General features: G+C 39.5%; 3 protein-coding genes across 4 annotated transcripts in view; 1 reads left to right on the top strand and 2 right to left on the bottom strand.

Moving 5' to 3' along the window:
- Positions 1 to 55483: 55483 nt before the first annotated feature.
- On the bottom strand, positions 55484 to 63583 carry COMMD2 (COMM domain containing 2). The gene is made up of 5 exons (XM_021685979.1): positions 63168 to 63583; positions 62999 to 63076; positions 62227 to 62309; positions 61293 to 61466; positions 55484 to 56135 (listed from the first exon to the last, which is right to left on the bottom strand). The coding sequence occupies exons 1-5, from the start codon at positions 63232 to 63234 to the stop codon at positions 55938 to 55940; spliced, it is 600 nt and encodes a 199-aa protein (XP_021541654.1). The 5' UTR covers positions 63235 to 63583; the 3' UTR covers positions 55484 to 55937.
- A 9462-nt stretch (positions 63584 to 73045) lies between these two features.
- Positions 73046 to 105819, bottom strand: ANKUB1 (ankyrin repeat and ubiquitin domain containing 1). The gene is made up of 5 exons (XM_021685978.1): positions 105730 to 105819; positions 103815 to 103958; positions 88859 to 89075; positions 78706 to 78820; positions 73046 to 73982 (listed from the first exon to the last, which is right to left on the bottom strand). Exons 1-5 carry the CDS (start codon positions 105817 to 105819, stop codon positions 73046 to 73048), a joined length of 1503 nt encoding a protein of 500 aa, XP_021541653.1.
- Positions 105820 to 119379: 13560 nt separating this feature from the next.
- Positions 119380 to 144179, top strand: part of RNF13 (ring finger protein 13) — a 169388-nt gene continuing 144588 nt past the window's right edge. Inside the window, exon 1 of one of the 2 annotated variants that reach the window (XM_044920294.1) lies at positions 119380 to 119584. The gene's annotated coding sequence lies outside the window, so the exon portion shown is untranslated. Of the gene's footprint in view, positions 119585 to 120021; positions 120202 to 144179 lie in introns of those variants that run through there. The other variant, XM_044920291.1, reaches the window with a different exon arrangement.

Below are 144179 nucleotides of genomic sequence, written 5' to 3'. Positions count from 1 at the left end.
GTCTTCATCCACTCCAGCCAGGCTCTGACCCAAGCATATTTAGCCTATTCCTTCACTACATATATCTCTATTTGAACTCTGCTCAAAACTGCCCTCCATATTCCATTGTCAAGCCTCCATTAGTCTCTCTCCCCTAAATTAATATTATTCTTGTCTTTTTGTTTTCTTGTCTGTTTCTTTGACACATAATCATATAAAACACTGTCTTATATTCTAACTTTTACCTCAGTTATCTCTTGCCTCCTGGGGCTAGAAGAATCCTACATGTCTTTATGGAAATGCTCCTTTGAAGCCCATAATTCCTTATTGAGGGCATAATGATCCTTACATGATTTTGCCCATTCTTCTTTTAGCACCCACTGGCATACTCCTAACAGTTTGTAAGGTAGCCTCTTACCATTTGTTACAGTTTTGGGACTTCATATGGAATCAGCTCCCTAAGAGAATTGCAAGCTCTTTGAGGACAGGTCTAAGAGGGCTTCGTTTTCATCCTGTTTTTCCCCACACCTAACAAGGTGTTCCCTACACAGCTGGGTTCAGTACCGGTGGTCACCCAGCCCAATGGCTGTTGTCTTGACTTTGTCATCTGCCATATTTGCCTCAGGAAAGCCACAAGCTGCTTTCTTCAGCCCTACCCCTCTGAATTGCTGACTTGGTGTGGGTGACTGGTTCCTGCTGAGACGAATGGTCAGAAACTTGGTGGGGTGGGTAAGTTGTTAGAGGATCCAGCCCAGAAGCCCTTGAGGCAGAACCGGCCTGGGCTTGCTGAACTAGTCTGGAGAAAATTCTCAGAGCAGGATCACCATTAGCAACTGAAGAAGAACTAAACAGACCAGGACCTTGAACAGATAAGGGTTTGAATAATAAAGAGTCCAGAAAACTGTTGCATAAGATTAATCTTTATTTCACTAGGAGGATCAGCGTTGACCAGTTCCTTGACAAATCAAATGTGACACTTGTGTATTCATAATTTACTGCAACCCAAATGCCTAGCAAAATGTCCAGGGCACAGCAAGTTTACAGATACGTAAATCACAATGAGTTGGTCCTGCCACACATTTTTGCACAATATTATTCTTTGCAGGTACAGGTCTCATTGTCAGGCTTCACTCTAGTGTTCCTAATAAATACATCACTGGCATGATCATAAGGAAGACAATTTTGATAATGATGATGATGGACGGGACTGTTCTGCCTTATGTTATCTCTTGCTTCAGCAATGCAGTTGGACTAGAGGAAAGGGGGATTTCTGAGATTTAGTCTTTACTTGAATACTGTGTGCAAGTGGTCTGTCCTCTAGTATTTTTGCTTTTTTTTTTTATACTGGGGAAGATATTTTTAAATGGAAAAAATTAATTAATTAATACATATTTTCTTTTTTTTTTAAAGATTTTATTTATTTATTTGAGACAGAGAGAATGAGAGAGAGAGCACATGAGAGGGGGGAGGGTCAGAGGGAGAAGCAGGCTCCCTGCCGAGCAGGGAGCCCGATGCGGGACTCAATCCAGGGACTCCAGGATCATGACCTGAGCCGAAAGCAGTCGCTTAACCAACTGAGCCACCCAGGCGCCCAATACATATTTTCTTAGAAAAGAAAAATAGAGGGGCGCTTGGGTGACTCAGTCGTTGAGCGTCTGCCTTCAGCTCAGGTCATAATCCCAGGGTCCTGGGATCAAGCCCCACATCGGGCTCCCTACTCAGCGGGAAGCCTGCTTCTCCCTCTCCCACTCCCCCTGCTTGTGTTCCCTCTCTCGCTATCTCTCTCTGTCAAATAAATAAAAAAGAAAAATAGAAAAGAAAAATAGAGGTTAGCTATCAAGCTATATTGCAAAGCTATATTGCCAATTGCAGCATAATCTTAATTAGAAGTATCCTAAATATTTAACAAGAGATTGTCTAAGTATTTGTGAAAGCTTAATACCTAATGAAGTTTTTGGTAGCTATCTGAAATAGTACTTTTGAGGATGCCTGGGTGGCTCAGTTGGTTAAGCAGCTGACTCTTGGTTTCAGCTCAGGTCATGATCTTAGGGTCCTGAAATCAAGCCCTGCTTCGAGCTCTTCACTAAATGCAGTCTGCTTGAGATTCTCTCCCTCTCCCTCTCCCTCTGCCCCTCCCTCCACTCATGCAAGCTCTCTCTCTAAAATAAATAAATAAAATCTTTTAAATTTTTATTTATTTATTTATTTATTAAGATTTTATTTATTTGACAGAGAGAGAGCCAGGAACACAAACAGGGGGAGTGGGAGAGGGAGAAGCAGGCTTCCCGCAGAGCTGGGAGCCTGATGTGGGGCTCCATCCCAAGACGCTGAGATCATGACCTGAGCCAAAGGCAGACGCTTAACCAACTGAGCCACCCAGACACTTAACCAACTGCCCCCCTTTTTAAAAAAAAAAAAGAAATAAAATATTTTTAAAAATATGAAATAGAACTTCTGTAGATAATGTACCAATGTGAAAAAGATAATTTTTATTATTTTTGAAGAAATATATCTGAAAACAAGTATCTATGAACACTATAATTACAACTTTGTTCAAAAACATGGGGGAAAAAAATGAATGAAAAGATGCTAAAAATAATACCTAAATGCTAAAAAATAAAATGTAAAAATAAAAAAGTTAAATGTTTCTATATACTTAGATCTGTGTAAATCTATAAATGCATTACATGATAGAGAAATTGAATCATCACTCTCAGAAGCCCAAACCATATTATTAATATCATTTTGGGTATGATGAGAGAACTAATAGCAGTGTTTGGAGGTAAATTTCAAGGTTCTCAGCATTATTTATATATTCAAGAAATATATATATTGTTTGAGTGCCCACTGCATGCAACACAGAAGTGATCTTTCAAGCTAAACTTGAAAGAGTCTGCCACCTGATAGGATAGTCATTGGTTGACGATGTCATTGAACTCCTCCCTCTACCCAAATAAGTCCCAGATCTGGTTACACCAGCTGTTCAAGCCACTGCCCTTCTCTGGTCTTATTTGTCACATTGACAGGAGCCCAGGATATACAAGCTCTACTCTTATCCCTCTGTCTCAGCATTGTCCAGACTCAAGGGAGGCCACCTTTCATGCCTGGTCAGAAAAGGTCAATGCCTTTTGGAGCCAAGAAGAGGAGAGGAGCAGTCAAACCAATGTGGGATGGAGAGAGGGCCCAGGACTCAAATTCTGCTCCACAAGAGCACTGACCCGATGGACATAGGTTCAAGTCACACTTAAAAATGACAAAAGTTTTCTTTAAAGATACATATTTACAGATAATCTTAAAGAGTGAATTTATTCTCATGTAGTGTCTGCCACATAAGTCCTAATTGGACCATTTGACCATAGACATTTCCACCTAGTCATAATAATTAAAAGTTGTTAGTACTTCAATTATCATGGTAATATTAAATAATATTTATATATTTTACAGACTATAAAACAATTTCACCTGTACAATTATACATGAATCTTACGGTAACTCTGAGAATTGGCAGACAAGCATTACTAGGCATCCTATTATACAGAAGAAAACAAGGTTCAGAAAACTTTGTGCCTTGCCAAAGGTCATCAGCTTATAACAAGAGAGCCAGAACTCAAACCCTGTAGTGCCTCTAGGCTTTCATATTATATTTCTTTCATAACTTTTTTTTTTAAAGATTTTATTTATGAGAGCTAGAGAGCACAAGCAGGGGGAGAGGCAGAGGGAGAGGGAGAAGCAGACTCCCCACTGAGCTGGGAGCCTGATGTGGGGCTCAATCCCAGGACCCTAAAATCATGACTTGAGCCGAAGGCAGATGCTTAACCATCTGAGCACCCAGGGACCCCATTTCATTCATTTCTTATTTTTTTTTAAGATTTATTTATTTATTTTAGAGGGGGCAGAGGGAGAGGGAGAGAATCTCAAGCAAGCTCCCTGCTGAGTGCAGAGACCAATGTAGGGCTTAATCTCATGACCCTGAGATCATGACCTGAGCCAAAAATCAAGAGTTGGATGTTCAACCGAATGAGCCACCCAGGCTCCCCTATTTCTCTCATAACTTCTTAACTGAATCAGAGTCTTAATTGCTTCCTTCTTTGTGAGATTCCAGAATTCTGTCCCTCAGAAAGAGAGAGAGAGAGAGAGAGAGGGTATTTTTAGTTCTTTTTCTTCCATTGACCTATCCCTCTAATAACATTTCACAATTGCTTTGTCATCTAATGGCCATTCAGTGCACAGAGCCTCCTAAAATTTAAATTCTAGTTGTCTCCTCCCTCTCATTAAATAAATGAAAACTCAAATGTGTTGGAGCATACTTAAAATGCAATCAAACTCTGATTAATGGAGTACTTGCGTGTATTAAAGAACCCTTCTGTCATGTGAAGCCTCACTACTAATTAATATGGAGCAGTCAGTCCCAACTTTTTTTTTAAGGGTTTTATTTCTAGAGTTATTTTATTTTATTTTATTTTTTAAATTTTTTTATTCTTATGTTAATCCCCATACATTACATCATTAGTTTTATTTTTTTTTATTTTTATTTTTTTAAAGATTTTATTTATTTATTTGAGACAGAGAATGAGAGACAGAGAGCATGAGAGGGAGGAGGGTCAGAGGGAGAAGCAGACTCCCTGCCGAGCAGGGAGCCTGATGCGGGACTTGATCCCGGGACTCCAGGATCATGACCTGAGCCGAAAGCAGTCGCCCAACCAACTGAGCCACCCAGGCGCCCACATCATTAGTTTTAGATGAAGTGTTCCATGATTCATTGTTTGTGCATAACACCCAGTGCTCCATGCAGAATGTGCCCTCCTCAATACCCACCACCAGGCTAACCCATCCTCCCACCCCCCTCTAGAGTTATTTTATAAATTGGTCATTTGAAACTCAGAATGTGTTTTGTTAGAGAAAAAAATATATTACAAATGATGGCTAGGCACCACAGCCATCCTTGGGAGCCCCAAAATTTCAGTGTGTCCTGGTCCTCAAGTTGAGTTGAGTCTTTCTAGACCCTTAGAGGACTGGTGTGGGAGAAGGAGAACACAGAAAGCAGGCAGATTTGTTCTACAATAGCAGCAAGAGGAGGCTCTTGAAGGGTCAATACATATCCTGTGACTTCAGGACTACTTGGTTGGGCAAATTCACATTTTCTATATCATACATTCTCGAGAAGTGGGAGGAAAAGTAGTTAAGACTCCTCTTGGATGCAGGTAAAAAAATTTTGTTCACATAAGCAAAAGGGAGCAGTTATAAGGATATTGCATGGAACATGAGGAAGTGCATACCTCCCTCCCTCTCCTTCTCTTTCCCTCTCCCTCTCTGTCTCTTGTCTCTGCTTCTCTCTACGTTATCTACTTCATTGTTTCTGGACAAATGAGCCTTTTCTGCTCTTCAATCTACATGGTACATCGTTTCTATGCCTCACAGTTTCACATATTACAAGCAGTTCCTCTTTTTCTTTTTTTAAATGATTTTATTTATTTGAGAGAGAAATAGAGTGAGTGAGAGTGAGCACAAGTGGGGGGAGAAGGAGAGAGAGAAGCATACTCCCTGCTGAGAAGGGAGCCCCACGTAGGGCTTGATCCCAGGACCCTGGGATCACGACTTAAGCCGAAGGCAAACGTTAACTGACTGAACCACCCAGGTGCCCCTACAAGCAGTTCCTCCTAAAAGAGAAACGGACTTTTGCCTCAGGTCTAAATTCCCAGGGAAAGGTCTCTGATTGGTTTAGTTTGAATCAGGGGTCCATCTTTGGACCAATCACTTTGGATGGTGGGGGAGGAGGATGATCAAGGTCAAGAATAAGTACAATGAGCATAACCCTAAAGGGAAGACAGGAAGCTCCCAGAAAAGAAGGCCCAGGCAGAGAACCCCAGAGATGGAATAACTGCCTGAGTTCATATGCTTGGTGTTTCTTAGCATGAACACAAGTCTTTCAGCTGTTTGCCTTTTAGAAATGAACCACAACAAAATCCTTGGAGGAACCACATGATGCTCTTGACAGCTAAACAATTTTAGGGCTACCTGGGCACTAACCTAGAGGCTGCACATTGTAATTCTATTAAATCATCATCTCCCACTTTTTGAGCAGAGATTTCAGGCAAGAGACATTCGTTCTATTTATTTCCTCCCACCTGTCAAAATTGTGTTTCACAGAAGAGAAAATAATCTGCAGATACTTGAGAAGAGTTTTACTTAAAACACCTTGATAAAATGGCAAAGAAAAAGTGAATGAGAAGATCCCTGAGATTTAGCTACCACTTTACTAAAAAAAAAAAAAAAAAAAAATCCATGACTACTATCTGTGAAAGTGTCAGTCGAGGCTGTTCCCTTGTATAGATTGCAGGGCCGGGAGTTCAATATTAGAGATCATAATAATTTAGACTTTGGCTAGTTGGCATCGCATCTATAAAAATAAAACTGGTTAATGGCTTTCAAGGAAAAAAGCCTCTAGAATTTTAGTCTTCCACTTCTCTTGTAATTATTACAAGACAGGGGCGCCTGGGTGGCTCAGATGATTGGGCGTCTGCCTTTGGCTTGGGTCATGATTTCCAGGTCCTGGGATCGAGCCCCCACATCAGGCTCCCGGCTCAGCATGGAGCCTGATTCTCCCTCTCTGCCTCTCCCCCTGCTTGTGCTCTGTCTGTCTCTCTCTCTCTTAAATGAATAAATAAAATCTTTTAAAAAAATTATTACAAGACTGCCTTAACTAATTAAATATGGCAACGTAGACCTTTCAATGAGAAAGGACAAAGTTGTGATGTTGATTGAAACACATTCTCAAGGGAGAAATCTCTCTCTTCTGGCCATCCTGTGGACAGGTATATTAAGGTGCTCCCAGGTGCTTCATTATGTCACATCACAAGATAAGGTCTTGAGTTAGAAGTGATGGATTCCATTCTTGGAACAAAATTCATCCCTAATAGAGGGGGATCCTTTTGATGAATTATCTGACAACTCAGGAGCAACAGTTACATTGATTCCTCCACATAAGCGCCTATAAGACACTCTACTCACCAAAAGACATCACAGGGCTTTCAAAACTTTTTTGTGTTAGTGTTTGAACACCCCACAAAGAGACTGCCAAGAAGTAAGTTTCAGTCTGTTTGGCTCAAAGGACAGACACAATCTGGTGGTAAATTTCATTCTTGCTAATGAATCCTCCCTTTGACTTTCTGGACAGCTTGGCCAAATAAGTTTGGAGGCCAATCTTCACAGCCTCCAAAGCAAGCTGTTGGTATGAAAGAGACCAGACCATTGTACCTAAAATCACCAAAAACCTTTGTGCCAAGTCCAGATTTTTACCCTTATTAGTCAATCTTTTCTATTTCACCACTGCCGGTGGGGGTTGTTTTTGGGGGGGAGGAAATAAGAACCCCACATACAGGCATTTTCCCACCCAGACTTACTTACTTGCAAGGGAAACTTCTTGGTGGCCGCAAAATCCCACCAAAGAAAATCCCAACCAAGTTTATTCTTGTGCCAGTTTCATTAATCCACAGCTTGGAGCAGCAGTGTGTAGCTGGTCTGGGAACAAGGCTGTTCTTTCTTTCGGTTATCACAAATCCATCTGGACTCAAAATGGCCTCACTTAAATCAGGAATTTCTATTCTCCCAAATGTCATGTCATTTGAATTTGTAGTTCTATGATCTAAAGGAAACAAATAAGGTCCCTACCACTGGCGTCCAATGGGAGGGAGAAAGGAGGGAACCATGAAAGTAATCCAGGAAAACACTAAACGTGAACTTGCCCTTCAGCAAACACAAAAATGAACCTCTAAGTTCTAGATGACACTAACATGTTCTGTAATTCCTCTGCAGAGTTAGGTTAGAGTAAATTGGCCAGCAGAAATACCTGTATTTATAAGGTAGGTGTCTGTTTAACCTTCAGTATTCAAACTCTTCATCAAGACACAAAAAAATTGAGAAAACAGATGATTACCTGGAAAAGAACTAGCAATAATGATTTGTGGGTCTGTTCAGATCCACCGGGAAGCAGACGCCAAGATGGAATTAGATGAGCAAGAAATGAATTATGGGATATGCCATAAACAATAAAGGAGAGGAGGCGCCTGGGTGGTCAGTCAGTTGAGTGACTGACTCTTGGTTTCAGCTCAGGTTGTGATCTCAGGGTCATGAGATCAAGCCCTTTGTCAGGCTACGCGCCTAGCCTGGAGTCTGCTTGGGACCCTCTCTCCCTGCCTCCGCCCTGCTCTCTCTCTCTCTCAAATAAATAAATAAATCTTAAAAAAAAAAAGAAAAGAAAAGAAAAGAATAAAGGAGAGAAGGAGGAAGAGTAGGCCAGGAAAGCCTTCAGATTGCCATGTAGGTCTGACACCTATGAAAGAAGGAAAGTGAAGGAAGGAAGATTGTGTGGAAGTGCCTCAGACTGCAGCGCAGCTTGAAGAAAGTCCCAGCCAGGATGATGAGAAACTTCAAGTCAATGACTGACCACTAGAGGTGTCCCAGGATGGGCAGGGATGGCTCAGCTTTGGCGCACTGCTGGGCTCAATCACCGGCAGGCTGAGGAGATCATGGGCTTCCCTGTGTGAATGAGGCAGTAATTCCACAGGTGTGGTGCCTGGAGCTGTCAGCTGACTGCTCTCATAGGAGGTTCTCTACTGAAGGGAGCCCTAAGCAGTGAACCCACATGGCTTCACCACAGTCTATATAAGCTGCATCAAACAGACTGACTCCTCCATCCATTTCAGGATGCAGTTCTTCCATGGTTCTCCAGGACCTCTCTGCTGAGGGGAAATTTAAGTGGTTAGTGAGACAAATCACAGTCCCTGCTGTGGCAGTTGGTCTTGAGGCCAGAACTGGTATTTATCTTCTCTCTCAACTCCACTATCCACCCTCAAGTCTCCACAGCCTATGCCATCTTCTCTGCAGGTGCTGATGGCTTGCCTACCTGGTGGTGCTTCATTTTTAAGGGGGCCCCAGCCCTTGGAATCCCACCCTTTTCAGACTGGGGCTTCTGAGTATGTCCATTCACAATTATAATGGGGAAAAATAATCCCCAGAGGTACCAAGTGGATCACCTGGTTGTGCACATTCCTCCCTGCCTAACCCCTTGTGTAATAGCAGCCTTTACTCCTCCTGCTGCTCAGGGTCATTGATCCCAGCTAGAATGATGGTGACTCTTCTTGCTGTTGGCCCCTGGACACAGGAGTCTAAAGTGTGTACATGGCATTCACAGATTATAGTTAAATGATACTGTTGTCATGTCCCCCTAGCAAGAGTGCACTCCCTTTGGGGACCTGAACCTCTAACCCCATAGATTCCAAAGTTGTGAAAATGGGAAACACAAAGTTCCCCAAAGGATCACTGGGAGTGATGTTAAATGGGTCCACTTTTGCTTCCACCACTTTGTTCTTAGACTCATGCATTCCTCCTATAAGTGATATAATATCAGAGAGAGGTCTTTGATTCAGTATATACACTGCACCCTGAAGGGTGGCACCTCATCCCTGCAGAATATTGCCTATAAGCTGGTGCTTTAGCTGTGCCTTGACTATCAGTTTAGCTAATTCTAAATATTGCAGTATGTAATACAATCAGTGCATTCTATAGCCAAGGGGTAATTTCTGTACCTCCTTCACTGCAAAGTGAGTTCCCTGATCAAGTGCTATGTTGTGTGGGATTTTATGTCTATGCATCAGGCATCCTGTAAAGGTTCCAGATAGTGGTGCTAACAGGCTCTGTAAGCAGTAAAGGCAAATCTATACTCAGAATAGTTATTTATTCCTACGCAGACAAACTGGATGGAGGGGGCCTACTATAGTCAACTTGCCAAATGGCTGGTTGGACTCTTCTAGGAATAGTGCCATATTGGAGGCTGTCTCTGTTGTTGGTACATTGAACATTTAGAAGCAGCAGGAACTAGATTAGCTTTGGTAAGTGGGAGCCCATGCTGTTGGATACATGCATAGCTTCTGTCTCTGTTACTTCTCATTTGTCTATCATGTCAGTTCTGGGATGGTTGATGGCAAAGACTGCCTGACATCAACTGGCCAGATCCATTTTGCCTACTTGGGTTTTTTTAGTGCCTCTTCAATGGTGAATACTTCTGAGTGGGCATTAATCTGTAACACAAAATCTTCATACTTCATGCCTGCTCTCATATATCCATCTACATGCTTCTGCTTCTGACCTCTTGGCCTTCATTGTTCCAGTCCTTTCCCTTTCAGGGTCGTTGCACAGGAAAGTGTACATATTCGCATCTCAGGCAGTCACCTCTCCTTCCACACAAAGTAAATAACTTGAAATCCTTGAAGCTCTACCCACTGGGAAGTTTCTGAGCCACTGTCCATTTTTGTCTTGTACCCACATACTGAACCGACTGATTCATAAACCAAGCTTGAGCTTTTTCCTCCCCCTGGTTGGGACCCTACAGAGAATGAGGGCAGCTGGTACATGCATGGTGGATGACACAAGATCTGGGATACCTACTCATGCAGTTTACTTACGCCCTCTGATCCTTCTCAGGCTCAATCCCAGATGTACCACTACTCCTGGGCCTATCCAATTGTATGACTTGATGGATCCAAAAGAACCCAGCTTAGAATAGGCCGTTCTAAACGCAGGCTCACGGGCGCCTGGGTGGCTCAGATGGTTAAGCTTCTGCGTTCGGCTCAGGTCATGATCCCAGGATTCTGGGAGCAAGTCCTGCATCGGGCTCCCTGTTCAGCGGGGAGCCTGCTTCTCCCTCTGCCTCTCTCTATCTCTTATGAATAAATAAATAAAATCTTTAAAAAAAAAAATAAATGCATGTGTACTTAGTGCCCCATGGCCAACTGCTCTATCTCCACCAGGTCCTGGTAACACACCAGGAGCTGTTTCTCCAAAGATGTATAACTCTCAGCTGTGGATGACAGGGCCTTGCTCTAGAAGCCCCAGGGCCTATGTTGTTATTCTCCCACTGGGGCTTACTATATATCCTGCACTGTATCTTTTCCTACCTTCAACACTATAGGCTCTGGCAGGTGGTATGGTAAAGTAACAGCGTTGCTCCCACCACAACCTGTACTCGCTATAGAGTCATTTCTAGCTCTGGGTCTCTCCCATAAATAAAGCCTTCCATAAATCCTAGTGTTTGGGCTACAATAACATTCCTAGGTATGGACTATGTTGCCTCTAGTACATAAAGAGACCCACCAGGCATTGTGTTTCCTTTTTTATAGTAGGAGATGCAAGATACAGCACTCCATGTTTTACTTTGGAGAGGTTTTCCCAAATTACCCCTGACTACTGAATCCTTCTAAACTTTACTTAAGTGGCAGATTTGTGGATCTTCATAGAGTTTGTCTCCTGTCCTCTGGTGTGAATGTCTCCCCACCAAGGCTTCCAGCATACTAGCCGTATCTTGCTCATTCTGCCTGATCAGCACAGTGTCACTGATGCAATGAATCACAGTATTGTTCTCTGGGATGTTCAGATGGTCCCGATCTATATATGAACTATATATAACAAAGGGTAGGAGAGTTAACATATCCCTGGGGAAAAACTGTAAATAAATGTTGTCCCTTCCATGTGAATGCTGTTTCTGACGCTTTTATCTAATTGGAATGGAAAACAACTCATTTGCCAATCAACCACTCATACCAAGTACAAGGAAGATGTGCCTGGCCTATTCCCCCGTGATAGATTTCACTCCACAGGCTAAGGGCCCAATATGGGATTAATCCTGTTGCCAAGTGTGTCAATCTCAATTATGTACTCAGAGAGATGGATCTGCAGACTTAGGGAATCTGTTTTAAGTCAAACTTTAGCCAGAACTCCATTTATTTATCTGGTCCCCACATCCCTACATCTAACTGTAGGCAAAGGGGCATGACAATGCTTCAGGGCTCCAAATGTCCATATCAACTGAGAACCTCTATCTGATAATCCTTGAAATGTCTGAGTATTCTTTCTCCAGTATACAATCACCCAAGAAAATAGCCATAGACTCCTTTGAAAATGGCCGAGGATCCTTCCAGTATTACTTGCCATGGTGTTCCAGGGACCCTACTCCTGAGAACTTGGTCCCCTCTTCAGACAGTTGGGCTCCTGAATGACAACTGGCTCAGATCCCAGGAACTGAGCAACAGTTGGTAATGTTTTATTGGTTTGACCAGTATTAACTTCCTTTTCCTTTATTCTTGCCTTATTCTGATTATAGATGTTAAGCAGCACCCTTCAGGTTATGGACAATATCTAGAATGTGAAAAAGGCTAAGGAATATTTTAAATGCTGTCATTAAATGTCAGATGACTCATTTAAAAACCAATCTTTTTTTTTTTTAAAGATTTTATTTATTTATTCATGAGAGACAGAGAGAGAGAAGCAGGCTCCCAAGGAGCAGGGAGCCCGATGCGGGACTCGATCCCAGGACCCTGGGATCATGACCTGAGCTGAAGGCAGACACTTAACCATCTGAGCCACCCAGGCGCCCTAAAAACCAATCTTAATAGTCCAAAATATTTAAAGCCACGAACTTCCACTTCTAGGTACAAACCAAGCAGAAACTTTTACATATGTTCTCCCAAAGGTATGTATTAAAATATTCATAGTTCATAGCACTAAAAACTCTAAATTTAAAATGCCCAAATACTCTTCAAGAGTATGTTGAATACATAAATGATGAGGCACTATGTAGCAATAGAATGTAGAATAAACAAACTATAACTACAAACATCATATGATCTAACCTCTGAAATCACCACCTAGAGTCACTTCACCACATTCTGTTGGCAGAAAGGTCACAAAAGTCCACCCAGGTTTAAAGGAAGGGATATAGATGCCACCTCTTTTTTTTTTTTTTTTTTTTTTTTTTTAGTAGGCTCCCAGCATGGAAACCCAAAACGGGCTTGAACTCACAACCCTGAGATCAAAACCTGAGCTGAAGTCAAGAGTTGGACGCTTAACTGATCAAGCCACCCAGGCACTCCAGCCAACTCTTGATCAGAAAGGAGCAAGGTCACATGGTAAGGTGATCAGGTGGGATGAGAAATATTGGTAGAGCCATCTTTGGAAAATATTACCCGCCACAGTAAGTTTCTTTCAATAATGTTGAATAGATGCTGGCTGAGTGAATACAAGGTATCTTTGTTATCTGAATATTAATTCTCAGGAGCTCCACTGAAACACTGTAATATAGGAAAGCAAAAGTCACCATAATAAAAATATTCACTAGGGCGCCTGGATGGCTCAGTTGGTTAAGCGACTGCCTTCGGCTCAGGTCATGATCCTGGAGTCCCTGGATCGAGTCCCGCATCGGGCTCCCTGCCGAGCAGGGAGGGTCAGAGGCTTCTGCCTCTGTGCTCATGAGCACATGCATGATGTGCTCTCTCATGTGCTCTCTCTCTCATTCTCTCTGTCTCAAATAAATAAATAAAATCTTTAAAAAAAAAAATATTCACTAATATAAACTCAGGCATCTCTCTCCGTTCAACACTGCGAGTATCTCTGATTATTGGAAGTAGTATTTATTCACCCATACAATGCAAAATGAAAAGGTAAATCTTGAAAAAATAAAGATTTCATTAAGTCAATTATTTTTAGAGTATACAGTAGTCCCCGTTACTTACAGAGAATATATTCCAAGACTCCCAGTGGATGCCTGAAACCACAGATATTACTAAATCCTATATATACTATATCTTTCCTCTATATACATACCTATGATAAATTTAATTTATAAATTGGGCACAGTAAGAGATTACCAACACTATTAATAAAATAGAACAATTATAACAATACACTATAATAAAAGTGTACTCACCCTTATATGATGATGATAAAATACCTAGTGATGAGATGAAGTGAGGTGAATGATGTAGGTATAGTGATGTAGCAATAGACTTCTATTAACCTTCTGATAATACATCAGAAGAAGGATCATTTGCTCCTGGACTGCAGTTGACCATGGGTAAGTGAAACCCCAGAAAGCAACACAGTGGATAAGGAGGGACTACTGAATTTGGAATCTTGTGTAACTGGTAGACCAGTTAACAACTGGAAAAAAAAAAAAAATCAACGATGAGCATATGTTAGTGGAATTATCTGAAAATCCAAAGATTAAGAAAGGCACTAGGGAAAGATTTTGAAACCCTTTGATTATTTCTACATGTTAAAGTGAAGGGTATTCTGTGTGTTGTTATCTTTTGTTGGAAAAATTATGTGCCCTCAAAAAAAAAAAAAAGCAATACTTGACCCAGTTTTTGTACATTTCAAGGACTAGCTCTTAGTTTCTATAATAACCTAAATTTGGTTACCTATAAAATAAAATTATTTTTATAATTTTTAGTTCTAATAATCAGATATAGTCCAAGTCGAACTTCTTCCTGTGAAGTTTTGATCCCTTTTTGAGTGGATTGACTTCAGTGGCCTTTTTTTCCATTACTGAGAAACAGCCCTCTTATAATCTGCATAAGCTTTCATCCTTCTCTGGGAAGTTAAGTATGAGCAACATCAATTAAAATCACTTCAGTGATAGTATTTTTAGAGCTTTCTTAGAAAGCCTATTATATTAAGTGAAATGAAACCTGAGATCTTACAAGAGTATTAGTTTTGCCTTAGATATGAGAGCAAGATGCATCTGTAGTTATCTGCCAGATACTCCTTCATCAAACATTTATGGAGCACCTGCTTTTTGCAAGGCAGTATGCTAACGTACTGTGGGAATTATAAAGATGAACTGACTCTGTGATGAAAACATTAGCTTATGTATTTTTATTCAAGGTCACTGTGAAGTTTACACCACTGTGTCTACCATGGCCCCCATCACCTTCACCACCACCACCATCATCACATCATCACCTCTACACCATCATCACCATCATCACCTCTACCACCATCATCACCACCACCATCAGCCCTACCACCATCATCACCACCATCACCCCTACCACCGTCACCACCACCATCACCCCTACCACCGTCACCACCACCACCACCCCTACCACCGTCACCACCACCATCACCCCTACCACCGTCACCACCACCATCACCCCTACCACCGTCACCACCACCATCACCCCTACCACCGTCATCACCACCATCACCCCTACCACCGTCATCAACATCATCACCCCTACCACCACCAGCAGCAGCCACACAGATCTAACAGTATAAAACACATTTATTATGAAAACTGGAATTAAATAAAGAACTTTATTTGGATAACAGCATCTCTCATTCATTTAATTCGGTTGTATTTCTCTTGGCATATATTGCACATTCCCAAATGATACACACCAATATACTGAAGTTTTCAGAGCACTTTTGCAGCATTTTGACATGCTAAGAGGAAATTTTTAAGTGTGAAGGACCCATAGAAATTACTTATTCCAAATTCCTCATTTCTTAGATCAGGAAAAAGAAGCTCAGAGAGGTGAAGTGACTTATGAGTCACTGTGAGTAGACAAGGACAGATCAAAATAAGAACTCAGTCCTCATAATTTACTCACTGTCCTACTGACTCCTGGAGTAGGAGGACCAAGGAAAGACTATCAGTTCTGCCTGAGGACAAAGTTATCACACCTCTTAGGCGGACAGAAACTCTCTGAAGAAAAGGAGAAAGTGCAAATCCTCTCCCAGGAAACATTTGCTAGCTCAATTTGTGTGGCTGGTTATGTAAATGAAGAGGCCTTGCAAGGGGATGTGGTCAAGAGTTTCCTGGGGGTTCAGCTTGGTAATGGTGTATGGCCTGGAAAGAAAATGATACTTTGCACTTGCATAATACTTTTCATCCCTCCAACAATAACAAATGCAACTTTGTAGTTTCAGCCAAATACTGCAAAGTACTTCACAAATGTTTAACTCAGGAATCCTCAGAACAACCAAGAAAGGAAGACTTCTGAAAGAAGGAAGAAAACAGCTCTCATCCTCATGATTCAGTGAGGAATCGAAGGTCAGAAGAAATGTAGTCTACCCCTAGCTGAGCGACACCACTGGCAGGACTCTTGACATGCAAAGACATTCCTCTGTTTGCACACTTTCTAAAGTGACCTGGACATGGGATTTCAGAAAGGGCAGAGGTGGACCAAAAAAGCCCTTGCTTGTTCTTCCAGCCCCGTGAATCTATGAAGCTTTCACAAGAGGTTTGGTTTTGAGTCTTTAAAGGTTCTTGGAATTCTCTTCAAAGATTTTTGGCATGTCTCCTAAGGGAATTTTTTAAAACCATGAATCCCTTCACAAAATTTTTAGTTGACATCTAAAATATTTCATATGTTTAAATAATTGCAAAGGCTATAATTTTCAGCACATTATTAATATACATATTTTAAAATAAACTATAGCTATACTCTTTTTAAAATATCCAGTTGCATCTAAAACCCAAGCAATTTGATGCCCATCATCATCCATATATATATATAAATATATATAAACAGGGCGCCTGGGTGGCTCAGTTGGTTGAGCGACTGCCTTCGGCTCAGGTCATGATCCTGGAGTCCCTGGATCGAGTCCCGCATCGGGCTCCCTGCTTGGCGAGGAGCCTGCTTCTCCCTCTGACCCTCCCCCCTCTCATGTACTCTCTCTCATTCTCGCTCTCTCAAATAAATAAATAAATCTTTAAATAAATAAATAAATAAATATATATATATAAACAAGTTTTTTAACAGTCAGAAATTTTACATCATTCCCTTTTCTCCTTAAGTTCATATTCTTGTACCACTTCTCCTATGTACTTTTATCTATATTATTGTGCCCAAAGGTCTTATTCATTTTCATACTTTTCTGCAATAAAAATCTTTGTAAATTAATTTTTTAAATTTTCTGTATTTTTGCTAGGCTGAGCTACAGTAACAAGTTGGCCCAACCATGTAATGGCTCAACACAAGGTCTATTTCTTTCTCACATAATAGTCTTGGTGAGATGCTCTAATAAACAAGGTGCTCTCCTCCACACAGTGATTAAGAGACCCAATCTCCTTCTGTTACATGGCTCTGCCATTCCCCTGAACAAAGATCTAGCTTGTCAGCCTACTTTTATGTGCCCTGGGAGCTTTACATTTTTAAAGGGCTATTTAAAAAAAAAAAAAAAAAAGGCAAAATATGAAACAGAGGCCTTACCTGGCTTTGTAAAGTCTAAAATAGTTATTGTCTGGCCCTTTACCAAAGTTTGCCAACCCCTTTCCTAGAGCCTCATGAAGAAGCAAAGAGTGCATAGAAGAGATTTTACAGGGAGAGTCCTGGAAGTGACCTGCATCACTCTCACGCACTTTGTGTTAACAGAAGAATTACATGGCCACACCCTACAGCAAGGAAAATGGGAAAATGTAGGATAGCTGTGCAACCAAAGAAGGGGAGAACAAATTTTAGGAAGCAACTAGTAGAATCTACCACTGTCAGGCTCTAAAGTATCAAAAAGAATGTTATGATGACCAGTTGTGTAAAATTTATCAAAATAACCCACATATATGATGGATTAAGATAAATATTAAACAAGGGTGACTGGGTGGCTCAGTCAGTTAGGTGTCCAACTCTTGATCTCAGCTCAGGTCTTGATCTCAGGGTCATGAGTTCAAGCCCTGCACTGGGCTCCATGCTGGGTGTGGAGCCTACTTAAAAAGAAAAAAAAAAAGATAAACATTAAACATAAAAAGGAAAATTTTATTAAAGGTGCAGTTCTTTGTTTTTAAAGATTTATTTTAGAAAGATTGGAGAGAGCATGCACAAGAGTGGGAGGAGGGCCAGAGGGAGAGCGAGAAAAATCCTCGAGCAGACTCCACGCTGAGCAGGAGCCTGACTCCAGGCTCGGGCCCAAGACCCCAAGATTATGACCTGAGCCAAAATCAGGAGTCAGATGCTCAACCGACTGAGCTACCCAGGTGCCCCAAAGGTGCAGTTCTTTTATTTATTTATTTATTTATTTATTTATTTATTTAAAGATTTTATTTATTTATTTGACAGAGAGAGACACAGTGAGAGAGGGAACACAAGCAAGGGGAGTGGGAGAGGGAGAAGCAGGCTTCCCGCTGAGCAAGGAACCCGATGCAGGGCTCGATCCCAGGACCCTGGAACCATGACCTGAGCTGAAGGCAGATGCTTAACGACTGAGCCACCCAGGCACCCCCAAAGGTGCAGTTCTTAATAAGATGGATGAGACTGTTTTCTTTTCAATTAGCTCATGTTTCCCAAGTTAGAGCATCAGTTTTATTTCTACTTTTCATTTTTATAAATGTTACTGCCAAGAAAGTTCCATAAAAATAAGAAAATGGGAATGGAAGAAGCTTTATTTAAAGGCAGTCTTAACTAAATTATATGAACTTATTCAAATCATCAGCTAACAACTCAACTAAGGACTCCTTTAATTTTATGGAAAGTTTTTTATTAGAAACAACTTGACTTGGGGTGTCTTGGTGGCTCAGTTGGTTAAGCGTCTGCCTTCGGCTCAGGTCATGATCTCAGGGTCCTGGGATCGAGCCCCAAGTTGGGCTCCCTGTCCAACAGGAGTCTGTTTCTCCCTCTCCCTCTTCCCCTCCATCCAGCTCATGCTCTCTCTCGCTCTCTCTCTCAAATAAATAAATAAAGTCTTAAAAAAAGAAAGAAACAACTTGACTTGCAAAATGATTTGGTACCCAGTTATAAAAGCCATTCATGGGGCACCTGGGTGGCTCAGTCGTTAAGCGTCTGCCATCGGCTCAGGTCATGATCCCAGGGTCCTGGGATCGAGCCCCACATCAAGCTCCCTGCTCAGCAGGGAGCCTGCTTCTCCCTCTCCCACTCCCCCTGATTGTGTTCCCTCTCTCGCTGCGTCTCTGTCAAATAAATAAATAAAATCTTTAAAAAAAAAAAAAAGCCATTCTCATCTGCAATTTACAGGTGGTTTGTTAAAAATTTCTACTAAGGGGCGCCTGGGTGGCTCAGTTGGTTAAGCGACTGCCTTCGGCTCAGGTCATGATCCTGGAGTCCCTGGATCGAGTCCCGCATTGGGCTCCCTGCTTGGCAGGGGGTCTGCTTCTCCCTCTGACCCTCCCCCCTCTCATGTACTCGCTCTCTCTCTCATTCTCTCTCTCTCAAATAAATAAATAAAATCTTTAAAAAAAAATTTCTACTAAGATTTATCAAACAACTACCTCTGTTCTCTTTCAATTAAATGTGCCTTGTTGGGGCACCTGGGTGGCTCAGGCAGTTAAGCTTCTGACTTTGGCTCAGGTCATGATCTCAGAGTCCCGGGATCAAGGCCCACCTGCACTCCCCAGCAAGCCCCACATCTGGCTCCCCACTTAGCAGGGAGTCTGCTTGTGCTTGTCTCTCTCCCTGTGACCCTTGCCCTGCTTGTACTCTCTCTCTCAAATTTATGATAGAATAAAAATCTTTCAAAAAAAAAGTGTCTTATTTACTCTGTAAATAAAAATTTTGATTTTAATATACTTTTGCCAATACATTTTTTAAATGCTTTTATTTTAACATTTTAAATATTTTTGTCAGAAGCTTAGGGCTGCTGATTTAGCTCATTCAACTTACAGGAAATACTTCCCATACAGACTAATTGGAAAAGGCATTCCTCATTGTCAAACCAATCAGCTAAAGCAGATTTATATTCTATTGGAAAAGTCTGAATTCATTTATCAATTCAAATAAGTAAGCTAAAATGCAATTTGAGGAATAGTATGAAACCACTGAAAAATTATGGAACACATCTTGTAAGATAAATTATTAAAAGCCATATATCAGGATGTACAGCTAATGTAATTAATGTATCCACTTTAAAAATGTATACAGCAATTTAAAAATACTCTTTCTTGAGGCACCTGGGTGGCTCAGTCGGTTAAGCATCTGCCATCGGCTCAGGTCATGATCCCAGGGTCCTGGGATTGAGCCCCACATCAGGCTCTCTGGCTCAGTGGGGAATCTGCCTCTCCTTCTCTTTCTGCCACCCAGGTGCATGAAAATATAATATTTTAAAAGAATAAATGAAAACTACCACTGGAAAAATATTCCATGATGTCATTTCATATACATAAGTTTTAATTACTCTATTCAATGATGCCCATATAATATCAAGAAAGCACATAAAATTTTTATCTATAAGTCACCTAGTATAGTAGAGTAGTGTTCTCAGAAAACATTTCAATTAAATTTTTAAAAACTGCATATCACCCCCCAAGTTGCACAGGTTTAGAGAGCATCATTCACAATGTATTCTAGTAAAGGTGAACAACACTCAGGATGTGCATGAGAATCCAACGTGTGCCCCATTTCGTTGTGTCACTCAGCCCTGCATGAGCATCAGGAACCTGCACAGATTCTAATTATGCATAGATGATTCTTTCCAACTCATGGTACCTCCTAGGGCTGGATTTTGAGAATAACTGAAAACAAATAGAAGACACCATTTTCAGCCCTTGAAGTATTCTTTACTTTGCTATCATGGGTCTCTCTCAAGAGTTATGCATTTTTTGAAAATAATCAGGGAACAAGAGATACTGAATCACTCCACCTCTACCTTCTTACAACATACCTAAATTCAGAGCCTCCCAACACAGGCCCAAATACCCCACATCTAAAGCCACACCTCACCCTTAATGGAAAGATCTACCTGGTGATTTTGCTTAATCATTAAAGGAGGCTTTCCCAAAATCAATACTTCAAATCATCCTTTTGTCTTCCTTTCCCCCCATTCCCCAGAGGTTCTCAAGACCCTGGAGGTAATGTTCCAAGGTAAGATCCAAGACGGGTAAGGAGAAGGAAGGTTTTTTTGAAATGCACAGTGAAAATGAAGAATTTGTATTACCTCATGGCTAGTTTTCATAAAGAACAAGTTGAAAATCTGGAAAATGATTCTCTTAGAAAAATAAATCCATGTGCATACACCCCCTTGGAAAGTTGCTTAACTCAGTTTGATGATTGCTCTTTTAGGGAGATTTCTATAGATTGTGCATTTGGTTAGACAAAAATAAATGTTTAGGTAAGACCACACACATCTGTTTTCTAGTCCATTTAAAGCCAATAGTCCTGGTGCCTGCCTTTGACATTCCAATCTCCCTGGGCCGTCCAACTCTTATGTTCTGTGTTTTGAAATTTTTATGGTAAAAGGCACCTGCCTGGCTCAGTGGGTAGAACATGTGACTCTTGATCTTGGGGTCATGAGTTCAGGCCCCATGTTGGGGGTACACCCTATTTAAAACACTAATTAATTAATTAAAGACCTCTTTCCATTAAAAAAAGATATTAAAACATTCTATGGTAAGATTGAAAAATGTTTCTCTGAAAGTCAGAGAGAACTGATGACATTTTTCGATGAAAGGGTTATGTGGCAAAGCAGTGTTTTTGGAAGATGAATCTGACAATATTGTGTAAGTGGGCTGTGAGGGAAAGAATGTTGGGAGACCAGTTAGGAAGCCATTATATTTGTCCCTGATGGAGGTCACAAGGGCTTGGACTAAGATGGTAGGAAGAAACTAGAATGACATATCTTCCTTCTTTTTATTTCTTCTTCCTTTCTTGTTAGTAGAACTTTTATTTGTGTATCCACATATCAACAGAAGATGACTCTATCCCTGGCTCAGGGGTATATCCTGATTGGTTAAAGCCAATCATGAGAATCCTATACTCCTTGCTATTGATTGTTTTAGTAATAAGTATATGACCCAGTTTCAGTCAATGAGATGTGAGAAGTCTGCTAAGGGACTTCTAGGACAGATTTCATCATTCTTACTAGACATACATGAGATGGTGTCCTCTCTTTATCTGCACATCGGGGTGTCTGGTTTTGATGCCTAGATCTCTGGCAACCATCTTACAACCAGAGGGCCTGAAGATCAAGAACATTCGAGGTCCTCAATCATGTAATTCAGCCACCAAGCCTCCCAATTTTTGAGCTTGTATTATTAGAAGAATAAAGGCACTGACGAGAGAAATAAGGAAGGTCAGGGCTAAGGAAGGATCTGGAGGAAGACAATGAAACTCTGTATTATAAATGTTGAACACGAAGAGAGGCAGTGTTTCAAGGTGGAAATGGCCAGCACCTAGTTAGATGCATGAAAATAGAGCTTAGGGGTGATATCAGAGCCCCAAATGTCAATGTGGATTTCTTTGCAGAAACTGGTATCTGCAAAGGAAAGAAGTAAGGAGGAGCATTGTCACTGTCCTAATGTCCCACACCTAAATCCCCTGAGGGGAATCTAACATCGGAGGAAAAATAATAAATTACCATCTGCTTAAAGAAAAAGGAGAGATAGCCCTGCCAACCTATGCTTACGATAAAGATCTATTCATATTCCAGAACAGGAATCTTCTTTCTCCATAGGGAAAGGAAAGAAACAAAAAAATTTTCAGCACTGCTTCTTCATCAGCAAAATTTAATGGGAATGTTTCTAGACAGTTTAAGGATTTTAGCACCTCTGGTTTTAAAGGGGAGTCCCAATCCTCTACCATCCCCTCAGCAATATGAAAATTCAGTCTCATTCTTATTGAATCAGAGCATAGTCTTTAATTAGATTCTTTGTGTTTTTCACAGAAAAGAGAAACAAGGGAAAAAAATCCATTAGAGTAGATGCCCTATTTGATGAGAATAGCCCCAGCTTTAGTATGTCAGGTTTTGTGTAGGATGCTTTTACATATGTATTGTTTCCAGTCCTCTCAGCAACTCTACCAGGGAGATATTGTTAGTCAGATATACAGATGAGGAAAATACAGAATTAGACAGATTAACTTGTCCAAGGCCACAGTTAGCTGGAATTCTCAATCAAGCCAGCCTGCTGCCAAGGCATATACCCATTTTGCCACGCACCACTTTTTTAAGGCAGAGAGTATAGAGCAGAAAGGCAATGGGCCTTGGAGTGTGCACACTTTTTAATGGAAGAAATATGCTAAAAAGTCAAAGAAGGAACAACCTAAAAGAGTGTTAAACGCTGAAGTCTATTACCACTATCCAGTCTCCAAAGTCACCTGGATGACTTTAAGACTCTTAAATGTAGAGAGCACAGTCCCAAGACAGTGTGATACTCCACTTTGGGAGCCATTTCATATTTGCTAAAAATCTCTTTCCCCCAAAATACCATTGATGAAAGAGACCACTGTAGATGCAAATAGCCCTAGGACTGGAGATGGTGGTCGGAGTTCTGTCCTTGCCTTTTTGTCTTCTCACTACATGATTATCTTGGTCAAACTCACCCATTTTTATGGCTTTTACTACGTTTCATATGCTGACAAGTCCCAAATGTATAGCTATTTAACCCTTTCCAGCTCCAGACACCATCTCCTCATGGTGCTCCCATAGGCACTTCAAACACAATGTGTCTAAAACCGAGCTTATCGTTTCACTCTCACTCCTCAATCTGTTTTTCACCCCACATTCCCTCTCTTGAGAAGCACCATCACAGCCAAGTGGTGGTTGAAAATGGAAATTTGTACATCATCCTCACAGTTTCCAGCCCTCTGTTCCAGTGCAATTCTACTGTCTAAACATCTCTCTAATCCTACACTTCCAAACCTTCTTCGGCATCATGGCATACAAACTAAATTTGTGAAACTTGGACTTGCTCTGACTGAAATAATCTATTTTTAGTTTAGTTTTTACAAACCAGAGAATGAACACATAGGTTCATGGCTAACTCATAAAAACCAAGAGCATTTAGGTGATGCATTTAGGTCTCGGTAACCCTCTAGATCTAGGGTCTGAAATGCAGGAGGGAACCCCCAAATCCCTCTCTTTCTCATCTCTTTTCTTTTTTGTTTTATTTTTCTCTTGAAGGTCAGCTCTCTCAGTTTCCCTATTCACTTAACAGAAGGTGATCACACCCAGTGGATGAACTGGAAATTTCTTAATACCAATTCCAAGGTCCCAGATGAAAGGGCTCATTGGCACAGTTTGGATCAAGCAGTCATTCCTTGCCCAATTGACTTAAAATTTTTTTTTAGTTTTATTGAGGTATAATTAACAAATACAATTTTAATATATTTAAGGTGTACAATGTGATGCTTTGATGTATGCATGCATTGTGAAAGGATCCCACCATCAAGTTCACATCCATCACCTCACATGTGTACTTTTGTTGTGGTGGTTATTGAGAACATTTAAGTTTTACTCTCTTAGCAAATTTCAGTTATACAAAATAGTATTATCAATTACAGTCACCATAATATACTTTAGATCCTCAGATCTTCTTCATCTCATAAATGAAATTTGTACCATTTTACTAACCTCTCCCTATTTCCCTTACCCTCCAGCCCCTGGCAGCCACCATTCTACCCCTACCCCTGAAATCAGCTCTGCCAGGAGGGCTATCAGTTGTAGGAATCCTCACTTGAGCAAATAAAGTCAAGGTTTAAAATGTAGAAGGTGTTAACATTTACCATGGACCTAAATCCTTGCTCATCTTGTTACTCACCTGGTTACTTTCGACCCCTGATGCCTTAAGTCCAAATCTACCCACACCTCACTTTATAGAAAGAAGGTAGAATATGAAGTTTCCTATCAAAATAGATATTGAAATGTAAGAGTTTCTCATTATAGAGATTTTAGTCATCAGAGATTTCTCCCTTGAGAGTTGCCAGGACATGAGCTGAAATGAGTAGATTTAGGGACTTGTGTTTGGAAGACTTGGGTGTTGTTAAGGAGTATGTCACAAAGTGGGAGCCTGGATTTCAGAGCCCATCTGGGGCACACATGTTGTTTACATCTATAACCACATAAAAGGTGATGAACAACCCAAGAAGGTTTTGCCAACAAATAGAAACATTTACCACACAGCAGTTGTAATGGACAAAATATTAAAAACTGGTTAGAAATTAATGAATACACTTATAAAAATATTCAAGTAGATTGGTTGATCTCAACAGAATTCTTTGATCTAGGATTCTGGCAGAGAAAATCTAATTTTTCTTTTTTTCTTTTTTTGAAGATTTTATTTATTTATTTGACAGAGAGAGAGATAGTAAGAGAGAGAGCACAGAGAGGAGAAGCAGGCTCCCCTCTGAGCAAGGAGCCCAACACGGGGCTCGATCCCAGAACCCTAGGATCATGACCTGAGCTGAAGGCAAACACTTAACTGACTGAGCCACTCAGGCACCCCTTAATTTTTCAAATAAATCATTAAATTAAGAATATCTTCTATGAAAAATACTGATTAAAGATGGATGATTGAACAAATGTCTTTATCCCTCCCCCAAATATCCATTAAAAATAGAAATAAAGGGATTTTTAAAAATTAAAAGGAGGAGGACATAATGATAGCAATGAGATATTAGAAGCTGAAAAATAGGACAATTGTTATCTGATTTAGTAAATTGAGAAAGCTAAGTCCTAAACTAGCAGAGAGGAAAACCAGGAAGCAACCGAGTTCCCAGGATAGGTCACACCAAAAATCCTCTCCCAAATGCAGCTTAGTTGACTGCCTCTCCCCAGTCCCATGAGAACACTTGAGGTTTTCTTCTATAAAGGGTATAATAAAGGTCCCTAAGTCAGAATTAGGGGCACTAGGCATGATTAGGATTGTGAATACTATACTAAAAGCAGAGAGATGTGGAAAAAAGGTTTATATAATGAAGTATTATGATCCCCAGTCCACTTCCAGAACACTGACAGCTTGGTATACCTGACCCCTGTAGACAGAAAAAGAGTAAATTTTTTTTCCCTGAAAAACTTAAACAGACCAAGAAAAAAACCTAAAGACGATGACATTCTCCCGACCCCCAATGTAACTGGCCCAGGCAGATCATCCTAAAGACTGAACTCAACAAACTTCATCTATGGCACAGAACTTCCCAACAGATCTAAAATATTAATAAAGGGCAGGGATTACCAGACATCTGAAGAAAGCCTCTACCAGGAAATACAGAAACAAAAAACAAAACAAAACAAAACAAAACACCACAAAGGGGGAAAAAAAAAAACTAGAGAGGAAACAGAGACTATGGAGCAAAATAAAAGCTTCAAAAAGAAGCAAATATTAGTATCTTCAGAAAAGTAAAATAGATACTATAAGAATAGAATGCTATAAAAAGAATCCGTAGAGAAAAAAAGAACTCTTGGAAATTTAAGATATGGTAAAAGAATTTAGAAACTTAACAGAAGGTTTAAGGTGAAAAAGTTGAGGAGCTCTCAGAAAAATAAAGCCAAAAGACAAAGAAAAGGATAATAGGAAAGAAGAGAGAAGACAATCAGAGGATTAGTCTAGAAGGCCCAATATTCTAGTAAATAGGAGTTCCAGAAAGAGAGAGCAGAAATAACGTGGAGGAACTCATAATAAATCAACAGTTCAAGAAAACTTCCAAAACCAAGAGACACAAGCTGCCAGACTGATAGGGCCCAAGAAATACCTGGTGCAATGGATTAAAATAGACCAACACCAAAGCACATCATTGTGAAATTTCAGAACCCTGGAGATAGGAGAAAATCCAACAAGCTTTCAGAGGGAAAAAGCAGGTGTCATACAAAGAACCAGGAGTCTGGGGATGCCTGGGTGGCTCAGTGGGTTAAGCGTCTGCCTTCAGCTCAGGTCATGATCCCAGGGTCCTGGGACCAAGTACCGCATCGGGTTCCCTGCTCAGCGGGAAGCCTGCTTCTCCCTCTCCCACTCCCCCTGCTTGTGTTCCCTCTCTCCCTGTGTCTCTCTCTGTCAAATAAATAAATAAAATCTTAAAACAAAACAAAACAAAAAAACAAAGAACCAGGAGTCTGAATATTGGAAAACCGTATGAGATGGGAATTATTAATTTATATAAGAGACAGAATACCACTTTAGTTTCTACAGAATAAAGTGAAACAGTAGGTAGAACTCTAGGCTAATACGTGGGGAGAAATCCTAATCTGAAAACATACATTTGTAGGCCAGAAACTGAAAGCAAATACTCCATGTTTTGTTGGAGTTGGAATGAGAAATAGATTATAGCTAGGATTTCTTCTTAATCCTTGGGTATCAACAAAACCACAATCATAATAGCTAACCTGGGCCAGGCATCTCACTAAGCACTTCTAACACACATTAGCTTGTATACACTTTCTTTCCTTTTTTTGGAGGGGGGGAAGGGGCAGAGAGAGAGGGAGGGAGAGAATCTTAAGCAGTGAGGAGCCAGGCGTAGGGCTCCCTCTCAGGACCCTGAGATCATGACCTGAGCCAAGATCAAGAGTCAGATGCTAAACCGACAGAACCACCCAGGCGCCCAGCTTGTATACTCTCTATGACAATCTAAATAGGCAGAAATAATTACCACAATTTTACAGATTAAGTTATGCTAATTAAGTAATTTGCCCAAGGTCACACAGACCTAGAATCTAGAATCCAAACTCTAAAACCCATTCTTTCAACCACTATGCCATGAAGCGTTGGGAAGTAATGTTCATATTTAAATATTTCAGTCACAGTTTTTATAAAGCTCAGTATTTCCGACAACACTGACTTCTTAGAGGCAGCAAAAATATGTGTACCAGAACTATATCTTTATATTTTGAGAGAGAACAAAAAGGAAAGATGGAGATTAGCTTAAAATTATTATAAAATAAAATACTAGTTCATGATTCTTCAGAAAAGAGTATCTTGGTTAGCTGGCTAGGAGTTCTAGGAAAGCTTTTAAGAAAAGGAAAGCCTCAAAGATAAGGGCCCAAAAGAGAGTAGGAGTATTTCAGTTTTAGCTGGCTTACCACTCAGTTGCTCAGTGGTATTAATGCCCAAACTACAAGAGCGTTTTGCATAAGGCTTTTATAAGTTGGCCTGGCAGCCATTTTTATGTACACAAGCCCCCCATACTGAATTTTCCACATTAATGTGCTTCCATTGTTCTCAGTTGGGCCTGCAGTAACTTTAGCCCTCTTCCAGATGTTTCCTGACATCAGCATCCAAGATGTGCTGGCCAGCTGTCTTTAAAATTGCAGGAACTCTGTGTTGTGTGCATTAGTTATGCAAATGTAAAAGCAAGGACAAGAAGCCAATGTAGAGGATAAAAAAGAACCAGGGGAGGGATTGGACCAGGGCTTTACTGGCACATGTAATGTAGGTAGAAAGCCAAGACAGCAAGCTGTCTTTGATCAAAACCCCCAGCAGCCTTCACCACCACTCCCCACGCAGAAAGGTCAGTGTCCTCAGTTCCCAGGTCAGGCCTGGATTTCTGGAAGTTTCCTCACTCCACTTTGGTGACTTAATAAATCCACACTGAATACCCACAGAGCTACCAACCCTCTAACCAGTTTCTCCTTTGCTCTACTTTCTCAACAGAAAAATATCTGCATAGACCAGAGAACAATTCCCTACTGTGTAGTCCTCAGTAAATTAATAGATGTCTCATGAAAAAAAGGGTTGGGTAGTCAAATGAGTTTAGAAAAACCTAGGTTAAACAAAGTTAAGCAGTTCTCTTTCCCAAAGCACTCTCAGGGCCTCTGATATGTTCATGGGCACTGGGAATATCAGAGGGAACCAGTTTTCAGAGGACTGAGTCCTTGTGAGAAAATGCTGGACAAGTGGCAATGTGGCTTCTCAGCCCCAATCACCTTTTCAGATGTCAAACTAAGTGCCTCCTGAATAGCTTTGCATTTTCCAAACTTAACACACACATTACTGAACTCACAATCGCCTCTTCCACCTGCTCAGGCTCCAGCTTCCCCTTCTTGGGTTATGCAGTACCATCGCCATCCTCCTAAACTAGAATTAGGGCAATCATCCTCCATGTTTCCTTTGTCCTCACCTTCACCCTCCCCCATCTAATCCACCCTGCAGTAAAGGGCTACTGCTTTGTCTTCCTAACGCTTCCATGGGTACAGATCACCAGCCTCAGACCTGCATCCTTAAATGATGACGGGACATTCCTATTTGGTTCACTCAGGAACACTGTACCTGAGCCGGTCAGTGACTGGGTTCATGCCTTCCTTACCCAATGGGCAGGCAGCCTTTTTTTTTTAAGATTTTATTTATTTATTTGAGAGAGAGAGAATGAGAGGCCGCCTTTTTTTTTTTTTTAAGATTTTATTTATTTATTTGAGAGAGAGAAAATGAGAGACAGAGAGCATGAGAGGGAGGAGAGTCAGGGGGAGAAGCAGACTCCCCACTAAGTGGGGAGCCTGATGTGGGACTCGATCCCAGGACTCCAGGATCATGACCTGAGCTGAAGGCAGTCGTTTAACCAACTGAGCCACCCAGGAGCCCTGGGGCAAGCACCCTTTTAAACTCTATTACTCTGAACAATAGAGAATCACTGTGTTCTCAGTCCCACTATGGTGGGTTTTTTTTTTTTTTCTAGTTTTTATTTTTTCATTTTGTTTTATTGGTTGGTTTTTATTTGTTTTATTTTTAATTGTGCTCAAATGCACATAACATAAAATTTACCATCTTAACCATTTTTAAGTGTATAGTTTGATGGTTTTAAGTACATTCACAGTGTTGTACAACCAACCTCCAGAACTCTTTTCATGTTGTAAAACTGAAACTCTGTATTGATTAAACAACTCTCCATTTTGCTCTCCCTCCAGCCTCTACTATTTTCTACACTCACCATTCTGCTTTCTCTATGAATTTGACTACTCTAAGTACCTCATATAGTATTATGTACCTCATTCAGTATTTGTCTTTTTTGTGACTAGCTTATTTCACTTAGGATAATGTCTTCACGGTTCATCTATGTCATAGCATGTTTCAGATTTCTTTCTTTTTAAAAGCTAAATAATATTCCATTATATGTATATCCCACATTATGTTTATCCATCAGTTGATGGACACTTGGGTTGTGTCTACCTTTGGCTATTGTGAAATAATGCAGCTATGAATATGGGTGTACAGGTATCTCTTTGAGACCCCGCTTTCAATCCTTATGGATATATACCCAGAAGTGGAATTGCTGGATTACATGGTGAATCTATTTTTAATAGGTTGCAACCTAGGATAGATTACTTAATATCTGTGTTTTGGTTTCTTCATCTGTAAAAAAGATTTAATTACAGCACCTATCTTATAAGGTTATTGTTAAGATTAGAAGAATTAATACCTGCAAAGCACTTAAAAAACATAATAATTATCCCTTTTTAACAAAGGAAGAATTTGAGGCATAAAGAAGTTAAAGAACTTGCTCAAGTTCTCATATCTCATCAGGAGCAGAGCCAGGATATTTATCCAGGCTCAAGGCTGAAGTCTGTTCTCTTAACCACTCTGCCAAAGTGATTTCACTCCCCAGTTCCAGGACACTTTTACTGATGAACTCCACCTAAGCTGATCATGTACTGATTGACTTACACGGGCACAGTTTGGGAGGAAAATAAAAGAGGGCAGAAGAGAGAGCCCTACATACCAGAAAAAAAGAATCACCCAAATCTTGATATACTGCCAAAAGGATATGAGATCAGTAGTGAAACATAACAAATAATTCTATTATTATTAGTGTGACTTGTTAGAAGTGATATAAACCAAGTAGATTCACTTCTGTTTATTTTGAGTTGTTATTTTGAGTTGAGTGTCAGCAACTTCTAGAGTGTGTGTCTGTGAGCGGGAGTGAGGGTGTAAGAGGGTGTATGTGTGTTGGGAAGCGGGGGAACATTATTGTGCCCAAATTCCACTCACCTCACCAGCCATGGGACACTCACTATGAAGTTATTTCTTTTTCTCTTCTCTTCTTAGGGGTTTATATGAAGGCCATTTTCATAAGAAATAAATGCCAAAAATGAAGGGAGAAGGGTGTATAATAATAATATTTTACAACTAAACCATAGCTTTAGGTTCGGTACTTATGTTTCTTTATAGCAATGCTTCTAAAAACCGCAGAAGTGGCTAACAAGTTTTCTGGCAACCCCGCTTATCGCGTGGAGAAATTTCACAGAAAGATTAAGTAAGTTGCTTGTTCAGAGAGACTTAGTAATACACTCTAGGCTTTCATGAAGATGAGCTAATGGATAAATTTGGTGGTGTGGTTATTCTGAATGAAAGTAGTTCAGCTTGGCCAGATGCTCCATTGAGTGCCACAAAAGTCTGTGCAGTTACACCCAAGAGAGCTATAAGATGCATTTGTTTCATGAGAGAAGGGCACTGGAACTTGTTATGTTGTCTCTGAGAGAAAAAGTGACCTCGGAGCCTGGGCATACAAAACCTGACCACTGGTTCTGTCCTTTGCAGACTTCTCCCCCTCAGCCTTCACCAGCTGGGCTTCCATCCAGATCATCCACTGACCCCGCTCTTGCCCAGGTCACCAAAACCAAAACCCATCTCAAACAGTCACTCCTGGTTTTCATCTCACCTACTCTCTCGGCAGCACCAGCCAACCAATCTCTTTTTCTTGAGACATTTTCTTCTCTTGCTTTCTACCGCACCACATTTTCCGGGTTTTTCAACTACTGCGTTGGCTGCTCTTGCTCAGTCTTCTCTGACAGCTTCCTGGCCATCCGTCTGACCTCTTAAACATGGAGGGCCCTATGGCCCACAGGGATTTCTCCCAGTGCCTAGTGCACAGCTCTCCAGGCCCTCTTGCTGTTTCCATACCAGCTTTGCCCTGGCTCTGCCTAGAACACTCTTCTTCCAGGGATCCACAGCGCTAACTCCTCCCTTCTTGGAAATCTTAACGGTCACCTTGTCAGTGAGGCCTCCCTGACTTCCCTATTTAAAAATCACAAACCAGCTCCACCCTCACAATCCTAATCCTCCTTATCCTTCCCCTTTTTATAACACTTGTCACCTTCTAAGATAATTATGTATAAAATCTAAAACCTAACCACCGTCTAGACAGTCTTTCACAAAATGTCCTTCCCCCTAGCCTACCTCTCTGACCTTCTCTCCTACCATTCTCCCATCACTCGTCCAGTTCTGTTCCTTACAACAAACTAAGTTCATTCCCACCACAAAGCCTAGACCTCTGCTGTCCTCCATACCTATAAAGCTCTTCTCTCAGATCTGCAAATGGCTCAGACCTCATTAGGCAGGTCTCAGTTCAAGGTCACTCCACAGAGAGGCCTCCTCTGACCAACCCATCTAAAGAGGCTTCCCAGTTACTCTGTTATATTTGTTCACTTTATTTTCCTCATAACATTTAGCATTCTTTGAAATCATCATATTATTTATGCTCATTTATTTATTGTTGCTTACTTACTGTCTGCCTTTCTAACCAATATGAGTTTCATAAGATCAAAGACTATGGCTGTTTTGCCCATCATTGTATTCTCAGTTCTTGGCACAGTGTCTATTATGCAATAGGTGCTCAGTTTATATGTCTTGATTGAATAAATGCTGAATGAGGTTGAAGTGGCCAAAAGGCAAGAAAAGGGGAGGGGAGGAAGGCAGAATTTTATTTTGCTGTTTTAAATCTTAAACTATTGGGAACTTTGATAGAGAAAAGAGAAGAAGGAGTGAGCAAAAACACAAATAATGATCAATTCCCCAAGTCAGATTTTCTCCTAGCCATGGTTCTCTTCATGTTCAGTCCTCAATTTGCCATTTAATCAACATTCTCTTGTTCCTGAATTCACAACAATTCCTGTGTTGTGATATGATATGACCCCACTTCTTGACTACTCAGCGTGGGTGTTTTAGTTGCTGATAAAAGTTTGTATCAGGGGCGCCTGGGTGGCTCAGTCAGTTAAGCATCTGCCTTCAGCTCGGGTCATGGTCCCAGGGTCCTGGGATTGAGTCCCACATCGGGCTTCCTGCTCAGTGGGGAGCCTGCTTCTCCCCCTGCCCCTCCCCCTGCTTGTGCTTTCTCTCTCTCTCTCAAATAAATAAATAAAATCTTTAGAAAAAAAAAGAAAAAAAACAAAAGTTTGTATCAAGAGGAAAAGCAGGGGTGCCTGGCAGGCTTCCTTGGTAAAGTCTGTGACTCTTGTTCTCGGGGTTGTGAGTTTGAGCCCCATGTTGGGTGTGGAGATTACTTAAAAATTTTAAAATTTTCAAAAGAAAAAAAAAGAGGAAAAATAAGCTTCCCTGCACATTAGGATTGTGTACGCCACCTTCACATTCTTGAAATTTATGAATAAGACATTTTTAAAAATTAGACACTAGTTAGCGTGAGGCCAATCCAAAGCTAATTCCTTTGGCATAGTAACAGCCCTAGGTTTCCTGACTGTACTCACTACTCTAAGCCATAACTGAAATGGTAAAATAATTAACTGGTAGTTATTACCCAATTTACCAATAAAGAGGATGGGAAGTATTTTAGAACCAATTACACTCTAGACCAATGCAAATGATATTTCATTTAATCCTCAAAATAACTCTAAGAGGTATATATTATTACTGTGTGATTGCTGAGGTGGGAACTGAGGCTCAGTCAAATCACCACCTTTGCTCAAGGTCATGCTGTCAATGAGTAGGGAAAGGAGGTGTCTGATGCCCAGGGCTACATTTTCCTCTCTACCCACACTGCCTCTCAAGCAAACATCCAGATTTGACATATCCTGTGATGTGAATGACTACCCTGGTGAGCAGGGTATGTGGATGGAAAGGAAGGGTAATACTGTAGTCCCTGGTTCTCCCCAGGGGATCTGTTCCAGCAACCCTAGTGGGTGCCTGAAACCGTGGATGTATCAGACCCTATATATACTATGCCTTTTCCTCTATACACTACCTATGATAGAGTTTAATTTATAAAGTAGGCACAGTAAGAGATTAACGACAATAACTAGTAATAAAATGGAAGAATTATGACAGTATACTGTAATAAAAGTGATGTGAACATGGTGTCTCTTCTTTCTCAAAACATCTTATTTGCTGTACTTACCCTTCTTCTTGTGATGATGTGAATGACGAAATGCCTAGGATGAGATGAGGCAAGGTGAATGAATTAGGCTACTGTTGACCCTGCTGATTCCTCTGAAGGAGGATCATCTGCTTCCAGAGCAGGGTTGACCACAGACAACTGAAGCTGCAGAAGACAAAACTGTGTACAAGCAGAGACTACTGAGCTGAAGAATGAGAAGGGGTCTGGAACTTATGATTTGGGATCTGACTGGAGTTGGGGGAATTGAAATTCAGAATATATTTTTTCATGTACTTGGTATTAATTTTAAAGTATATTTCAAGTTCAAATATTTGACTTAAAAGAAGTTTTTCACACATAAACCATTAGAAATACAGGACTATGGTCTATATGCCAATTCTAAAAAAATAGAAAACAAAAACAAAACACTAATTTCCTGTAAAGATGTGTATCTTGAATTTTTAAATCTATCAACTTATTTAACTTCTCTGAGGCAGTTGTCCATCCCATAAAGTGGAGATGTATTTCACATGAGTGTTGGGAGATGGATGAGTGTGAATATGTATGAATAAGGGCTGTACAAGTATTAATGTCTCTTCCTACTACTTACAGTAATCACAAAAACAGTTAAAGTAAGTTGACAAAAAAATCTTTTTATCCAGGGAGGGCTGTTTGTGTTGAATTTAGAAACTGCCAGCTGTGGGGCACCAGGGTGGCTCAGTCGGTTAAGCGTCTGCCTTTGGCTCAGGTCATCATCCCCGGGTCCTGGAATCAAATCCCAAATGGGGATCCCTGCTCAGTGGGGAGTCTGCTTCTCCCTCTGCCTGCCACTCCCCCTGCTTGTGCCCTCTTTCTCTTTCTGACAAATAAATAAATAATCTTAAAAAAAAAAAATAGAAACTGCCAGTTGTGATACTCTGAAGTCTCTGATCCCTTCAGCTAAATCTGATCATAGTTGTCAAAGGATGAAAAAGACATTAAAAACAATCCTAAGAAATTTAAAACTACTCTAAATATACTGTGACTGAGGTATGGCCCAAGGGAAAATAAAAATATTCTTATTTGGTACTAGGGAAAAAAATATATTCTACATATCTGTACTTCTACATTTTCTCTTGGAATTATTTACTTATTGATGGTTGAGACCTGATTTCTCGCAGTAAACAAAAAGTCATATTTTACTTTTTAAATTCAATTTCTAGATTTCTTAAAATCCACAATATTCTACAAACGAATAAATGTCTAGTTGAGTGGTTCTGAATGTGAAGTTTAGGATAAGTCCACAAGAGTTAACAGGTTTAGAAAATGAAATTTTTTCTTCTTTTCTTTCTTTTTTTTTTTTTTGAAAATGAAATTTTTTTAAAAAAAGGAAGCTCAACAACAAACAAAATCGTAAGAAAGAACAAATTATAAGACTACATTCACAAGGACCAAAAGTTTAACTTTACTCCTTTAAAAATGAATCCCTGGCAATCATTGTTGACCATTTATCGATTACTTATTAGGCAAACGACCTTGTCTTGTTAACCTATCTCCTGGAGGTAACCTACTTTGCAATTATATGGTTCTTCTTTCCCCTTTGAAAGCAGTTTCACTTCTATTATCTTCATAAGCTTTGAAGGCTAGAGTAATGAATTGAATTTCAGATTGTCTTTAGCCTAAAAACAATTAAAAGTTAACAAGAACAAAAAAAAGATTATGAACTGATTGTTTACAAAGACTATTTACAAGGACACTTTTGATTGTGCAGATTGATAAAGAGTGGTGGGGCTGCCTCCTGAGTTATCCTTACTTTCTGTCTCTGGTAGGTGTGTTGAACTAACTAGCCATTGGAAAGATATTGTCAGGAAGAGCAAAACTGAATTGTTCCTTTAAGCTTCTGCAAGGTGCTGGAGCAAATCCAGAGAAAACTTTGCAGTGGAGAGAAAAAGGGTTTGTGTCCTGGGTAAGTGAGATTTAAGATGTCTGCCCTCTGGTGCCCAAGAGGTGAAGGACAGGGTGACAATTTTCACGTAACCAGTTCGTAAATGTGAAACTAGTTGAAGGACTTTAATTCCCTAATTAGGTGTGAAGAAGAGGTAGTGAAAGAGGATATTCATAAGTAAAGGTAAAGACATAAAAATTCATACATTTGGAAGGTCTGACTTAAGTGGAAATTTAGGAAAAGACTGTAGTAACTTTGAGTATTCACTTTTTCTAAGCATTGATGTTTCTCTCCAAGATTTTATATCACTGTTAATAAAATAAGTAACATTATTTTTTTAAAAGATTTTATTTACTTATTTGAGAGAGCGTGCGAGCATGGGGGGAGGGGCAGAGGGAGAAGCAGACTCCCTGTTGAGCAGGGAGCCCAACATGCGGCTTGATCCCAGGACTCTGAGATCATGACCTGAGCCAAAGGCAGACGCTTAACTGACTGAGCCACCCAGGCGCCCAATAAGTAACATTATTATATTCATTTCTGAAAGAACAGAAATTGTCATATCATGAAGGCTGATTTATATGGAAAAATAAGTGAAGAACAGGGGGAATTAAACAAAATTCTATCCCTAAAATGCCTATTCAGGAAAACTAGACCATCAACCCCAAAATATCATAAAACTGTTTACTCTTTTACACAATGCCTCAGTGTCAGTATTATTAGGTTACTAGGCCCTAGAGACTTTTTTTTAAGTCTATGGGACTGTCAGAAAATTAAAGTACTTTCCATTAGTAACCTCACACCTTTTTTTTTTTTCATAATCATTTCATCAAACTTGGCATTTAAGATCTCAAGAAAGTGGGTTATTCTCTCAGAAAAGCAAATCAGGAAAAGGGAATTGAGGAAGAAAAGGAAGCAGATGGTGGGGAGATCATTACCAACCACTCAGCCACAGGGTGACATGGGCCATTCACCTCTGCTCTCATGACAAACTCAGTGGCTCTCAGGGACTTTTTCTCAGGGTCTTCTTGCTATCTCATCTGGGGCCCTTTATTTAATTTTTTTTCTAATTTTTTTTTATTGTGGTAAAATAAACATAACATAAAATTTATTATCTTAAACCATTTTTTTTTAAAGATTTTATTTATTTATTTGACAGAGAGACACAGCAAGAGAGGGAACACAAGCAGGGGGAGTGGGAGAGGGAGAAGCAGGCCTCCTGCAGAGCAGGGAGCCCGATGTGGGGCTCGATCCCAGGACCCTGAGATCATGACCTGAGCTGAAGGCAGACGCTTAACAACTGAGCCACCCAGGTGCCCCTATCTTAAACCATTTTTAAGTGGTATTAAGTACCATATTGTTTTTAACTGGTATTAAGTACCATATGGTTGTGCAACCTTCACTTATCACCCATCTCCTGAACGCTCTCCATGTTGCAAAACCAAAACTCCATACCCATTAAACAATAACTCTCCATTCCTCCCTGCCCCTATGCCCTGGCAACCACCATTCTACTTTCTGTCTCTATTATTTTTCTATTCTCTATTTTGTTTACTTCTGCTCTGATCTTTTATTACACCCTTCCTTCTTCTAGCTTTGGGTTTAGTGTGCTCTTTTTTTTCCTAGTTCCTTAAGTTGTAAATTGATGTTGATTTGAGATATTTCTTGTTTGTTTTTTTAAATATTTATTTGCGAGAGATGCATGCATGTGTACACTCATGTACAATGAGCAGGGTGATGAGGGGCAGAGGGAGAGAGAATCTCAAGCAGACTCCCCTCTGAGCATAGAGCCTGACGTAGGGCTGGATCTCATGACCCTGAGATCATGACCTGAGTCAAAATCAAGAGTTGGACGCTTAACCAACTGAGCCACCCAGGCGCCTGAGATATTTATTTTTTAATGTAAGCATTTACAGCTATAAATTTCCCCCTTAGTACTGTTTCACTGTGTTCCATAAGTTTTGGTATGTTGTGTATTTGTTTTCATTCATCTCTAAGTGTTTTCTAATTTCTTGTGTGAGTTCTTTTTTAATTTCCACAAATTTGTAAATTTTCCAAAATTCTCACAGAGTTTCAGCCATTATTTCTTCAAATCTCCTCTCTGCTCCTTTCTCTCTTCTTCTGGGACTTCCACAATGTGTACTTTGGTCCACTGATGGTGTCCCACAGGCTTTGTTTCCTTCTATCTTTTTCCTTTGTTCTTCAGATGCTATAATTTTTATTGTCCTCACTTCAATTTCACTGACTCTTCTACCTGTTTGAATTTGCCTTTGGATCCATCCAACAAATTTTTAATTTCAGTTATTGTACTTTTTAGCTACAGAATTTTTTGTTGTTGTTTAAGGTGTCTCTTTTTTTTTTTTTTTAAAGATTTTATTTATTTTTCAACAGAGAGAGAGAGACAGCAAGAGAGGAAACACCAAGCAGGGGGAGTGGGAGAGGGAGAAGCAGGCTTCCCGCTGAGCAGGGAGCCCAATGTGGGACTCGATCCCAGGACCCTGGGATCATGACCTGAGCTGAAGGCAGACCTTAACAAGTGACCACCCAGGCGCCCTAAGGTGTCTCTTTATTTATGTTTCCATTTTGTTCATATATCATGTTCTTGACTTTCTCCACATCTCTTTTGGTCTTTGAGCATCTTTAAAACAGTAGTTTTAAAGTCTTTGTCTACCAAATCCCCCGTCAAGTCCTTTTCAGGGACGGTTTCTGCTGGTTGTTTTATTTTTTTCTTTGAATGGGCCACACTTTCCTGTGTGTGTGTGGTTTTTTTTTTTTGTATGCCTTGTGATTTTGTTGATGTTGTTGAAAATGGGACATTTGAATCTGATAATGTGATACCTCTGAAAATTAGGTTCTCCCCCTTCCCCAAGGCTTACTGTTTTTTGTTGTTTTTCATTTTTGTTGTAGGCTGTCTCTGTGCCAAGTATCAGCCTGAAGTGTAAGCTTAAGGTCTTCTCAAGTTTTTCATGAGCTTGTGCCTTACCCTGAGCATGTGCAGTGACTTTCCAATTTCCCCTTATATGCAGTTGCTTTTCAATGTCCTAGTTTTCAATGCCTGGCTCGCAAAAGGGAGAAAAGAAAAACTGAAGGGTGGGAGGAAGGTGCCCACCCTCTAAATCCCTTGGAAGTCACTTCAGCCCCAGAAGGGTAGGGGCTTGCAACAACAGGGGGACGGGGTGGGGGGGCGGCGCAGGGTACAACAATGGCTGCCTGCCTCTTTGTCTGCACCTCTGTGATCAGAAACAGCAATCTATAATCAGAGCACAGATCCTTGGTATTTGGAGGACAGAGTCCTTTATTCCCACCCTGGCTCCTAAAAACTGTGTGCAAACTGCTCCAGAAACACACACTGGGCGGCCTGCCAAGGGGCTGAGGGGTGGGAGATGAGTAACTACTACTCTACTCAGAACTGAAATTGACCAAAATTAACCTCAACTTACCATCCAACCCTTCTCCTGGAATTTGCAAGCCTTCCATAGACTTGAGAGTTTTACCATAGTTATATCAGACAGATTCTGCCAGTGCAATTATTGTCTAGGTGGGAAGATAGATTTCTGGTGCTTCCTACTCTGGCATCTTCCCAGAATCCTCTCTGGGGTGCTTTATTTTTTTTAAATGTTTTATTGTGGAAAATTTCAAACCTAATTAATCCCTATGTACCGTCATGCAGTTTCAACAATTACCAACTACCTGTTCTCGCACCTGGAATTTCCATCTATGTTTCTTATTCACTTCTTTGCCTTGCCCCCCACGGCAGGCTTCAAACAATATGATTACCTGCCTTCTGCTCCAGCTTCAAGAATCAATGGGATCCCTCCAGATAGCTGACTAAATCAATATGCCCTCTTTTCTATTTTCCTAACTTGAAGATTTTATTTATTTTTCAGAGAGAGAGAGAGCACAAGCAGGGGGAATGGCAGGCAGAGGGAGAAGCAGGCTCTCCACTGAGCAGGGAGCACAGTGTGGGACTCGATCCCAGAACCCTGGGATCATGACCTGAGCAGACGCTTAACTGACCGAGCCACCCAGGTGCCCCTCCAGACTGTTTTAAAAAAAATAAATAAGGAAAAAGGAAGCACTATTTAATCCTTTCCAATGGTTTGAAAATCTGATAAAAGCCTTGGACCATTTCTCCAGAAAAAAGGGGCCCATACACAATTTTGCTTGCAATTTCCGGAGGTTCCTGGATACCTCGAAGCTCTCCAAAGATTGCAGGTTAAGAATCCCAGTTTAGTTTACTCTATAAGGTAAGTCCCCCTTCCTCGGCCTCCCTGCCTTCTTGCAGGGTGCCCTTTCACAGACACTCAGAGCTCTTTTTTGTTGTGCTATTGAGGCAACTAGACATAATGTGCTGGCCCCAAATCCTGGAGAGTGAGCAACAAAACTAGAGGCTCCACTAACAGTTTTCACACTAACTGTATGCTGCTATTTTCTTGCCCCTTTGAAGAACAACTCCAAAATAATCCTAAAGCCCACTCTAAAAATATCTTCTTTAGCATAGCCTATTCTCTCTTCTCCTGTTTATTCACCTGCATTGCATTTTCATGAAATGCAAGGGGGGGGAGAAAAAGTACTAATAGGCTCAAAAGCTAGAACAGATTAATTAAAAAATTAATTCAAAATAATTTCTTAACAAGTATATTTTAACTACAAGGGTGTCCATGCTTCGTTGTCAAGATTCACTTTATGTTTGGCTCTGCTATTTGCTCATCTGTAGGGAATCTTCGGGACGGGTTAGTCAACTAATGCTTACTCACATTGTGTAGAAGTTTGGGTTGAGTCCTCTGGGGGTGTTCCCTGTACATTCTCCCCAGTTCTTCTAATGCAGGACCTCAACTGTGGCTGTACATCAGAATCACCCATAGAATTTTGGAAATTAAGAAAAGAGGTAGGCTCACATTAGTCTACTACTCCAGGTTTACTGATGTTGGGGCCTGGCTGGAGGTGTGCAGCCAGGGATGAGAACCCTGATCTAATGCTGCGGGCAAGGAATTAACATCGTTACTAGTGGTGTAAGCCTGGAGGAATGCTAAAATTGTTCCACAGCTTGTAGTTCAATAATAGATATTTTTTTTTGTCTTTTTGTTTAAAAGAAGGGGGGAGGATTTCAGAAGGAAAATTTAGAAGGAACTTGGCCAATGTAAACCACCCTGGGGTGATATTAAAATATGCTATTTTTTCTCCCTTATTTAATTCCTAACGTAGCATAAGCTTCTTGGCTCAGCTGGAAAATGGTTTTAGGTAATATATATTTTTAAATATACATTTCTATCTTAGTTAATTTATGTTATAAAAGTAATACATATATTTTGTAAACATTTTTTTAATGTATCAAGAATACAAAGTGAAATCCCAAAGGGAACCCTGTTAACAGTTTCTTTTTTTTAAGTAGGCTCCACACCCAGCATGGAGCCCAACGTGGAGCTTGAACTTACAGCCCTGAGATCAAGACCTAAACCAAGATCAAGAGTTGGATGTTTACCCAGCAGAGCCACCCAGGCACCCCCGTACCACCTGCCCCGCCCCCAACAGTTTCTTATGTAGCCTACAAATTTGCTATCCACATCAACTATGTATATGACATGTTAATATTTATTTATCTCTGGTAGGCTCAGGATTCACAGGTCATATTTCCTTTACTTCTGTCCTACCCATGGGGTAACAGGAAGTCCAGTCTTCATCAGGTTCCCTTCCCTAATAACCCTAAGAATCCTTAGGAATATCCCACTGTCCCATAGGACCATCATAGTCATTGCACTTGGCTTTGAGGGGTGAGGGACGGACCTCTGTGCAAATGCCTCCTGCAATGTCAGGACTGGTCTCTCATGGCACGTTGCTGCTACTATTGTACTGATTTGTCCTATGTGTGTACCCAACCTCTTTTCTTAATTTCACACCAGCCTGGTGAAACCAGAAGACAACTTTTAATAATGACTTTGTTGAAGATTCAGAGATTATAGAAGGAAAATACAACACAGAAGACAACCTATAATTCTTCCTAGATGTGGCCTCTATCAGAATGTTTAGCCTATGATCCTAGACCTTCTCTGCCTAACTCCCAGCCAGACTGAAAAACGCAAGGGCCAGGTCTCCTGCCTCTCACAGGTGGCCCCCTAGCCTGTTTCTCCTAACTGGAATATGAGCCCTCAAGTTCCCTCAGCCCATGAGAGAAAGGCATATATATTAATGTCAGTCAAATCCCACTGTGGCTATCTACCTCCAAATGACAATGGGAATGTCTACTCCCTTCAGGGAACGCCTTTACCTTTTCACTTAGAAGAAACTGTGGTTTTTGACTCAAAAGGTAGTCAGAACTCATGACATGTTTTCCACAGTCTGGAATCTTCAGTGGTAGAACAAAACCACGTGTGGGAGCAGGAGTCTCCCATTGCCCACTGTGCTGGGTCAAACCCAGGCTGGTTCCCTAAGACTCAAGGTGAGGACCTGGCCCATGCACCTTTCCTGCAGTCCTCAGACTTGCTCTAGATTTCCTGTGGTCAGCTGCTTAAATAACAGCACGCCTACACTCCACCGAGAACAAATGAAATTTTACTGGGATAATGCAGCCAAATTCCATACTTAGCAAGGATACATTACTGTAAGGGAATCATAATCTGAAGAAATGCAAGTTTCCTAACTGCAGTGACCATTTTCCTATTACCATCCAAAACAAGTTAGCTCTTCAACTAAAAAAAATCTCCATCTCAGAAATGTCTGAGATTTAATTCAAAATTACATGAGAGTGGAAGTGGGTGCCACAGAGCAAAGTGGGTGGGGTTTCAATGAAACAAAATCGGCCATGAGTTCACTGTTACCAAAATTAAGTGATAGGCGTATGAGGGTTCATTATACTATTCAATCTACTTTTGTATATGTTTGAAAAATCCCCTGTAGCTAAAAACAAAAACTGCATCTCTGCAGAGGGTTTGCCCATGATGTTTCATCACTGGAAGACCCTCAAAGTGTTTTAAAGAAGAGTAGAACTTGAAGCCCTGCAGATGAATTTGGTCTCCACCTCTTGCAAATAAGCTTCTTTTCTCCCTCCATGGGAGAAGTTTCCAAAGATTTTATGGCCAATATTTACTCAATGCTCACATTCTAGCTACTGAGTTCTTCACCACAAGCGCTCTGTTTCAGGGAACTTCTAGGTTGATGATGATACCAGAGGGTCTTGTTCTCTCTTTACTACATTGAGGGATGTGCACTATCTTGCTAGGTATACAGACAGAATTCAGGTACTGCATTTCTAAATGGTAAACGAAACTCTACCTGTGCTATTTTATGCCTCTCTTTTAAATGGATTTTACTGGTACAATTTGAACAGAAAAGATCTGGTGAGGGTGGCTTGAACGACGACTGTCAGGCCACCAGGACAGGATAACATCTCTGGTCTTAGTAAAGTTTTTGTTCTGGAATGTGGTCTTCGGTTTTATAAACTCAGAAACTTAAATGTTAGCACACAGACACAGTGTGTGGTGTCTAAGTCCTGATAAACCCCAATGAATTAACTTGCAATGAGAAATATAACTATAAGCAGACTCCAAATCTGGTTATGTCTTCTGGTTAGCACATTTTCTGTCTATGGGAAACTTTTTATGCAAAGCCGCATTATAATTAGAAGGATATTTGGTGAGAGTAAGCTCTAGAACTGTGAGTTTCCAACTAGGGAGAGTTAGCAGCCCCTGGGGGATAGGCAGAGGGAGGAGGGCTTTTAGGGGAATGTGTGTGTGTGTGTGTGTGTGTGTGGTATTTTCTTTTTTAGCATGTGTCATTAGGAATGGCTTACCCAATATTATAATTCAATAATATATTTCGGGGGAAATTTAAACCCTATCGCCTTCATAATGAAAATTATAAAAAGCAAAGCTCAACAGAATCTTTTTGGCTGGTAACACTCAGCTTAGAGGATGGGAATCCACAAATCAGACACTCTGGAGGGTCTAAGATTTTTTTTGTTTTGTTTTTCAAAATGAGGCAAAAAAACCATTGTTCACTGAGGCACTAAGCAAACACCATACATGAGGCAACTTACATTTGCAGGATCCAAATAAAATTTTCTGATCTTAAGTTCTTTCTCACTAAATGGTTTTGTATTGAATACAAATCATATTTAGTTTATTAGTAGTCACTAACTGTAGAAATTGATGTGGAAACATATCTATGTTACTTACCTTCTTGAGTTATTTTTTGTTTCTGAAATACAAATGATCTATGTTACTTGTAACATACTATGTACTTTATAGTATAGTATATAGTATAATACTATAAAATACTACTACAGTTTTGTGAATAAATTCTGCAGGTAGGCCAAACCACTGTGGAGTTATAGCAAACATTTATTTGGTAGTCTCAGCATTGATTTTTCTCCCCTCGTCCTTCCCCGAAGACCTTCTATTTGTTTGGGAATTGGTATGATTCCTGGTAAGACAGATCCACTTTTGTTCTAGCACATTCCAACCCATTGAACACAGCCATTGGTTTGTAACTTAAACCAGCCCAATCAGAGTGAATCTAAGAACTTCTAATAATGATACTGGGACAAAGATGGGCTCACCTTCCAGGCACCTTTGGCAGTCATCTTTGGCCATGAGGAGGGTGTAAATTAGGAGCAAGCCAACACCAGGACAGGTAAGAGAAACAGAAGGATATGGGGTCCCTGGGGCCATCATTGGGCCACTGGATCAAGTTTGCCTGAAACCAACACTTCCTCTGGACTTGACAATTTTTTGTCCCAGCAAATTCTTTTTACTGTTTCAGCCATTTTTAATTGCAGTTGAAGCACCAGTGGGTTGGATCAGGGCACTGTTGAATCTGGATTGTTTGAATTTCTTGTTCGCCAACAGGTTCAAATATCAGTCAATGAAGCATGTCACAAAGAAAAAAGTCCAGTACCTGTCATGTTCTTAACTTCTGCTATAGATCAGAATCATGCAGATAGCTTTCACAAATCTCAGTCCAACTAAATGACAATCTACAAGGATGGGACTCAGGAAACAGAATTTTTAAAAATCCCCAAGTGATTCCAAAGGACAGCCTAGGCTGGAAACCACTGTTCTAAGTAAATATCTGGTTTTGTCCATTCAACAGAATCTGCAGACTAAATGTTCTAAACATGTCTTCCCACTAAAGGAAAAAAAGAAATGCTGATATATAATTGTATTGTGAGGTTAATGCAAACCATACTTGTGTGACAGAAAAGCAAAATTTGTTTGGAGTCTTGTTTTACCTTTAAAATGTGTGCAGATTTTGTTCTGTGCTCCATTTTATATTCCCTTCTCTCTCTCTCTGCAACATTTAATAGGAGCTTAACATGTACCAGTCATAGTGACAGACACCAGTGATACAGAGGAAAACAAGAAAAACACAGTTCCTACAATACAGAAAAAAAGGTAATTAACCTAGTAATTACACCAAAATTTGTTAAATCTATGATAAGAATAGCACAGGGTATAATGTAAACAGAACAGCTCTCCTAACCTCCTTGAGGAAATGATGTTTAAAGCTGAAACCAGAGGAATGCATATGAGTTACTCTGGTAGCTGATGGAAGAGGATCCAGACAGTGGAAGTGCAGGAAATGAAAGAACATAGCATGGGAAGAGGAGAATGTGAGAGAAATGAGACTGGAGCTAAAGGCAGGAGCCAAGGCTTTATCCCAAAAGCAATGCAAATCAACTGAGGGCTTTTAAGCAGTCAAAGGATGTGATTTCTATTTTGGAAGATAATTCTGGCTGCTGTGTAGGGAATGCATAGGGTGAGGAGAATGGGGAGCTTAATAAGAGGGAGTCAAGGGACCAGTTAACTGGAGACAGAGAATGTAGCCCAAGCATGAGCAGGGAGGCCATGGGAATGGAGAGAAGTAAACTAATCTGAGTGATATTTAAGAAGGTGGAATTGATAGGACTTGGTAATGGACCATTTGTGGTGAGTGAAAGGGAGAGAAAGAAGCCAAGAGTGACACACATATCTCTGATTTGAGCTACTGGTTGGAAAGCAATGTTATTTCTTGAATAAAGAATACTGGAAGAGCAAGTTTGTAAAAGATAAGTTGAATTTTGTTCATCTTGAGTTTGAAGTACCTGTTAGACATCTAAGCACAAACAGATGATAAATAGTTACATGTGTCTCAAATTCGGGAGAGCAAAAAGGGCTAGAGATCTAAAGTGGATAGTCATCAGCAAATTGATGGCAATTAAAGCCAAAGAAATGAACCAAATTACCTGGCATATGTCTGTGGAGAGAAATGGCTAAGGACAAAGCTCTGGGGAAAATGTACAGCTAAGAGGACTGTCTTGCAAAGATTGAAAACACATTGCTAGAGATGTAGAGGGTAAAACAGAAGAGTGTTTGACATCCCTCCCCCTCCAAAAAGTGTATTTTTTAGAAAGAGAGAGTGATCAATCATGTCAAATGTTGCTGTAACATCTAGTAAGATGAGGATGTGCATTGGATTAGCAACATGGAAGGTCCTGGAAATGTTACCAGGAGTGGCTTGGGAAGGGAAGGTGAACTTTTTCAGAAGTTACTGAAATGGAGGAGAGTGTGTGGTAACTGGAGAGGGATGTGGGTCAAGGGATATTAAGATGAGATAGATTGGGAAAAAAAAAATTTTATGAGAAGAAATCAGGAAAATGGATAAATAGAAAATACAAAAGTGGTGAGATAACTGGAAAAGACAGAATCCAGAAACATGAGGGATGCCTCTTCTACTGGAATAGGAGAGAAAGAGGATTATCAGCACACAGAACAGTAAGTTTGTTGGTCAGAAGTGGAGAAAATTCCTATCTGATCACTTTTATTTGTTCTGTGAAGGAGACAGTTATTGATGGAAAATGAGAAGGGGTGGTGAGTGGGTCAGAGGCTTAACAGGAGCAGAGAAAGCTTGAGATAGTTGTTGAAAATGAGAGAGCTGACTAAGGAAACAGTGGGCTAGTCAGGCAGTATTAAAGGCTTGAGATTAAAGACCATTAATATAGAAGCTTGAGAGTCTGGGTGGTTTCTGCATATTCTTTCCCGTAGGTCTCAGCAGCCTATATACTAGCAAGAAAAAAAGATGGACAGTTGAATTCTTATATGGTAGACAAGATAGGTGCAATGCAAGGTACAGCAGAAAGGATCTGGAACATTGGCGGTAATGGGTTGTGAATCCAAGCTGGATAAGGAGGGAAATATAGATAGGCAGAGGCTTTTAAATAGAGGTAGGGCAGTGCAAGGAAATTGAAGGTCCATCTGAAGCTGAAGAACTGGGCTGTTAGAAGTCATATTGACCAATGAGTGGGATCAATTTCAGAGGATGGAATGTCTGAAACTGATTTCAGAAACAGCACAGTTCAGGTGGGACAAGGTCCAGAGTGCAGCAGTGGAAGCAAGTGGCTGAAAGAAACAGAGGACCCCTTGGGAAATGAGACCAAAGAAATGAGAAGCCAGGCACCTGGATGGCTCAGTCAGTTAAGCATCTGCCTTCGGCTCAAGTCATGATCTCAGGGTCCTGGGATCAAGCTCCACATCAGGCTCCCTGCTCAGTGGGGAGTCTGCTTTCCCCTCACCCTCTTGCCCCTCCCCTCAGCTCATGCACACACTCTCTTTCTCTCTCAAATAAATAAATAAAATCTTTGAGAAAAAAAAAAAGAAATGAGAAGCCAAGATGTTGGATTGATCATCCACATACCCAGTTTGGTGGAAGGACTTGGGCGAGAAGAAAACATGGAAGCTAAAGGCCCCGTATCTTGCTGCTGCCTAGTCCTCTGATCACTTCTATCCTCACTTAACTCCAACCACACCAACCTCTTAAACATACCAAACTCATTCTCACCTCAGAGCATTTGTACACTTTTCCTGCTGTCTTGAATGCTCTTCTTCCAAATATTCCACTGCATACTCTCTCACTTCATTCAGGTTTCTGCTCCAACATCACCTCTTCAGAGATTTTTCTGGCCAGTTTACCTAAAATAGCAGATCTCAACTCTGACTCCTCACTCCGACCCTTAATCTGTTTTTATTTTTCTTCAGAGCAGTTAGCACAACTTGAAATTATAGTTCACATTTATTTTCCCTATTACCCATCACCCCACTAGGACATAAGCTCACTGAAAACAGTCATATTCTCTTGTTCCCACTGTATTCCAAGCACCTAAAACAGACCCAGGAACATATCTGCTCAAATCCTGCCCCTCTCTCAACAACTCAGAAACATTTTTCTGACCACTCCAAGCTGCAGTGCTTTTTCCCTACTCTGAAGTTCCACAGAGCATGTTGTATATACTGTTCACTCATCACTCTTATTTACTCATTGATTTGTTCATTAATTTAACTATTATGTGCCAGCAACTAATATAGGCATTGTTTCATTTGATTAATTACTGTTTCATGTTTTCATCTTATTTCTACAAGCAAACTGTAATATACTAACTAAAAGGATTACAGTAAAACCACCAGATTTTGTAAGTTCTAAGGAAACAGTTTACAGGCACAACAAAGAAGATACAGAAAGCAAATAAAAGAAATAGTAGTAGAGCATTAAAAGGAAAATGCTAATTAAGATCGTTTGTTTTGAATCTTGTCTCACTAATCAGATGGTGAGATCCTAACATGAGTTTGTTACAGTCAACCTACATCCTAAAATAATGTCTTTTAGATGCATGACAATTTGCAAAGTTATTTTACAAAAATCCCACTTTATGAAATAAAGTATGCAATTTTACAAAATTAATCTAATTGTATTTTTATCCTTTGTAATGCCTAGGGTTTGTTAGATCCTAACTTTAACAGAGAATAAATTTATTGGACATATTAGGTACCCTACAGAATAAAAGGGCAGCTCTGAGCAGGTCCTTAAAGGACAGGAACATTTTTATGAGGCCATGTAACAAGTCTCAATCATCTTGCAAGGCTGCCACTAAAATGAGTTTGTGGGGTATCTGGGTGGCTCATTTGGTTAAGTGTCAAACTCTTGATTTCAGCTCAGGTCATGCATGGTCTCAGGATCCTGAGATTGAGCCCCGCGTCGGGCTCCATACTCAGTGGGGAGTATGCTTGAGATTCTCTTTCTCCCTCTCCCTCTGCCCCTCCTGCCCCCTAAAATAATAAATCTTAAAAAAAATAAAATAAAATGAATTTTGTCAACCAGTCTCTCTGACTCCTCAGGTTTCAAAGTCCCAGGAGAGACTTATATTATAGGCTCAGCATGAAGAACAGAAGGCGTGGACTCTTCTGACAGTCCCACCAAACAATATCCAACTGGGAAGAGATTATTTCCCAAATGTAACTTAGGATGCAATTACCAAAAGAACAAAAATGATCAAGGGAAAAAATGTACCAAGCTGATGCCCCTAGTGAGAACCACTCCCTCCCTCTCCTACGTATGCAGAACTCCTTAGCTGTTGTATCTCTTCCTATGCCTCATCACACTCTGAATCAATGTTTATGTACCTTTCCATTTCATCTACTAGCTTATGAGCCCCAGACAGCAACTGGCTGCAGCAGTTGCATTATCCAGAGAATGGTATCCTAGAGATTCCCCCAAATTAGTTTAGAAATATTCTGAGAGAGGGGCACCTGGGTGGTTCAGTCGTTAAGTGTCTGCCCTTGGCTCGGGTCATGATCCCAGGGTCCTGGGATCGAGTCCCGCATCGGGCTCCCTGCTTGGCGGGAAGCCTTCTCCTCTCACTCCCCCGGCTTGTGTTCCCTCTCTGTCAAATAAATAAATAAAATTTTTTAAAAAATTAATTAATTAATTAAAAAAAGAAATATTCTGAGGAGTAAATTTAAGCAGAAGTAAATGCCTTTTTTCTCCATTCTATTATAGACAATTTTTATAAATTTTTAATAGTTTTACCTAATATGAAAATACATGCAACAAATATGGGAAGACATAAATCCTCCTTAGTTCCTTTCCTATCTTCTCTAAATATCTAAAATGTTCACAGAACATTCCTCATTTTAGCTGGAAACCTTTTATATTAAAATAAAAAAGATATAATATTAATCTAATTTTCTCTGGAGCGGATTTCAGCTAAAAGTCTCTCCAACAATTTAACTGTTGGTATAACATCTGGTATAACTTTTGAATAAGGCTAAAAATAAAACATTCTGTTCACTGGAGAATAACTCTACTATTAACTGGCTAGGAAGAAACTGTTCTCTGACTTTTCTTTTTTTTTTTTTTTTAAAGATTTCATTTATTTATTTGAGACAGAGAGAATGAGAGAGAGAGAGAGCACATGAGAGGGGGGAGGGTCAGAGGGAGAAGCAGGCTCCCTGCCCAGCAGGGAGCCCGATGCGGGACTCGATCCAGGGACTCCAGGATCATGACCTGAGCCGAAGGCAGTCGCTTAACCAACTGAGCCACCCAGGCGCCCATGTTCTCTGACTTTTCTAACTTGTATTTGGGAAGGTAATTCTAGAAAACCACCATGGTAGAAAATACATGATTAAATCTGTCAGAGTCTCTCTTATAAACACTATAAAATAAAATACAATAGATTAATTTCATTGTAAGACCAAGAATAAGACTCAGTCAAGTACTGTAAAAGTCAAATACTGAATATCCACACAATGGAATATTATTCAGCCATAAAAAGGTATGAAGTAATGATATATGCTACAACATGAAGCTTGAAAACATTATGCTAAGAAGCCAGGCACAAAAATGTCATATATTATATAATTCTATGTATACAAAATGTCCAGAAGAGGCAAATCTACAGAAAGTAGATCAGTGGTTGCCAGGGGAGGCAGGAGTGGAGGGCGGGGCGAGGGGGGGTGGCTGGAACGGGGGGTAACAGAAAGTGACTGCAGATGGATATGGATTTCTTTTTGGAGTGATGAGAAGGTTCTGTAATCAGATAGTGGGGATGGTTGCACAACTCTGTGAACATACTAAAACCATTCTTTGAAAGGGTGAATTTTATGTGAATTATTTCTCAAAAAAAAGTTTTTTTAAAGGAGGGAGGAGGCTTAATGAGATTTGGCATGAAAAGAAATTGTTGTAAAGGCCTAAGAAAGGCATGGAATTTGGTATTAATATCCAGGCAAAGACAAAGAGTGGAAGAAAGCAAGCATAGAAAAGAATACCCAATAATTACATCCTTAAGAGTCTAAACATTAAAAATAAAGGTTTTAATTACATTGTTCATGAGACAAATCATTTTCCCCTTTTGGGAAAGTATATGGTAACTTGTTTTTTTTTTTTTTTAAGTACTAAAAAATTACCAGCAGCCTTCCTTAGTTCTTTTAGGCTATGAATTGTGCAATAGTCTCAGCTGCAAATCAAGCAACTTTATGATGTTGTATCATTTAAAATCACTTGAGCTTTGTTAAGAACTTTTTATTTATTTGCAATAAAAGCATACAGTTTGTACTCCACGCCAGGAAATCATATCCTACCCATCTATACTTGCCCCAGTGAAACTCAAAGACTTCCCTGGATTTTCTTTTCCTCATTCTTTGAATTTTAATCTGTGTGTTTTTAGTCTTTGAGTTAACTAAGAAGTCTTTTCGTTCTGTGAACTAAGCACATTCCTTCAAAACCACAGGCATCCACTTCTCATTGGATTTATGACAATCACAACATTGGCATGCAGTTAAAAAAAAGAATTCAATTTGCTTTTCCCATCACACCTCCGGTTACCTCAGGGAAGCCCACTTTAATGGGAAAGAAGGAAGGACAATTTATGCCATCCTAACCATGTCCAAGTGTTCCACAATATTCCTCAGTAGTCTATCCTTTCCTCTAGAGCTCTAGTATTGAATCATTAGAGTTTTGCCTTTCAGAAAAAGGTGGCGTTTCAAGGAAAAGGGATTCTAACAGATAGCAGCCCAGAGGAACTTCCCTTCTTCAAATAGCCTCTTTAGGAAATTCCTTTCTAAATCTAATAAATTTATGGATTAAACTACTTTCAAGGATGGGATGGCCTGAGAGCATTCTAAACTGAGATTAGGACTTTATGCTTTGTTCAACACACAACACGGATCACTCAAAGCACTTAATAAATATTTAACAGAATTGGTCAGTGACATTCTAAGAGTTAGAAAAGGCTTTAAAATTTGCTTTGTTTTTTCTATCAACACAATGACAAACATAAATGGGTGGATTATAGCTCAATGTAAAGAGAATAAAGAGAATAAAGATTAAGAATAAAAGAGGTGAAACACCTCATATGGTTTCTAAGAAAGGCCAAACATCCTATTTGTGTTGCTCTTTTTAGCTGGTTATTGGGCAGACTGCTCTACAAGAGAAAATGTGATAATCATAAGAGAGGAAAATGAAAATTGTAGTCTTTCCACTAAAAAGGGTCAATTCAGTCTCAAGAACAATAAAAGAGCATGGCCTCCCACACTGTCGGCTATATAATTAGTAATATTTCCTACGATAACAAACATAATTTACACTATAATTATTAAAAAATTCATCCTACAAAAAGTTGCTTGAGTTTAAAACGACAACAACCTTAGTACAACATTAGAGTACATTGATGCAGCTATTTGTATTCCTGATACTCCATTGTACTTTGAGTCCACTAAGAACATAAAATTACTTTTCCTAGATTTTCCCATATGGTAAGTACAATCTTATGGATTCGTGGCTATCAGGCAGAATTAAGTCACTTGAATTCCTGGGCAGAGAGGAGTGGAGCTATATAAACATGAGAAAAAGAGCCATTACTATTCAGTGATCAAACCATTAAAATATATATTTTATTGCCATAAAGTGTATCATTGTTTTACCACCATAGTATACTGTTTTTGCAAAGTTGAGAAATAATGGGTTTATTCTGCTTTTATAATTAAAACATCACTTTCAAAGTTTGTAAAGCTCACTGAACTAACCACAGTAATGGTGGAGTTGGGCTTGCTTATTTTGTTTTTAAGGGAAGTGTTTAAGTTTGAAAGCAACAGTGGTGGTGGTTTTAAAAGTAAATACATCGATATTAGAAGCAATGTAGTATGATACTCTTTTCACCAAAATATTTTCTACCATTTGTGAAAGAAAGGAAAAGAGATGAGAATAACCTATGATTATGTAAACTGTGGAAGGGTAAGTTAAGGAGGGACTTAATCAAATATATATTTTTAAAAATAAATACAGATAAGAGTACTCCAGAAACCAATATTGCACTGTATATTAACTAACAAAATTTAAATAAAATTTAAAGAAAGAAAAAAATACAGAGAAGAGTGAGTATATTATAGTAGGAAGACTTTAATACAGCAGCTGACAGAATTCCCAACCATAAGGGCAGTGAAAAACTGAAAGAAGTATAATGTGTTTTCCTTTGGAAATTGAGAACACAGATAATTCTCCTTAAATGTAATGTTATATAGAAAAGAGAACTGGTTTGGTTAATGTCTTGACAGTCTCATTTTTTTTTCACTAGTATGAAGGTAAAAAAGACAGAAAAAAGGGACTCTGGACCAAATCCATATGTACAACTCTCAGCCTGAGTTCTTTAGGGACTGAGTAGTTTTGAATAGCTGAGTTTTCTGGAGAGGTATGTGTATATCATCCCAAGAATTAAAATTTTGAGTGAAAATATTACTAAATTGTATTTATGATCTTTATTCTTCCCTTCAGACTTCAAAGGCTTTTTAAAAATACTATGTGAGTCATGGAAACTTAGAGAAATTAAAAAGGAAAAGAAACAGCCATAATCTTACCACCCAGAAACCACCAGGAGGTACACAGAACGTAATTCAAGGCTGTAAAATAATGAGATCCTCAAATCTACATGAGTATTTTCTAAAGCCTGTTACTATGCTATCTATGTTACTCTGCTAAATTCAAACCCTTTTGTCCAGCTCCAAAGACTAACCTCTTAACCTTCTCCAAGGCTTGTGCCCTAAAAGGCCACACATTGTTATAAATTTTAAGAGCTCCCACACATGCATCCTTGACACTATAATTTTTCAAACTTTCCTTAGCATCAGATTCTCGTTTTTCAGTTTTCAAAGATATATTTTCTTTTTATGGTATTCCCACCACCTTTCCAATTTGCTGCTTTAAATTTGTTTAAGCTTGGAAACATCAGTAACAAAACAAGCTCACTGAAATCTTGTGAAACACAAAAAAGACTTCCAATAGGTGAAGTAGATATAGACTTTGTGATATATATATATTGATCATTCCCTACTCATAGTTCTGTTCTGATAGAAGAGATGTTACTATTCTGGCTTTGAGACATGAAAGATATGACATTTAAGTCTAAACATGCATTAGCCAATCTTGAAAAATCAACATACTTATAATCCAAAATGATTTAATAAAAATTTAGATAGTTATAGATGGAAAGGCACATTACCCAGTCAAGAAACCTGCTCATACAGCAGAGTGGAACAGTGACTACATCTGCAGAAAATATGTTCATATACAAGCTACAAAAAAATCAAATGTGCCATAAAACAAGGCAGGTGAGGAGTCCCTAAGGATAAGGAATGTTTAAACAAGAAAAGAAAAGAGGCTCATTCAATGCTCTGTACTAAAAAATGAGTCTCAGGTTCAAAAAGAAGTTAGGAGGGGCGCCTGGGTGGCTCAGTCAGTTAAGCGTCTGCCTTTGGCTCAGGTCATGATCCCAGGGTCCTGGGATCAAGCTGCACACCGGGCTCCCTGCTCAGCGGGGAGCCTACTGCTCCCCTTGCTTGTGCTTGCTCTCTCCCTATGTCAAATAAATAAATAAAATCTTAAAACAAAACAAAGTAGTAGGAGACTGCTCCCAACTCATTCTGGCCCAAAAAGGTGAAGAAGGCAGACCACCAGAAAGAATAATGGAGTAGAGAAAGGAGGCCAGGGAAGTTTGACACAAATAAAGACTAACAGCGGCTTTCTTGTTTTGATTAGGGGAAGACCAGTGGATATAGAAGAAAGGTTGCCTTGAAGGCAACACAGTGCTCTTATTTCAATCTTGGCTGGGGTCAGCCCTGTTTATCTTCCACCAAATGTGGATAAATAAGAAGCCTCAAAGAGCTGTTTTTATCATATAAACTTGGTAGGTATATTGCTTTTAAACCTGATGACACATAATATATATGTGTGTATGTGTATAATTTCATTATATAAAGTTTCTTTTTGTTTGTAAGGTTAACATGACAGCTTCATTAATCAAGTTATGATAATTAAAATTTATTTGATTAGAGTTTAACTAATATGTAATATTAGTTATTTTGCAACTATAGAACATATGCCTCTGGGAAAGGGGGCCCAATTGCTTGCAGTGGCAATTAAATGGATGGCAATTAAACCTGTACTTTCCTTCCACTGGCCTCTGTTCCCTGCTAGGCTCTCGCTTAAGAGAGAAGAAACATGATGTCTCTCTGACCCAAAAATCTCTAATTCTTAGGATGGAAGGTATTGACAGAACCTAAGAGTTTGATGGTTCTAAAGGCATTCCTGAGTTGCTCCATGGGGATGAGGCTCTCAGAATAAGACCCTGGATACATATTTAAGACTGAAACCCCATTTCCACCCTTCCATGATTTTTCTCCTTAAGTCTGCCACTCAAGTCTCCTTGTCCCCCTAAGTCTTTGTGTGTCCTTGTACTCTATCAGGATGATGTGACACATCAGCATCTGAGTTTTTCAAGCCAATAGCTTATAGTTACTTACTAAAAAACAAACAATCAAGTTTGTAAAGAAGGGATACTTATGTAGTAACCATGGCCTCCCTTTGCCCTCTTTATACTTTATTCAAATAAAATTATAAAAAGGGACTGTAATTTATATTCAGATAATTAAGAAGTGATTTTTTACTCCTGCATCCATTGTATATAAATGTAAATGACAACATCTCTTAGATGCTTTGGGTACTAGGGGAAAAAAGTGGTCCTTGATAAAATGCAACATTATCACACAGATTTGAGTACTGTGTAAGTAATTAGCCATGACAACTCAAACTTAAGCAACATGGTAAGTACTTACTACCTTCACTAGCAAGGAAAAATGCATGAACTGCCTAAACAATGTAGCATTTTAAAAAATTCATATTTACTTCCAGCTATTCTGTGGCTATTAACATTGTGGGTGCTTTTAAAGGTCAAAAACAATGAACTGTCTAAAAATATTCTGAATAGCAATGGTATTACATTGTGAATTTTATTTTCAAATTTTGGTCAATAAAGAAGAAAATAATAAAGTTAAGCAATCAAAAGAAGTACCAAAAAAAGACATTCATATACACAAAAGATATGAACAGTATAGATTCACTTCCAGTTGATTCAATTCTACTTACACATTTAAAATATAAAATACATCTTAATTTGTGAAGAAACTGACCACATTTAGCACCAGGAAAGGAACTTTACTTTAGCTTTTGATCATGACTTTAATATCTTGTCATAGGAAAAGAAACTGCATGGAAACTATATGTATTTATCACTGTCAATTAATAAAAAATTAATTTTGAAAAGTAACTGTTGCTTATCATCAATTCACAAGTGATTCAAAGGGAATAAATCCTTAAAACTGGAACTACTTGATATTGCGCACAACTCTCCTACAGTGGTTTGTTTTCATCTCTTCCAATGCTTGTTCCAATTGCTGAACCAAATGGAGCAGAGTGGCTGGGTCTGTCTGCAGAACTCTGGTGTTGTGATCTCCGTTCTGATTAAGGTGTAGCTTTATAGTCACTGATGGTTTAATCTGTTGCCTGAGGCTTCTGCTTGCAAGCTTCATTTTAAATGGAATAAGAGTATAATAACTATTTAACAATCATGCTGAATACACAGTATTTATAATTACCTTATATTATATACAAAAATCAAGTTTTACATGAATCATAGACTTCAAAATGAAAAATAAATTTTAAAAAACTTTGGAAAGAAAAAAGAAGAGAATATACACACAACCTTGCCATACAGGATTTCTTAAACATGATATAAAAGACATAAACCATAAAGAAAAAAAACAGATAAACTGAACCACATTCAAATTGTTACATTTTCTTCTAAAGGATACCTAAAGATGGTGGGAAAACAAACCACAAACTTAGAGAAGATAGTTTGTAACACATATAGCCAAAAAAAAGATTAGTATTCAGAATGTATGAAAAACTGTTCTGATTAAAAAAACAACAAAAACAACAACAACAAAAAAACCTACAAGACCAAGAGAAAAATGTGCATTAGACCTAAGTAAGCACTTCACAAAAGAAATAACATAAATAGATAAACATAGGAAAACATGTTCAACTTTATCAGAAATCAGGAAAATGGCCAACAAAATCATAAAGTTCTGTTTTATACATATCAGACCAGCAAGAATTAAAAACCTGTCCAAATGAAGGCACTGTGAGCAACAGTCATGGGAACTCTCCCACTGCTGGTGAGAGTGAAAAGAGAATGGCTTCGGAAAATATACATTACCATCAATTCCACTCCTAGGTATATACCTTGAATTTTTACATGTATATATTACATTCATAATAGTAATTGTTTTTGTTTCCAAGAGTCAAAAATTAGAAATGTTTCAAATATTCTTTAATAATAGAATGGATACATTGAGAATGCTCATACAATAAAATGCTTACTAAATGGCAATGAAAAGAAACGAACTACAGCAATATAAATTGTTATGGAGAAATCTAAAAAAATCAAAAATCAAGTTGCAGAGTAATACATAAAAACTAAAGTTAAATGAAAAAACATGTGTAGGGCGCCTGGGTGGCTCAGTCGTTAAGCGTCTGCCTTCGGCTCAGGTCATGATCCCAGGGTCCTGGGATCGAGTCCCACATCGGGCTCCCTGCTCAGCGGGAAGCCTGCTTCTCCCCCTCCCACTCCCCCTGCTTGTGTTCCCTCTCTCGCTGTCTCTCTCTCTGTTGAAAAATAAATAAAATCTTTAAAAAAAAAAACAAAAACAAAAAAAAAACATGTGTAAAAAAAGAACTATAAAGAAAGGATTAATAGAAAATTCAGGATAATGGTTACCTCCAGAGGAGTGGGAGGGGTTGTAACTGGGGGAGGTTATGGTTTTGTTTTGTTTCTTAAGCTTGGCAGTGGGTACTTGTTTTATTATTATTCTTTAAACTGAATATCTATAATCTTGATATAGATATTCTGATATAGAATATATCAGAATGATATATTCTGAAATTTTTTTAAAAAGTACAACTGACATATTGTTAAAAGAAAAAAAAATCCAAATACTAGAAACAGTGGCTAACTGTCCTAGCACAAGACTGTTCTCTAAAGACTATTCTTCCTTAAAAGAAACCAGGACCTCCTTAAAGGAATAGGTGATTAGAGGTCTGGGACAACAATTGTACAAGATGAACCTGAAACATCTTGTTATACAAGAAAGCAAGACTGTTACCTAAAACTATTGGAGTCATGGCAAAAGGACAAGAAGCCAAACTGAAGAGACTTCCAGTGAGTAACAAATCTAAACCTGAGATTTCAGGATTAATTTCATACCACAACACAGTATATTCTGACTAATAACTCCTTCCAATTAATTCTAGGTGATCTGGCTTCCAAAAGAACCTAATATACTGACCCATGGCTGAAATTTAATGTCAAAAATAATCTGGAAACAAGTCAATCCCCTTGAGTGAGCCAGTTCCCAAACAGAATATAGGTACTTTTAAGTTAAAGTATGATCATTTCTCTAGTACAGAAAATTATAGGTATGAAAGATAGATAAACTATTAAGTATGATGACTGAAAATACCACCTATTGATTCACTTATGCACTGTTTATACTTCTTTTTTCTCTATATAACTGCATTGACAGATGGGGACCAAACGTATCTAGGTGTGTAATTAAGCCATGAACTTTTTGTTTAGAGACTTAAGGTCACTCAATCTATCCTTAAATTTTTAGACAACATAACAACTAAATTAATATCCTTTACAAAGAAGTATCCATACCACTCTTTAAAATTTCTAAATAAAGATTACATAACATCCCTAACAAACACCTAGTAAGACATAATCAAACCTAATTTTTTCTCGGAAAGAAATTTCGATGACAATACAGGATAAAGAACAGTAGGCCATGAAGTTCTTTTTTTTTTTTTTTTAAAGATTTTATTTATTTATTTGAGACAGAGAGAATGAGAGACAGAGAGCACGAGAGGGAGGAAGGTCAGAGGGAGAAGCAGACTCCCTGCCGAGCAGGGAGCCCGATGTGGGACTCGATCCCGGGACCCCAGGATCATGACCTGAGCCGAAGGCAGTCGCTTAACCAACTGAGCCACCCAGGCGCCCAGGCCACGAAGTTCTTGATATGGACTTATTTTTTAATAGGGAGGAAATTCTGTCCTTCTTGTAAAAATAACAGCAATTTAAATGGATCAGTCCTAAAGGTAAAATCTCAGATGCATTCAATTTACTGATGCTATCAAATGCATTAACTGTGGTGGCAACTTATGAAGGGAAATGTTTCTATTAGAAACTAAACTATGATGATTAATGTATTTCTCATAAGCAACTGCACAATAATTAGATGGTAACTGTCCATTCACTACCAGTGTTCATGAAAATCAGTTACTCAAAAATGAAAGGTCTTATATCCTGTTATTAGTTTCCCAGCCATTTAGCTGATCTTCATCTGACAATCCTCCCATAAACAGAAGAATCTACTCCAGTTAAACTCCCTTGTAATAATTAAGACTAATGAGCTCAGAAAATCAGTTAGTTCTTTAAGTAGCTTTTTAGCCATAAATGCATTTCACCACATGAAGCAATATTCATTCAGTACACCCTCAACTTTAAAATGTATTAGTCCTTGCAATAACACGGCTATTCAAACCTATTTCACTGGGTAAATGAGCTCTCCCGAGTTTTAGAAAATTCAATTGCTTAAGTTTCTCATTTCTAAAAATGTATTCATAACGGAAAAACTCAAAGCAAATCACAAAGCCAAAAAAATAACTTCTAAGGGCTACCAGAACCCAAATTCAGAAATTATCCCCATTCAAAAGAAAGGTAAAGATGTACAAGATAAATTACTGCTGAATCTCATGAACATGACCATCCCCACACCTCCTCTACCTGGTTATTATGAGAGGACTGAAACATAAAAGCTTAGCAATAGTGATCTCCTCCCCGGGAACCCCACAGGATTTGCTTCTTACGGTGTCTCCAAGAGCATGAACTGTGTCTGGTTCTTTGTGAATCCACATCACCTAGCACATTATAACTGTACAAGAAGCTTTTAAAAATTCAGCACTGAATGCCTATTATGTACCAGGCATTGTGCTGGGGACAGACTAGTGAACAAGACATAGTAATTGCCCTCATGGAGCCTCTAATCTGGTTTATACCATATCTGTGTTTGTACCTATTCAAGCACTCATCACATTGGATTATACTTGCTAAACCCTCTCACTGAATTTCTGTAACCTGTTTGGACCATCTTATCACCATTCAAATCAGTAAGAATCCACTGTAACAGTGGTTTACAAACTGCAAGTTAGAATTACCTGGGTAACAATGTTTAAAAAATCCTGACGCCCAGGTCAAACCCCATAACAATAAATCAGAATCTCTGGGGGTAGAACACAGACATGAAAATATTTTAAAACTACCCAGGCCATTTCAATATGCAGTCAAGTTTGAGGACTAGTGCGCTATACCACATATTCAACTCTCATTCCCACATCCATGTGGGCTTTTACAACTACGCTGCCTCCTCTTCCAAGAATATTAACACTGGTTTTCTCCATTCATCCTTCTGAAATTTCATCTCTTTTTGTTGAAACTTTTCTGGACTGTGCAAGCATACACTGAACTACCTAAGCTATAGGTTTTTGAAATACAATACTCAGTTGTACCTTCATTTATATAATTATATTTTCCCCCCTCCAGAAATCTATTTTACAACTATCTTTAAGTACTAGTTATTTTGAGAACATCTAATATCCCTAACTAGATGATAACATCTTTTCCATCTGAGAAAATGTCCTATGCTTCTTTTTTGTCCCAAAGCATTTAGCACAGCTCTAATCAGCAAATGGACGACATTCAATAAACATCTATTAACTTATCTGTCACTGCTTGATAAAGGGCTACATGCAAGAGTCTGAGAACTCCCTTTCGGTTATCTGTGTGGCTTTACAAACAACTAAATAAACAGGATGTGTAAAAGAAGCCAGACACAAAAGAATATTTACTGAATCATTCCACATATAGAAAGTTAAAGAACAGGCAAAAGTAATCTATGTATCTGAAGTCAGGACACTGGTTACCTTTGCAAAGGAAGGAAGGGGAAGTAATTGGTAGGAGGCAAAGAGGATGCTTCTGGGGTGCCTGTCATGGGCAAGTGTTGGTTTCATGGGTGTTTTCACCATGTGATAATCCAGAGCTTTACAATGCCCTGTGCACTTTAATATATGTGTGTTTTGTTTAAACATAAAAGTTTCATAAAATCAAATACAACTTTAAAAATCTGCATGCCCATCTCCTTTTCAAAATAACCTATTTCTTACAAGCTATGCAAATTAAACTAATCTAAACACATTAAGCATATAAGAAAATGAACTATTTGTGAAATAGTCTCAAAATAAACATTGAAAAAAAATTAGTTTCAAACCAAAGTTTGGTTAAGGTGGTAAAGAATAAAATAAGCTTAAGAGCATGGAACTAAAATTAATCTTTTTTTTTTTAAGATTTTATTTATTTATTCATGAGAGACAGAGACAGAGAGAGAGAGAGAGGCAGAGGGAGAAGCAGGCTCCCAAGGAGCAGGGAGCCTGATGTGGGACTCGATCCCAGGACCCTGGGATAATGACCTGAGCTGAAGGCAGACGCTTAACCATCTGAGCCACCCAGGCGCCCTAAAATTAATCTTATATTCTACGTCAGGTGGGGGAAAAAAAAGCCATACCTGTACATCTAGTCGCCATTCAAGGCTGTGGTAACTTGGAAGGTCTGGTGCCAATTCACTCAGAATAGTTCTGATCTCTTTTCTGTTGTCCAGATAAAGCTGAAGCAATAATTTGTTCAATTCTTCAGAGAATCCCAGAACAAAAACAGAGTCTTGGAAATCCAGTTCAGAAATCTGAAAGTGAATCAAGTTTAACAGAACATTAAATTTATCTTTGTCTAGTAAATGCTAAAATATTTGAAAAGAATATACTATCCCCTAATTCTTTTCTGCCTGGTAAAAGAAATAACATCCTTTATATTTAAAGGTAACTCTTGCCCACTATTCCAAAATCTGAGTCTCTGATACATAAAAATACTTTTATTAAAACATAAAAAGAATTGTTGGGTGCCTGGGTGGCTCAGTTGGTTAAGTGACTGCCTTTGGCTCAGGTCATGATCCTGGAGTCCCGGGATCGAGTCCCACATAGGGCTTCCTGCTGAGCAGGGAGTCTGCTTCTCCCTCTGACCCTCCCCCTTTCGTGCTCTCTCTCTTTCTCATTCTCTCTCTCTCAAATAAACAAAATCTTTAAAAAAAAAACATAAAAAGAATTGTTAAAATGGCCAGTTTCTCTCCTATTCTCCATCAAGCTAGATATTGCTAATATGCCAAAAAAAAAAAAAAAAGTCATTTAATTCTCCCTCCTCCTAGGATACATACTACTGTATATGGTTTAATAACATGTAGAATTAGAAGTAATTCTAATTTATACTAGAAGAGGCATTCATGCCAGCGGATCACATTATAGTCATATTGTTTACGCATGGCTTCACTAAGTCAATTATAAACCATTAACATTACTGAAACAAGCAGATGCCTGCCAGGGCTATAATGTAGAGTATACTGGACCTTTTTAAGGTCAAAGAAATACAAAACAGTCCACAGAAGCCCTTACCATAAGCTTTGAGCTTTCAGTGAGGAGGTATGTTAATCCTTCCACACCATGCTGGACAGTGTCACTGCTCACACTGAGTTTTCCTGGGAAAATGGTAAAATAAGCCAATAAATTATTGTGTGATATTTATCCTCTTATTCAAATTCTTATTTAGGCATAAATATTATCCATTATTCCTATTTTCAGGCACCGTAATGAAAAATAATGAGTTGGTAATAGCCACCTGTTCATTTTCCACTGCCAGGCAGATACCTCCAGTATTTCCCGCCGTGTAACCTTCTTTACAAAATGCAGACCCATGGAGTCTAATATCAGCCGTACAGTCAGTCCTTCTCTTGAATGCTCAGCTATTTCAAGTCTGGCGTAATTAGAGGAACTCCAAGGACTGACAAGCTCAGAAACCAGCCCGGTCCAGCAGGGAAAAAACAATACTGCAGCAAAAGCGGATGTCTGAACAACTAATTATAACCAAACACTTGCGGGATATTAATGCCTCACCCAGCCACTCCACACACGTGGGTGCATTTAAGCATCACAGTATCTCTGGCAGATGGTATTATATGCTTTTTACGCATGACAACACCGACTCAGTGGAAGCTTTAAAAATCTCAAAACTACTCAGCGGGCGGGCAGGATTTGCGCCCAAAAGAGCCTTTCTGCTTTTATTCTACCACAACGAGAGTAAGACCCTTGGAGCTGCAAAAAACCCTTCCTCTCCAGGGTGCCAAAGAATGGCCCGCACTTCCCCGTGCAGCAACTCTCCCCGTCTTACTGGCTGCGCCTTCGTAGATCTTGGGGTTAGAGCCTCGCCTCAGGAACTCCACCGCAATCCGCCCAAACTCCGCGACCACTGCAAGGGAAGCCAGGAGACCATGAGCGCTGGGCGCACCCCTTGATCCCCCAAGCCACAGGACACCACCCTCTGCTGCCGCGCCCCTGACCCGTGCTGTCCACTTGCGGCAAAAAGGCCAGGTGCTCCTTATGCTCCTCCGACAGGTCCAGCAGCATCTTCGCGAGGCGGAGGATTTCTCTTGGCAGCGTTGACCCCGCCCTCGCCACTTCCGGGGCCAGCGCCAAGCGCAAAGAAGCTCCGGCTCCTCAACATCCCCAGCTTTTGGGTTCCGGTCTATCGCAGTCCTACACGCAAACGCCCGCGGGTGGTGTATTCTGGGCTCAGAAGATTCCAACGTTCGCAAATCATCTTGAAAAGATGTAGCCTGGTGGTGCTCGGTGCTATGCTCTATGGAAGAGGAAAAGATGTTTAAAATCCGACACGTCCCCTTGTGGAGCTTACATTAATAATATCAATAGCTAACATTTTTTAAGCACTATGTCAGGAAATGTTCTTACATTTATTAGAGTTCAAAAGAATTCCATAAGGTAGGTACCATTATTGTTCCCATTAGAAATAAGGAAACAGAGAAAGGTCAAGCAACTGAAACTAACTTTTATAGAGCTATTAGTTTGCACAGAGCTTTTGTATATGTTATTTTATTTGATTGACCTTATTTAATTCGCTCAATAGCTATGACCTCGTTTTTACAGATGAATCAAAGCTCCAAAGATTACATAATAAGCCAGAGACAGAGCTGGAAAGAGAGGTCAGATCCCTTGACGACCTGCTCCAAAGCCCATCATTCTACACAGCAGGCTGAAAACTGAAGGTTTGTAACAAGTTCTGTGAATGATTATGAATTAGGATAAAGATGGTGATGACGACAACAATGACTGATGCTTGCAGGGTTCAGAACGATATCTTTATTTTAATGTGTTGAGAATAGGGTGAAAATTTGGTTCCTTTCCCAGCTTTCTCTTCTCACCTGCTGTGGTTCAAATATCAGAGTACAGAATTGCTAATTGATAATAATATGACTCTCCAAATCTCAATCCCTTGGTGGGGGAATTGTTGGGGGAGAAGGGAAGGGGGTGGGAGGGAGACTTCATATCTATTGTTATATCTAAGGATTGAGATAACTCTTTCTATGCTCTGATTCTCTTGGGCAGAAATGAAAACTGGAAGTTTTCATTTCATTGTTTGTTTCCTCCACTGCTGCACGGAAAGGCACGTCCTTAAACTTGTTAATTAGGTCATGAAACAGCATTTGCAGAGAGAGCGCAATCCTTTCTGAGACTCTAAGTTGCAGATCAGGAAAAATGGCATCATTTCCTGAAGAAGGTTTTATTCATACATTATTGAGAAAATGTCCATTATTTAAGATAATTTTCAGAAAAGGTAAAACCATGATTCTTTTACAAATATATAATGAATACATGCCAAAGATTGTGTTGGACCCATGGGTTAATGAGGGGATCAGTAAGATTACAGTAAGAGCCAGTTTCAACTGGCACGAAGGAGATAATTCAAGAACCGTACATCCATAGGGAATAAGGAATGCTGAAATGAATCTACAAATAAATATAATGCTATGCCAATATGGTATAGCCTTTCTTGCCTGTGATCTCAGGAACTGAAAATGGGAGCAGGGGAGGGAGATAGGGAATAGGAGTAACAGAATGGGTGACCAAAGAAGGTGGTCAAGAAGCCAAGTTATAGCTGAGGGAAAACAGCTTGGGAGTTAAAACTCTCTGGGATAATTTGCAGGGCAACTTTTTGTTACCAAATGTCATACAGTTGTTTAGAGGAAATTACCTGAATGAAAAATCAAAAGTCTAGATTCCAGATCTGGCTCTCACACCTGCTACCTGTGAGGCTGCTAACAAGTTCTTTTTATATGTTATAAACTTAGCCTCTTCATTTGTAAATGGGTGTTTTAATGATTGTTGCCTTTATGTGCCATGCAGGGCTGTTATCATGCTTAGATGAACTAATAAATTCACATTAAGAAATTGATTTTAGGGGCACCTGGGTGGCTCATTCAGTTAGTTAAGCATCTGTCTTCAGCTCGGGTCCTAGGATCCAGCCCCACATTAGGCTCCCTGCTCAGTTGGGAGTCTGCTTCTCCCTCTCTCTCTGTCCCCTCTCCATTGTGCTCTCTCTCTCTTTCACTCTATCTCAAATAAATAAAATTTTTAAAAAAGAAATTGATTTTAATGATCAAATGAAATAATAAGTTAGTGTTAAACACTTGAAAGTTTTTTAAACTGAAGCATTTATGTTTTATAGAAGATTTTATGTGCCCAAATTATTGAGAATTCCATGTGCATAATCATCCTAAAATCCATTCATCTAATGCAACAAATATTTGCTAATCCATTTATCTAACGCAACAAATATAGAGAGCAATTACTCAGAGGTTCAAGCATATGCTATGCCTTGGCAATTTGGAGATGAATAGAACAATGACCTTTCCTCTAGGAAATGACAATAAAGTGAGGGAGACAATCAAGTGAAGTAAATACAGTATGAGGAGTGATAATTCTTGAGGGTTGAACAAAATTATATGGAACCATAAAGAAAGTAGCAATTGACTATGATTCCAATAGATTCAGGTTTAGAATAAGTGTTCCAGGATATGCCTGTGCATGCTAATACTAATGCTTTACAATTGTATAACCTTGTAATTATATAAGGTCGTAAAGTCACTTCACGCTATTTTACTTCTGGGGCTAAAGTGAAGAAAGAATAAATACTCGGTATTTTTTCTGTTGATTCTGGCAGGGAACAAGGCTTCATATCAGTTGTCCTCTCACATTCTCTCCTTAACTTTCTATCTCCCTCCACCTCATCCACTTTTCTTTTCCTTTAGATTTCCCCACCTTCTTTTTCCCTTCTTAGGCATTCCAGCCTCAGAATCTTTGCACCAGCATTTCCTTGGCTGTGTTTCAATGTTAACATAAAATATTATCATCCTCTGCAAGGAATTGCAGTTCAGTTCAGCATACTGTGAAGAGAATAAAAGCATGGTGATACCCATCACTCACATAAATTGCCCTCTCATGAATCTGAGGCAGCCACAAAATGCATGAATTAGTTCCTTAGATTTTTAAATAATTATTTTAGTTTATTTATTTATTTATTTGATTGATTGATTGATTTGAGAGAGAGAGAGAGAGAGAGCATGCGAGTGAGCATGAGCAGGGGTAGGGGCAGAGGGAGAAGCAGGCTCCCCAATGAGCAGGGAGCCGGACAGACAGAAGGACGCAGGGCTGGATCCCAGGACCCTGAGATCATGACCTGAGCCTAGGGCAGATGCTAAACAGACTGAGTCACCCAGGCACCCCTAAAAAATTATTTTAGTTCACTTTTTCAATTGGATTATAAAATTCAAACAAACTGGGAAAGATAAAAAATACTTTTTGTTGAATTGCCTCAAATTGAGCACACCTAGTAACCCAGATTGAGAAATATAATATTACCAGTACCCCAGAACCTCTGCAGTGCCCTCTTCCAGTTACTATCCCCTCTTATTGTCTCTACAGTGAACTAACACCTGTACACATGCTGCTTACAACATCTCTTTGGCATCATCTTTGTATTTACTTTTACATTAACCTTCTATGTGCCCCAATCCCATAGGATCTAACTAGAAACTTAAAAGTATTTTTAAAAATGAACTTTAGGTTTTAGGTGCCTTTGATTGTTGTAACAAAGTCTGTCTTAGAAATCCTAGCAAATACCATCAAAAAATATAAAATATTTAAGAAAAATCTAACAAAAGATTTGTAAGACCCCTACCCTAAAAACTGAAACTATTGATGAGAGAAATAAAGGAAGATTTAAATAAATGGTGACATATATCATGGGTTGTGGTATTATTAAGATATTATTTGTGCTTTTTTATAGAGAATGACAAGTTTATTTAAAAATCTGTATGAAAGTGCAAAGGACCGAGAATAACTTAAACACACTTGGAAAAAGAAGAATAAAGCCAGAGTAGACATACTATCTGATTTCAAGACCAGCTGTAAAGCTATAGTAATTAAGACAGTGTGGTATTAGTATAATCATAAGTAAATAGATCAATGGAACAAAAAAGAGAGTCTGGAAATAGATCCATACATATATTGTAAATTGATTTTTGATAAAGATACCAATGTAATTCAATGAGAGAAAAGAAAGTCTTTTCAACAACTGGTACTAGAACAATTTGATAAACCTTTGGGAAAAAAATGAATCCTGACCCTCACCTCATATCACATACACAAAAATAATTCAATATGGATTACAGACCTAACATAAAAGCTAAAACATGAGGGACACCTGGGTGGCTCAGTCGGTTAAGCCTGTGCCTTCAGCTCAGGTCATGATCCCAGGGTCCTGGGATCAAGTCCCACATCGAGCTCCCCGCTCAGCAGGGAGCCTGTTTCTCCCTCTCCCTTGGCCCCCTGCTTGTGCTCTCTCTCTCTGACAAATAAATGAATAAAATCTTAAAAAAAAAAAAAGCTAAAACATGGAACTTCTAGAAGAAAACATATGAGAATATCTTCACGACTTTGGGATAAGCAGAGAGTTCTTTAAGAGGAAACAGAAGACATGAACCATAAAAGAAAAAAAATGATAAATTCTACTTCATCAAAGTTAAAAACTTTCATTCATCAAAAGGCACCATTAATAAAATGGAAAAGTGAGACACAGACTGGAAAAAAATATTTGCAATACATATATCTGACAGAGAATTTGTATCATGAGTATATAAAAATCTCCAATAAACCAATAATTAAAAGACAAATAACCCAATATTTTACATGGGCAAAACTCTTAAGTTGATACTTCACAAAAGAAGATATACAAATGACCAATAAGCACATAAAAAAGCATTCAGTATCATTAATCATCAAGGAAATGCAAATTAATACACAATGAGATGTCATTTCAAACCCACCAGAAAAACAAAATCAAAAACACTGATGACACCAAATTTTGATGAGTTTGTGGAGCAACCAGAACATCTGTACCTTGTTAATGGGCGTATAAAATCATAAAACCACTTTGGAGAACTGTTATGCAATTTCCTATAACGTTAAATGTACATTTACCCTCTTACCCAACAATTCCACTCCTAAGTATTTGCCTAAGAGAGATGAAAGCATATGTCCAGGAAAAGACTTTTACAATAATGTTCATAGCAGTTTTATTCACAATAACACAAACTGGAGGCAACCCAAATATATATACAGTTGAACAGATAAATTATGGTATGTCCATACAATGGAATATGCTAGGTAATACAAAAAATCTACAAAAGATCTGAATGAAGGAAGTACAGATATTGGAGTTATTAGATCTGGACTCCAAAAAAACTAAGAATAATATGTCCAAAACATTAGATGACAGATGAAAAATTTAATCAGAGAAGTAGAAACTGTAAAAAAAGAAAAAAAGAAAAAGAAATTAACAAATAAGAAAGCAAATATACAATCGAAAGAATTAAAAGTAATAGTTCACTGTAAAAAAACAGAAATCAGAGTAGTGGATGCCTCTACGGTATTGGGATGGACTTTGTTATAGAAGTTTGAACAGATTTTCTGGGGTAATGGAAATATTTACATCTTGATTGGGGTATTGGTTACACTGATGTATATATTTGTCAAAGCCATTAAATCTTACATTTAAGATTTGTGTAATTCACTGTATGTATCAACTTTTTTTATCGACTTTTTAAAAATTTTTATTTTATTATGTTAGTCACCATACATTACATCATTAGTTTTTGATGTAGTGTTCCATGATTCATTGGTTGCATATAATACCCAGTGCTCCATTCAATAAGTACCCTCCTTAATACCCGTCCCCAGGCTAACCCATCCCCCCACCCCCTCCCCTCTAAAACCCTCAGTTTGTTTCTCAGAGTCCATAGTCTCTCATGGTTCATCTCCCCCTCCGATTTTCCCCCTACATTTTCCCCTTCCTATTAACTTCTTTTTTTTTTTTTAACTATAATGTATTATTTGTTTCAGAGGTACAGGTCTGTGATTCATCAGTCTTACACAATTCACAGCGCTCACCATAGCACACACGCTCCCCAATGTCTATCATCCAGCCACCCCATCCCTCTCACACCCCACCACTCCAGCAACCCTCAGTTTGTTTCCTGACATTAAGAATTCCTCATATCAGTGAGATCATATGATACTTGTATTACTCTGATTGACTTATTTTGCTTAGCATAATACCCTCCAGTTCCATCCACATTGTTGCAAATGGCAAGATTTCATTTTTTTGATGGCTGCATAATATTCCATTGTATATATACACCACATCTTCTTTATCCATTCATCTGTTGATGGACATCTGGGCTCTTTCCATAGTTTGGCTATTGTGGACATTGCTGCTATAAACTTTGGGGTGCATGTACCCCTTTGGATCACTACATTTGTGTCTTTGGGGTAAATACCCAGTAGTGCAATTGCTGGGTCATAGGGTAGCTCTATTTCCTATATGTATCAATTTTTAAAAATTAATAAAAAATGATATTTTAGCAGAAGTTCAAAAGATGTCCAAGACCAGTACTTGACCTAAATGGTATTTGTAACTCTCCTAGGGACTTTCTCTATAGAGAGTTTTAAAATTTATTTATTTTTACTATGTACTAACATTCATATGGTTTAAAAAACAAAAAGCATTAAAAATAAACCCAGGAAAACAAAAACAGAGACAGAAACAGTAAAAATTCTCACCCCCCCCCATCCTTCTAGTTTTCCTACCCTGTAGGTGACTGCTCCTCTCAGTTTTTTAAGAATTCTCCAATAAACTATGTAAAAACACATGCCTGAAATGTTCACTTACAGTGATGGGAGTCGAGAAAACATGATGTTAAACATTAAATATCCTGTTGACAGTTGTGTAGCATTAGAACAGTTATTAGAAATTATAGCATTAGTTACTTGAAATATTAACATTAGAACTGAAGGTTCTGTTTGACCAGGTCTTTGTCCAAACTGGGGTTGTCATGACTTTTCAAGGCACAATTTCTGGAGGATTTTCACATGCTGTTAGGCTTCCTTGTGTAGTCAGGTTAGAAATGCTCTTTTTGGCTAGAACTCTTGCTATTCCTAACTGCTGAAGCCATCGTTTCTCTTTAAAGGCACTGCAAGAAAACAAGACAAATAATTTGTAAGGAAGTCCAATCTTGTCCCTATTTATTGCTGAAATGATAGAAATCTCTAGGTTGATTTTGTAGCTGCCGCTAGCTTATCTTGTCACACAAGATAGGTTGTAAAAATAGAAAAGAGGAATCTTTCTCAAACTAGTTCCTTGTGAAGTAGTGGAAATGATATTTTACTAGGGCAATACTAGAAATTTGGCACCCACACCTAGAAACAGAAAACCATTCAATGTTATATAGAATTATCTAGATGGAAACTTTTTCTGTCTGTTTCCCCAGGCATCCTTATACATCATATATTCCCTGTCTCCCTTCTCCTCCTTTTCCCCCACCACAAAAACATATTTTGTTCATTGATAAAATATTAAATAGCTTTTTACCAAAATGCAATGAAATTTAATGTTTTATGGTAGCTATTCTCTGGCTATATGCTAATAAAGACTTACAGATTTGAATATGATGACTCCTACTTTGTTAGGTATAAATGTGATTTACTACAGAGGGGTCCTCTGAGATTCTTTTTTTTTTTTTTTTTAAAGATTTTATTTATTTATTCATGAGAGATAGAGAGAGAGAGGCAGAGGCAGAGGGAGAAGCAGGCTCCCCACGGAGCAGGGAGCCCGATGCGGGACTCGATCCCAGGACCCTGGGATCATGACCTGAGCTGAAGGCAGACGCTTAACCGACTGAGCCACCCAGGCGTCCCGTCCTCTGAGATTCTATCCTTTGTCTTCCTCTCTCTCTGCACCCTCATCCTGGGAGGCCTTATTTACTAATTGCTTCAACTCGCATATCCTTGACTCCTAAATCCTGACCGACACTTCCAATTTCCATGTCTTTTATCTTCTTCCTAAACCTGCCCCCTTTCAGTATCTCTGCTTTAACACAGCCACTTTGCTATCTCCTCACCATCTCTCCATCTGGAAACAAACCTCAATTCCTCCTTCTCTCTCTGCTTCTACATCTAATTAGTGATCTAGTTTTGCAGATCATTGCTCAGAAATATCTGTCATATTTGGCTTTTCTCCTCTTCCCTACCTACTTCTGCTCTAGTCCAGGTCTTTATCATTCCTTGCTTCTTTTATTACAGCCTCCTAAATATACTGTAGGCCCTCCACAGCTTCAATAAGACTTCTTCCCAGTGAAGAAGTCTTCCACACATCTCCACCAGATTTGTCTTCAAAAAGAAACACAAACTGATTATGTGACTTGCCTGATTTAAAAAAAAAACCAAAAAACCAACTTCTGTGATCTTCCTACCTACTTCTAAGAAGCAGACTCTCCACTTGGGCACACAAGATGCTTCTCAATGTAGGTGCAATTTACCTTGCCAGTCTCATCTTCAGCCAGTTTCTCCCTGTCCCCTAAAATACCTTTTGCAGATCCACTTACTTCATAGAAAACTAAATTTCTCTCTGACTCCTTCACAAAACAGTGCCCTTGACCATGTTGCCACTTCTACCTGGCTCCTTTTGTCTGACAAAGTCCTTGAAATTTAAAGGGCTTTCAGTAAATCTGTGAGAAGCAATCTTGCATTAAAGTACCTTAGTGTTTCAAATATTTGAACTCTGTCCAAGTTTGCCCAATTCATCATTAATGTTCTGGATTAACTCCTTGCTTTACCTTTGCATGTTTGCGTTCTGCCTAGCACTTCACTGTGACATAATAAGCACTTTAGAATGTTTCAAAAGTGCATCCTTTGATTTCTAATGTGCATCTGTTGATAAAACTAATCAGTTTCCTATGTTTACAGCCTGATTTTAAGATGGCTATATAATTTTTTCAACCAATCATTTTCTAGTCTTTTTCTAGAATTTTAGAATATCTCTTTTTATACATTCTAGTCAGAGCTATCTCACAAATTACAAAGACTGAAGTTGGTAAGCAGTTTCTTCATCTGTCAACCTCATTGTGCTGTCCGGAATTTTACCAGTTTTAGAGCCCAAATTACTGTGACCACTAGGTGGCAACAGCTTCACTGAAATAAAGTAGAGCTGAACTAAAGACCAATACAGATAGGCAATGAAAACAATGTAGCCTTGTTTTGTTCTTTCCTTTTCATTATATTGAGTAGAGGGAAAAGCTGCTCATAAATCTATATTTCTACTGTAATATTAGCACCCAATAAGACCTCATAAGTAATGGATGGGACCTGAGATCTGATCAGAGTTGTGTTTTCAGTGAAATCTGATGACCAGTATGCAAAAGTTTATCTTATGAAATGAATATACCTGAGAAGTCCACTCCTGATACGCTTGTTTTTGTCTTTAAATGTGACAATGGATTACTTTTTAAACTGACCTAAAATATTAATATCAACTCTATCACACTGACCAGTATAGACCTTCCCCAACCAATATATCTTGCTCAGTAAGTCAAGGGAAGTCTTTATGGTTGTTCTTTTCTCTCCTTCCACTTTCATCACCATCCAGTCTTCCATGACACTTTTGATGCCTCTCTCCCACATTTCAAGTTTCCTCCCCTTCTCCCTTTAATTATAATTAACAATTTCTTATTAGTTAAAAAAAAAAGAAGAACAAGCAAGAGACCTTGTTTTTTGATACAACTCTTTGCACTGTGTCTCTTTTCTTTCTGAAAGCTTGAGGAGTCAGGTAATACACAGATTGGATTGGCCAGTAAAATGGTTTCATTTGGTCCTAGACACAAGGCTAAGATGAGGTCCTTGAAGCTGGATACTGATGCATTGGAACAACCTGTGTTACATTATATGGCATGGTAGGGCTTCATGGACCATTCCCTGCCCTAGACCTGCCCTATGAAAGGTTTGCCCTTGTATGTTTAAAGAGAAAACGTTACCTGGCCACTGCTAAGCAGTAGATGGCGTTCTCCCTTGGAGTCTTACCACTGTGCTCTGAGAAACACGCCAAGGAGGATTTGAGTAAAAAGTCAGCTCTGGGTGTTGCATAGTAAAAAGATGGGTGTGCCACTCTGGAAACTGGGGGGAGGGGGACTTGGGGGAGATATGTATTTTTTATGAGCTTTTCTTTTTTCCTAGCTGTGGCAGTAATTTTTTTCTGATGCCGTTGTTGATGTCTTTGTAATTCAGAGAATGTATTTGCATCTACCAGTGGAGGCAATTTCAAGGTTTGTTGTCTTGTGTCCTGCTGTGAAATTGCCAAAGGATTGACTGGTTTCCTGCTTGCAGTGTCTTCCCTGAGAGGCGGTAGCTTGCCCACAGTGCTTTGTGAGTCCTTGTACCTAGCCTTATTCCAGCTCTTGGAGGTCATTTTTGGTGTGGTGAAACCATCCACCATCACGGTGTCTCCAACTTTTGCCCCAAAGACCCTTGCTCCACAAAGCAGGCTTTTATTAAGGTTGTGACTCTGAGCTCTGAGGACCCACTGTTTTATTTTAATATAAATCCTCATGGGGACTGAAATTTTCGGAAAAGAAACTGTGGACCACATTTTACTCAATAAATATAATACACAGTCTTTATGCTTGTGTTTAAACGCAACAGTCAGGGGAATTTGTCCCGCTGCATTTTTACATTCCAGGCACAGCACGCTGCAGTTGACAAAGGCCTTCAGAATCAACAGTTGGCCCGCTTCTGCAGCTGCATGAATGGGGCATTTAGAGACATCTGCATGAAGGGCTTCATGGCACCATGCTCGACAGGGGTGAACACCAACAGCCTCTTCGGGCCGCACACCCTGCTTCAGGGCCCATTCAGTGAGCTCAATGTACCCATAAAAGGCGGCGATGTACAGGGCCACCTTTTTCTGATACCTGAAATAAGTAGGAGTGGGTGTTTAGTGAGTCAGCAAACTGATAAATGTAGTTACACTAAATACCCACAAAACATACTAGCTAAATGTTTATTTCTTCCTAACTTTTACATAAAATGTTTTCAGAAAACGCAAATAGTAATATATAGGTTAAACTGCACAGGTCCTGGGGCGCCTGGGCGGCTCAGTTGGTTAAACGTCTGCCTTCAGCTCAGGTCATGCTCTCAGGGTCCTGGGATCGAACCCCCTGCTCAGCGGGGAGTCTGCTTCTCCCTCTCCCTCTGCCTTTGCCCCTCCCCTCTGCTCGTGTTCTCTCTCTATCTCAAATAAATAAAGTGTTTAAAAAAAAAATAAACTGCACAGGTCCTGCTTATCCACATTATCCCCTATGCACAGGTAAATGTATCAAAGTGCTTTTCTTAGAGTGGTTTTCTTTCTCAAGAGACTCAGATGCTCAGGAAAAATATCAAGCTATCTATCTATATTTTTTTAGCAAGGGAGGGAGAGAGGGAGGGAGAGAGAATCTTAAGCCCAGCACAGAGCCTGACATAGGACTTGATCTCAAAACCCTGAGATCATCACCTGAGCCGAAATCGAGAGTCGGACCCTTAAATGACTGAGCCACCCAGGCACCCCTCAAGCTTTAGAGTAACTGGGAAAGTTTTGGAAGAAATCCGGTATGTTTTAGAAATTTGAGAGTTCTGTCTGTTTGTTTTGTCTTTTCTAACAACGGTCCTTATTTTGGGCTTCTCAAAGTCTCTACTGCTATTCTCCTCTAAACCAGTAGGTTGCGCCCCCACCAGTACTACCAGCAGTGCCATAGTCTAACTGGAGCTGCTCTTACTCCCCTCCAGTAACTTCCCCCTGCAACTGAAATCCTAACTCTTCACTTCGGCTTACAGTCTGGCCCCTGCCCCACTTCCCACAAGCCCCCCTTCCCTGTCACTGTACTACGGCCACATTGCCCTTCCTACTATCCCTACAAGACCCCATAAGGCACAAGTTGAATGACGGGTGCAGGCCGTTCAGAGGGCTAAGAATTAGGGAGGCAAACCTAGACAGGGTCCCACTAGGTATACAGTAATATATATGCAGGATATATTTGGGCACGGCTATCTGACCCCATCGTAGAGATGGAGGCAAGCTTGCCTGCTATCATCCAAAATCCACTGCATATAACTGACTATCCTCTCTCTGATTACATGCTCACCACACCATCTTTTGATGTGTACGTGGCTTCTTGTGTAAGGAAGATGACCTGCCCAGAACACGTGGGTCTCCAGGACCCACAGTTAGATTATAATTGTGGTGGTTACATTATAACTAATTAGAGCGATTACGTTAATACACTGGCATTTTGGTTCACACCTCAGTTTTTTTCCAGAATTCATTAATGCAGATCAGCATCTCTGAATGTGATCAGTTTTCTTGATTTGGGGAGAAGAGCCCCTCTTTGGGTGGACTAACTGGCCTTTGCTTTCATCCTTAGCACCGATGTTATGGAAGCTAGAGGCACTCTTGTTAACTGAGACTAACTGATTCTCTTTCCTAAATGTATCTTGTCACAGTGGCGTATGCTGCATAAGCCTGGTTTGGGCCGCTGTTACCTCTTCACTGTCACCCTGTCCCCTGCCGCCTCTATTGCTCACACTGCAACCAGGGCCAATGTTCTAAAACTCAGATCTCATCCTAGCTTTTCTCTACCTTCAATATCTTCCCAACACTGAAAATATAAAGTCCAAATTCCTTTACATTCCTATGGGTACCTGCAAGAGCTGGGCTCTTCTTACCCTTCTAGCCTCTAGCCACTACCTCTCACTCTATGATCTACCATGTGGAACTTGTTTCAGTTCCTTGAATCTATTCTCTTGCCCCTTGGGGCTCTGTACATGTGGTTCCATTTGTTTTGAAATATCTTTTTTTTTTCTCCTACCGTTTACCTAAGTACCAACCCTTTAGATCTCATCAATTGCCTTTTTTCAGGATGCTTCACCTGAACCCCTAAGTCTAGTTGGTTGTCCATACTATACATTCCCATATCGTCTTGCATTATGTCCGTGTCCTAACCCTTTCACACTGAATGGTAACAGCAACAACACCTAACATTTATGTCCTGCTTACCATGTGCCAGCCCCCCTTCTAAATTCCTATGATTACTAGGTCATGCAACCTCTAAAACAGTCCTATGAGATAGATGCAATTATTATTCTCTTTTTAGCAAACAGGAAACTGAGATACAGGATGATTATATAATTTGCCCAAGTCTACACAACTAAACACTTAGGGATGGGGCTTTGAAGCTAGGCAGAAGGCACTGGAGTTTGTGCCCCTAAACATTTTTTTTTTTTTTTAAGATTTTATTTATTTATTTTGAGAGAGAGAGAATGAGAGAGAACACATGAGAAGGGATAGGGTCAGAGGGCAAAGCAGACTCCCTGCCGAGCAGGGAGCCCGATGCGGGACTCGATCCAGGGACTCCAGGATCATGACCTGAGCCGAAGGCAGTCGCTTAACCAACTGAGCCACCCAGGCGCCCCGCCCCTAAACATTTTTCAATTTGGCTTCTGAAGGAATTGGTTACTTGTTTTCTGTTGCCCCTGCTGGACTGCAAGTTGCTGAAGGCAGGGACCATATCTTGTTTACTGCTGTATTCCTGGGATCTTGCATAGTACATGCTCAATAGGTATTTGCTGATTGGGTGACAGAATAAAAGGAGCTTTTTAGTTTGTTCGTGTGTATTTTCTGAGCTGTTAGACATATTTTCCCTCTTTTTCCCCTCCTCCCTTTGTGCCTTTCTCCATTCTGTGTGTGTGTGTGTGTGTGTGTTTAAAGCATGATGAGAAATACAGATAGTGTGGGCAGGGAGATTTCAGGCTGGGAACTGATCACCAGAGCCGATAAGGCCTAGAGCAGAGTAAGTACATGGCCCAGCTGAGTCAGCTGGGCTGTGTGCATGTGTGCATGTTGGGGACAGGGTCTGAAGCAGGCATGTGGGCACACCCCTGCTGCTCACCCTCCTTAGATTTTATCTAAAGGTTAAGTCAAGTGGAATGGTTAAGGATCTGAGCATTAGAGTTAAATTGCTGGGATTCCATATCCAGTTGTGACCTGGCTAGCTGTGTGACATTGGTCAGATTTCTTAATGTCAGTTTCCTCATCTGTTAAACATGATAAAAGAGTATCTACCTTGTAAAATTGTCATAAGTATAAGATTAGGTAATACATGTAACACAGTGTCATGTTAAAAGGTACTCAATAAATACGCACTATTAAAAGTAACGCAACACGGCAATTTCTTTGGACTTAGAGCATGAAAAAAGGGAATTATCACTATCCCCAAATAGAAATTACTTTAAAATATTGAATATTATGTAAAATTGCAAAAGCTGGTTTTCTAATCTGTCACTTCTTTTTTTATTTTTATTTTTATTTTTTAAAGATTTTATTTATTTATCTGACAGAGAGAGACACAGTGAGAGAGGGAACACAAGCAAGGGGAGTGGGAGAGGGAGAAGCGGGCTTCCCGCCGAGCAGGGAGCCCCATGTGGGGCTTGATCCCAGGACCCTGGGATCACGACCCGAGCCGAAGGCAGACGCCCAACAACTGACCCACCCAGGCACCCCTATTTTTTTTTAAGATTTTATTTATTTATTTATTTGACAGAAAGAAACAGCAAGAGGAACACAAGCCGGGGGGAGCTGAGGGAGAGGCAGGCTCTCCACTGAGCGGGGAGCCCAATGCGGGGCTTGATCCCAGGACTCTCAGATCATGACCTGAGCCAAAGGCAGCTGCTTAACACACTGAGCCACCCAGGCGCCCCTCTAATCTGTCACTTCTTAGAGCCCTTAGAGCTCTTGGTGCGTCTGTGGGCTTCTGTAAAGCATAATTAAATCACCAGAAGGGAGCACTGTCCGAAAATACCACTGAATTAAAACCTTAAGAGTAATGCAGCTTACACGTTTGGGACCCTGCTGACTGCAGAGTTATGCTAAAATGACCACCTGCAGGGTGCCTGGGTGCCTCAGTCGTTAAGTGTCTGCCTTTGGCTCAGGTCATGATCCCAGGGTCCTGGGATCGAGCCCCGCATCGGGCTCCCTGCTCCGCGGGGGGCCTGCTTCTCCCTCTCCCACCCCCTCTGCTTGTGTTCCCTCTCTCACTGTGTCTCTCTCTGTCAAATAAATACATAAAATCTTTAACAAAATAAAATAAAAATAAAATAAAATGACCACCTGCTACTCTGAGCCTACTGCCCACTGCCCCAGCCACACACGTATGGCAAAAGTATGTACAAAAGCCTTGTACTAAAAGCAATTTGAAAAATTACTTGGGAGCTTAGGAAGAGGGAGCCAGAATTTTCAGCCAATCAGTTAGCAATTAGTGCTTTTTAGAATGATTGAATATGAAGGTGGCAAGGTACTTATTCTGATAGGCTTTAAAAGTGCTGTGAAGAGTCTGATTTCCAAACCAAACTGAAGTCACTCAATTAAATAGCATTTCTTGAGGAAAGTCTACCTGAATTGCAATCCATCACCAAAGGCTGTCGGCCCTGGTGACAATCCTGACATCTTATCTCAGCAAATATCTCAATAATAATGTCTGGTTGAGACATGCTCAGTGGCACTTGCATGGTGCAGCAACCCAGCTATAGAGTGAATTGCAGACTCAACGTCCTATAGAAGTTTAGTAAAAAGTACTTAATTTAGCATTTGCTTTATCTCCGTACTTGAGTACTGGTCCTTCAGTCGATAAATAGCGTTGGACTTTAAGTTTTTGTCCCAGAAGACAACCCATCAAAAATTCCTTCCATCCATCCCAGACGTCCAAACGAAGTGTCGTGCCTGTGGATCAAGAGAGGCCGTTAATGGTTCCAGTCCATCACTGTGGTTTGGCAATCCATAAAACTTCTAAGGATAGCTTTTTTCCAAGCAGAGGCATAAGCTAGATGCAAACTGAAAAGTAACCTTGGAATAAGTAGACAGGGATGCTATTTTCAGCTTAGGCCTGCATTGACTTGAAAAGCCATTTAGCTTCTGTGCACTTCCATTTTCTCATCTGCACGGTGATTGCATATAATGCTGAAATGTTTTCTACAGTTATCTTAAAACAGTCCTGTGGACATTGATTCCATGCTGATATATACATCACCATGTAAACTAAAACCATTATATTGGAAGAGGAAACTAAAGAAACTGTGGCAGGACTAATGGGCTTTTGGGGCCTTTAGCTCACAAGCAGGCTGTGGGTGGAGTTGAATGATCCTTCCATGTTTTTTTGTTTTTGAAGATTTTGTTTATTTATTTGACAGAGAGAGAGAGAGCACAGCAGTGGGGAGCAGCAGGCAGAGGCAGAGGGAGAAGCAGACTCCCCAGGGAGCAGGGAGCCCAATGTAGGGCTTAATCCCAGGACCCCGGGATCATGACCTGAGCGGAAGGCAGATGCTTAACTGACCGAGCCACCCAGGTACCCCTGATCCTTTCATTTTATCCATCGCAGAATAGCCATTCTGTGTAATTACACAAAAGTAATATGTTCATTGCTGCTGGAGAATTTGTCACTTACCCTCTCCTGGTCTACTCTCTGTGGCACCACATTCCCTTTCTTCTTCTGGGTGGTGTTTTTCAGGAGTCTTCTTTCTTCAGCCTTCTCTTCTCTTTACACATTCCCTCAGGATAAAACCCAATCTCCTTCCTATCTGGCCTTCCCTCATCTCTCATCTCCCTCCAGCCTGCCTCACTCCCTCCGTTCCAGCCACTTTGACCTTTCGCCTGGCCTTCAGATACGCCAAGTCCACTCCATCTCAAGACCTAAGGATATAATTTCTTTTGCTTCAAAGAGTGTTATTCCAGATTTTCACAGGACAGTGTCCTTATTCAGTTTTCAATTCAAGCATCATGTCCTCATAGAGGACCCTCTTGGCCCCCACTGCCTTCCCCAACTGCATTATTTTTTATCCTATGACCTAATTTTAACTTCTTCATAGCTCCTATCATCAGTATTTGAAATCATTTTTCTTGTTTGGAGACTTTTTTTTCATGTCCCCACTAAAAAGAAAGCTCCTTCAAGACTTGCCACACAACCTGGCACTTGGTGCGTGCTCATTAAATACTTGTTGGCTGACTAACAGGCAATCTCAGGGACCCTACTGGCTTCACTGACCACCCACGTGGCATTCATTCCCAAGTCCAAACCTCCACACCAGGCTTCTGCTCCAGCTCCAGATTCCCCCTGCTGGGACATCACCATCTAAGGGATTGCACTATGACCCCATTGTTCTGAAAGACAACTCGTCATCCTTCATCTCAGGTGGTAGCACCACTATCTTCCTTATTACCTCAGCTAGATATTTAGGAGTTGGTCCTCGTCCTTCCCATTCTCATGCCCTACATCTGTACAATAGCTAAGGCCTGTAAAGTTTATCTCATGAAAGTTTAAGAACCATTTCCTTTCCTCCGTCTTACTAGCTCCACCCTATTTCAGGCCTCCATGATCTTTCACATAAATCTACTTCTGGAAGCTCCCACCAGCCTCCCCACATCTTTATTCTGGTCTCTGCTCAAATGTCATCTCCTCCTCTGGGTGACCATCTAAAACAGCCTCCCCCCACCACATTACCACATAACTCTCTGTTACTATATCCTGTTTTTTTTTTTTTACTTTAGAGTTCTTATTTCTATTTAAAATTCACTGTTTTCCTGTTTCCTTAATGATGCTTACGTTTCCCACTGAGCTGCAAGCTTCAAGAGGGTAGGATATCTTGCTATTCTTGCTCACACTGTTTTGTTTTGTTTTGTTTTGTTAAGATTTATTTATTTGACAGAGAGAGAGACAGTGAGAGAGGAAACACAAGCAGGGGGAGTGGGAGAGGGAGAAGCAGGCTTCCCGTGCAGCAGAGAGCCCGATGCAGGACTCGATCCCAGGACCCTGGGATCATGACCCGAGCCGAAGGCAGACACCCAACCGACTGAGCCACCCAGGTGCCCCCTTGCTCACACTGTTATGTCCACTTTCCTCAATGGTGCCTGGCTCATGGTAGATATCAGTAAATATTTGTTGAATGAAATTCTACCCTAGTCCCCAAATCCATTTTGGACACGTACTGCCCTCTTCACCCTTAGCAGCCCAGGAGGCTGTCCTGCACTTCTGTGTGCACACCAGTCTATTTCTGGCCTTGGAGCTTCTTCTTTTGCTGCTCTTTTGGTGTCTGAATTCTTGTGATTCTTCCCCACACCCTCCTACCAGTAGTTTATGATGCAGCATAAACTGGTATCACCTCCTCCGGGAAGCTCTTCTTAAATATGTCATTGTCTCACCTCTGCAAGTAGTTAGAAGGATCACTCAACTGGCTACCATAATGTATGTTGAAACTCTTTATCATTGAAAATACATTTCTAGGGGTGCCTAGGTGGCTCAGCTGGTTAAGCGTCTGCCTTAGGCTCAAGTCATGATCCCAGGGTCCTGGGATTGAGCCCGGCATTGGGATCCTGGCCCCATGGGGAGCCTGCTTCTCCTACGCCATCTGCCTGCCGCTCCCCCTGCTTGTGCTCTCTCTCTCTCTCTCTCTGTGTCAAATAAATAAAAATCTTTAAAAAAAAAAGGACAGTACCTTTCTGCTTTGGAATTGCTAGTTTGTAAACACTAATGGAGAACTCTTTGAGCCCAAGCATCATGTCTCATCCAGTCTGGGGGCTCTGTTCTAGTTATGCTTTTGGGTTGCAAGGAGGCCCTCAAGAAAATGGGATTTATTATACTGAGACAATGGCCAGATCTGTTGTACATTAGGAACAAAGGGACCTCTCAAGATGGGCCACTCCCCTTCTCTCCCATGGGCTCCAGGATCTCTCTGTCTCTCAAGCCCTCTATATCTCTGTGTCTTCTCCCTTTCTCTGCTGACAGGCTGCCCTGTGGCTCCCTTACAGGTTCTGTCCTACCGTAACTGAGGTCTGCATGCAACATCGCTTTGGCCACGACCCAACCTTTCTTCATGGCACCATGCATTTTCTGCCCATACTGGTAACCAGTTTTGTCTCTCTATATTTCCCAGTTTGAATTCACAAGACTAATGATAATTAATAATAATAATATATTGGGTATGGGGCGCCTGGGTGGCTCAGATGGTTAAGCGTCTGCCTTCGGCTCAGGTCATGATCCCAGGGTCCTGGGATCGAGTCCCACATTGGGCTCCCGGCTCAGCGGGGAGCCTGCTTCTCCCTCTGACCCTCTCCCCTCTCATGCTGTTTCTCTCTCGCTCGCTCTCTAAAAAATAAATAGAATCTTAAAAAAAATATATATATATTGAGTATGAATAGCTAATATTCGCTGAATGCTTATTATATGCTCAACATTATTCTAAGTACTTTACATGAATAAGCTAATTTAAAATTTACGACAATCCTAAGTGTGGTTTGTATTATTCTCTCCATTTGACAGTTGAGGAAACTGAGGCACTATGAGATTAAGTAACTTGCCTGGGTTTTACATACCCAGTAAGTACTGGAATCAGGAGTTGTACCTAGGCAATCTGGCTCTTGTGCCTACATTCCTGTCCTCTAAGTTATCTTTGCCTCTGAGCGAGAATTTAATTGACTGATGTCATTGGACAATCTGTAGATTTGCTGGCTGCCTTTGAATCAGTCTGATGACATTGGCAGTAGGACCTGGGGGCATATTCATGACTTTGCTTATCCATACATATCCTCAGACTCAGACACATAATAGGTTCATAATAAATACTTACTGGTATTTATCATCCTTGACACCATAGATTTCGTTTCTCTAAAGCTTCTTGCTGTACTTAATTTTCTTATTTAAAGGTTTGATTCCTATGGGTAACATTGAAAACAAGGGACTTTAAACACTGTTCAAATTGCATTTATTTCATCTCCTGACTTAAATGATTTGCTGTGTTTGTAGTTTACTATAAAAATTACCCACAGATGAGTATTAAAAAGCTTGCTTGGCACTGTACCCCAGCCTCCTTGGTCCTCCACAGCTGAGGCCACACAGCCTCCATTTTGAAGAACCAGCCAAGCTTTAGGCCCAGAGAATGATCTTAATTCCAGTAAGAGGGAATATGTTAAGATTCCAGGCTCAGGTGGGAAATTGGTGTTCCTGTTCATCCTGTGTGGCTATTGTCTCAGTTCTAATAACTTGCCCTGTTCCTCCTGACCAAGCTCCCGCCTTGTGCCCCAGAACATGAGTGCCTATATCCTACCCTACCTTTTGGGTTTTAGAACTGAGGTCCATCTGTCTCTGAGCCTAGAACTGAAGTTCCTACTCTGAACCCCAATCTCTGGGGTTAGATTTCTGTTACATGTTGTCAGAGCCTCTGATGTCAACAACCAGCTTGTCTAGTTTTTCACCTCTTGTGTCATTCCTTTATTTATTCATTCGCTACCTTGATGCTCTGCTATGGTTCATTCACCCACCAGGTCCCTGCTAGGTCTCCCTGAGGTCAACTTCTGCCTTCCTGCATCTAGTTGCAGAGTGATCTGCCTGCCTATCCCAGGGCTCCCACCGGCAGGACTTACTTGAGACTAACTTCCCTCTTCCTGGCCCATCTGCCCTTCCCTAAGTGGTTGTCTAGTCTCAGGATCTCAGCTCTTCCGAGCTCAACCTGTCCACTGTTGATGAGCCCTGATTTTGAAAACACCAGAGAAGCCTATATGATTTAAATCCACATCAGCAGGAGGACACCTCCCTCGAGCTCTGTATTTTATTCTGCTTTAATTCCCTATCTGGGAGCAATTGTTACAGGTTTTGTAATTATCAATTTCAGTTCCTTGCAATGAAGCAGTCCTAATTTCTCAAAGAACAAAGGTAACAATGGCTGGTTTTTCTCTTAATGCTCAACTTTTGAATATCCAGAGAACTTCTTTTCTTTTTTTTTTATTTTTAAAGATTTTATTTATTTTTGTGAGAGAGAGGGAGAAAGAGAATGAGCACAAGCGGGGGAAGGGGCAGAGGGAGAAGAAGGCTCCCCAATGAGCAAGGAGCCTGATGGGGGACTTGATCCCAGGACCCTGGGATCATGACCTGAGCCAAAGGCAGGTGCTTAACTGACTGAGCAACCCAGGTGCCTTATCCAGAGAACTTCTAAACAAGTTAACCAGCACCATTTATTGGATAATCCTTCCATCCCAATTGGTTTGTAATGCCTCTTTTGTCACATGTTAAATTCCTTTGTAAGCTTAGGAATTCTGTTGGAAAATAGAAATTTACTTGGAAAATGCTACATTGCTGCAGAAAATACAACTAAAATCTAAAACTGAAAGGGAAGTAAAACTAATGAGACTTAAACTTTAGGGCCTTTCACTACATGAGTTTTTAAATTCTCTATTCTTAATTTTGGATTTTTTTTTAAAGATTGTATATATCTACAAAACCTGGATCTGCTCACTTTCTACTTGCAAACCCATCACCGTGCCAAGCCATGCAGGAAAGCGGGTATGAGCAACAACACCCATTCTAGGGAATTGTCTCCAACCTCTACGCATGTGGTCCTTGTATCCCTGGTGGGGGGTTACTTACTTTGAGGTCAATATCTGCCTATCTGATTTGAGATTTTTTCTTCCTGAATAGGGAAATCATTTCTCTGGTATGAGTTTCCCCTAATGGGAAACAAAACATTGATCAGAACTTAAAGAGTACCAATAAAAGTAGATATCGATAAAAGCATTCTGGGTTGGCAGTATAAATTGTTGGAAAGAACCCAATCCTGAGTGTGTGATTACCATTTCTTGGCAATATGACCTTGAGCAGGTCACTTCTCTGAGCCTGTTTTCTCACTTGTAAAAGGAATTAAAATAACATGGTAGATCTCAAAGGGGTCTAAAGGTTGGTAGAGGGGCCTTGGAGCCAGCTGAGATTTCAGGGTCTGAACTGCCAGGACTCTGCTCCTGGAATAGTCTCTCAGATGTGATTGCTCATTCTGGCCATGAATACATGCCGTGAGGCATTTACCATTGGCATATACCAATGACAGCATTCTGTAAAGGAAAGGCATTCATTCATTCACTCATTATGCACACCTTATTCCAGAAGGGATTAATGTCAGTTTTTAAGCATATAGAAAATATAGACAGAGTAATTAGCAGACAAGCATGTAGGTAGATAAGCAAGAGGAAAGCGAAAGTCAGGATAGAGATTTAAGAACTAGAAATGAGGCTAAAATGAATATTTGTCCCATATACAGTGGTACGAGAAAAGGTGTGCATGTGTGTGTGTGTGTGTTGGACCTATATGATACGCCACTAAGCTTCAGGTCCCAAAATCACATATATTAGGGAATGTTTAGCTTTGATAAGTTCTTGATAACTTAATCATTAAATATTCTATCACCAAAAAATCCCTTTATCCTCTTATTGCATATCTTCTTAATCCCTGCAATCCTTCTGTCTCCATCTACTTTATTAAAACTGCTCTATCTGGGTTCACCAATGACCTTTAGGCCAAATCAAAAGGTTTTTCTCCGACATTGTCTTTGACCTTTTACCAGCCCCCTAAAAGCCGTTTCTGTCATCTGGGACAATGCAAAGTCCCACTTTTCGTCCCACCTCTGACAGCTTTGCATGTCTAGGTTTCTGACTCCTATTCTGTCTATTTGCCCTGACTTCACCATGTCCTGACTACTGGCCCTTGGCCCCTGACATGTTCCTCTCTGTATATACTCTCTAAGGAAAGCACCTCTAACAGGGCTTACTTCCCTGACTCCATGGTGGGGTGCCTACAGCAATATCTGCTAACCAGACCCATCACTAAGCCCTCACTCCACGTTTGTCATGGAGGAGAATCGGAAGATGTCAGTTGGACTTACAGCTTTGCCACTAATTAGCAGGGTAACTTTTAGGGGAAAAAAATATATACTCTCAGCATTTCTTTATATCTAAAGTTTAGTACCCAAAGCATAAGCTCCTTTTCCCAATTTCACCACCACGGTCCTAGTGTCAGAGCCTTGGTGCCTCCCTCTTCTTAAATGTGATTCAGCCTGACATCCTGTCTCTACTTTCTGGGTTTCTCAGATTTGTCTCTCTCTTCCATTGCTAGTGGAATTAGTTAATACTGGGATTCTCAAAAGTGCCTGTTGGCATATCACCTTGCTTCTCCCCCTCACTCCTTTCTGTATTTCATGCTGCTTGCTACCAGATTAAACTTCTGTTAAAACACTTCTGTTCCAGAATGTACATGGCTCTGGTTGTGAGCATATGAATCCTGTGCTCTGTTGCCTCAGCCTTAAGACCCTTCTCCATCTGACCCCAGTTGTGTTTCCGATTGGTCTCAGTGAGGCTCCTCCACTTTTCAGAAGTCTGCTGCTATTTGTCTTCCCTGGAGTAAGCCCATGTTCATGAACCTGTAGTTTGTGTTTTTCTCCTGGCCTAGAAGCCTGCAGTGTCTTCCCTTTCAGATTTCCATATTTCCCGCATCTTTGTGTGCTCACGCCCAGCACTCTCCAGAATACCTTCCTTAAGCCCTTCAGCCTACATTGAGCTGACTTACTACTATAACTAAGTATATGTGCATGTCTTATTTCTACCACTTTATTATGAATGCTCAGAGTGCAGAGGCAGATCTGTGTTTTTATATGAGCTAATATGTCCAGTGACTAATTGAGCTACATAAGTCCTTCATTTTTAATATGAACTTGACTGCTTCTCAAAGACCTTCTGATTTTCCATTGCCTTTGGAAAGGCGTCAAGATTCAACTCCTGAAAGCATCAGGGATGACTTATTGACTGGGAAGGGGAGAACCTGGAAGATAGGCTAATCAAGAAGTTCTTTACCCTCTAGTTAAAAAAAGGTGGGTTGGGGCACCTGGGTGGCTCAATCAGTTAAGCATCTGCCATCTGCTCGGGTCATGATCTCAGGGTTCTGGGATAGAACCTCTATCCCTCCCCACACTTGCTCTCTCTCTCTCTCTCTCTCTCAAATGAATAAATAAGTAAAATCTTAAAAAAAAAAAAAAAAGGTGGGCTGGCTGCTTGAGGAATGCTAGGCATGCTTTAGGCGAAGATATGAAGCCAACCAAAGACTTTTCCTCCCTTCTCTTTGAGGCTCTTCTTTTCTTGCCTCTCCTCCTATGCCCTGTGTTCTTATGGTGGCCAAAGCAGTCTACTCTGGTCATGCTTGAGCCCCTGACCTGACATTTGAAAACCCTCATTCCTAGAGGGTCATTTTAGGAGGCCTGTGTATTGTCCTTCACATACCCTTAACTATCTGGAACATTTTTGCTTTCTTTAAATCTGTAAAAATTTGGGATTGGGCCAAGCCATTTCTAAATTCTCTTCTAGCTCTAGCTCTAAACTGTTACATCATGATCTGAGCAGCATAGGCCTAAAGTGCAGTCACCCTAATTTTTTTAATGTATTCTTTTGTGTTTCAATAAATAACTAGATCATAAATTGCTTGGGGATAAATCCCTCTTGTGTGTCCTTACTCACATAAGCCCCCACCATGTTCTGGGTAGGTCTGATTCCCTGGCAAGCATTAAAGCAGTATGTGCTTTACTGTGAGGGACTCTGGGGACAAATCCTAGAACATCACTTCCTTTGATCAAAAACAGGGATGAGGGCACCTGGGTGGCTCAGTTGTTAAGCGTCTGCCTTCAGCTCAGGTCATGATCCCAGGGTCCTGGGATCAAGCCCCACATTGGGCTCCCTGCTCCGCGGGAGGCCTGCTTCTCCCTTTCCCACTCCCCCTGCTTGTGTTCCTTCTCTCCTGTCTCTCTCTGTCAAATAAATAAATAAAATCTTTAAAACAAAACAAAACAAAAAAACAGGGATGATAAATAATGTCAAAGTTTTGAGAGCCTCAATTAAAAAAATACCATGAAAGAATAAGCAAATATAATAGTCAGGAGAAGTAACAATAAATGCAAATTTAGCAGTTGTAAAAAGCAAAACTGCTTAATTCAGGGATGTTTACAAAGCCTACTATAAATTGGGAGAACTCATATTCCATTGCAACAAATGTGACAGCACATAGATAAGGGTCTGCTGATTGTCGGCAAAGATTCATTCACCTCAAGCAAGAATCTCTATAAGGTTTGAACCATTTTCCAATAGGGTTAAAACAATCTGACAGTCTTTTGAGTTTGTCTTAATGGTGTATGGCTACAGCAGACACAACCTGGAAGTATAATATTTAAAGAAAGGTTGTAATCTGTCCATCAGAGATGAATGCCAGCTCACTAATCTATCCATCAGGGATACTGCACAGTATCCGCTTCACACTATTTAAAATATTAATATAACCGACAGTATTTTAAAATGAGATTACATAAAGCAAGCTCAGGACATTGTGTATCATATGCTACCACTGTGTTAAAAGGAAGAAAAAGAATGTGTACTTGAACTTGCTTCTATGTATTCTTGAAATATATTTTGAAAGGGAAAAATATAAACTGGTCTGAGTCTTGCTCTTCTAGTCTGAGGATATTAACAAGTTATCCTGCTTTGAGTAAAGAAAACAAGACATGGCAGGTCCATGGGGCATTTCTTATTTTTTAGTCTACAGGCCTAGATACCAGAGAGGGGTGTTGATAATTTACATCCCCAGTGAGGTTACAGAAGTCTTAGTTTGGAAAGAACTCCTCCATTTGTTGCTGATCTGGTAACAAAGAACCGTAGTGCGGGGTGCCTGGGTGGCTCAGTCGTTAAGTGTCTGCCTTCGGCTCAGGTCATGATCCCAGGGTCCTGGGGTTGAGCCCTGCATTGGGCTCTCTGCTCCGCGGGAAGCCTGCTTCTCCCTCTCCCACTCCCCCTGCTTGTGTTCCCTCTCTCGCTATGTGTCTCTCTATCAAATAAATAAATAAAATCTTTAAAAAAAAAAAAAAAGAACCATAGTGCTGAGCAGTAGCCAATATTGAATATCGCGGGCAGTACCGATGTCTGTTTGGTAGTCCCTCAGGGTGTTGCAGTCATACATCTCCAGTCCCTCTGGGGTCCTGAGGCAGAAAACACTCACAGGGAAGCCACATCTCAGAGCTACCAGGGTTCTCAGATCAGACACTTTTTTACCAAGAAGGGAAATGTTCTCCATCATTGGCATTGTCTCTTGGGTCACAGCATTAAACACATAGAGAGTTGGCTTGTCTTCTTCCTAAGGGAAAAGAAAAGGAGGAAACTCGGGAATAAACACTGTCTGGGGGTTGGAACGAGGGAGAAACATTTTGGAGGGTGGCTCTGAGTGCCTCTTACTCCCATGACATGGGTGCTAAGGATGAAAGCGAAGGCCAGTTAAGTTCCCTGACTTCTGGTCTGACTCCTGTTCATCTGTCCTGAGACTATTGAGGAAATCTCCTGCTTTGAGTAAAATGAAGGAGGCTTGGCAGGGTTTTGCGACCCTTATTCTTAGTCTACAGACCAGAAACACAAGAGGAATGTTGATAATTATATCCAAGCTGCACTTCTGGAGGTGTTAGTTGAGAAACAACTCTACCAGCATGTACTTGATTTGGAAGTACTATGGTTTCTAAATCTTCAGTCAATTTTTAAAATCCTTTCTGAGAGTTTATCTCTGGGGAGTGGAACGCAGTTCAAGGTGGGGGGATGTTTTGCTTATCATTTTATGCTTTTCATTGTCTGTATGGTTTGACTTTTTTTTTTTTTTTAAGATTTTATTTATTTATTTGAGAGAGAGAATGAGAGAGAGCACATGAGAGGGGGGAGGGTCAGAGGGAGAAGCAGACTCCCTGCCGAGCAGGGAGCCCGATGCGGGACTCGATCCCGGGACTCCAGGATCATGACCTGAGCCGAAGGCAGTCGCTTAACCAACTGAGCCACCCAGGCGCCCTGTATGGTTTGACTTTAAAAAAACATGTATTTTTACTGTTTAAAAAAGGAAGTTCTAAATATAAGTGACAAAAAGTTTCCTTTTTTTTTTTCTTTTGCAATCTAAGTAGGAAAGCAAGTGGAACTGATGTATCTCAAGTCGAGTTAAGATGGAAAGTTTGGGAAAAATATTAATCCTCCTGTTAACAACAGAAGAATCAAGCCAAACCAAAACTAAAAACACAGCAAACTGGGAAAATGGGAAGGGGGCAGAGAGAAGACTATTAACATTTTCAGTTTTCAAACCAAAAAATGAAGCTGGCTTTACTTCCTCTTTATTGGATTCAGGACAATCATGTTTGTCTTCAGTGGCCTCTTGTCGGCTTGGCAGGTTTGAGGGTGCAGGGTGCCGTCACTGTAACCACTGTAACTACTGTAACCACTGTAACGTGGGAGTCTTGGAGAGGAGCTTTAAGCAAACTGACAAGTGGGCATGGGTTTGTCAAGGGGGCTCCAGCCAGTCATTGCTCTCTTGTTCAGCCCTGTTCAGTCCTCCCCTTCTCCTATCAAAATTTGCCTCCAGGGGCGCCTGGGTGGCTCAGTTGTTAAGCGTCTGCCTTAGGCTCGGGTCGTGGTCCCGAGGTCCTGGGATCGAGCCCCGCATCGGGCTCCCTGCTCTGCGGGAAGCTTGCTTCTACCTCTCCCACTCCCCCTGCTTGTGTTCCCTCTCTCACTATCTCTCTCTGTCAAATAAATAAATAAAATCTTAAAAAAAAAAAAAAAGAAAGAAAGAAAAACTTAAAAAAAAAAAAAAAACCAAAACAAAATTTGCCTCCAGATTCTCCAGGAGCCCCTCCCTGCTTCAGGCTTATAATACATTACTTCATTCCCCTCTCCCAGATCACACATTGCCGTAACATAATCAACACGCAGATCTCTTTGAAAGAGCCTTTAAAGAGTAATGAATGTTATTGCTGAACGATTAGACTGCAGTGCTTTGATCTGGGGCCCACTTCAGTGACTCAAATCACCAAAAGCAGGTTCCGACCCTCTGCTTCCTGAGTTCAAACTGCTTAGGACAGTTTTTCTCAACAGCTTCTCATAAACCCATGCAATAAAAATTGAAAGGACATAGGATTTACCCTTTCCCTTTCAACCTGCTTATGCTTTCCTATGGCTCCATTAAAGTCCAACCTAATCTATGTGATATTTATAGGCAGGAAGAAATTCCTATGAAAACTGAATAAAAAGATGGGGGGGAAGAGAGACAAATTATATTTTAGGCAAAAGCTTTTCCTTATTTCTTTTATGGTTACTCTGATTTCTTGTTAGCCCTTGGTACGGATACTAATTCATACTTAAAATTAAATGGGTAATGTGCAAACAAAGTAACAAAGGCCCAAGTCACTCTTCATAGCGAACTAGAAACTACATGATGTTAGAAGAGTAAGTTAAAAAGGAGCTTCTCAGAATAAGAATAAACATAAGCATCTATGACCTAGGTATACATAAAACTCTGAAACAAGTAATAAGGGAGAATTGCAAAATATATAGGAATGTTTAGATGAAAATCAAAAGTGCAAGTAAGAAAATATGTTAGTTACTAATGGAGCTAGGTTCTTAAATTGCAAGAAAATTAGCACCTACAGAGTTTGTTCTTTCTTTCTTTCTTTTTTTTTTTTTTAGCCCCCAGGAACTTCCCAGGCCCATTTAATTCATGATGTATCTGAAAATAGTTCTCTTTCTACTATTTTAACTCTATTTATCCACCATTTCATAAATCTTATTTTTGTGAGAAAACTCATTTTATGTTCTAATGAGGCACACCAGTTGGAGACACTTCTTCATGTTGGTTATTTGGAGAGGGAGCAGATGGATGTGGATTAACAGCAAATTGTCAACTCACCTTATGTACATAAGAAAAGGCATCTCTCTATATGATACCCCTCCTCGAATATTCTAAATAAGGAACATTGGTAGTTACACTCAAGGAAGTCAGATGTTATTAAATAAACAATACCATCACAAATCATTGTTGAACATATGTAAAATTAGATTTTCCCCTTTACAAAGAAACCAAGATACCATGGTAGGAGGTACATGTCTTACTTTTCTTTTTTTTGCTTCTGACTGAATTGTATTGTTTGAGCACAGTTATTTATGAGGGTTTTTTTATTATTAACATATAATGTATCATTTGTTTCAGGGGTAGAGGTCTGTGATTCATCAGTCCTACACAACACACAGTGCTCACCATAGCACATACCCTTCCCAATGTCCATCACCCCACCACCTCATCCCCCAATCCCCCTCTACTCCAGCAACCCTCAGTTTCTTTCCTGAGATTAAGAGTCTCGTATAGTTTGTCTCCCTCTCTGATTTCGTCTTGTTTCATTTTTCCCTCCCTTTCCCTATGATCTTCTGTCTTGTTTCTTAAATTCCTCATATCAGTGAGATCATATGATAACTGTCTTTCTCTGATTGACTGATTTCATCTCTAGTTCCATCCACATCATTGCAAATGGCAAGATTTCATTTTGTTTTTTTTTAATGGCTGCATCATATTCCATTGTATATATATACCACATCTTCTTTATCCATTCATCTGTTGATGGACATCTGGGCTCCTTCCATAGTTTGGCTATTGTGGACATGGCTGCTATAAACATTGGGGTGCAGGTGCCCTTTTGGATCACTATATTTGTATCTTTGGGGTAAAGACCCAGTAGTGCAATTGCTGGATCATAGGGTAGCTCTATTTTCAACTTTTTGAGGAACCTCCATACGATTTTTCGGAGTGGCTGTACCAGCTTGCAATCCCACCAACCATGTAGGAGGGTTCCCCTTTCTCTACATCCTCGCCAACATCTGTCATTTCCTGACTTGTTAATTTTAGCCATTCTGACTGGTGTGAGGTGGTATCTCATTATGGTTTTGATTTGTATTTTCCTGATGCCAAGTGATGTTGAGCACTTTGTCACGTGTCTGTTGACCATTTGGATGTCTTCTTTGCAGAAATGTCTGTTCATGTCTTCTGCCCATTTCTTGATTGGATTCTTTGTTCTTTGGGTGTTGAGTTTGATAAATTCTTTATAAATTTTGGATACTAGCCCTTTATTTGATATGTCATTTGCCAATATCTTCTCCCATTCTGTTGGTTGTCTTTTGGTTTTGTTGATTGTTTCCTTTGCTGTGCAAAAGCTTTTTATCTTGTTGAAGTCCCAATAGTTCATTTTTGCCTTTGTTTCCCTTGCCTTTGGCGATGTGTCTAGGAAGAAGTTGCTGTGGCCGAGGTCGAAGAGGTTGCTGCCTGTGTTCTCATCAAGGATTTTGATGGATTCCTGTCTCACATTTAGGTCTTTCATCCATTTTGAGTCTATTTTTGTGTATGGTGTAAGGAAATGGTCCAGTTTCATTTTTCTGCATGTGGCTGTCCAGTTTTCCCAGCACCATTTGTTGAAGAGACTGTCTTTTTTCCATTGGATGTTTTTTCCTGCTTTGTTGAAGATGAGTTGACCATAGAGTTGAAGGTCCATTTCTGGGCTCTCTATTCTGTTCCATTGATCTATGTGTCTGTTTTTGTGCTGGTACCATACTGTCTTGATGATTACAGCTTTGTAATAGAGTTTGACGTCCGGAATTGTGATGCCTCCAGCTTTGGTTTTCTTTTTCAACATTCCTCTGGCTATTTGGGGTCTCTTCTGGTTCCATACAAATTTTAGGATTATTTGTTCCAGTTCTTGGAAAAAAGTTGATGGTATTTTGATAGGGGTTGCAATGAATGTGTAGATTGCTCTAGGTAGCATAAACATTTTAACAGTATTTGTTCTTCCAATCCATGAGCATGGAACATTTTTCCATTTCTTTGTGTCTTCCTCAATTTCTTTCATGAGTATTCTATAGTTTTCTGAGTACAGATCCTTTGCCTCTTTGGTTAGGTTTATTCCTAGGTATCTTATGGTTTTGGGTGCAATTGTAAATGGGATTGACTCCTTGATTTCTCTTTCTTCTGTGTTGTTGTTGGTGTATAGAAATGCAACTTATTTCTGTGCACTGATTTTATATCCTGCCACTTTACTGAATTCCTGTATGAGTTTTAGCAGTTTTGGGGTGGGGTCTTTTGGGTTTTCCATATAAAGTATCATATCATCTGCAAAGAGTGACAGTTTGACTTCTTCTTTGTCAATTTTAATACCTTTTATTTCTTTTTATTGTCTGATTGCTGAGGCTAGGACTTCTAGTACTATGTTAAACAACAGTTGTGATAGCGGACATCCCTGCCATGTTCCTGACCTTAGGGGAAAAGCTCTCAGTTTTTCCCCATTGAGAATGATATTCACTGTGGGTTTTTCCATAGATGGCTTTTATGATATTGAGGTATGTACCCTCTATCCCTACACTGAAGAGTTTTAATCAAGAAAGAATGCTGTACTTTGTCAAATGCTTTTTCTGCATCTATTGAGAGTATCATATGGTTCTTGTCTTTTCTTTTATTAATGTAGTGTATCACATTGATTGATTTGTGGATGTTGAACCACCCTTGCAGCTCAGGAATAAATCCCATTTGGTCATGGTGAATAATCCTTTTAATGTACTGTTAGATCGTATTGGCTAGTATTTTGGTGAGAATTTTTACATCCATGTTCATCAGGTATATTGGTCTGTAATTCTCCGTTTTGGTGGGGGTTATTGTCTGGTTTTGAGATCAAGATAATGCTGGCCTCATAAAAAGAGTTTGGAACTTTTCCTTCCATTTCTATTTTTTGGAATAGTTTCAGAAGAATAGGTATTAATTCTTTTTTAAATGTTTGGTAGAATTCCCCTGGGAAGCCATTTGGTCCTGGGCTCTTGTTTCTTGGGAGATTTTTGATTACCTCTTCAATTTCCATGCTCGTTATGGGCCTGTTCAGGTTTTCTATTTCTTCCTGGTTCAGTTTTTATAGTTTATACATCTCTAGGAATGCATCCATCTTCCAGATTGTCTAGTTTGTTGGCATATAGATGCTCATAATAGGTTCTTATAAGTCTTTGTATATCTTAAGTGTTGGTTGTGATCTTTCCTCTTTCATTCATGATTTTATTTATTTAGGTCCTTTCTCTTTTCTTTTTGATAAGTCTGGCCAGGGGTTTATCAATCTTATTAATTCTTTCAAAGAACCAGCTTCCAGTTTCATTGATCTGTTCTACTGTTCTTTGGGTTTTTATTTCATTGATTTCTGCTCTAATCTTTATTATTTCTCTCCTCCTGCTGGGTTTAGGCTTTATTTGCTGTTCTTTTTCTAGCTCCTTTAGGTGTAGGGTTAGGTTGTGTATTTGAGACCTTTCTTGTTTCTTGAGAAAGGCTTGTATTGCTATATACTTCCCTCTTAGGACTGCCTTTGCTGCATCCCAAAGATTTTGAACAGTTGTGTTTTCATTTTCATTGGTTTTGATGAATTTTTTAAAATTCGTCTTTAATTTCCTGGTTGACCCATTCGTTCTTTAGTAGGATGCTCTTTAGCCTCCACGTATTTGAGTCCTTTCCAACTTTCCTCTTGTGATTGAGGTCCAGTTTCAAAGCATTGTGGTCTGAAAATATGCAGGGAATGATCCCAATCTTTTGGTACTGGTTGAGACCTGGTTTGTGACCCAGAATGTGATCTATTCTGGAGAATGTTTCATCTACAATATAGAAGAAAGTGTATTCTGTTGCTTTGGAATGGGATGTTCTGAATATATCTGTGAAGTCCATCTGGTCCAGTGTGTCATTCAAAGCTCTTATTTCCTTGTTGATCTTTTGCTTAGATGATCTGTCCATTGCAGTGAGGGGGGGTGTTAAAGTCCCCTACTATTATTGTATTATTGTTGATGTGTTTCTTTGATTTTTTTTATTAATTGGCTTATATAATTGGCTGCTCCCATGTTAGGGGCATAAATATTTACAATTGTTAGATCTTGTTGGATAGACCCTTTAATTATAATATAGTGTCCTTTCTCATCTCTTATTACATTCTTTGGTTTGAAATCTAATTTGTCTGATATAAGGATTGCCACCCTACCTTTCTTTTGATGTTCATTAGCATGATAAATGGTTTTCCACCACCTCACTTTAAATCTGGAGGTGTCTTTGGGTCTAAAATTGCAGACAGCATATCACTGGGTCTTGCTTTTTTATCCAATCTGATACCCTGTGTCTTTTGATTGGGGCATTTAGCTCATTTACATTCAGGTTAACTATTGAAAGATATTAATTTTGTGCCATTGTATTGCCTGTAAGGTAACTGTTACTGTATATTGTCTCTCTTCCTTTCTGGTCTGTGTTACCTTTGGGCTCTCTCTTTGCTAGAGAACCCCTTTCAGTATTTCTTGTAGGGCTGGTTTGATCACAAATTCTTTTAGTTTCTGTTTGTCCTGGAAGCTTTTTATCTCTCCTTCTATTTTCAGTGACAGCCTAGCTGGATAAAGTATTCTTGGCTGCATATTTTTCTCCTTTAGTACCTTTCATGTCTTACTTTTCTTTCTTTTTTTTTTTTTTTTAAAGATTTTATTTATTTATTTGACAGAGAGAGATATAGTAAGAGAGGGAACACAAGCAGGGGGAGTGGGAGACGGAGAAGCAGACTTCCCACTGAGCAGGGAGCCCGATGTGGGGCTCGATCCCAGGACCCTGGGATCATGACCTGAGCCGAAGGCAGACGCTTAGTGACTGAGCCACCCAGGCACCCCCGTGTCTTACTTTTCAATAAAAACAAATACGTAGGTCTATTTCATGGTAAGAATCCCACTTTTGTCTTAAAAACCCATGTGCAAACTCACTGTAAATACATACATGTGCATTAACAATAAAATAGGAGGTGTGCCTGGGTGGCTCAGTTGGTTAAGTGTCTGCCGTCAGCTCAGGTCATGATCCCAGGGTCCTGGGATTGAGCCCCACATTGGGTTCCCTGCTTAGCGGGGAGTCTGCTTCTCCCTCTAACCCCCCCCCCCCCCCCGCTTGTGATGTCTCTCTCTCAAAAAAATAAATAAAATCTTTAAAAAAAGTGAAAAAAATAAAATAAGAAAAGTTAAACAGATGGAAAGAAAACAGAAGTTAATGCAAGTTTTGAACAGGGCTGTACAGTTTTCACAAGTTCTGTTTTTTTATATTTTGCTGTTCTGGAGTTGCAGCACTAAAAAAGCAGAAACTTGCCCCAATTATTCCAGAGTAGATGAAAAGAGGAAATAGTATTTGTTTTTGTTAAATTGAATGAATTCAAGTTGAGATGTCTTCATAAACATCTTGACATCATAACCTTCTTTTGTATGAAAGTCATCCTGGAGAGGTTATACTTGGATTCTAAGACATTGAATTAAGGCACCTTTCTTTACATACTCTTCTTTATGGCTTATTTTAGAAAAGATAGCCATTTTTAAATTTTTAAAATTATTTTTTAAAGATTTTATTTATTTATTTGATAGAAAGAGCGAGCACACAGCAAGGGGGCGCTGGAGAAGGAGAGAGAGAGAAGTAGGCTTTCTGCTGAGCAGGGAGCCTGATGCAGGGCTCCATCCCAGGACCCTGGGATCATGACCTGAGCTGAAGGCCGATACTCAACCAACTGAGCCACCCAGGCACCCCAAGATAGCCATTTTTTTTTAGAAACATGTTTTCATTTGTAAATTATACATTGTTTTTATGTTAAAAAAATTTTTTTTAATTTAAGTAATCTCTACACCCCACGTGGGGCTCGAACTAAGGACCCCAGGATCAAGAGTCCCATGTATCTCCAACTGAGCCAGCCAAGCATCCCTCATTTGTAAATTATACATTTTTCTTTTTTTCCTTTCTTTTTTTTTGAGAGAGAGAGAGAGCGAGAGAGCACACATGAGTGGTAGGAGGAGGCTCAGTGGGAAAGGGAGAGAGAGAATCCCAAGCAGGCTCCACGCCCAGTGCAGAGCTCAATTTGGGGCTTGATCTCACGACCCTGATATCATGACCTGAGCAGAAATCAAGAGTCAGATGCCCAACCGACTGAGCTACTCAGGCATCCCTAAATTATACATTTTTAGAAACATATTTATACATTTTTGGGGGTGTGTATAAAATATATTTAAAATCTAAAGTCACATATTATGTGTCTCCTGTACTTTGGTGTTTATGCATTAACTGTGTCTTTCAAAAGCTAAAGGTATATTATTTTGAACCAATTTTAGACCTTCTTTTTTTTTTTTTTTTTAAAGATTTTATTTATTTGAAAGAGAGAGTGAGAGAGAGAGAGAGCACAAGAGGCGGGAGCGGGAGAGGGAGAAGCAGACTCCCTGCTGAGCAGGGAGCCCGATGCTGGACTCGATCCAGGGACTCCAGGATCATGACCTGAGCCGAAGGCAGTCGCTTAACCAACTGAGCCACCCAGGCGCCCAATTTTAGACCTCCTAATTTCGTTTAAGAGTCTCCAACTTGTCTGATAGACATCTACTCAGTACTACCACAGGGGCACCTGGGTGGTTCAGTTGGTTAAGCATCTGCCTTTGGCTCAGGTCATGAATCCAGGGTCCTGGGATTAAGCCACACATTGGGCTCCATGCTCAGTGGGGAGCCTACTTTTCCCTCTCCCTTCCCCAACCCCCCTACCCCACTGGTTCTCTCTCTCACTCTGCTGTCTCTCTCTCAAGTAAATAAATAAATCTTAAAAAAAAAAAATACTACCACAATAAACTCAATCTCTCACCATAAAACAACATTCCAAGGATGCCAGAAAGGATGAACTAAGTTTTAACCCCTGCCCTTGCTTGGTTGGTGGAAATATGGTGAGAGAAGGAGGCAGGGAACCCAGCAGGAGTGTTAGGGAGACTGAGCCCACCTCACACTTTATTTTATTTTTATTATTTATTTATTTATTTATTAAGAGAAGGAGAGATGAGAGAGAGGTGGCAGAGGGGCAGAGGAAGAGGGAGAGAGAGAATCCCAAGCAGACTCCATGCCTAGTGTAGAGCCTGATACAGGGCTTGATCTCACGACCCTGAGATCATGACCCGAGCTGAAATTAAGAGTCAGACATTTAACTGGCTAAGCCACCCAGGTGCCCCCCACCTCACACTTTAGAAGGCACGACCTGTCAGAGAGTTGCTTGTTAGCCCCGTTTGCAGCAAGGGCTGGACATGTGGCCAGAGTGCTGCCAATCCGGCCTGCTCACCAGCCCTACTTTGAATTAGGAGCCAGTAAGGCCGAGAAGCGGCAAACACAGGGCATTGTCCCTGGCGGTAACAGATCTGATGATGCATTGCTGGTCTGGTGGCAGGGCTGGAGGCAGTGTCCAGTGCTGGCTTTGAGGGCTCAGAGGTGGCTGCGGGGGTGGATTTCCTGGACTAGTTCTGGGCATGATGAAGACATTGTTTCTGGCTGCATACTTTCTGAACCCAATTCTCCAGTCTTCCTGTCAAGACTGTGAACTATCCAGTAGCCTTTCAATATGTTTATTTTCTGCTTAAATTGTCCAGGCTTTGTTTCTGCTGCTGTTTGCAATTAAGAACCCTGATGCTGGAAAGGAAAAAGGGCAAGGATGCCGGAGCACCTTGCCTTGAGGGTACAGAGGGTGGAGAGATGCCACGGTTAGGGAGGGAATCCAAACCCTGAAATGCATCTCAATACCTTGTTATGATGTTTCTGATAACAATCATATACCTTCTTGTTAATTTTCAAACTTTACCTCTCAAGTCCTTTGTCAATTTATTTATTCATCATAAAATTTTTATGGAGAGCCTACTATATGCCAGGTACTATTTTAGGCACTGGGTGCCAACAGTGAACAAAACTCAAGCAATAGTTTCCACAGTAACACTGGTTAGAGGGAAGGGGGCAAATGGGATAGTATTTCTGCATGCCCAGCAATAACCTAGGATTTTCCACTGCATCATGCCATGGTTTATAGAACACAGTGCCCTGCAGCAGCAATGAATGGGCAGGATTGACTCTTGCGTTAATAGAACTTGGATGTATATCCCATAGAAGATATTTCTTATGGTTTCTATAGGACTTTTTCCCCCTGAGAAGGAAAAATTAATGCAATGTTCTTTCCCCACTATTCTCATATCACCCCCCCATTCACTTTTCCAAATATGTCTACATTACTATTAAAGGAGAAGGTATAATACACAGGGAAACTGGAATATATATTAACTATTTAAAAATGTATTTAGGGGGACGCCTGGGTGGCTCAGATGGTTAAGCATCTGCCTTCGGCTTAGGTCATGATCCCAGAGTCCTGGGATCAAGCCCCGCATCAGGCTCCCTGCTCCGCAGGAAGCCTGCTTCTCCCTCCTCCACTCCCCCTGCTTGTGTTCCCTCTCTCGCTGTGTCTCTCCCTGTCATATTAAAAAAAAAAAATGTATTTAGGAGGAGATCACCTCTTAATTTATCTAAAGTCTTTCCCTCTTTTCACACAAGCAAAACCTTGTAATTCACACAAAATATAAGGACAATAAAGAAACCAAATATTTTGGATTTATTTCGCATCATATAATGTGTACTTATATATTTTTAAAGATTTTATTTATTTATTTGAGAGAGAGAGGGAGAGCTTGGACATGTGCATGAGCAGGGCGTGGGGGGGATGGGGGAGAGAGAGAAGCAGACTCTACACTGAGCAGGGAGCCTGATGCGGGGCTTGATCCCAGGACCGACCTGAGCTGAAGGCAGATGCTTAACCGACTGAACCACCCAGGCACCCCTCTACTTGTATTTTTTTTAAAAAAGAAAATTGCTTACTTGGCAAATTTTTAAACTTTGCAAAAGCATTGGTTTACATCTTGATATGTCTAAGTTGTACCAAAATAAATGAAGAGAGGAGCTCTTCAAGATTTTCAGAAGGTAGAATTAATTGCACAAAGTAACAGTTAAGAAGGAAAGGTACTACTTAAATTTGTATATATCTAATTATGCAATAAAGCAACAACATGACTTAGAATGTAACCTTTTGTTACCTAAAATAGATTAGACTGCTTAAAACTGGTCTGACTGCATTCTCTGAGGTGTGGGATATTTTCATGAAGTATTTTTGTTGTTGTAAGCCCACTTTGGGCTATGATTATCCATACACAGTAAATAGTGTGGACTTTTGAAATAGGCCTCTTTTATCATCTAATCTAAACAGGAATTAAGTCAGGGTGAAAACCAATATTTATGGTCTTTGCAGGTAATTCTCTTCCTTCAGATTCAAGATACTGTTTTTCTTCCCAAATCCAGTCATATGAAATTTTCTAAATGTGATTCTACTGGAGAAGGTGAAGATTAAGATCAGTAAGATTTCCATGGAACTTCAGAGTTTTTATTTAAACCCTGTATGTTGGCCAGTCCTGGGATGCATAATTATATTCTGCGTCTCTTGAGTAAACCCATTTTACCTCTATACTCTATTTTTTTCCATTAGGAGTTTAACTCCAGGGGAAGGTTAGAGTTCAGTGCAAAGACAACTTGCACCACTGTGATAGATGATGCTTTATTGGCAGAATTTATGAATTATTTTTATTTTTTTTAAGATTTTATTTATTTATTCATAAGAGACAGAGAGAGAGAGAGAGAGGCGGAGGGAGAAGCAGGCTCCCCGCTGAGCAGGGAGCCCAATGCGGGACCTGATCTGAGCTGAAGGCAGACGCTTAACCATCTGAGCCACCGAGGCGCCCTATGAAATATTTTTATAAGTAAATCTATGAAGTAGGTTGCCTCTGGGGAGGGAAACTGGGGGCCAGAGGTGGGAGGAAGACTTTTTACTGTATATACTTTTTATATCTTTTGGATCAATGTGAATGTACTACCTAGTCAAAAATAAATAAAAGTTAGAATTTTTTAATAAAGGAAAATAAAACCAGTGCTGAGTTAAATAATAGTAACCTATTCATACTCTTAACACACATTATCTACATCCCTGAATAGCTGTGGCTCAATCCCATCCCTCCAGCAGCTCAAATATTAGTAATAAACTTATGCCACTCTCTCCAAGTAAGCAAGCAACAAGGTCTCGAACATCATTACTGGCGCTGGAAAATTCCAGGATATTTTAAAGGGTTTATCCTATACACCAAAAACATAGTATATATACTTAAAGATATAAGGAAAGACATTTAAGAAATGAGATGAAAAAAAGAGAAATGAGATGGAATTTAGTCTGCCTAAAAGAGTATTATACTATAATTTTCTTAGTGTCAGAAGGAGAAAACAAGAAATCAGAGTTGTTTTTATTTACCTTTTTGATAATTAAACATTCTTCAAGAATATAACAATAATACATGAATAAATGCTCATAAAACATTACAAACACATGTACAAATATGTTATTTTTGTTTACTTAAATGGGATCACACAATGCTAATTTTTCTGTGCCCTGTTTTTACTAGTTAGTAGTAAGTATTTTAGATTTTTTTAAAACAAAGACTTCTCACTTAGTCAATCAATGAAAGAGGGTATGTGCTATGGTGAGTGCTGTGAATTGTGTAAGACTGTTCAATCACAGACCTGTACCTCTGAAACAAATAATACATTATATGTTAAAAAAAAAAAAAAAGATAGTAGGAAGGGAAAAATGAAGGGGGGGAATCGGAGGGGGAGACGAACCATGAGAGACTATGGACTCTGAGAAACAAACTGAGGGTTCTTGAGGGGAGGGGGGTGGAGGGATGGGTTAGCCTGGTGATGGGTATTAAAGAGGGCACGTACTGAAGGGAGCACTGGGTGTTACACGCAAACAATGAATCATGGAACACTACATCAAAAAAAATTTTGGTTTTAATAAAGGTTGAAATAAATTAAAATGGTAAAAAAAACCCAAAAAAGTTAGCTTTGGCTATCATAAAAAATTTTTAATGCTAAATATGAGAAAATTAGTGCTCCATTTAGCAGAGAATGTGAACTTAGTTTCTTGGTTCCTTGTGGCTCATGTTTTCATATAGGATAAAGAACTAGTATTGAATAACATTTCTTCCCTAGAGATCAGCTCTTAAACTCTTTAGGCCACCTGTCTCTTTAAGAAATTGTCAGAAATTTAAAAAAAAAGAAAGGAAAAAAATTGTCAGAAATTAAGGATCCGGGCGCCTGGGTGGCTCAGTTGGTTAAGCGACTGCCTTCGGCTCAGGTCATGATCCTGGAGTCCCAGGATCAAGTCCTGCTCAGCGGGGAGTCTGCTTCTCCCTCTGACCCTCCCCCCTCTCATGTGCTCTCTCTCTCTCATTCTCTCTCTTAAATAAATAAATAAATAAAAATCTTTAAAAAAAAAAGAAATTAAGGATCCTCCACCCAGAAAATCTCTAGGCGCATAATTTTGCATATTTTATAATTTTAGGGTTTTGTAAAGTTCTTAAAGCCCATCCATGGACCCCCGTTTAAATACCACTAATTAAGTACACTATAAATGGAAAAGGCTATCTCCAGGCGTAGGTATGTACACCTAATTCATGAATGGCTACTTTGGCTGGATTTGGATGTAGAAATTGCCTTTTCTTTTTTTTTTTTTAAGATTTTATTTATTTATTTGACAGAGAGAGAGACAGCAAGAGAGGGAACACAAGCAGGGGGAAAGAGAGAAGCAGGCTTCCTGCAGAGCAGGGAGCCCGATACGGGGCTCGATCCCAGGACCCTGAGATCATGACCTGAGCCGAAGGCAGTCACTTAACCAACTGAGCCACCCAGGTGCCCCAGAAATTGCCTTTTCATTCTTATTGTTACTGAGAATTTCTTCCCTCTCCTCACTCCCCTGCCCTTAATCCATTGTGAATCCAAGGAAATGATCAAATTTTCCTTCTACATCAATATTTCAGATCCACCCCTTGCCCTCATTCCAATATTGGTTTGTGGGATGTTCTGGGATGACTGGTGCAGCAACGAGGGGGATAGAGGAGGGAAAGGACATAAGGAGTAAACAAGGGGAACTCCATCCAGTCTCTACACCTTATTTCCCCGTGCAGCAGAAATCATGCGTAAGACCACTTAGACAAATGGAAGAGAGGAGAAGCCAAGAAGAGAAAACTTCTTCCTGTTATGAAATGACTTTTGTTGAATTATCCACAACTTTATTCAAAATGAGGTAGGTATCTGGAACAATTGTTATTCTGATCATCATACCTTAACAAAGCATTTGAGAGTTGAACCAAAAGATATTCCAACATCAGCAAGATTCCAGCTGTCCTTTAGGGCTGCTCCAGCATACATCAGCTCCAGATACCACCTGCCTTGTTCATCTTCAGAGAGAGGAATGTGGAAATAATCCTTAAAAATCAATAGCATATTATAAAAACAGTATATCTTGACATTACTAGACCAGTAATATAATCTCTTTTCTTTTACATTTTTTTTTCCACTGAGAATTATAAAATTGTTTTGGACAGATGAAGAAGTACGGGACAAGGGTTCTTAACTTGGAGCCTATACACCTCTCCAAAAGTTTATGGATAGAGTTTAGATGGGAAAAAACTATATTTTAGTAACTCTAAATGAAACTGAGATTTTCTTTCAATTATGTATGTAGGCAATAAACTAAAGAAGCAGTAGTTGGCTATACCTATGACTTTGTCACCAATAGAAATCACAGATATTTTTGGGCGCCTGGGTGGCTCAGTTGGTTAAGCGACTGCCTTCGGCTCAGGTCATGATCCTGGAGTCCCTGGATCGAGTCCCGCATCGGGCTCCCTGCTCGGCAGGGAGTCTGCTTCTCCCTCTGACCCTCTTCCCTCTCATGCTCTCTCTCATTCTCGCTCTCAAATAAATAAATAAAATCTTTAAAAAAAAAAAAGAAATCACAGATATTTTCATATCACATTATAGTTGTTGCAGAAATCTCAAAATATTATACTGATCACCACTTTGAAATTACAACAGTTATTAGATACATTGCTAAAATTTGATAATGTGTTAATAAAGAAGCTCACGTGTTACTATATCACAAATTTGTTTTTTAATGTTTGAAAATTGTATTTCAATATGCTGGTTTCCTTTTCTTTGTATGTATTTTATTGTATGCATTTGAAGACATTCTGAGGAGTCCATAGGCTTCGCCATACTGCCAAAGGGATTCATGACATAGAAAGGTTAAGAGCCTCTGTGTTAGAAGATCTAGATTTCAGTAATCACAGTGATCTATCAAATACCATGTAACTGTGATTCAGTAAATGAGCCTTAGCAAATGGGAATGATCATCTCCGAGTTAAATACCATCTGATGGTTGAGACCTAATATTTGTCTTAGTTTCCCAATTGTAGAGGGAATATCTCTTTCTTTTTTTTTTTCAAATATTTTATTTATTTGACAGAGAGAGACACAGCGAGAGAGGGAACACAAGCAGGGGGAGTGGGAGAGGGAGAAGCAGGCTTCCCGCCAAGCAGAGAGCCCGATGTGGGGCTCGATCCCAGGACCCCGGGACCATGACCCGAGCTGAAGGCAGACGCTTAATGACTGAGCCACCCGGGCGCCCCATAGAGGGAATATTTCTAAAAATTTATAAGAAAGCTACTGAATCCAAATTATTTCTTATTCTGGTTCTGTAATCGTAGGTAAGATGGTCAACCTCTCTGAGCTTCAGTTTCCCTGGATACAAAATGACACTGTAGCTCAGAAGTTGTTTAAAGTTCTCTCCATCTCCAAAATCCTTTGTATCTTTATAGTTGCTTGCTCACCAAACGTGCCATCTGACAACTGGCATGCTCTTATATAGTTAAGAGTTAATGTCCTGTTTTTGTCCTTTTATGAAGAATTGCAGTAATACTCTGGCCAGTGCGCAACCCACACATTTCATAAAGAGAGGTCAAACTTTTTTTCTTTTTCCGGAGAATTTACTGACTCAGTTTGCTTCCTGTCTAACATCTCCATAGTTACTATCTTCTTATCAAACTGTTGTGTAAGCAAATAATGATATTTTCAAATAGTTTTAGTTTCCTGTTTGCTGAAAATGTGCCTAATAGTATCTCTACCTCATGTACAGTTTAAAGCCACTGTGTAGTTAAAATTAGTATACATCTTAGTGGCTTAGGGACAAAGTACATACCTTTATCATCAGCTTGACAGCCTCCACAGTTTCATCTGCTGAAACATCAAATGGTTCAAAAGATCCCTCAAAGGCTATGAAAATTCTCATTCTCTCAACAAATAAAACAAAGCAAGCAAGCAAACAAACAAAAAACCCCAACCCTACAACTTTTTTCAAAGAATTGGATAGCTGGAAAAATTCCAACTCACAATTATGAACAAAAATGATGGTCAGAGGCAGCTGTTACTATCTAGCTTGAAAGTCGAGCTGAGAGAAAGTGAAGAGACAAGTCCTGCTGTATGGGTACTGGGCAACACAGACAGCAGCTGTATTGGAGGAAATGTTTCCCTGCCAATGGCAGTCAACAGCCACCTTGTTCCTATAGTACAGAAGCCAGCAAACTTGACAATGGTTGGGGCAAGTGTGAACAAGCACCAAACATGAATTGCAGAAAGGCCACACATAAATTATACTTTTGTGATGTGACCACCACCAGGGGACTCTTGAATCCGTATTCACTCAAGTGCAGCTGATCGAAGGACCCTTCAAAATAGATATGTGATTGGGATGTACTGGCACACAGTGAAGCAAAACAGATTTGATTTTATTGAATGTGATAATCCTGAAAGTTCTCTGTAAATAACTCTGAGCTGAAGCATTCTGGTTTCCATAACAACTTTGTGTACTTGTTCCCTGGTGGTATTTCTAATCCTGCCATGGGGTATAGAACAATGCCCACTTGCACCAGGGAGATGAATGTGTAGGCAAATGACTGTGGTTTTCCCTTGCCATCTCTGTGTAATAGAATCTGCCCAATAACAACATATAGTATGTCTTTTAGTCCTTGCCTTTATGTTATTTACAAAAATTTACCATTGTTATCTTCTTCAACTTCCCTTAGCAGTGGTGGAAAATATTTCAAACTCCCCTCAATAAATGAGCAAAGATATTAAGCACCATTACTCAAGTTTATAGAGTAAGCATTGTACTGGAACTTAATTCTAAGACCCTCCTGGTATGATACGCTTGGTTTAGTGCTGTCATGTCTGATTATTCGCTTGTGTATGTAAATCTTTTCTTCCTCAAATTCCTCCTGATCTATGACAGAATCCTCATTCTGCATTTCTTTTTATTCTTAGCAGCACTTAGTACAATGTAAGTCACATGATAGGTGCTCAGTAAGTGTTAACCTCTTGGTTGATTCTGTTCCGATTTCCAACTTGTGTTCCAACCACAAGAAATGTGAAAAAATGGAAAACATAAAAAGGGCAGAGGATTTCACAACAGAGCTAACTCTTTTTGCATATTTTTCAAGTGTTGCAACATCAGGATATCTCCTTATGTGGTCACTGTTTTGATAGAAAGTTTATTACCATAGGGTGTGGTTGCTGCCGTTTTAGTGTCTCCCCAAAAGCTGCTGTGATTGTTGACTGGTGAAAGCTCATAGCTACGGCTCCTTCTCCAAGGAATTGCCCTCGGCTGATGGGAGCTGCCTTGACAAAAAAGCTGGGCACCCCCATCAGTAACTGATGGCCAAGGGGCTACAAAAGGCCTGCCTTCTCATCTGAAGGAGAGAAAATTCTGCAGAGGATTCTTATAGATCAGGCCGCAGCTGGACTTTACCTGAGACTACATTCTTTCTCACTTTTTCTTCTTCCCAGCTCTGCTGAACTCTCTCCCTGACTAGTTTTTCTTGTGCACTCCCTCAGTAGTTGATACGCATCTCAATCCCTGTCTCAGGCTCTGCTTCCAGAGAAACCAACCTACACCAGAGGATCTTAAAGAAGCTCATGTGCTTTAAGAAATCACAACCAACTGCTTTGTAGCTTCCTGAAATACATGTTTATTTTTACATGTGTATTTTTGTATGCTGTAGTAGACTTGCCTTTAGAGTAAATGCCCTGCTCAAAATTATGTCATTAAGGACTTGTTCCTTACCTGTGTCCCCAGCAGTGAGGTTTGTAATGTGACCCTTTTTTCGTCATCACAGTTATTTGGACCAGAATGGAACTGTCAGAATCCTTTCTTTTTGGACTGAAGGAAAATATGACTTTGCGGTTTGATCTGTAACATGCAAATTAGCGACTGTGAGTGAATCATCTTCTTCCTCCAATGTGACTGAGTGGCAGAGAAAGCTAAGAAGAAAGAATGAAACAGACATATGCATTTTTTTTTAAGATTTTTTATTTATTTATTTGACAGAGAGAGACACAGCGAGAGAGGGAACACAAGCAGGGGGAGTGGGAGAGGGAGAAGCAGGCTTCCTGCTGAGCAGGGAGCCCAATGTGGGGCTCGATCCCAGGACCCTGGGATCATGACCTGAGCCAAAAGCAGACGCTTTCTTCCTCAAATTCCTCCTGATCTATGACAGAATCCTCATTCTGCATTTCTTTTTATTCTTAGCAGCACTTAGTACAATGTAAGTCACATGATAGGTGCTCAGTAAGTGTTAACCTAGCCACCCAGGTGCCCCTGAAACAGACGAAGAGGAGCACAGGACATAGAGGGCACTCCCATGGTTTCTGTTGCCCTTGAATTGTGAGACACCATCTCTCTATATAACACATGCCCCCGATTTTGCTTAAACATGCTTTAGTTGGTTTCTGTTACTTAAAATCAAAAGCGTTCTATCAAAAACTAATGATGTAATGTATGGTGATTAACATAACATAATAAAATTAAAAACAAAAAACAAAAAATAATAAAAGAAAAAATCAGAAGAGTTCTAATTCATATTCATCCTTTAAGATTCAGCTTCCTTTGGAACAAAATAAGAATATTCATTATCACCACAATTGTTGTTTAATGTCGTTGCCAAGATATTAGCCAAAATGTTTTGGTAAGAGACATAAACCATGCACCAGTATGGAAAAATCTCCAAGGTAAATCATTAGGTGAAAAAAGGTGCAAAACAGAATGTGTCATATACTACCATTTGAGGGAGAAGGAGGGAAATCATATCTGTAGATATGATATACAGTACAGATAGTTTGCATAGACCTCAAAATCCCTGGAAATATACTCAGGAAACTGGAGTCTTTGGTGCCTGTAGAGAGGAGACTTGAGCAGCCAGGTGTCAAGGACGAGAACAATACTTTTCACTCTATTTTCTTTGTCTTTTTTTAAAATAGACTTTATTTTTTAGAGAACTTTTAGATTTACAGCAAAATTGGGGTGCCTGGGTGGCTCAGTCGGTTGAGCATCTGCCTTCTGCTCAGGTCATGATCCCAGGGTCCTGGGATCAAGCCCCGTGTTGGCCTCCCTGCTCAGTGGGGAGCCTGCTTCTCCCTCTCCTCCCGGCTTGTGCTCTCTCTTGCTATCTCTGTCACTGTCTGTCTGTCTCTCTCTCAAATAAAAAAAAAAAAATTACAGCAAAATTAATTGGAAAGTACATAGCGTTCTCCTATACCCTTATACCTCCTGCCCCACACATTACAGCTTCCCCCATCAAAATCCCAATCTGAATGGTACATTCATTACAACTGATGAATCTACACTGACACATCATCATTGCCCAAAATCCATATTTGACATTAGGGTACACTCTTGGTGTTGTACATTTTATGGGTTTTGACAAACTCATAATGACATGTGTCCATTGGTATAGTATCATATGGAACAGTTTCATTGCCCTAAAATCCTCCGTGCTCTGCCTATTCATCCCTTTTTTTCCCCTAACCTCAGGTAACCACTGATCTTTTTACTGTCTCCATGGGTTTGTCATATGGTTGGAATCATACAGTATGCATCCTTTTCAGATATGCTTCCTTCACTCAATAATAAGAATTTAAGGTTTTTTAATGTTTTTTTATGACTTGATAGCTCATTTCTTTTTAGCATGGAATAATATTCCATTGTTGGATGTACCACAGTTTATTTATCCATTCACTTACTGAAGGATGTCTTGGTTGCTTCCAAGTTTTGGCAATTATGAATAAAGCTTCTATAAACATCCATGTGTAGGTTTTTGTGTGGATGTAAATTTTCAGTTCATTTGGGTAAATACCCTGGAGTATGATTGTTGGATGATTTGGTAAGAGTATGTTATGTTTTGTAAGAAACTACCAAACTATTTTTTGGAGTGGCTGACCATTTTGCATTCCTGCTAGCAATGAATGAGAGTTCCTATTGCTCTACATCCTCACCAGCATTTGTTGTTGTGTTTGTATTATCTTTTTATTCTTTTCAAATTTTGAACCATGTGAAAACATTAACTACTCAAAAAATTAAATTAGATTAAATACAGAAAAATGGAAAAAAAAAAGCCCAACTCAGTCCTTTCAAGAGACCTTTTGATCTCCCCAGGAAAGTTGACCTTTTCCTCTATTCCTTCACTTCATCATATGTGTTTAAACTATTGGACCTTTTATACAGCATTCCATTTATTATGTCAGTGTCACCCTCTCGCATTAGACTGTGAGCTTCCTCATGGAGGGGCAGTATCTTAATCACCTTTGTATCCCCAGTGGTCAGTGCCTTGCAGTGTGAATAAACAAGCTAGATTATTGTAGATTGATATCATTAAAAGTTACCTTGTAATAATGAAATGATAAGTAGACTTGAAACTCTCTTAGCAATCTAGGGACAACTTGAACTGATAAAGAGTAGACTTGAAAATTTTCTTAGTTGCAATCTAGGAATAACTTGTTTTAGCATCCAGAAGATCTAGAAGCTCTTTTTGAGTTTTTTCCCCTGGGAGTTTTTAATTAATGTAGTTAGCCTACTGGGTACCTCCTACATACAATGCAATATGCTAGGTCTTTGGAAGATTTGATGATGAATGTGATCTTAAGGGTTTTGCCATGAATATAGAAAATGGCAGCTGCCCAACACACCTGGACCAGGAACTGTATTATAGGATGAAGTGTGATAAGAGATGTACAAACAAAATTGATGGTATGGAAGTGAAGAGACATTTGATCTGACATAAAGATATACTGTTCATTCATTTTAGTCATTCAGTACATATATACTGAGCCTTTACTATGTATCAGGCACTGTTCTCTGCAGGATCATTGCAGTGAATAAGATACGGAGCTTCCAGTTTAATGTGAATGTGTGTGTGTGTTTGGAGTGGAGGAAAGGTTAGGGTAGGTAAGGAATAGTGGGGAGGGACAAAGACAATAATTAATAAGCAATAAATAGCTAAGCTCTATTTAAAGAGAATGGTCAGATAGTAGGGATAAGCATGGAAAAAGTAAAGACAAATCTAGCGAAATAGGAAAGGAAGTGCTTGTTGGAATAATGGTATGAAAGAATTAGGTTCAATACAGGGAAAACAAGTAAATAGGAAGATGACACATACCAAGGGAGAAAGAACAAGAAAAAAATGTTACAGATCTGTAGTGGGGTAAAAAAAGGAAACGACTATGTCACAATCAGTGACTAATATTTTATTCCTCTGATCTCTCATATATTTCATATATGGAAATCTATGATTCTTTATTCTTATTTCTGCATTTAGAGTCGTGGCATTCTCCCTATTACAGTTTAACCCCTTACTTCAGGTTCCTTTTAAAAACTCTGAAATAGTCACATGTTTACACTGATTTTAAAACGTTTTCTGATTTATGAAATGTTGATACATGTCATATGTGTTATATGATATATACAAAACAAGAAGAAACAGAACTTTATGTCACATGGTAAATAGTACTGTATAAGAATACTGGATGATTGATGATCCTTTACAATATTAATTACCTTAGGAGTATATGCTTTGGTATGAAAAATGCTCAGTACTGATGTGTTGAGAGAGAATTGATGGCATCTGTTTTTTTATTGAAGGTTAGTTGACATATAATATTATATTAGTTTCAGGTGTACATCATAGTGATTTGACAATTCTATACATTACTCAATGCTTACTGTCATGTGTAGTCACCATAAACGCTTTGACAGTATTGTTGAGTATGTTCCTTATGCTATACTTTTCATCTCTGTGACTTATTTATTTTATAATTGGACATTTATACCTCTTAATTCCTTTACCATTTTGCCCATCCTCCCACCCACCTCTCCTCTGGCAACCACCAGTTTGTTCTCTGTATTTGAGTCTGTTTGGTTTGTTCATTTCTTTTGTTTTTTTTGGATTCCACATGTAAGTGAAATCATATGGTATTTGTTTTTCTTTGTCTGACTTCACTTATAATACCCTCTAGGTCCATCCATGTTGTCACAAATGGCAAGATTTCATTCTTTTCTATGGCTGAGTAATATTTCGTTGTATGTATGTATGTGTGTATGTGTGTGTATATGTATATATGTATATACATTTATATACTGCATCATAATATATACCACATCATATATACCACATTTTCTTTATCCATTCATCTACTGTTGGATACTTGGGTTGTTTCCATACTTGGCTATTGTAAATAATGCTGCAGTAAACATAGGAGTGCATATATCTCTTCGAATTAGTGTTTTCATTTTCTTTGGGTAAATACCCAGTAGTGGAATTACTGGATCATATGGTAACTCTGTTTTTAATTTTTTGAGGAACCTCTATACTGTTGTAAAGAGAAGGAGAGTTTGAGTCAATTGCTTCCCAATTTAATATAAAGAAAATCAAAGGAAAATTATATTTTAAACTTCCATGAAAAATAGTCCTACAAAATAGTGATTTCAAGTTTGCAATCCCTAATTTTCTTGAAAATGATAAAATATCTAAACAAAACAATCAGGCGCCTGGGTGGCTCAGTTGGTTAAGCGACTGCCTTCGGCTCAGGTCATGATCCTGGAGTCCCGGGATCGAGTCCCGCATCGGGCTCCCTGCTCGGCAGGGAGTCTGCTTCTCCCTCTGACCCTCCTCCCTTTCATGCTCTCTGTCTCTCATTCTCTCTGTCTCAAATAAATAAATAAAATCTTTAAAAAAAAATAAATAAACAAAACAATCTATTGAGATATGATAGATATCTTTAAGCATTTTTCATTTGTAGAGTAATAAAGGTAAAGTGAGCTACCTTCGGTTTAAAATTCATGAATTTTTAAAAGTTAGATTTATTAAAAAATAATTTTTTAGCAAATGAAAAGAGGCAAGCTTATTTTGACCACAAAGCTTGCTTCACATTTCTCAATCTACCAAAAGTTTAAGAACTAGTAGTCTCAAAACAAAAACAAAAACAAAAACTAGTAGTCTCTATTTTGTTTCCTTGTTTTTTTTTTTTTTTTAAGATTTTTAAAATTTACTTGAGAGAGAGATTGAGAGAATGAGTGGGAGGAGGGGCAGAAGGAGAAGCAGACTCCCTGTGTAGCAGGGAGGCTGATGTGGGACTCGGGACTCCATCCCCGGTCCTAGGATCATGACTTGAGCCCAAGGCGGACCCTTAACTGACTGAACCACCCAGGTGCCCTAGTACTCTTTATTTTGAATATGCATTAGGTGTAATGATTTACTGTGTTGTCTCCCACTTCTAAATAGTTCTTGGTAATTGGAAAAGCCTTTCATAGAAAGCATTTGTCTGTAGTGCCAGGTTGGACCTTTTTGCAATAGGCCAGTTTTTTGAGAATCAAAACAAGTTTGAAAGAAGGAAGTAGAAGTCTTAATTCTCGATATACTTCCTGTCCTCATATTTTTTTTTTTAAGATTTTATTTATTTATTTGACGGAGAGAGACACAGCGAGAGAGGGAACACAAGCAGGGGGAGTGGGAGAGGGAGAAGCAGGCTCCCCGCAGAGCGGGGAGCCCGATGCGGGACTTGATCCCAGGACCCTGGGATCGTGACCTGAGCCGAAGGCAGTCGCTTAACCAACTGAGCCACCCAGGCTCCCTTCCTGTCCTCATATTATTCCTGATTCATTTAAGGTACAGTTTTAGTTAGGTTTTTGTTTTTTTTAAGTAATTTATTGTGATTTTAATTTTAACTGGAAAAGAAACCATGCAGGTTTGGGCAATCCTAAAACACCTAGATATATTGAGTTAAATATAATATATCTTCATTAGTGCATAGCAGAGTTTGCCAGAAAGTAAGGGACACCCTCTTGGGTCAACCAAAGAGGCAACGAAAAATCAGATTTTACAGTTTCTTGAACTTGCTATTTAGCAAAGAAACACATGAAAAGAAACAATAGACTAAAGAAGATGGACTTAACCTGTAAAAGGAACAGATGAGCGGAGCCTGCGTGGCTCAGTCGGTTAGGGGCCTGCCTTTGGCTCGGGTCATGATCTCAGGGTCCTGGGATAGAGCCCCGTGTCAGTCTCCCTGCTCGGTGGGGAGTCTGCTTCTCCCTCTCCCTCTGCCCCTCCCCCCTGCTCATACACTCTCTCTCAAATAAATAAAATCTTAAAAAAAAAAAAGGAACAGATGATTTAGAAGTTTGGTCTGAGGATCACCAGCATCACCTGGGTACTTGGCTGGAACTTTAGACTCTCAGGCTCCATCAGAGACCTACTAAATCAGAATCTGCCTTTCAACAAACTCCTAGGTGTTCCTATGTATAATAATGTTTGAGAAGCCCTAGTTTACATGACATCATAGTTGAGGGATACTAGGAAGATTTCTCTTGACTGCCGTTTTTCCACTCATTCATTTTAGTATCTAAAATGCTGTGGGGCGCCTGGGTGGCTCAGTCAGTAAAGTGTCTGCCTTTGTTAGGCTCAGGTCATGATCCCCGGTCCTGGGTTCGAGCCCTGTGTTTGGCACCCTGCTCAGCAGGGAGTCTGCTTCTCCCTCTCGCTCTGCTCCTCCCCCTGCTCTTGCTCTCACTCGCATGCTTGCTTGCTCTCTCTCTCAAATGAATAAATAAAAACAAATCTTTAAAATTTCATTTTCATTTAAGGCATTGTGGTTTCGGAAGCTAACCTATAAAATATATACTTTTAACAAGACTAATGCTCTTGTATTCATTTATTTAAAAATTTTCTATATGACAGCTGGAAACAGCTTTGGAGATCTAAGACAGGTGAATTTCAGGTGTTGGAGAATGAGGGATAGGCTCGGATAAGGGGTGTTGTTGAGGCAGGACAGCCATACAGCGATAGAATGTGATAAAACTGAGGAACAAGAAGTTTTACTTGCCCAAGTTCACCCAGGAGAGTTATTTGGGTCCAACCTGGAGCCCTCTTCTTCATGTTATGTTGGCTACTTATTGTTTGTCATTTCAGCTCAGAACTCAGGCTCTGATATGGATGGAACTTGCATTCAAATCCCAGTTCCAGAGCCCAAGAAGTCTATTCCATTTCTCACTAGCTGCATGAGGTTGTATGAGCTATTTAATTTCTTTGAACCATGGTTTCCTGATTTGTAAGACTAAAACACATTAGTAGCACCAAAGGTTGTCATGAGGATTAATCAAATAATGTGTAAAAAACTCAGTACAGGATTGCTACTGCTGTTGTTATTATTAGTTAGGGGAATGGGAGATAAGGAAAAGTCTGGGAATATTTTTTTTTTTAAAGATTTTATTTATTTATTTGAGACAGAGAGAATGAGAGAGACAGCACATGAGAGGGGGGAGGGTCAGAGGGAGAAGCAGACTCCCTGCCGAGCAGGGAGCCCGATGCGGGACTCGATCCAGGGACTCCAGGATCATGACCTGAGCCGAAGGCAGTCGCTTAACCAACTGAGCCACCCAGGCGCCCAAGTCTGGGAATATTTTAAGAGCAACGATCACCTGGGGACCAAGAGCTAGATATGGGAAATAGCAATATTGAAAGGAATGATTGGAAAGCCTTGAGAATAAGCTATACCAGCTTTCTTTTGGTTGTTAATTGCTTTGTATATCTTCCCCTTCCTTTTACCATCAACCTTTTGGTGCCCTTTCAGTTTTAGTTATTACATCTTGTTAAAAAGAATATAGCTGATAATCTGTCTTTTAGCTGACAAGTTTATCCCATTTACCTCTTTTAGAGGGTGATTGATATATTTCTTGTGCCTCTATATTGTATTTGCCATGTACAATACCTACAATATGCCCCTTTCCCACCTCAACTTTCCTGCCAGTCTATGGAGTAATTATGTTTGCTTTATTCCCTTTTTTACATCTACTGGTTTGAAAATTATACTCAATTTCTTGGCTCTCCATATGTTCTTGCATCTCACCCCTTCTTTCTGGGTTCAATTTTTGACTTCTTGAAGACATCCCTTAGAAGTTCTTTCAGTGAAAGTCTCTTACTTTGCTCTCTCATTTAAATGATAGGTTTACCATAGGGTGGCTCAGTTGGTTAAGTGTCTGCCTTCAGCTCAGGTCCTGATCCCAGAGTCCTGGGATTGAGCCCCGTGTTGGGCGCCCAGATCAACAGGGAGTATGTTTGTCCCTCCCTCTGCACACCCCCAACCACCACTTGTGCCCTCCCCACCCCATGCTCTTTTTCGTGCTCTCGTTCACACACCCTCTCTCTCAAATAAATGAAAAATAAAACCTTAAAAAAGATAAATGCTAGCTTATTTCAGCATACAATTCTAGGTTGACAATTTTAATTATTTTACTTCAGTATTTGAAGATGTTATTTCATTAACTTCTAGTTTCTTTTGTTGCTATTGAGAAAATCAGCTGCCATTCCTTTGTATTTTTTTAAATTTCAGAACTTTTGTTTTTCTTTGATCTTCTCTAAATTTCACTATAATAGATGTGAATTTCTTTTCTTTTCTTTTTTTTTTTAAGATTTTATTTATTTATTTGACACAGAGAGAGAGACAGCGAGAGAGGGAACACAAGCAGGGGGAGTGGGAGAAGGAGAAACAGGCTTGCAGGGAGCCCGATGCGGGGCTCGATCCCAGGACCCTGGGATCATGACCTGAGCTGAAGACAGACGCTTAATGACTGAGCCACCCAGGCGCCCTTTGTTTCTTTAGGGTGTATTTCCTGGGCTGGAATTGCTGTGTCATACAAAATGTTCTTTTTCAGCCTTTCCAGATAATACCAAATTATTTCCAAAAATGACTGCCTTAATTCACACTCCTGAGTTCTTACATCTTTATATAGCATTATGTCACATAAATTTTTGCTTGCTTATTTTGTAATAACTTTGTTAGCAAATGGAGGAAGATTGCTTCTCAGTGTCCCAAATAAGAAAGGAAAAATTCAAATTGTATGTCATTCATCTTTTTTTTTTTTTTTAAGATTTTATTTATTTGTCAGAGAGAGAGAGAGCACAAGCGCACAAGCAGGGGGAACAGCAGACAGAGGGAGAATCAGGTTCCCCGCTGAGCAAGGAGGCTGATGTGGGGACCCAATGCAAGACCCTGGGATCATAACCTGATCCAAAAGCAGGTGCTTAACCAACTGAGCCACCCAGTCACCCCTGTCATTCATCTTAGATAAAGAAAGGGAGGCAACTCATCCCAAGGGAAACAATGACCAGATTATTTTTAAGGCATTTAACCTGAAACACTTTTTTTTTTTGGTCTGATCTTTTTCAATTTCCTTGAAAACAAATAAGCTTTGTTGAAAAGCCTTTCAGACTGATACTTGTCCTTTTGTGTTCTGAACTTTTCACTTACTATCTTACAAGATGAACTTATTAGTTTAGAACTTGGTAAAGAATTGGGAGTCTTTTCTAATCTTTGGACCAAAACTCCCTAAAACAGTTTTTAGTTCTTTTTGGTTTTCAAAGGTGCCTACTCCTACATATATGAATTCCTCTGGATTTTTTATGGCTTCTATTCCTTCTTTTATCACAGTGATAATTTTATTTTCTGTTCAAAATGAAAATAGGTTTTTATCTGATTCTAAAATTACCATTTTTTCTGATTCTAAGTATAATAATGTTTAGAGTCATTTTAACATCTCTAGTTGATCTCAGCACTTAAAACACTCCATTCTTGCCACTATTTAGGGAGAAAACTTCTAAGCCATTTTAGACAATTATTTAGTATTCTGTCTTTTTAGTTGTTGTTGCTGTCTTACAATATTTTGGAGGTAGAAATGCTACAATTTCACATGCTATCTGTTTATACTTTTAGGAGGATGTAAAATAAAACCTGTCAGACACAAAGTTCTAAAAGCTCATTTTCTTTTATTTGTTTTTATAAGGAGATAATTAGTGACTATTAGTATCATGTGCCATGTTAACCCTTCATGTTCTTGAAACCACTATTAAGATATCTATCAATCTTACTAACATACTTAAAAAAAAAATTGGCACTTTTTCCCAGTCTGTTTTCTTCCAGTTTGTCTTCATTCATCACAGCGGGGAGAATAACTGCTTTTGCAGGGTGTAGCACAATTCTTCTTCGTAAATGCAGTGCAAATAGCACATTACCTTGTTCATAACTGAGAGAACTATACCTATTGTGATCTGAAGAGAAGAATAAAGTCAGATTAAAAGGTTCTGTACTCAGGGCTCCTGGGTGGCTCAGTCCCTTGAGCCTCGACTCTTGATTTCGGCTCATATTTGATCTCAGGGTTCTGGGATGGAGCCCTTAGTGGGGCTCTGAACTCAGCGTGGAGTCTGCTTGAGGATTCTCTCTCCCTCTGCCCCTCCCCCCACTCATGTGCACATGTGCTGTCTCTCTAAAATAAATCTTAAAAAAATGTTCTGTACTCAAGGTACTTTAAGGAATAAACAAAGCTGTTTTTTCCTTTTTTTAACATGTAGAATATGGACATTATTATTTTTTGCTTTTTTGATGTCGTTCAAAAAAATCTGATTTAGGGGTGCCTGCCTTCAGCTCAGGTCATGATCCCAGGGTCCTGGGATTGAGCCCTGCATCGGACTCCCTACTCAGCGGGAAGCCTGCTTCTCCCTCGCCCACTCCCCCTGCTTGTGTTCTCTCTCTTGCTGTGTCTCTGTCAAATAAATAAATAAAATCTTAAAAAAAAATTTAAAAAAATCTGATTTAACATAAAACCAATTTGAGATGACTAAATGAAATGCTTATAGATATTGTAACTATGTTTACATTAATTACACTAGCCTTTATGTAATATTTCCAATTCTGATTTTGTTTGCTCCTCCCTCCCCTCCTAATTCTGATTTTTATGACTTTGTAAAAGGCAGGTCTGTGTATTAAGTATTGAATGTCTTCACAACTGATGAAAACCCAAGAATATATAGTATATACAGTCATAAGGTACGTAAGAGAGCAAAGTACCTCTGTTGGCCTTTATTGAATTTTATTTTACTGTAATTTTAATTTGGGGGGGTTTAAGTTTTATCTGAGTACATGATATTCACAATATTCAAAATTCAAAGGGCACAAAAGCATACACAATAGGGAAAGTTATCCTCCCATTCCTGTGTCCCAGCCACTCAGGTATCCCCAGAACAATCAGGGTTACAAGTTACATCAGTGGTGTTCTACAGGTGTTTCTATGTGATAACCCTCTCTAGCACCTCCGTTGTTTAAAAGATAAGGTCGAAGATTGTGAAGTCTGTAATGGACTTTTAAAGGCACCTTATTTTGAAGCAGAAGCAGGACCAGAATCTTGGTTTCCTGGCATTCTAATTCAGGACTTTTTGCAATCGTCACATAAGCCACATTGCCTCTTTAAAGTGGCTAGTTGGCAACTGGTTAATCAGTGCTGTGGTTCCAATCCAGGCAATTTAAGTTTCAAAGTAGTTTGGTTTAAGATTGGAATACCCGGTAGGCAGAAGGTTAATCAGAAGGGCAGTAGGGGGCGGGATTTTTTGGCTCGCCAAAAGGAGGCTCGGGTTTTAAAAGGCTGACCTAGGGCTTAATCACACGGTTTGACTTTTGCTGAGTCCCGGGGATGGCGCGTGTCAGGCCCAGAGTGCTGACGTCAGCACGGCTCCGAGCCGGGCGTCCGGGTACTAGCTTTCAGCCTTCGGGCTGCTGGCATCTCTAACAACGCGACCCGGACTCTATCTAAGGCGTTGGTGGGTCTCGGTCCCATCCATCCGGACCTCAGCCTGGACACCGTGCAGAGGGGATGAGGTTTCGTCCTCGCTCCTTCAGCCGGTCGGGTGAGTGTGGTGCAGGGAAGAGCCTCGTCGGTGCCAGAGCCAGCCCCGCCCAGGGGCAGCCCGCCAGCTGGGTCTCGGGCTGCCTTCGTCCCAAAGTAAGAGCGGACCAAGCCGGCCGGCCCTGGCCGCTCGGTACGGTCCCCTCCAGACCCCACGGCCTCCACTGCTGGGAGCAAATGGTGGTGGTGGGGGGCTTCCATAGCCAGTTCCCTCGGCCAGCCTGCCCCCTCCCCTGACAAAAAGCGGATCCTTCAGCTGCGCTGCAGAAGCCCGGCCTACCCTTCTCTTTCCTTCCCGGGAAGACGGATCACGCGGCCAAGAACGCGACTCCACGAACTGGGCTTTTTTCCTGCCAGCTGGAGCAAGCAGCGAGGCGCGGTGTGAGAGTGGGAAGGGGCCTTAGCAAACAGCTCTGTGGCCCAATGGCTTTTCTTTGTCTTCGGGTGCCGGCCAATGAGGCGTGTGGGGCGGGACTTCCGTCTAGCCTCGGTGTTGTTGTCCCCACTCGGATTCCGGCTGTGGGGGTCGGTGCGGATATTCAGTCATGAAGTCAGGGTAGGGACCTCCGCAGCGACGCGGTGGGCGAGCCTATTTGTGTTGCGGGGTCGGGCTTCCAGGTAAGAGCCTCTCTGGCCTCTCGGTAGCCGGGCAGGGGATTGTCCCCCCTCGGGGCCTGGCCGGGAGAACACACCCCCTCGCCGGCCCTCTGTGGCGGCCCCGCTGCTGAGGTCTTTGCTGCTCCTCCCCAGGCTGGGTGCGGAGGAAATGAGGCTTTTTGCAAAAGATTAAAAAACAAAAAACAAAAAGCCTCTGTCCTCGGAGGGCCGATTCCCGCTCACCCCCACCCCCACTCTTTGAGTTTGTATGTATCTAAAGTTGTTGTATTATCTGTTTCGCTTCTCACATTCCCATCCTGCGGTGGCAAGAGCCTGGGAAGATGTTTGGAAGGCTTCTCTTGGTCAAGTACCTGCCGCAAAGTCCCCGGGCGAAATCGCTTAAGTTGTGGGGACTGTGTAGCCTTTGAAAAAAGGAGGGCAGTCACCTCCTTTCTTTGTAATCTCCCTCCATCCCCCGCTGGAAGCTCAGGTTGAAGGTGGGACGTGACTCTACTAGGGACAGATTCCATGTCCCTGCCCTCTTAAAGCCAGCAACTCTGCCAGGACACTTACGGAGTTGACCCCCACTGATGAAAGAACTCTGTCCCAGTGAGGGAGTGGGCAGACACAGAAGCCAAGCGATCCCAGAAGCACTCAGGCAACTTCAGTGGCAGCCACTGAGTGTTTTCTGCTAGTTTTTGGTGAATTCCTCTATTTTGTCTTAATCTGGCAATAGTAAATTTCCAAAATTATTGTTCCATCCTCCGTTTCAGCACCGTGGGCAGCTGCTCAGGTCGGTTTCGGTTGCCCCAAACTTGCCTGAGTGTTAAATATTCCTCAGTGATGCAGCAGGAACAGTGAAAACGAATGCATTCCTTTCGACAATGATCTGTTGTTCTCCAAGGAAAACATCTGCAGTTTTTGATACAATATAAATAAGTAAGATGGGTGTGCCTCCAAAGGGTTGTAGTAGAGAAGCAGATCAAGTCAAGATTTAAGGATAGGCTTTTCAAGGCTTTTATCTGTTTAAGTACCTGTTTTAATGGGTTGAGGAGATTAGCTCCAAGGAAGAGAAACAAAACTGGAATCGTAGCAGTTAAAAGAATTTAAACAGAACGTAAAAAGTGTAGTGCAGTGCTGTAGTTTGGAGCCCATGAGGATTTATTAATGGGTTTTGGAATCAGTTTAGTGCATTGACATTAACGTTAGAAAGAAAAAAAATATCAGAGGACATCCTATGGAGTAAGACTAAATATTATTTTATGAAGCTTTTGTTTCAGTTTTTAAAAAATGTGTATATGAAGAGGAAGATGTAAATGTATACCATATTATTGTGGATTATGGCAAAACAGTGGATCCCACATTTCGTTGGGTCCAGCCATACTGTGTGGCAGTATTCTGTGACATTACCTGTGAGTAAGGGAAGAATTATAGGAATTACTTGAAATAAAATACCTTTTACATAGTTAAGCCTCAAACGTTTGGGTTTTTTTGTTGTTTTGTTTTTGAAATGATTGGGTAGAAGCCCGGTTATTTCTGTGTCAGAAATGACAACTGTTTTATTAATACATATTTTTACCTTGTCTTTATTTGAAGCCAGCCAGCGTGCTGTCTGCATGTGTAATAGTAAATCATGTGGACATAATCTTGGTTTGTGAGGTTTAATACTGAAGGGCTTGGAGTAAGTTCTCATCTATCCTTGTTTAAAGCTTATTTCCCTGAGCATTCAAACTGTTACTAGCATTCAACACCCTTCTTTTGATATATCAGAAGTTTTTCAGGCACTAATTTTAACAAAGTTAAGGCAGGACTAAGGGTATGATAAGTTTATATCTTTGAGTTAAAGCATTTTATGTTTTATAGTTCTTGCCATAAAGATGTATAAAATGAAGTGGCTTGGTTAGATATCATGGTATACACTTCATGTTGCTGTGACCTAAGAATGATGGTTGGTGTTTAAATAAAAAGTGTCATTTTGGACATTTTAAAACCTGGGAGTTAATAATGTTTAGCAGAAGACAAATGAGTTTGAGTCAAAAGAGTATTTTGTATCATTTGACATATTACTACCATATGGCATTGCATATGGTAGTTTCATATGACCTGAAAAAGGGAAGAAAGTTAGTAAGCATTGTTAGTTTTCTCAAAAGAGGAAACAGAACTAATAGACAAGTGAATTTCTTTTAATAAAGTATGGTTTAATAATTGTTTAAAAATTTGTGTATTCTACAAATATTTATTGAGTATATATCAAAAGTACATTGTTAAACTTTACAAAGCTTTTACCCAAAAGTTGATTTGGAAACAACGAGAACATATAATTGGTACTGTCAGTTTACATATTATATAAATAACAGCAACAGTAGTAATAGCTAACACTGATTTTTTTTTTTTTTTACTATGGGCCAAATATAATTCTAAGCACTTTACATTATGTCATATAATTCTGTTTTTGATGTGGTAAGTAGTACAGTTATCTCCTTCTTATAGAAGGAGAAATGAAGACCTTGCAAATACTTAAGAGTTCACGCAGATTTTTAGTGGAGTAATTCAGTTTGAACTAGGCATCCTGACTATAAAGCTTGTCCATCTTGTGCCATGTTTTATTAAAACAAAACAAAACAACAACAAAAACAGAATGCTGGGGCGTCTGGGTTGGCTTAGTTGGTTAAGCATCTGGATTCCAGCTCAGGTCATGATCTCAGGGCTGTGAGATTGAGCTCCATGTTGGGCTCCACGCTGGGTGTGGAGCCTGCTTAAGATTCTCTCTCTCCTTCCCTCCTCCCTCTGTCTCTCCCTTCCTAAATAAAAAATAAAATAAAATACAGAATGCTAGGGGGTTATTTTGGATTCTTGCTTCTTTAGATGATCTTGGTTAAGCTCCTTTGGCCCTCTGTTTCCTCAGCTCCTTCCTCAAAAATACACTATTAAGCCATTATGTTTTTGTGGGGATTAAGATAATTTGTAAAGGACCAGACAGAATGTGTTCAATAAATGATATATGCCTCAGCCTTTTTCCTTTTATGTTGAGGATATGATCATTTGAAAGGTTATTAGCAGTTGGAGGAGGATGGGAGAAGAAAGATCGTTCCTCATAAAGATGCTACCCAAGCAGGGCGATAGAGGTAGGAAAGCAGAGAAAATTTGCCAAGGTTGTATGTTTAAGGAACAGGCTGGTAAAGGTAGATTGATTGATATAGAGTATGGAGATCTTAAATGCCATGATAAGGATTTTGTATATGATTCTAAGCTGAGAAGAAGACCTCTTTATGGATATGAATCTGGAACAGGAGTGCAGTAAAGGAGTTTAAGCCTGGAGGTAGGAATACCGTGGAGTTTAATTACAGTTAGTTGAGGCAGGAAGTGATGATGGTGGGATTGTAAGGAAGGCTATAGATTTGGAAAATGTTGACATCAGCATTGGGAACTGACCTGAGTATGGGCCTAAGACAAATTTTGGGGAGGATAGTGATGTTATTTATGAGAATAAGGATGTTATGATGAAGAACAGGTTCTGGTGGAAGGGAATTTAGGAGGAGAATTTATGATAGGGATTTTAGTTTCAATGTTGAGGAGTTGTTCAGATGTTTGGAAATGTACAGTGGGAGCTGGGAGTTCTGTGTATTCCAAAAGGGAAAAGCCCATTGTGAGGAGGTGATCTGAGGCAATCGCCCTCCTGTGGGGTCAGTTTCATAGGAGTGATGTAACTCCTGAAGGTCCTCAGAAATGCAGATTTCTCACTTAATAGAGATATACCCACGATTTTTCCCTGGTAACATATTTTGTGTCCTGGGAGGATGAGAGGGATGGTAGTAGAGAGGGAAAACTTTGAAAACCTAGCAGTGCTCACATATATTATTTCAAAAGAGAAGCAGTAAATCGGAGGCTCAGGATTCTCACAGTAAGAACCTGGAAGGGTGCTGTGATTTTTATATAGTGCCAGGTATAGGCATTTATACACGCTTGTTGAACATTGAATTGTAATATCTCCAGATTTGTTATTTTTGTCATCTTTTTACCCTGAATTAATAGCAAAACCTTTAAAATCAGGGAGCCTGTGCACTTGTTATGGGGACAGCAAGGATGAGGGGACCCAGAGAGATTGTATTTATAGCCAGGATTGTGGGAGAAAAATCTCAAAGGATCAGAGGAGAAGGCTGCATGATGTGGTAGGAAGAATAGAAATTCTGTGAATGAATCCCTCTGCCAGCCATTCTCTGGCTTCAGTTTCTCATTCTGTAAAATGATGATAATACCGATTCTGACCTATTACAAGAAAGAAGGAAAACATCTGGAGACCCTCTATACTTGAAAAAGTATAAGTAGTAGAAGGACTCATAGGTTTCTTTTCTTGGCAGATTTACTAGGGTTTGGAGCAGTTGGGTAGGGCATGATGTTAAACAGTATAGTTTATACATCTCTGAACTAATTTTAGTTCTCTTTAATGCAAGGTCTGAGTAAATGGCCAATGAAAAAATTGAATGTTAGGCACACACACTAGGGTAAGGAAAGCTTTACATATTTTGTCACATTATTGGAAACGACTTGCATCCTACTACTTGGATCCTAATACTTATATCATTTATGCTCTCAATAAATACTTAAATAACTTTTATAGAGGCCCTGTTCTAGGCACTCAGAGTACATCAGTGAACCAGAGACACAAATCTTTGCCCTCATGGACCTTACCTTCTAGTGGGACAAATAAGATCTATTTTAATAATGGAAAGTAATTAGATCTTTCTTATATATTTATAAAATCGTAATTTTTAAAAGGATTTTATTTATTTTAGAGAGCATGAGAGGGGAGAGGAGTAGAGGGAGAGGGACAAGCCGACTCTGTACTGAGCACAGGGCCTGATGCAGGGCTCCACGCAAGGCTTGATCTCATGACTCCAAGATCATGACCTGAGCGGAAATCAGGAGTGGGACGCTTAACCAACTGAGCTACTCAAGCACCCCCAACTCATAATTTTAAATAGATAAGAGTACTGTACCAGATTGTAACTAATATTGTAGAGCACTTTGAAAGAAGGACTATGTTATTCTTAGTCATGCGTGTCTCCCTATTTCCCCTTCTTCCCAATGGAATGGCTTAGATCTATTTAATACACAGCAAATGTAGGTATTCATTTAATGTTTATGATAGGGAGACAGAATTGTGTTAAGGCAGGGGCCAGATCTTAAAGCAATCAGTTAAATGTAGCAAGTATTAAGGACCCAAGTACTCACTAGACTGACGATTGGGAAAAAGAGAAGGTGCCTGGCTTACCTATGAGGTTGAAATGGAAATAAGATTATATTGAAGCTGTAAGCATCAACATTAAGGGAATCTGGGTGTAGCAAACTTGGCCACTAATTAGCTGGGTGAGTTTACATAACTGTACCTCTCAGTTCATTTCCTTATTTATAAAATGATGTTGGAATTTTCTAGTTAAAGAAAAATCTGCTTTTAAGACTTACAAAATATTTGTTGCAGTAATGTTTCATTTTACTAATGAAGATAAAATAGAGCTGATCATGCGCTCCCATTGTCTAGTATCAGACTAAATTTATACTTAATGAACTAGATATTTTAAAAAAGATGTCTACAAAATTAATGTTATTTATGTTACTTACTAATGTGACTGCGTTATAATTTTAAAAAATAAAGCAAAATATAGCCTAATATATAGTTTCCCTTTTTGCCATTATGTAGGATAAACAAGCCATAGTATTTTAGACTCTAATAATGGATCTTAATGGTTATTCATACTTTCATACTTGAATTTTATAACAGCCTTTGATTTTGTGCCAGGTGCTAAGTATATAAATCAGAAAAGGTATAATCCCTAACTTCAAAGAGTTTAAAGATAATGGGAGTTTTGTTACATTGTGGTGGCATAGGGAAGGCACTTAAATAATGAGGGTCTGTGAGAAGAGAAAGTTTGTATGGTTAGAGAAGAAAGACTGAGGAGCAATGAACCGCAAGGGACAAAGCTGGAGTAGTACAGGCAGTTTTTGAAAAACTTTCTCTGCTGGGGCACCTGGGTGGCTCAGTCGTTAAGCGTCTGCCTTCGGCTCAGGTCATGATCCCAGGGTCCTGAGATCGAGCCCAGCATCGGGCTCCCTGCTCTGTGGGAAGCCTGCTTTCCATCTCCCACTCCCCCTGCTTGTGTTCCCTCTCTCGCTGTGTCTCTCTCTGTCAAATAAATAAATAAAATCTTTAAAAAAAAAAAAGAAAAACCTTCTCTGCTAAGCTACAATTTAGTTTTGAACTTTATTCTGAAAGTTGCTTAATCTGTTAATGAATTTTATGCAGGAAGTAACCTGATCAGGCATTTGCATACCTACCTTTACATTCCTATTAAGAGAATGATTCACAAGGAAGATATGTTATTTCAATGATATAGTCCTACTTGAGGAAATTAGTCTTTTTTTTTTTAAGATTTTTTTATTTATTTGCGAGAGAGAGAATGAGAGACAGAGAGCATGAGAGGGAGGAGGGTCAGAGGGAGAAGCAGACTCTCCACTGAGCAGGGAGCCCGATGTGGGACTCGATCCCGGGACTCCAGGATCATGACCTGAGCCGAAGGCAGTCGCCTAACCGACAGAGCCATCCAGGCGCCTGGAAATCAGTCTTTTAACTCTTTTTAATCTTCAACAAAGTCTGAGGACCAGTGTTAATTTTGTGGTTTTAGGGTATCAGTAACTATAAATATTTGGATATTAGAACATTTAAATGTTCATAGCCACATTAATATATATTGAAAAGACAAATTTTGGGATATTCTGCTTATTGAAGTAAGAGAACTTCTGGTCAGTTATAAGAATTTGATTTAGAATCCTTTCTTAAAGGGCTAGAAATTTGTTGAAGTTTGATTGAATGTGACTGTAGTTCAGGCTCAGTTTCTAATGACTGAGATATCCTGTTAAACTTTAAAGAGGAATGTATTTCCAGGGAGAAATACCACCTTGTGATGGATGAATATTTCTAAATCAAGTCATGAGAAGAGAGTAGGAATTGAATTTTTACTTTGCTTAGATATAAAACACCTCATAGGGACCTCTGGGTGGCTCAGTCGGTTAAGCATCTGCCTTCGGTTCAGGTCATGATCCCAGGGTCCTGGGATTGAGTCTCACATCAGGCTCCTTGCTCAGCAGGGAGCCTCCTTCTCCCTCTGCTGCTCCCCCTGCTTGTGCTCTCTCTCTCTGACAAATAAATAAATAAAATCTTAAAAAAAAAACACCTCATAAAATGTTGAAGAATACTTTATTGGCCTAGTTACTGTGCTTGTAATTTACATGTTTGACTTTCAAAAAAGAACCGTGCTTATAATTTACACATTTGTCCAACATTTATTATAAACATTAATGGCTTAAAATTTTTCGAGATGAAATTCATATAACCTGAAATTAACCATTTTAAAGTGAACAATTGAGCGGCATTTCATACATTCACAGTGTTGTGCAACTACCACTTCTGTCTAGTTCCAAAACGTTCTTATCACTCCAAAATGAAACCCTATACCCATTAAGCAGTAACTCCCCATTCCCTGCTGCCCCAAACCCCTGGCAGCCATCAATATGCTTTCTATTTCTCTGGATTTACTGGATAACTCCTGTTCGTTATAGAAATCTTAGAGAAATCAATCATACCATGTGTAACCTTTGTGTCTGGTATACTGTTTTCAAGGTTTTCCCTGTTGTTGCAGCAACATTGTCATATGGGTCAGTACTTCTTTCCTTTTTACAGCTAAGTAATTGTTATTGTATGTATACACTACACTTTATCTGTTCATCTATTGATGGACACTTGAGTTCTTTCTACCTTTTGGCTTTTGTGAATATTGTCGCTGTGAACATTCATATGTAAGGAAGTTTTTAATTTTGATGAAGCCCAGTTTATTTTTGTTGAGGTTGCTTTTGATGTCCTATCTAAGTTTCCGTTGCTGAACCTGAGGTCACGAAAACTTTTCTATAAGAGTTCTATCATTTTAGCTCTTATATTTAGGTCATTGAAACCATTTTGAGTTAATTTTTATATATATTTTGAGTTTGGGGTACAACTTCATTGTTTTGTATGTGAATACCCAGTTGTCCAGTACTACTTGAAGGGACTGTTATTTTCCCATTGAGTGGTCATGGCACCTTTATCAAAAATCAAGTGGGCGTAAATGTATGGGTTTATTTCTGGATCTTAATTCTATTCCTTTGGTCTGTATGTCTGTCCTTAGGCCCATTCCACACTGTTTTGGTTATTGTAGCTTTACGGTAAGATTTTTAAATAAGGAAGTGTGAGTCCTTTAGCTTTGTTCTCTTTTTACCAAAATTGTTTCGACTATTTGGGGCTTCCTGCCATACCATATGAATTTGAGGATTGACTTCCATTTCTGCATAAAAGGCTATTGGAATTTTGACAGGGAATGTATTGAATCTGTGGATTGCTTTCAGCAGTATTGCCATCTTAATATTTAGTCATCCTAATACATGGTGTATTTTTCCGTTTATTTAAGTCATTGATTTTGTTCAGCAATATTTTATAGTTTTCGGTGTACAAGTCTTTCACCTCCTTGATTAAATTTACTCCTCGGTATTTTATTCTTTTGGGTACCTTTCTAAGTGGAATGGTTTCTTAATTTCATTTTTGGATAGTCCATTGCTGCTGTGTAGAAACACAACTGATTTTTTTATGTAACGTTCATTGCTTTTAATAGTCATTTACTTTCTTTTTTACCTATATGAACTGGATCAGATAGATAAGAAATTGGAAAGTGGAACATTAAAGAATTTTTATTTTTCTGATGTGAGATTATCCTAAATATGAATAGTTTGGGGTGTCCTTCCAGCATAGTGTTGAATGATTTTCTAATTATACTAGTGAATTCCTGGTATCTTGTTACACATACTTGGCCATTATAATAGAAGATAGAACATTTTATTATCTTCAAGCTTTTGGAGGGGAACTTAATTCTGATGTTACAGAGAAAGCCTTAGGGATAAACCATACTTATCATTGAATCTGGTTTAGAGATCCATGAGTAATAAAAATAAGATTGGAATCAAGGCTAATGTGAGTGTATGAATTATCATTAATATACATCAGTTTACCTTTCTCCATTTTTCTTGAAAGTTTTCAAATATTTAGCCTTAAAATTTTATTATGAATAGTTTCAACCTCACAAGTAATTAAACAGTACAAATTTATACAACAATCAAATCGTCTGGAAAGGCTGGGATTTCATGACACAGATCTGTATTTGAATATTAGCTCTACTGTATAAGAGGCATCATTAGGCAAGTTACTTAAAAATAAGAGTAAATACTTATAAAGTGCTTGCTGTATGTCAGGCACTGTTACAAGCTCTTTATGTTACTGATCTAAGTCTCAGTTTCTTTACGGAAAGATAGTAGAATCGACCTCTATCTGTTGATAGTATTGTGAGGATTAAAAAAATAATGCATATTAAGTACTTAGCCAAGAATCTAATAAGCATTCAATAAACATTAGCTATTGGTATCATATAACTTTACCTAATATCAACTAAGATGAGGAAAGGATAATTAGTGCAATGAAATGCACACTTATTTAGAAGTATAAATGGAACGTTATTTCTAGAAGGCAGTTAAGCAATATGTATAAAGTCTTAAATGTTTCTTTGGTGTAGTGATTCCACATCTAGGAATTTATCCTAAGAAAATAATCAGAAATGTGTGAAGATATTTATATTTATCATAGAATTATTTGTAATTGCAATAGTTGGATTCATCTTAACAGTTGGGGAATGGTTAGACAAAGTCATGATTGAGCTATATAATGGAATAATAAACAACAATTAACATGTTGTGAGAAGTTTTATTACAAAGGGGAGATGTTTGATACAACTTTCAGCTAAAAAACATATAAGTCATAATATAACATGATGCAAATGATGTAAAATATGAGTGGAAAAAACACTGTCACTCACGGTTGGATCAGAGAAGCAGAACCATTGTGAATAAAGTGAATGGTATAGAATAAGGGATTAGATTTTAAGAAATTCTGGCAACTGGTTATGGAGTATATCATAAAGTTGTTGCCTTTGTGCCTTGTATCTTGGGTGAGCTGGGGTTCATTATGGGTTAACTGGGTGGCAGTAGGAAGAAGAGCTGAAAGTCAGGTTTGGAGATCAAGGATATATTAGAACCAACTGTGAGAACTAACTGCAACACAGGAGGAGAAACACTAATGTTATCTATGAATGTTAACATTATGGGTAATCAATTTTTTTTCTTTTCCTTTTTTTTTTTAAATGCTGGGCATGGAGCCCAATGTAGGGCTTGAACTCACAACCCAAGATTAAGACCTGAGCTGAGATCAAGAGTCTGATGCTTAGTTGCCTGAGACACCCAGGTGCCCCTCTATATTTTCTTTATACTTTCCAGTGAGCATTATTTTTAGCATTAGGACAAAAAAAATCTAACATTTTATTAGATAGTAATGTAATAAATAATGTATAAAGAATAGGGGCTAATTGCAAGGGTATTAAGTCAGTAAACAATGGAACCAGGATTAGAACTTTGATCCCTATATTACAACTCTCCTTATAAGTCTTGGCAATAGGCAATAACACTTTAAAAGTTAAATTCAGGGGCGCCTGGGTGGCTTAGTCGTTAAGCGTCTGCCTTCAGCTCGGGTTGTGATCCTGGCGTCCTGGGATCGAGTCCCACATCGGGCTCCCTGCTCAGCGGGAAGCCTGCTTCTCCCTCTCCCACTCCCCCTGCTTGTGTTCCCTCTCTCACTGTCTCTTTCTTTGTCAAATGAATAAATAAAAAAATCTTAAAAAAAAAAAATTCAATTTGTCAGGGTTTCTGAGAGAAACCACAGTGATTTCTATTTTAAAAAAGATTTACTTATTTTTAGAAAGAGAGAATGAGCTGAGCATGAGTTGGAGGGGCAGAGGAAGGGGGAGAGAGAATCCCAAACAGACTGAACACTAAGCCTGACACGGGGTTCGATCTCATGACCCTGAGATCACTGCCTGAGCTGAAACCAAGAGTCGGTCAGTCAACCAGCTATGCCACCCAGGCACCCCCACAGTGATTTTTTTATAGCTGGTAATTTTTCTATCCTCTGTACTACTAATATTTAGACTAGCCTCAAATAATTTATTATGAACTTTAGAAGGCATGATTAAAATAAAATAATATATATTTTTTTATTTTGAAGTAATCACAAGGTTCCAGAAAAGTTGTAAGGATATTCTCCTTGAAGAAATGGCTGGTTTTGGGCAGAGGCAGAAAAACTGTAAGATAAGACTGGAAAATCTTGTCAGAAAACAAGGAAGGGCTCAAGAATGATGGAGACCTATCAAAAAGACACAAGCCAGTTTGAGCCAAGATGGGGACAATTAGGCATCAAAATAATTAACTGTAACAGTTTATAACTCGTTGAACAAAATAGTAATCCATGATTCCATACTGATGTAAATGAATAAATTGAAGGTTTGATGAGAAATGGAATAATTATTGTGGTAGACAGAACAGTGACCCCAAAGATGTCCACATCCTAATACCTGGAACCTGTGAATATATTATCTTATGTGATAAAAGGAACTTTGCAGATATGGTTAAGGACTTTGGGGTAGGAAGATTATCCTGGATTGTCCAGGTAGGGTATTTAGAAGAAAGAAGCAGAAGAGGAGTTTAGAATAATGTGATGTGAAAGGTATCATCTGCCATTGCTGCCTTTGGAGGTGGAGAAAGGGGCCCACCAGTCAGGGAATGTGGGCTGCCTCTGGAAGCTGATAAATGTAACAATCAATTGTTATGTAATTGAGAACATTTTTATTTTAAAACATACATGGATAATAGCCTAGAATAAAATATGAAATATGTGTGGCTTTTAAAAATCAATGATACTTCAAAGAGACTGTCAGTGCTCTTTCATATTCTGGCCTTAATAACATGCTAATGGCCATATATTTATTTTCCTTTTTCTCCTGTTAAGTGAGAGAAACACTGCCTTATTTAAATACTGTCATGAACAGAAAATTAACCGAGTCAGTTACCAATTTATTTTCTTTGTGCTCCAAACTTCCCCATCAATACCTGCTCTGCAGTAAAGGACTGGTTCTCATTTACAAAGAGCAGGATGTCAAGCTTTATCAGGCCTTGAAGGGGACAGGGTGCTGGAGGGGACAGAGTGCTAGAGGGAACTTACTAGAAAAAGGGGGTTTTTCTTCCATGTTCCTGTGAACTGTATTTTCCTTTTCTTGCTCTTGTTGCATGGTCTATCAAGCAGTCCACATGGTTGAGGACATCTGGTGATTGCCTCAGCCATGTGCCCAAAATGCAAAGGCCCTCAGTGATCTCGCAGCCCCAGTTCAGATCTGGTGACTATTTGCCACGGCCCTTCTGAAGTGGATATCTTGCACCTCGGGCCTTCAGTGCCTTGCCTACCTCTGCATATGGGCCCACCAGTCTTGGCTTGTCTTTACCTCAGGGAATTGTTTCCTGCAGTTCCCTTGGCATGGATACTGTCCATTCCTGGCCTTGTGCCTACAGCAGTGTCCTGAGTACCTCTGCACACCTGCCCACCAGCCTCACCTTGCCTGCAAAGCATTGTTTCCTGCTTGCCTGGCAACACTGGACCAACTCTGGTTTGGATAGCCTGGTGAAATTCTCTCTAGTGTGCTGCAGCCATACCTTCTCCAATGAGAAACCCCAGCCTTGGGGAGGGGACCAAGGGAAAAAAAAGAAGGGGGAAAAGAGGGAAAAAATATTTCTCATTACAGCTTAATAATTATGTTTCTTTTAAAAAATTAAAAACTTCTTTATTGACTTATAATTGACATACTATAAACTGTACGTATTTAAAATGTAGACTCCTTCTCTCCTGCTCCTTGCCATCCCTTAGATCTTTATAGTTACTCCATCATCGTTTACTAATTACTTCTGTCAAACATTCTCTGTTTAATTTACTTTATAGTTTGTCTCATTATTGAACCCCTGCTGATAGAAAATTGATCCCTGGAGTGGTTCCAGGAGCTAGAACTAAAATTTGAAGTTTTGGTATTGGTTTGGTCATGTTTTTGGTTGTGAACACAGTGCTGAGCTCCTTGGCAATGGAAGTGGGGTGCTAGTAATCCATGGCATCACAGTTAAGCTATTGCCTGTGGTTCATCGTCATTTATTGCCAACTGATGTACATTCCTTGGAGCCCAAATGGCTGCTACTTTTGAACTTTATGGCAATAATATCTAAAAGGACTATGGCGTGGGATGGAACCTTTTGAATGCTTTACAGAGAGAAAACAACAAAGGATTTCTTAACTCTTGGCTTAAGATATGCCCTTTCTTCACACTTTTTTGTTTTGTTTTTTTGTTTTTTTGATTGTACATTTCATTTCAGAAGAAATCATTTCTTTTTTTTTTTTTTAGATTTTATTTATTTATTTGAGAGAGAGAGAATGAGAGAGAGCAGATGAGAGGGGGGAGGGTCAGAGGGAGAAGCAGACTCCCTGCCGAGCAGGGAGCCCGATGCGGGACTCGATCCAGGGACTCCAGGATCATGACCTGAGCCGAAGGCAGTCGCTTAACCAACTGAGCCACCCAGGTGCCCCGAAATCATTTCATTTTTAAATTGTGAATAGACTTGTGAATTTTAAGACCTTATTGCTTGCTCGTTAACTTTTTTTTTTTTAGTATAAAAGTAATGCGTACTTAGAAAACTTGAACAAGTGGAATGGATTTTGGTTAAGATTTCTGTATATTTTCTTTTAGGCTTCTGTTTGGTATACATTATATAAATGAAATAGACTTTTAGAAAAGTTTCAATTTTTTTTTTTTTAAAGATTTTATTTATTTGGCAGAGAGACAGTGAGAGAGGGAACACAAGCAGGGGGAGTGGGAGAGGGAGAAGCAGACCTCCCGCTGAGCAGGGAGCCTGATGCAGGGCTTGATCCCAGGACCCTGGGATCATCACCTGAGCCGAAGGCAGACGCTTAATGACTGAGCCACCCAGGCGCCCCTAATTTTTTTATTTTAAAATATGCAGATAAATATAAAGAAAATAAAAACAATATAGAGTTCTACCACTCAGACTTGATATGTATTAGCAAATTGTTTTCTTTTATAATATTTATTCAATACTTTTAGTGTTAAGGTCTTAATTTTTTTTTTTTTTTTTTTTACCATGATTAAGGGGTGGCCACATTCAGAGGCTCTGTAGAAGATAATACCAAGAGAGGTCATGTGTGCATTCATTCTACAAATATTGAACATATAATACATGCCATGTACTGTTTAGATACTTGTGATACATTTGTAAATTAAAGATTCCTGTTTTGGAGGAGTTTATAGTCTTACAGCAAAGATGGACACTAAACCATAAACATGACATTTAAGGAAACTATAATAGGATAGAAAGTAATGAATATTATGAGGAGTAAAAAAAAAAAAAAACGTGGAGGAGACTAAGTGAGGCATGGTGGGTACAGAGGCAGGTTGCAGGCATTTGCCAAGGGAGAGTGGGGTGTACAGAAAAGAAGGCCAGGAATAGAGCTCTGGGGTGATATTTTATTTATTTTTATTTTATTTCATTTAAGTTGGTTCCATATCCAGTGTGGAGCCCAAAGTGGGGCTTGAACTCACGGCCCTGAGATAAAGACCTGAGCCGAGATCAAGAGTCAGACACTCAACTGACTGAGCCACCCGGGCACCCCTGGGGTGATATTTTAAAGAAACAGTTATTAGGAGGAATGGTATAACTTGATCTGGTGTCCCATGCTCCTCCACAATTAACATAGTTGGCCAGATTTCATGCTTATCATCCAAACTGTATGGGTCATTGAGCGGGCATGCTCAGCTTTTTGTTCAAAAATGCTGCATAAATTAAAGAGGGAGGGCTAGGGGCTGAGATAATGGTATGGAAATTGGTTCATTTATTCAGTCTCTACTACGTATAGAAATCGTGTCCCCTAAAATAGGGAAACTGGAATGCTAGCACAAAGAAATATTCATTTTACTTGAGCAGGTTATTCTGAGGATTAGATGGGAAAACAGTCCTGTCAGATACTCAGCAGAGTACCTGGCTTAAAATTAAGTTCTCTACTGATGTATCTATAGAGATGGTGGTGACTTTTGTGTGAAGCATCCTAAAAAAATATTCTGGTTCAGGAGATTGATACTTTGAAGTATACCGAGCATGGTATTTTTGATAACCTAGAAAACAATTTTCCTGCCATGTTTCCTTAAATGGTGCCTAAGATTCTGATATCCATGAAAGCAATTTCATTGTTGTCTTTTTCTTGTTTGCTGGGTGGCTTATGGCTGGGTTGGCAACCTGTGGCACTGGTGACAACGGTGGTATTTGAGAGAATTATGACGTGTATTTTTGTTAGTGTTCCTCTTCTGTTTTTTTTCTCCCTCTAATTCACTCCCTCTATTCCATACCTCTTTGACTTGAAGTTTATGAGTAATGACTTGGTATGCCAGTTGCCAGTTTATGGTTGAGAACCATGTTTTCCAAATTTGGCTTGATCTAAGGATTCACTAGGGGACATTGTTTAAAATTTTTATCCCAGGCCCCCAGGTGATAAGTGCTGTACTGGACTAAAGCATATTTTCCAAACTTCCTTGGTGATAAGAAACAGCTGGAGTACATGTTAATAATATGAGTAGTACACATTACCAGATACCATCTCCTGTCCACTGAAGGAGAATCTGTAACTGGGGTTGGATATGAGTCTGGATTTTAATAGTTGCTTATTTGTTGACGTGCTTAGTGTGAGTGTGATCTCGGTAAGCTACTACTTGCCAGCTTTTATAACATTTCCATGTAGTCAGAGAAACAAAACAAAAAAGTCTTGTTTTAAATGGCAGGCTACTTTATTCTCTTCTTTTTTTTCTTAAAAAAAATGGTTAGAATTATAGAAACAGTAGAGTGCATTAAACATTCCTGTATGTTTTTAAGGAATAATGATAATGCCAGTTCCCATCTTGCCACAGCCCAGGTTTGAGATATGGAATATTGGTGGCATACTAGAAGCACCCTTTCCCTGATCACAGTCCCCTTTCTTACCCTTGAGGTACCCATTGTATATTTTTATGATAACTTCCTCATTTTTCTTTGTTTTAACTTAAGTGTGAATCTCTGCAAAATGTCATCTGCTTTGTTTTTTAAAGAACTTCATATGAGTGGAATTATGTTTGCATTCCTTGTGGCTTTATTGGCTTAGGGTTATTGTTGTGAAATTCATCTGTGTTATATAGCTGTTGTTCATTTTCATTGGTGTAGTGAATTACATTATATGTACATACCACAATTGATTAATTTTATTTTTAATGCCTAATGCTCAATAATGTTTAATATAAAAAAGGAGAACTCATTGTTTATTTTTGCATAAGACTAAGAAAGGGTATATGTTGTGGAAGAACAGGACATGAATTCTGTCACTTAACAGTAGAAATATCCTTGATTCTATTATAGTTGATATTTTGAGGGAAATAGTAAAATACTGTTTCTATGGGGGAAAAAGTCAATGTGACTACATACTAAACATTGGGAATAGTTTGTATGAGGCCCTGAGGTTGGAAAGAATTGATGTTTTGCTATTTCCTAACCTTTTGAAATTAAAAATTTGTTCATTTTGTTTCATTTGTTGGGAAAAATCAAATTGTAAAGCATTGTCATGGAACCTGAAAAAATTTTGCTTTTGTTGATGGTAATGGTTAAAAATCTTAGATGAACCTTTTTTTTTTTTTTTAAAGATTTTATTTATTTATTTGAGACAGAGAGAATGAGAGAGACAGAGAGCACATGAGAGGGGGGAGGGTCGGAGGGAGAAGCAGGCTCCCTGCTGAGCAGGGAGCCCGATGCGGGACTCGATCCCGGGACTCCAGGATCATGACCTGAGCCGAAGGCAGTCGCTTAACCAACTGAGCCACCCAGGCGCCCTTAGATGAACCTTTTTTTAGTTTGGATAGCTTTGCATTAGAGAAATTAGATGGGCAACCTATGGTTTCCTTTCAAAGAACTATTAGCCATCTTATTTTTGCTTAAAAAGTTAATTAAGCCTGTTGTTTTTTTCTTTTGTTCATGACAGCCTCTCAACCATTTCTTTAAAAAACCATGCTTAATGGGAATCTAATTTATATTAGTAGTTCTCAGTTGTTAAAACTCTTGGAAGTCATGATGCTTTTTAGGGAATACTGTGAAGTTATTGATCTCAATTCAAACAACAAGTCATTATAGTATTTTAGAGGAAACGTAGTACCATATATACACAATAGACGTACATGACCATTAGCACATTTTGTTAAAAAAAAAATCTGTTTTATGAAATGTGATTTGGCTATTATAAATTTTGCACTAAAGTAGTTAACTAGTTCACTTTTTTTTTTTTTTTAAAGATTATTTATTTGACAGAGAGAGACACAGCGAGAGAGGAACACAAGTAGGGGGAGTGGGAGAGGGAGAAGCGGGCCTCCAGCAGAGCAGGGAGCCCAGCTGGGGGCTCGATCCCAGGACCCTGGGACCATGACCTGAGCCGAAGGTAGACACCCAATGGCCGAGCCACCCAGGCGCCCCAGTTGTTCACTTATTTTTTTTGTTAGTGCTTGCTATAGCATATATTCTTTTGATGCATTTTGTAATATAAAATAAATTTATGGAGAAAAGCAAATTGAAATTACTGTCCATTAAATCTTTTGGCAAATTAGGAAAAGATTACCATTATTTTAGCAGTGGAGTATTTTGGTCCATTTTTGGAATGCTGGTCATGCTCAGGAAAGTAGCTTGAGAACCAGTAGAGTTGAGTTTATTCATAGGCTTTCCTATGGAGATGATTAGCTGTTTCATGAGTGTTATTTGGCATTGAACTAGTTGATGTCAGGATGTGAGTTATCTTCAGAATAAAAAGTTGTTTGGAAGGGAATTTCCTGAAAGTTGTTGGCCTTAAACACTTATTAAATGCATCCCCATTTGTAAAATGAAGGTTTAGGATGTAATTTTGTGTAGATGAATTGTATGGTATTGTCACAGATTTAAATGTGAGGTTAGGATTTACTGTGATGCTTGGGGCAGTTTTTAAATTTTAAATTTTAAATTTTGCAAATACCGGACCAGCATTAGATGAATAACTGGCATCTTTGCTCTGTTTGGCCATACGGATAATAATAACAACAACATACAGATAACAACAACAACAACAACAATAGGTGTTCAAGTTCTGAAAAACAAGGCTAAGAGAAAAGTAACAATCAAGGCTTGGTTCTTTGGAAAGATTAACAATTAATAAACCTTTAGCTAGACTTAAGGAATAAAAGAAGGCTCAACTAAAATCAGACATGAAAGAGGAAACATTATTACCAATTTTACAGAAATGAAAAGGATTATGAAAGAATACTGTGAACAATTGTAAAGCAAAAAATTGGATAACCAAGTTGAAATGGAACACACAACCTACTAATACTGAATCATAAAGAAATAGAAGATCTGAATAGATTTTATGACTAGTAAGGAGATCATATCAATATTAAAAACCTCCCAAGCAAGAAAAGCTCAGGACCAAATGGCTTCACTGGTGAAGTCTACCAAATATTTTTAAAAAGAATTATACCAATCCTGGGGGAGATGAACCATTAGAGACTATGGACTCTGAAAAACAAACTGAGGATTCTAGAGGGGAGGGGGTGGGAGGATGGGTTAGCCTGGTGGTCGGTATTAAAGAGGGCACGTTCTGCATGGGCACTGGGTGTTATACGCAAACAATGAATCATGGAACATTAAAACTAATGATGTAATGTATGGTGATTAACATAACATAATAAAAAAAAGAATTAGGGGCGCCTGGGTGGCTCAGTCGTTAAGCGTCTGCCTTCGGCTCAGGTCATGATCCCAGGGTCTTGGGATGGAGCCCCGCATCGGGCTCCCCGCTCTGTGGGAAGCCTGCTTCTCCCTCTCCCAACTCCCCCTGCTTGTGTGCCCTCTCTCGCTGTGTCTCTGTCAAATAAATAAATAAAATCTTTAAAAAAAAAAAAATTATACCAATCCTTCTTAAACTATTTCAAAAAGTTGAAAAGGAGGGAATACTTCCTAGCTCATTTTATAGGACCAGCATTATTCTGATATGAAAGCCAGACAAAGATACTACAAGAAAACTACAGACCAGTATTTCTTAGGAATATTGATGCAAAAATTCTCAATCCTAGTAAACCAAATTCAACAGCACCATGACCAAATTCTGTCAAGTAGTAGGCACAATTAGATATGATCAGAGATCATGGTAATGGCTATACCTCTAAGAAATTTGCTTGGTAGTTCTCAAGGAATTCTAGCATATTCTCTACTATATACTTCTGTTGAAGAAGTGCAGCCTTACTCTGATTATAGGAATACTTAGAATGAATATAGAGTCATGTTCTATTTTGGTAATTATCGAGAGAGAGAGAGGGAGAGGAGAAGGAAAGAGAGAGAGGGAAAGATATGGAAAGGGAGAGAGAGGGTGGTATGGAAGAAAAGAGGTAGATATTTGTAACAAGCAAGATTTTGTTACCAAAAACCGAAGTTCAGCTACTTGTTGCTTGAAAAGCCAATACTCAAGAGACAAGTTTTGACTGGAAAGTTTTGACTTGTGATGAGCACTGGGTGTTGTATGTAAGTGATGAATCACTAAATTCTGTACCTGAAACAAATATTACACCGTATGTTAACTAGCTGGAATTTAAATTTTTTGAAATATTTATTCATTTATTTGAGAGAGAGCAAGCTCACGAAAGTGGTGGTGGGTACGAGAGGGATAAGCAGACTCCACGCTGAGCATGGAGCCCTGACGTGGGCCTCGATCTTACGACCCTGCCATCATGATTTGAGCCCAAGTCAAGACTCGGACACTTAAGCACCTGAGCCACCCAGGCACCCCACTAACTGGAATTTAAATAAAAACTTGGAAAAAGGGGTGCCTGGGTGGCTCTGTCGGTTAAGAGTCTGCCTTCGGCTCCAGTGGTGATCCCAGAGTCCTGGGATCAAGCCCCGCACCTGGCTTCCCCCTCAGCAGGGAGTCTGCTTCTCCCTTTCCCTCTGCCCCTCCCTACCATTCATGCTCTCTCTCACTCTCAAACGAATAAATAAAATCTTAAAAAAAAAACAAAAAACAAAACTTGGGGGGGGGGGGGGGGGGGAAGAAAGGAATATGAGCTTTATTCAGGATGCCCACCACCTGGGGAGAAGGCTAACTTCCAAAACCAGCTCTGAGGTTTCTGCCTGGCCCAAAGATTTTTAAAAGAACTTTAGGGCAATTAATCAGTAAAAGGGGAGCACAGTGGTCTATAACACTTGATTACGTGCAGCTCCAGACATCCTGGTGCCTGGAGGTTGTGTACTGGTGCCTGGGGGAGTGGGGGTTGGGGCAGGTTGTGTAAGAGGGTTTGGTTCCCAGACTGGAAACAATGCATGATCTACAGATGCACCAAGAAAGGTTTAGTTAATCACACAGGGTTAAAGGTGCTTGCTAAAACTTAGACTACTTAGTTGGCCAGAGGGGCCAAGGTGGTGGCTTCAGTTTTATTAGAAGGCTTTTCTGTGTGCTCTTTCTAAACATGGTTCTAAAGAAATGTCCTCAATAGAATGTGTTCTATTTGGGGGTGATAAAAGTCACAACAAACAATACTTTTATTGAAATCTGCTATAGGAGCTGCAGTAGTTGAATTAATTCAAAGATAAGAGGCTGATGAGAATTGTAATGGTGAAGAAAGGTATAATACCCACTCTGCATGAGCAGTGAGGGGTTCTGGTTGACATTAACACTCTTAATAAATGATTGGCCATAACCTGACACCAGGTTCCATTAGCTTTGTAGAAGAATACAGACTGGGAACATAGCGTATCAACATATATCTTCACTGAGAACCTTACATTCATCCAGGTGCAGCTTTTGTACTCAATGAAGAGTATACTGGATTTTGACAGACAAGCATGTGTGGGTGTGTATCAGGGCAGCGTAGGAAAGTCTCCTATGGGAAAGGAACCACTTTTTGTAATAGTCCATGAGTAGCTTCCAGGTTTCTTTAAGGGTCACACTTGATTTCAAGAATGTTTCAGGGAATGTTTTTGTTTTGGTGACAAGCTTTTATAATTAGCTTATAGTTTTTCCACTTGTCATGCTTTTCATAAATTAGGAAGTCCTTTTCCTAATAAATAATGTTGCCTAATAATACAGTTTGACAGTCTGTATCTTAACCCAGTAGTTTAAGTGTTACAAGAAAGCATTGAGGATTTAAGCTTATTAACCTTTTTCTCTGGAAGACTTCTTGGAGATTTGTGTGATTTTTTTTTTTTTTTTTTTTTTTTTAGAATGTGTGTTAACCATGGATCTTTTTTACAGAAATGGTGTATATTTACACAAAAAATTTTGCATAGGATATCATAGGATTCTTAGTTTTCTCCTAAATTTTCCTTTGAAGATAGTGGAGTGGATTTTAAATTTCTGGATAACATGAATGAAGATATAGAGCTGGTGACAGCAGGGTGCATTCTTGGAAGTCGTGAGTTGATCAGAGTAAGGATACCTTTTGGACTGCTGGGGAATAAAATCGTTTAGATTGGGCAGACTCTGAATATTTTAGACTTTTTGCCACTTCTTTATAGTTTACCTCTGTTGACTAACTGCCTGCCTTCCCCCCGACATTGATTTCAAAATTCTTTCGTGACTTTTGTGAAATCAGTCTTTCTCTATTTTCCCTTTCTCCGGACCCTTAACCTTAGATATTCTTCAGTTTTCTTTAGCCCTCTTCTCTTCTTAATTTTCACTTTTTTTTTTTTTTTTAAAGATTTTATTTATTTATTTGAGACAGAGAGAATGAGAGAGAGAGAGAGCACATGAAAGAGGGGAGGGTCAGAGGCAGAAGCAGGCTCCCTGCCGAGCAGGGAGCCCGGGGACTCGATCCAGGGACTCCGGGATCATGACCTGAGCCGAAGGCAGTCGCTTAACCAACTGAGCCACCCAGGCGCCCAATTTTCACTTTTTTTTACATTAAGACCACTTTAGTTATCACCTATTTGTTGATGATTCCTAAATCTCTCAATGCTTTGGGTAGAGCTCCTGACTTCTATTTATCACTATCTGTTTACATGTCCACCAGAGTACTTCACAAACATTAAGCAAAAAAAATTCCCACATTGTACTCACCTCCACTAACTGTAGTTCTCCTTTAGTATTTCCTCTTTTGTCTTTTGGCAGCACCACTCAAATTCTCTTCCTCTTATATTCTGCTGCTGTTAAGTCCTTATATGCATTTTTGTATTTATTCCAGAGTTATCTTTTTAAATCCTGAGTAATCTCCTTTTACAGATGAAGTAAGTTAGTCATTTTCTCTCAAAATCACACTGTTAGTATGTGTCAGTACTATGACATAAACCTAGGTCTGTCAAATACTAGATCTCCTATTTCTTGGCACAATTTTAATACTACTACTCCTATGACCTTTAAAAAACTAAGGGTGTGCCTATAAGGTTTAACTACAAGAGTATTTATTGCAGAGTTTATAATGGTAAAAAAAAAATTTCCAACAATAGAGATTCCATTAAATCCGTTATAGCACATTCATATGGAATGACATGTGGTCATTATACACTGTTTTAAACCAATAGTTTTCATTTTGTATAAACAAAGTCATGTGTGGAAACCCAATGTATGAAATACATTAAAAAAAAAAATGTTTAGAAGGTGTGGAAGCCCCAGAAGGCCTCCTGGACTGCTATTTGCAATGGTTCTCCAGGACATGTTGTGGTACAGGGTTTGAAATTTTTAATTTTTTCAAGTATAGTTAATGAATTAGGAAAATATTCACAATATATGAAGTGAAAAGAATACATTTGACAAAACAACATGTACATACCGTATATCCCCAGTTTTGCTAAATATATATTTGAACATACATATAACTAAAAGAATGGAAGGTTATACATCAAAATACACTGGTTATTCCTTAATTTGGTGATTATGAGTGGTTTAAATTTTTTGTACATTTTTTACAATGAACAAGAACTAGTTTTGTAAATAGAGACTATAAAAACTCCAGAATGTGTTATTTTTAAAAAGGCAGTAAAAGCAAAAATAAGTATAACCAAACTCACTGCATATTGTTAAATAAACACATATGCACTCCTTCTCTCCCAGCCCCCTCCTCCCCCTCATATCCAGAGTAAAAGAAGGAAACAATTAAGTGGCTGTTGTGCCATGAACTTTGGTTTGAAGCCTTTGAGTACCTGTTTAAGCATAGGGTCATTACCTTTTGAACATCAACCTTGATTATTGATTTTATTGTCCATTGGCCTTTAGAGTGTGGATTTTGGAAGCTGCCTGGGTTTGTTGAATCCCGGTTCTGCCATTATTCGTTGTTTGAACTTGAGTAAGTTACTTACCAATACTTAAGTTTTCCTCATCTATGAAAAGGGAGTTGTTAGGTTTAGATGAGTGTAACTTGATAACATGCTTAGAGAAATGCTTGGCACTTAGTGATCAGTTATAATTGTTGTGGTTATTATACCCTTAGAGTTATTTTTCCTCTGAACTCTTTCTCCCTCTCCTTACCCCCAAAGTTGGCTGGGAATTCCAGAACTTTACAAAGAAAGTCATAGTTCTTACTCAGATGAAGTTTCTCAAACACATCAGTAGTCAACATACTGCATATTCTTTCTAACAAGGTTTAGTAGTAACTGTACCTTATTTTATGAGGATTTGCATATTTGTTATGATATGATTTCTGGCCAGAAATTATCTAGTGTGGTTGTGCTGGGGATCTCTAAGACTACCTGCAGGTTCAGTGATTTACTAGAATGACTTACAGGACTCAGCATCTGGTTGTACTCATAACTATGATTTATTACAGTGAAAGGATACAAAGCAAAATCAGCAAAGGGAAAAGGCACATGGGATAAAGTCCAGAGAAGACTGGATGTAAGCTTTTAAGAGTCCTCTCTCAATGGAGTCATATAGTATATGCTTAATTCCTCAGCACTGAGTTATGACAACACATATG

The sequence above is a fragment of the Neomonachus schauinslandi genome, chromosome 1 (assembly GCF_002201575.2).
Source record: "Neomonachus schauinslandi chromosome 1, ASM220157v2, whole genome shotgun sequence".
Lineage (NCBI taxonomy): Eukaryota > Metazoa > Chordata > Mammalia > Carnivora > Phocidae > Neomonachus > Neomonachus schauinslandi.
The sequence above is the reverse complement of the archived record's forward strand: the minus strand, read 5'-3'. Positions and strand labels throughout refer to the sequence as shown.

Excerpts from the sequence above, each read along its gene's own strand:
- ANKUB1 (XM_021685978.1), bottom strand. The coding sequence starts at position 105,819 with ATGAGAATTTTCATAGCCTTTGAGGGATCTTTTGAACCATTTGATGTT. Across the intron at positions 78,821-88,858 it reads GGACTACCAAACAGACATCG|GCACGACACTTCGTTTGGAC; the intron begins GTACTGCCCGCG and ends CTTGATCCACAG. Across the intron at positions 73,983-78,705 it reads ACTGAAGGACCAGTACTCAA|GTATCAGAAAAAGGTGGCCC; the intron begins GTACGGAGATAA and ends TACTTATTTCAG.
- COMMD2 (XM_021685979.1), bottom strand. The coding sequence starts at position 63,234 with ATGCTGCTGGACCTGTCGGAGGAGCATAAGGAGCACCTGGCCTTTTTG. Across the intron at positions 62,310-62,998 it reads GATCTACGAAGGCGCAGCCA|GAAAACTCAGTGTGAGCAGT; the intron begins GTAAGACGGGGA and ends CCATTTTCCCAG. Across the intron at positions 56,136-61,292 it reads AATGGCGACTAGATGTACAG|CTTGCAAGCAGAAGCCTCAG; the intron begins GTATGGCTTTTT and ends TTTAAAATGAAG.